Below are 133969 nucleotides of genomic sequence, written 5' to 3'. Positions count from 1 at the left end.
AGGTGGACGTCCGACCCAAAGTACCCGAGTGGGCGAGCAATGCCACAGCCTGCAGAGGGCCTCTGTACATCTCAGCGGTGTATGGACACCTGGACTGCTTTAAGCTCCTCCTCCTCCACGGAGCCAACCCCAACTACAACTGCACGGATGAGAAGATGCTGGCTCGGATCAAGCAGCCAAAGACGGTCCTGGAGGTGTGTATGCGTTACGGCTGCGGGGTGGAGTACATACAGCTTCTCATAGACTTTGGAGCAGATGTGTATCTACCCACGCTTATCATTGACAAGACCACCAAGCAGAATGAAGCATTGGTCCTGCTGCTCAAAGAAAGAGGTGAGACCTTCATGATGAAGTTGGTCACACACAATTTGTCTAACTGCCTTTTTCTCTGCTTCAGTTTGCCCCAAAACTCTGATGTCGCAGACTCGCCTCGCGATTCGAGGACAGCTTTTCTTCAAAGAGCCTGCCATTGACAGTTTGGACATTCCTCTCATCCTGAGGAACTACCTGAAGCACATCCCCTATGAGCTCACCTGCTGCTCCAGCTAGCAGCAGAACCAAACCAATATGACGATTCGTTAGGGGAGTCCACAGTGCGGCATGCAGCTACATTTTTAGTTGCCCGTCGCACAATCTAAAAATATTATTATGAAAAAACACATCAAAAGTTCAGTGGAACCTCGATTTATAAACCTAATTGATTCTTGAGCAGGGTTCGTAAATAAAAACGAAATGTCTTCATAAGAAACAATATAAACATGAAGAATGGGTTCCGGCTTCGACAAAAGACAAACAATTGTTATAATATCAAACAGACATAACAAGAGGGTGATGGATCAACTTTCTATTTAATAACAACGCCAAAACAACAACAACTAGCTGAAATGTCCTCATTTTCAGCCGCCTTGCCAACACGCACACACACTGTCACTACTTATTCTGTCCCTTGCCTACGTGGCTGCACGGACTGACAGATAGCTAAACACCGGTCCTTGGCGTTGAAAAGTGAATGATGACTTAGACCAGGGGTCCCCAAACTACGGCCCGCGGGCTGGATACGGACAGTCCCAAGTTAAACATTTTATTAAAAATTATTATTATTATTTTTCAAAATCTGTCCTTTGTAATCAATTTTCTACCGCTTGTTACTCTCGGTGTCTCCTAGCCGCTAAGACAGTGGTTCTTAACCTGGGTTCGATAGAACCCTAGGGGTTCGGTGAGTCGGCCTCAGGGGTTCGCAAAGCCTCCGCCGCGGAGGTCAAGACACACCCGACTCATCGTGTACATAAAAACTTCTCCCTATCGGCATATTACGGATACGGCAACAGCAGAAGTCAAACTGATTTGCAGGTGTGTAATTTGTTGTGAGTACATGCAGTGTTGGTTTTGTTCTTTGAACAAGGTGATGTTCATGCACGGTTCATTTTGTGCACCAGTAAACAATCATATAACTTTTTTTTGAATTTGAAAAAAAAAAACATTTTATTTTTCACTAAAGAAGGGTTCAGTGAATGCGCATATGGAACTAGTGGGGTTCGGTACCTCCAACAAGGTTAAAAAACCACTGCGCTAAGGCAAATCAGATTGTCTAAAAATGCATTTTCCCATCGATAATGTGACATCATCGCACTAATATATATACCGTATTTTCCGCATTATAAGGCGCACCTAAAAACCTCCAATTTTCTCAAAAGCTGACAGTGCGCCTTGTAATCCGGTGCGCCTTATATATGGACCAATATTGAGCCACAACAGGTCTCGCAACTATGGGATGCAAAACGTAACCCCAGCCTCTACTGTAACGTCTATTCTATGCGCCTTATAATGCGGTGCGCCTTATATATGAACAAAGTTTTAAAATAGGCCATTCATTGAAGGTGCGCCTTATAGTGCGGAAAATGCGGTATATATATATATATATCTCTATATATATATCCATCCATCCATCCATTTCTACCGCTTATCCCTTTCGGGGTCGCGGGGGGTGCTGGAGCCTATCTCAGCTACAATCGGGCGGAAAGTGGGGTACACCCTGGACAAGTCGCCACCTCATCGCAGGGCCAACACAGATAGATAGACAACATTCACACTCACATTCACACACTAGGGCCAATTTAGTGTTGCCAATCAACCTATCCCCAGGTGCATGTCTTTGGAGGTGGGAGGCTGTTTATTTTGGTCTTTGTCACAGAGTGTACGCCACGCCATAACACTCTTTGTATAGTGACATACTAAAAAAAAATGCTCTTACGGTTAAAAAACGAGTGATCAATGTTTACATTAGGTCAAAATACATAGCAATATAAGCATTTATGTTGCATACAGACTGGAATGCTAGCTTTTTGCATTAGCTTATATATTCTAAGAAATATACACACTCAATGAACTGGACAAATGTAATAAATTAGATATACTTACAAACAAAGCTTCTTGAAGGCTCAACAATGGATGCGATGCTGCAAGGGGGAAATGTTTGTAGAGCACATTGTAGCACACATTTTAAACCAAGATTATTAGGAGTGTCACAAAAAATAGATTTTCAAATTAATCGCGATGCTTCTTCTTCTTATTTTTTTTTTTAATCTGTCTTTTCCAGCCAGACAAATCCTATTGTTCAAGTAGACACCCATATTTGCTGTACAGATAAGTAAGTGATACAACAATTTATCAAAGCTGTTTTTCTATTCTAGGGAGGAATGTAGTTCATCATAGAACTGGCACACAATGTTATTGAAAAAGTACTGATTATGTATCGAAAATCGTATTAAATCTCGAATTGATTGCGTGGGTTCCCTCCGGGTACTCCGGCTTCCTCCCACCTCCAAAGACATGCACCTGGGGATAGGTTGATTGGCAACACTAAATTGGCCCTAGTGTGTGGATGTGAGTGTGAATGTTGTCTGTCTATCTGTGTTGGCCCTGCGATGAAGTGGCGACTTGTCCAGGGTGTACCCCGCCTTCCGCCCGATTGTAGCTGAGATAGGCTCCAGCGCCACCCGCGACCCCGAAGGGAATAAGCGGTAGAAAATGGATGGATGGATGGATGGATAATGAAGAAACAAAATGGCTTCTTCTTCTTTGTTGTTTCACGGTGGTTGCAAACCGAGCTTGGCATTACCGCCAAAATAAATGTATTATCATTATTTTACATATATACATACATACATACATATATATATATATATATATATATATATATATATATATATATATATATATATATATATATATATATATATATATATATATATATATATATATACACATATAAATGGTTTCCAGAAATTCGACAAAAACACATATCTGGCTATATATAAAATGTTTGCAACAGATAAATTACACTCTATATTAATGCTATTAATTTTGTCAAATTTAGCATTGTTCTTTTAAATTACTCGCTTTTCACCTCTTGACCACTACCTCTCATACTTTTCGCTCCAAATCGTCTGTTCTTAGGTGTGGGATTTAACACCTAACTCCTTCTACACCCCCTCTCGCTTTTTGTATACTTGCTCACGAGTATACAAAAGTATATTATAGCCAAATGTCGAGCTGCACTTTTTACCACCATTTTTTTTTCGTTTTCTCAGACTTGTGTAAACAAGATGACTGCTCTGACCTTCGACCTTCAGCAGGTGACAATGACAACCAATAGAAAATGGGGGCGTTTCTAACTCAAATCACTTCCTTAAACCACCACCAAGGGGCACTGTGTAACATAACAGTAGCCCTGCACTGCAAAAAGTCAGTGTTCAAAAACAAGAAAAAAGAAAAAGAAAAAAAAAGAGGGGTATTTTATTTGAACTAAACAAAATTATCTGCCAATAGAACACGAAAATTCGGCTTGTCAAGACTTTCCAAAACAAGTAAAATTAGCTAACCTCAATGAACCTCAAAATACCTTAAAATAAGTATATTCTCACTAATAACAAGTGCAATTTTCTTGGTAGAAAAACAAATGAGACCTTTTTGCTCAATATGTTGAAAAATATTCTTAAAAGAAGTATATGCTAGTGCCATTATCTTGACATAATGATATGATTTTTTTTTCATGCTTGAAATAAGAAATTATTACTTTAAAAAAGTAGTTTTATACTTGTGAGTGTTGATGACACAGCTTTGCAACAGTTGATATTCTAGTTTCAAGCATGTTTTACTCAATATAGGTCATAAAATCTCAGCAACAAGCTGTAATATCTTACTGAGATCATTTAGGACCAAAACCCTTAAAACAAGTAAAACACTCTAACATCAAATCTGCTTAGTGAGAATAATGATCTTATCAGACAGAAAATAAGCAAATATCACCCTTATTTGAGGTATTTCATCTTACTTAGATTTCACTTTTTGCAGTGTGTGGTGCACTCACAACTCACAAAACTCCTTCACTTTAACAGCCAGGTCGCTACAACGATTATAAATCAAAAATAAAACCCACTTTACCTTGTTGGGTTCATCTTCTTGGTGTGCAGCGGTAGGGCCGGGTTGACAACACGGTGTATACTTCCTGAATGTTTCAAACCACACATCGCTTGTTCATTGCTTGTTTTGGACTCATGTCGAGCTAGCAGAACTAGAAAAATGCCGTAAATAGTTAAAAGAAGGCTTAAAAGACATACAACTAACACACTAGCACAGTAGCTAACAACAACATTGACGTGCTGACTGAATGACCACCGGAGACGCCCACAATGGATGTGCTGCCGGGCACAAAATGAGGGGATAAAACATTGGCTTGTAAATCGAGGTTCACTCTAGCTGTAAAGCAGGCCTGGGCAATCATTTTGACTCGGGGGCCACATTTAGTGAAAAAAAATTTGTCTGGGGGCCGGTATATCTATTTTTAGGAACACTAATACAAAACCTCACAATAATGTCTGATTGAATGCTAAAAACGTCATGACTGACCGCCTTAAAAAACGTAATGGAATTTTAATTGGGGACGGCGTGGCGAAGTTGGTAGAGTAGCCGTGCCAGCAATCGGAGGGTTGCTGGTCACTGGGGTTCAATCCCCACCTTCTACCATCCTAGTCACGTCCGTTGTGTCCTTGAGCAAGACACTTCACCCCTTGCTCCTGATGGCTGCTGGTTAGCGCCTTGCATGGCAGCTCCCTCCATCAGTGTGTGAATGTGTGTGTGAATGGGTCAATGTGGAAATAGTGTCAAAGCGCTTTGAGTACCTTGAAGGTAGAAAAGCGCTATACAAGTATAACCCATTCATCATTTATTTTTTTATTTTTTTCTATGAACGATAAAACACTGAATATTGACAAAATATGAACGTCACACCCCCTTTCGATCGACATATTTTACAATCAAGCGAAACGCAACAAAATTGCAACAAAAAGTGAAATATGAACGCGAAGGGTACAAAAATAAACCAACCTACAATCTGATTTATCTGATATATCACTAAGCTTTAGAACTTTGTTGTGAAAATCTCCTTCCGCGTCTGTGGAAAAGCTTCCCACCCACACTGCTTGGTGCCTCGTCTGAGTTGCTGTGACGTAGATTACCATAGTAACTAATTAGATGACCATAGTAACTACCGCATTTTTCGGACTATAAGTCGCAGTTTTTTTCATAGTTTGGCCGGGCTCCAGTGCGATTTATATATGTTTTTTTCCTTATTTATTATGCATTTTCGGCAGGTGCGACTTATACTCCGGTGCGACTTATACTCCGAAAAATACAGTAATCACATTACCATAGTAACTAATTAGATTACCATAGTAACTAGTATATCATGCAAAAGCGCAGATTCCAACCATTGAAAGACTTAGTATAGTTGAAGACTTACGGTCATTAGAAAACATCACTGCACATCATAATGGCAGCTACACTTTCCATCTTTAACATCTAAAAAAAATATTTGGGAATGCCCGGCGGGCCAGATTGAAAAGCTTAACGGGCCGCATGTGGCCCCCGGTGCTTAATTTGCCCAGGTCTGCTGTAAAGTTTTGAGAAAAAGTAAAAAAAATTGACAATGAAAACTAGGGATGCACGGTATATGTATTTTTAGGCTGATACTGGATAACCGATTAACTTATTTACACCTATTGTTTTTTAAATATAGACTGTACACTTTCAAAAGAATGTCGTACGCAGCGATACTGGCGTTTCAGACGGCTGATAAGGTTTGATGTGTTGAAGCACCGTGGCTTTTTCCCCCTCTTTGCGGGTTGTTTGCGGACAAAATGTCTTCCTCCGAAACAATGTAGATGTCCCACAAGATCGACACGATGTTTGTTTACAACGAGCTCAGGGAAAGTTTACCACACGAGAAAAGGAGCGCTTGATTTGCTCACTCCAGCTTACATATCGGCACAATTATTTCCTGTCCGATATCAATCGTGCACCCCCAATAAAAACACAAAGCTGACTTGCAAGCTGTTTTGTTAGTATTTGAAAAAAATATCTATTCGCATTGGCTTTGAAAATGAAGCCGCATTTTTTTGGTTTGATGTGTTGAAGCGCGATGGGTTTTTTTGCCCCTCTTTGCGGATTGTTTGCAGAACGTTTGGTGCAAATATCAGGCAAAATATCTTCCTCTCAAACAGTGGAGAAGTCCCACAAGACGCCATGCTTGTTTACAGTGAGCTCAGGGGAAGTTTAGCATGAGAAAAGGAGCGCTTGATTTGCTCACTTTAAATCAAATCAAATCAACTTTATTTATAAAGCACATTTAAAATTTTACCACAGGGGTAGCCAAAGTGCTGTACAATTAGCACACCTACAGCTCAGTATGGCTAATCTCTCCTTATTCGAGCGTTTTGTTTTTAATTTATTGGTTATCTGGGCTTTTTTTGATCAGTATTATCGCTGTGATGTCATGATTCCTCATGTAAGCACAATTATTGTCTGTCCAATATGTATCATGCACCATGCAAGCTGTTTTTTTTATTTTGTATTGTATTGTAATGAAATACATCAAAATGGTCCACGCTTCCTTTGATTTTTTCGGTGTGCCGCCCTCAGTGGAAAAAGCCCCTGCAATACACCTTCTGGACAGGACAACCGAGTGGTTTCTCTTCAATCTTAACGTCTCATTAAGACTTTTCCCACAGTCCGCATACGAGCACGGATGGACGCGTTCGGTGTAGAAAAACATGAGAGCTGTGACCTTGAGCCCATGAAGCATCTTTTCTATGAACGAGTGCAGGGATTCTCAAACTGTGGTATGCCAATAGAGTCACTTAATGAAATATTCAAACACAGTGTAACTGTTCAAACTGTGAGTAATGTTACAGTGGCCGAAAACATTAAATATACTTAAATAAAACCTCTGCTTTGTTTTTATTAGATAGCTAGGTCAACTATGCTACTGTATTTTAATATTGGTCATTGTGGTGGTACTTGGAAAGCCAAGTTTTTTCTTGATTTGAACTAGAGCAGTGGTCTCCAACCCCTCGGTCCGGGGACCGATACCGGTCCGTGACGCATTTGCTACCGGTCCGCACAGAAATTAATTTATAAACTACCGCATTTTCTCCGACTTATCTTTCACCTGTCCCACTAAATACACCAATAAGCTTGTTAATAGATGTAAATTACAACTCCTTTGGGACAGGTGAAAGATAAGTCGGAGAAAATGCGGTAGTTTATAAATGGTTAAATTAATGGACATCTAAAATGTTAATGTGCCGGATAGTAGCCAAAGGCTAATTTTTTATGCTCAATTTTTTGTGGTTTTTATCTGCCAAACGTAGAAAGGCGGTCTGTGAAAATAATGCATACATTAAACCGGTCCCTGGTAGAAACAAGATTGGGGAACCCTTCTTTCTATTCCTACACATTCTCTATTCTTTTCTCTTTGATTGGAAAATGCTAACACTTTAAAAACAGAAAGTGAAAAAAACTTTAAATGACAAATTGTATATATATATATATATATATATATATATATATATATATATATATATATATATATATATATACGTATGTGGGAAAAAAATCACAAGACTATTTCATCTCTACAGGCCTGTTTCATGAGGGGGGGTTCCCTCAATCATCAGGAGATTTTAATGGGAGCATTCACATACCATGGATTATATAGGGCACAGAGTGGGTGGGTACAGGCTGGTGTAGGGGCGTGGTGATTGGCTCATGTGTTACCTAGGAGGTGTTTCCGTCTGTGGCGGCATGCTGTTACAATTTCGCTGCGCTTGTTGAGGGATGACAGGTCTGGACGGTAAATAATAAACAGTTTTTCTTTCAAGCATAGGTTGCATCTTTTATTACCACTATTGTAAGGTGTGCTGGATGCAAGAATTTGCCATGTTATTGAATATTCAACATTATTGTCTTTGAGGTCCCAAATGTGTTTGCTGGTATTCCGCAGGTTTTGGTTCCTGAAAGAAGCCTTGTGCGGAATACCACAGAACTCAGCAAACACATTTGGGACCTCAAAGACAATAATGTTGAATATTCAATAACATGGCAAATTCTTGCATCCAGCACACCTTACAATAGTGGTAATAAAAGATGCAACCTATGCTTGAAAGAAAAACTGTTTATTATTTACCGTCCAGACCTGTCATCCCTCAACAAGCGCAGCGAAATTGTAACAGCATGCCGCCACAGACGGAAACACCTCCTAGGTAACACATGAGCCAATCACCACGCCCCTAAACCAGCCTGTACCCACCCACTCTGTGCCCTATATAATCCATGGTATGTGAATGCTCCCATTAAAATCTCCTGATGATTGAGGGAACCCCCCCCTCATGAAACAGGCCTGTAGAGATGAAATAGTCTTGTGATTTTTTTTCCCACACATACATATATTGCGCTCTACTACGGTATCGAGCACTATTTTTTGGATAACCTTATTAAGACATATATATATATATATATATATATATATATATATATATATATATATATATATATATATTTAAATTTAGTGGATGCGACCTATATGTGTATATATATACATATATATATATATATATATATATACATAAATAAAAAAAAAAAAAAAAAAAAAATATATATATATATATAATGCGACCTATATGTGTGTATATATATATATATATATATATATATATATATATTTATTAAAAAAAAAAAAAAAAAAAAAATATATATATATAATTTTTTTTAAATTTATATATATATACATACACGTATAGGTCGCATCCACTAAATTTAAATATATATATATATTTTTATTTTATTTTTTTATTTTGTGGATACGACTTATATACCAGTGCGGTTTATATACAAAAAAAAACACATATGTGTATATATATATATATATATATATATATATATATATATATATATATATATATATATGTATATATATATATATATATATATATATATCTATATCTATATATATATATATATATATATATATATATATATGTATATATATATATATCTATATATATATCTATATATATCTATATATATATCTATATAGATATATATATATATATAAACATATATATTAGGGATGTCTGATAATGGCTTTTTGCTGATATCCGATATTCCGATATTGTCCAACGCTTTAATTACCGATACCGATATCAACCGATTCCGATATCAACCGATATATACAGTCGTGGAATTAACACATTATTATGCCTATTTTGGACAACCAGGTATGGTGAAGATAAGGTACTTTTAAAAAAAATTATAAAATAAAATAAGATAAATAAATTAAAAACATTTTCTTGAATAAAAAAGAAAGTAAAACAATATAAAAACAGTTACATAGAAACTAGTAATTAATGAAAATGAGTCAAATTAACTGTTAAAGGTTAGTACTATTAGTGGACCAGCAGCACGCACAATCATGTGTGCTTACGGACTGTATCCCTTGCAGACTGTATTGATATATATTGATATATAATGTAGGAACCAGAATATTAATAACAGAAAGAAACAACCCTTTTGTGTGAATGAGTGTGAATGAGTGTAAATGGGGGAGGGCGGTATCTTGTGTTTTTTATGTTGATTTAATAAAAAAACAACAAAAAAGCAAAAAACGATACCGATAATAAAAAAAACGAAACCGATAATTTCCGATATTACATTTTAACGCATTTATCGGCTGATAATATCGGCAGGCCGATATTATCGGACATGTCTAATATATATATATATATATGTACATTTAGTGGGTGCGACTTATATATGGGTGCGCTTTATAGTCCAGAAAATATGGTATAAAGAATCAAGTCATTTCCTATCAAATATTAACCACACTTAAGATGTAATATTTGCAGGTGCATTACTCGAGGAAAGATGGCAAAACAGCAGCACAGACAAAAAGGTACTTAGGTGTAACACCATGGCTGGCCACAAGGGGCCAGAGTGGAGCTGCATATTCATACTCACACATGGGCCCTGCCAATGGCAATTTAGCTGAGCTATTTTTGTCTTTCTCCATCACCCTTAGCCATGCCCTTTGATTTTTCCCCGCCGAGTATGTCCTCACACATAAAGAGCGAGATTCCGTCATGCAAAGAGTCACAACTGGAGAAGAACCTCTCAAAAAATGCCGCCCACGCTGCATCACGCCAGGGAGTCTCGCATCTCGCCTGCAACTCTGGGCTCGAAAGATGAGGAAGAGGAGAGATCTTCCTTCACTTGAGCAGTCAGCTGAGAGATGTATTTGCATAAGTCTCATTTCTTATTGATGGCGGCGTCGTTACAATCTGCAGACGATCATTTTTGGCCGGCGATGTTTCTGGTTTCTTTGTGAGCGTCAGCAGCATTCTGCTATCAAGTGGTGTTGCTTACTGATGTCTGGTTTTTCAACCCCTCTCCCTAAATAAGATCTAAAGTAGAGATAATGGAGTCATGAGGGTGTTGTTCAAAACTATCGGGACTCACGGTTACTCTTTTCTGTAAACTCGGTTCACTTACTCACCCATGCTACCGTGAGCTAAATTAAGAAAGCAGTGGTTGTCAAACTTTTTTTCACCAAGTACCACCTCAGAAAACACTTGACTCTCCAAATACCACCATAATGACCAACATTAGAATACAATGGCTTAGTAAGCCCAAATATTCATTAAAACAAGGCATAGGTTTTATTAAACAAGAATATATTCCCAAAAATTGACCACTGTAATATTACAAACAGTTTGAACGGTAACACTGTGTTTGGATATTTGATTAAGTAATTATTTGGCATATCACTAGATCAGACCTGGGCAAATATTTTGACTCGGGGTCCACAGTGAGATACAAAATAAATGTGTGGGGGCCGTTGTGTATAACATACATACATACATATATATATATATATATATATATATATATATATATATATATATATATATATATATATATATATATATATATATATATATATATATATATATATATATATATATATATCAAATCAACTTTATTTATATATACACACACACACACACAGCCGTGGTCAAAAGTTTACATACACTTGCAAAGAACATAATGTCATGGCTGTCTTGAGTTTCCAATACTTTCTACAACTCTTATTTTTTTGTGATAGAGTGATTGGAGCACATACTTGTTGGTCACAAAAAACATTCATGAAGTTTGGTTCTTTTATGAATTTATTATGGGTCTACTGAAAATGTGACCAAATCTGCTGGGTCAAAAGTATACATACAGCAATGTTAATATTTGGTTACATGTCCCTTGGCAAGTTTCACTGCAATAAGGCACTTTTGGTAGCCATCCACAAGCTTCTGGTTGCATTTTTGACCACTCCTCTTGACAAAATTGGTGCAGTTCAGCTAAATTTGTTGGTTTTCTGAAATGGACTTGTTTCTTCAGCATTGTCCACACGTTTAAGTCAGGACTTTGGGAAGACCTTTCTAAAACCTTAATTCTAGCCTGATTTAGCCATTCCTTTACCACTTTTGACGTGTGTTTGGGGTCATTGTCCTGTTGGGACACCCAACTGCCCCCAATACCCAACTTCTGTGCTGATAATTTTAGGTTGTCCTGAAAAAATTGGAGGTAATCCTCCTTTTTCATTGTCCCATTTACTCTCTGTAAAGCACCAGTTTCATTGGCAGCAAAACTGGCCCAGAGCATAATACTACCTTCACCATGCTTAACGGTAGGTATGGTGTTCCTGGGATTAAAGGCCTCACATTTTCACCTCCAAACATATTGCTGGGTATTGTGGCCAAACAGCTCAATTTTTGTTTCATCTGACCACAGAACTTTCCTCCAGAAGGTCTTATCTTTGTCCATGTGATGTCAGATGAAACACAAATTTAGCTGTTTGGCCACAATGTCACAAGGGCTACCAGAAGTCCTGGAAGAAATGTCTGTTAATATTCTATTCTAATCAGTGACAGAACATGACGTGTCCAGGAACACATGTGGGGTATGATTTCAAATGGAGCGCTTTGTCAGGTGAAATTAACATTAATTACTGCAGTATAATTTAATGTTCACGTTATGTTGACAGCGCATTTCGGATAAGATGATATTTAAAGTAAAAGTGGACTTCGCTGTATTACATCGTTGTCTGGAGTTGTGGCGGGTTCAGCTGTGCATAACCAAAGATCGTATATTGGGAGAGGATGCTCTATAGCAAGGTGATGTACAGCGCACACGATGTCCGACATCATTTTCTTCTTGTCGCTTGAAAAAAATACAGAGGACATGACCTCGGTGTCTTTAATAGTAGTTACGGCTATCAAGTCAGTGTCAAGATGGTTTTCTCTCGGGTTGCATTTCTTGATTCAGTATCACTGTACACCACGACTGAACATGCTTCCTTACATGCAAGTACACTTCAGGTCTATTTAATGTGTCTACCTCCGTGTTCTTCAGTTTTATAGTAACTTTATTTTGGAAGCACTGAATAAACGACCTCAACTTAGGTTTTTAGTGAACTGGATACATAACATTCTGAAAAACTAGGGATGCACGATATATATTCTTTTCAAACCAATACCGATAAACGATTGACTTATTTATATTGACTGTTTTTCTAAATGTAGATATAACTGGGTTATCACATCTTTCTTTGCAGCTGTCTTCAGGGCACCTTCTTTAGCAGCACATATCTTTGTAGGCTAGCAATGGTGGCTGATAAGGTTTGATGTGTTGAAGTGCAATGTTTTTTTTACCCTTCTTGCAAAAGACTCGAGTTGTGGGAGAATCAGGGAACTTTGTTGCTCACGTGGGAGTTTCTGCATTTGCACTTTGTGAATAACGAATAGAAAACCCGAAACACTTTAGTGATTCACTCATAAGAACTCAAGTCCGTAAAAGGAATTGAGTTTCCCATCACGTATCCAAAGTACCAAATTTTCTAGGAAATGTCGTCACATGGCAGGAGATCTAACGCAATGGACTCACTCACACATCGAAGCCCGGCACCGATCTGTAGAGGTTTTATTTTCAACAAAAGTACAGCTATATCAGATATGGATTTATTTTATTTTTTTACAGCGAAGTACAACATATTCCCAGTGCTTCTGATTACATCAAAACATATAATGTACATACAGTTGACATCTCCACTCTCCCATTCACAGTTTCTGGATTGAATAGGCATTATTTTTCATTTCTACAACAAATATTCAAACTCAAAATGACAGCAAAAAAAAAAAAAACCCTACAAAAAATAAAGAAAAGTGAAATGTTTGCATATGGCGACGAAAGGATTTGGGTAGTGTGAGTTCATTTTCTGTGGTAGGCAAAAAGCCAGAGCAAGTACTAGATGGTATCATACAATGAATAGTGTGTTTGTAAAAGAGGGTCACCACTCTCTGTTCACTTTGTTGTCATTTAAACCACATCATATATGGCTCATTGGACTCCATGTGGTACCCTGGATCTGTATTGACAATGTCGCCATGTTCCAAGTGAGTGGCTGGTGTACACAAAAAGGGTGCAAGCAACCTCATATGCGTTCAGTTTGCTAACTTGGCTGTCTTGGTACATGACTGGAAAACAAAATCGGCAAAAAAAACCACACATTTTCATTAGCACTGAAGGCCGTCCTCTGTGCCTCGAGTAAAAGGTCAGGGTTAACTATATCAGATCAAGAAAACCAATATATACATTGTTTGAGCCAAAACGATGTCATCTAATACTGGCGACTAATTCAATAAATACAAGTTCGGAAAATAATCTTGACTGTTAAGTCATTGTACTTCAGAGCATCTCATTTTGAAACAAGAGCATGATATGAATTGTAATGAAGTATTCTGCAGGATTAGGGTTATTTTTAGCACATCCCCACAGAGTTCGCATGTACTCAGCTCTTCTGCTTGACTAAAAATCGATACACACACACCTATGATCAGTGCTATCTCCTATTTGGTTGTCATAGAAAAACGATACCCGTTTTACTCCAGTGACTGGCATTCCATAAATAACCAGCTGTTAAGAGCTGTGCCAGTGACTTAAAAAGGAAATCAAATTGAGAAAATTCTCAAATATTTGGGTAAAGAGAATGCCAGTGCCTTTGACCTATCAAGAGCTGACAATGCCCTCTCCTCTTCTGGACTTGAACGAAGAACAAAAGCAACGAGCGTGAACGTGACACGAGCAGGAGACAGGTGGACCGCGACTCCTTTCAGTGAGACGGCGATGGCTTCACAACGGAAATGAAAAGAAACTAAACAAACTGTGAAGAGTTGTTTTAAGTCTCATGCAACGTATTGGATGCCACAAGCATGCATTTACCGGGTACTGAGCTCTACCGTACGCTAGAACTGGAACAACATTCGTCTCCAACGCAAAATACCAATATCCAAATATATGATCTGTTCTTTATACAGTATTTACATTTGTGTCACTGATAAAGTTAAAATAGATGACTTTTTCTTATTGAATTCCTAACTCACTGCTAGTAATAGTCTTTGAACAGTATATTCTACCTCCACTAAGAAAAACTAATGATTTCTACGATATAATCCAAAGTAATCATCTTTCAACAATAAAGCAACCTTATGCCTAAACATTTTTAACATAAGAATAACTTATATTTGTGCAAGAGGATTACGGCTATGCAAGTGTGTATAGTAACATAAGTGTTTGTGCACAGTATGTGGAAAAGATCTTTGTCCGGGTGGATCTCGTGCACTGGCAAAGCAAGAATTCCCAGTATGAGAGAGAAAGGGTGAGACTGTTGCAAGTCCCACGCTGAAGGGAAAATATGTGACGAATTCAAATCTGCCTGTGAAACTGAATAGATAATCACTAGTGGAATGCTGGAAGGCACTGTTAGATAGCATCTCTCTTCTCCGCAGCACAACGGGCCAGTAAGTGCGCATGATTGTGTAGCTGTGTCTGTGTATGTGCGTTTGCATCTGCGTGTGGAACAGGAAGGAGGCGAGGGAGGTGAGGTGGGCGCAGCACTGGACCTGAGGTTATCATGGTCGGGGAACCGTATGTTGTTGGCCAAGGGAATTGTCTTCCAGAACAATCTGACTAGGAGCCTTCTCCACAGACACCAACTTTCTTCACTGAAATAAAACAGATTGGACAGCATACAAATAACATCCGTCCCAGGAAGTTGAAAGGTTTCAAGGCAAACAAAGAACATACAGAACTCTTTCTTATTAAATAGTGTAGTACGATAAAGCCACGACACAGGTCCTTTCAATCCAACGTGAAACGTGTCTGCTCAAAATTTGGCGTACATTCCAGCTGTAGCTAAGAACACGACCAAAGCTTCCACAAGAAGATCTCTCTTTCATGTCTCTCCCTCATTCGTTGTTGGGTAAACAAATCCATCTGATCAGGCTGTCATCTTCGGTAATTCACTTAACAGTGTGGAGCTCCGTGCCAAAACATGGATCAGATCTGAATACACAACATGACGGAGGGGGGAAGTGCCAAGGTTTGAAGCTGCAATCTGTAAGCATCTCTGCATGCTACACATGATTTTTATCGTTGTGCCTTCCTATGCTGTCATATTGCACTTCCATACACTGCAGTCCACCAATACTTCCCGACCTCAGGAAGTTTGATACTTCTTCGCATCTACCTTTCGTCTCATTACTTCCTGCGTTCATCACTCTTCCGAACTAAATCTGTTCCCTTTCTCAGTGTGAGCAATACAAAAAAAAGAAGAAGTATTTTTTCAAAAATCAACCTCACTACTAGTATTTCTGGAGGTGGGCCATGCTCTTTCCAAACAGTCTCTGAGCTGCCAGCACAGTGCTACAGGGGTGGTCTCTGGGGAGAGAGGGGAGGGGCTCTGGCACTAGGCGGCTGGAGCGTAGCCTGCCTATCTCCTGCTCCCAGCAGGTTCATCTGAGCGGCAAGCTCTCCACAACCCACGGCCTTCGACCCTCCATGTGATGGGATATGAATACCCTGTCAAAACTGCTTGGTGGAATAATGTAAATAAAATACTCTATTGACGTTCCCGCTATCGATTTGCTCCCGCAGTCGCCCTATCATGGCTGGTGGCAGCTTTCTGAAGGAACGAGGTGCTTCCTCTGACTCATAGAGGTGGAGCAGGTGGGCAGAGAGATAAAGAAGATGCCAGGATGAAGACATTGGTACTAGAGGGCTACTCGTTGACCAAGAAGCAGGTGTGAGTTGTCGTGGATGGTCAGTGATTAGCGACGGCCAACAGTCGAGCTTTGCGTTTCCGTCAGATGCCTCCGCCAATGGCCAAGGCCTATTGTTATTTGGACTCACATTCACAAGAATGCATCAAGCAATCTCACATAGCAGCACAGCAAATATCTCACAATCATACAACAACCTTTTCTCCTCTACAAGATGGATTTTTAGAGGATAAAATACAACACTCTCAATAAACTCCAGGACATTCAGATGGGTGTGATGAGGAGTGTTGAGGGATAACCTTTGTGATGGTTAATAACTAAACATGTTTTAAACATACAATTCATCTTTCCCCATAATTCTATTAAAATATTCAGTCCCCTTGCTGCTTTCAACCACTCCCTATAATATTGGTCCTTAACTTTGAAAGTCTCTTGAGTAAGTGTGTTTTTGTATTTTCTTCATAGTGGGACGTGATCATCCAGTGTTTAGTGCGACTAGGAAAAAAAAAATAGCTGGTCCTTCAGAAGAGTTTCTATTTCTTAAATGGAGCTAATCTACTAAAATTTTGCCAGAAAGGAGCCTGGCCTCTTTTGGATTGACTGAATTCAAAAACGTCTCCTTGTGCCATGTCCTCCGTTACCTCATACTGCCCCGCACTGAGGGGGTCCTGCGGGGGCGGGTATGAGGGCGGTGTGCACCTGTTTACACCTAGGAAATCAGCAGGTGCAGAAAAGCAAGAGAGGGATACCAGGGGGAACACGGGGGCGCCAAGCAAAAAGAAAAAAAGAAAAGAACAAACAATTGTCAGTATTGTCACTGAATTGGTCGGCAACAAAACATCCATTCATGCTGCACACATTCAGAACGCTAACATTCCTGCATATTAAACCTGAAATATGATCGTATGATTACGGCTGAAGAGGATGGCAAGTGCAATTCAGCAGAAGTGATGACACAAGGGAGACTAAAGATAAAGATGCTATTCAATCAAAGTCTGTCTGAAGCAAACAAGAGAAGCAACACATCACATCTGATACACTGTGCAACCAGGCTTTTGGACAAGAGACTTGTTTGTTGATAGCACACTTGTTTGAATAGCACCCCCAACACTTGAGAAACACAAGCTTTAGGAAAATAAAGCCAACAGAAAGCTGGTAATATGCATCGAACTACAGCCTATGTCATTTAACTACAGTCTACAAGCGTCACAAGAATGCTGGGGTAACGAACTAGTCCATTTGCAGATGAAAGATTCCAAAGTTGCCATGGCATCTAAAAAAAGCCCACACGCAAAAACGATGGGATGTGTTTTGTTCCAGGTGTTTTGCCAAACACTGTTTTAACAGTGAGCGGGGTGGGATCTATTTGTGCTAGACTACTAGTGTTGATCTGAGATAGTGCTGATAATGCTTATCAGCACATTGAACAATGACTGCATGCTCCAATGACAACACCTCACAATGCTGTTTTAGCAGTTGCCATGGCATCTCATTGTGCTAGCTCTCAGGAGAACTCTTGTGCATATACCTTTATCATTTTCAAACCATGTCCATACAACATGGCCCTCTTTCTCAAGATGAAATCTATAAATGAATCTGAAATTCAAGAGAGTACTTCACCTTGTGCCAGCCATGTACACATACAGCACATACACTTTTACTTGTGACAGACATCTACAGGGGTCCTAACATCAGAGAGAACATTCAGAAGTGGTCAATGATTAATACACACTTTAATGGATGTTCATGCTTAGCATGGCAATACCGAAAACATCGGTCATGCTAAATCTAACATGACATCTAGCCTAACATCAAAATGGCTAAAACGGAAAGGATGACACCAGCATTTGTGACATGTGGGCCTCGTGTTTGTGCTGACTGCTTGGCGCTCGACTGCTAGCATCTTGATAAATGTCTTTGACATGTTTGTTTTTTTCTTCACTGAGTTAGTTGTGACGCAACTGTAGAAAATCAGAGGATTATACTTTTCGTTCCATTATATTGAAATGACAAAGTCACAGAGGAGTGTGTACTGGTAGGCAGCTGACAAATGTCTGGCTTTTGACCCTAAATATGGGGCACTTGCTCTGACAGAGAAAAATAACTGACAATTTTTTGTCTGCTGGCGTTTTTTTTTCCAATTTGTGTTTTTTTTGCATATAGGAGATACTGTATATTATAATGATATATCTCTACATGAAAAAACTTCTTGCAATATGCATTCTCCTGCGACTGGATCACTCCAGGGCCTCTTACAGCACACATTCAGCGTGCTAAAAGTAGATTCTATTGTCTAAATCACAATTAAATACAGAAAAGGTGATGCAGATTATATTTGTGTGCTGCATGTCAACAACATGACGGAACGCTGTAGGTTGGAAAACATGACACCACATATGCTGAGGGAAATGAGTGTCTCCATGGTGACAGTTGGTATACAAATACAAACCACATTTAAATAGGGCAGTCTGCAACACTTTTGCACTTGTTATCACAAACAACACACGCACTTATAGTACACACAATTTGTACTTTTTTGGGGGATTTTAGTAGATCAAGCCCGTTGTGTATTAAATGTGTCAAAACCAATCCACTGTCAGTCAATTTAACTTCAAGAGAACCAGTGTCCTCTGCAGTGGACATTTGTTTATGGTCTTTTGTCAAAGTCAGTTTGTGTTATAAGTAGGGATGATACTCGAAACCGGTTTTCCCGGTTGTTCGATAAGAAAAGAACGAGTCCTCGGACACGAATCCCTTTTCTCTTCATAGAATTTTCTTTCAATAAAGAAATAAAGTGCAAACATGTCAAAGCATCATAACAAACAGTTATGTCAAATAGCAGCAGAAGTGCACTTTTTGGAGAGCTGTATTATTTTCAGTTTTGTGCCCAAGGGACTGATTTTATTTAACACTATATTATTATTTATACAACTATAGTGATCACAGAGACAGGTTGTTTTTGTGTTACTGTATATATTTGTTTTTCTGAAAAATCCCACTTAATATACTTCAATATAATAGTCAATATTTATTTATTTATTTTCTTTTTTTTTAGGGGGGTAACAGTCAATATTTATTTACTTATTAGATTTTATTTACTTCTTATATAATAAAAGTGAGCTTTTGTTAAACCAAATATTGTGTGTTTTTTTCCATATACAACAACCTATCTGGACTCGATAAGAGAATCGATAAGGAATCGGTTCGATAAGAGGATTCGATAATAGGCTCGAACTCGATAATTTCTTATCAAACATCATCCCTAGTTATAAGTGACAAAACAAATTACTGAAATATCTAATGATTTATCTCATTAGAATGAATTTATTTTATTTCCGGTATATGCCTAGGGCCGATAAAAACCTGCAGCATGCCAAAAATTACTCTGACTCCCCTGACTTTCAGGTAGGCAGCGTGCTTTGGATCCATACTCAGTGATGGTGTCATAATGCGACTATAAATTAGTTTTTGTCTACATGTGCCCCGTGACTGACTGGCGATCAGTCTACATTTTGCCCAAAATCACCTGGATTAAATTCCAGCACCCCATGTCCCTGAACAGGATACAAGTGTTAGAATGTTGGATTTACTGACTTTGTCCTCTTAATCTAGGCCTTATCAGCTTGCTCTCTAGTCTACAAATACCTCCTAAAATAAAATAAAAAGCTGATGTACACTAAATGTTAATTAACTATATCTAGAAATCAAGTGAAAAAAAAATCTCAGTTAAATAAAAGATGTAAAAAGGTGATGGACACAGACAAGTGTGACAGAATCCAAATGCCATGAAGACTGGTGTCATCTTATTAAACTCAATACTCCATGCAAACAGCCCTCTGTCTTTTCATTGATGCTTAACAAGTACAAGTGGCGAGTAAGCTTAATGCGAGCAGACAAACACTTAACGCAAATGAAAGACTACAGAAAATCTTCATCTACTTGACTTTTGCAGCTTGCTCGGTGCAACCATTCCTAAAAGATATGTTTGTGTGTTTGAGCAAAGGTGATGAAAGTAAACAAGCAGACAGGTTGAAAGAAGAGTAAACAGCGATGAGAAGACAGGGCACAGCAGCGTGGAAAAGAAAGTTGAAATCACCTGGTATCTTCTTGTTGCCTCACCTTTCTGTTTGGTCACCTTTCTCACTGTCATGGCTGCCTGCCGCTTCTGGTACTCTGAGATCTCAAAACCTAAACAGTGAACAACACAGTCTGTTTGGTAAAATAAGACTAGCATAAGAAAGAAGAGGTTGCAATTCTTCCCTGTGATTACTGAGAGACACAGTCACTGGCTTGAAATGCCAAATTAATAAATGAAATGTAGAATACAACACGGGCTGATGAATTGCACTCTATACTGTATACAGTACAATGGTACATCGGTTTTTGTCCGCCACCTTTTTTTGGATGGTTCTGTTTTCGACTACAATTCTCGTCAAAAGCTTGCTCTGGTTTTTGTATGCCGTCTCGGTTATCGTACAGCCAAATATTGTGCCTAACAACCTAGTCTGTTTGCCTACGTATCATTCCGCAAAATCGAATGCTCAGTCACTGTGCTTTTGATTTATTGAGTATGTCTACAGAATAAGACACCAAGAAGCCAAATAAAGTTGCGGGTGATAGCACAATTATAAAGAAGGTGAGAAACACTATTGGATTTAAGAAAGTACTCTTCCATCCCCACCTCCTTCTCTGCTCATCGCTGTCTTTGCCAACAATAGTTTGTAATATTTTGGGGTTTTAGTTACGGAATAATTGGATTAAATTTTTTTTTAATGGGACAACGGTTCTCGCAATGTCTGACCTTTTGGAATGTATTTGACAAAAACTGACCATTGTACATGTATCATCGCAAAGTAAAATTGTCACAAAACTACATCTTTTTGTCAGCGGTTGTTCCTCTGTAATAGGTTTGGGCTTAAAAGGTTTGAGCCCAATCGTCCTAAACGATAATCTCTAATGGCAGTTAAGAAGCATAACAAAAATAGTCAGAATAACTTGATCAATAGTGTAGAATGTAAACACGTGTCTCTTAGTATTCACACAAATTATTGAACAGCAATCAATTTTGAATTAACGTTTATAATGATAATTACACATTGAAGTTGTAAAAATACACAATACACTCCACACTGATGCCAAGAATAACATTTAAAATAATAAGCAACTCGGTCTATAAACATTTTATAGTTGTGTTTTGCTGCAAGTTCCCTTGTAGCATACAGTAACCGACTGGATCTATACTTCCCATTGTGGATAACTCAAATGATTTCCAAAAGTAAAACTAACCGATTTTCTCGTCCTCCTGCACCATCTTCCGCTCCTCATGGAAAGCCCTGAGCCAGCGGATCTTCTCCTCAGGCTTCTTGGCCAGAAAGATGTGGATCTCGTCGCTGTCTTTGTTGCACAATTTGAAGGCGTTCTTCACACTTACGTTGAAATCATCGTCTCTGCCATCGATAGCGTCCCGCACCTCGTAGCGATCCATGTCGATGCGACCCTTATAGTAAAGTATGTCCCTTCGTATCAGATCCTGGAAGAATGCACAGAAAGATGTTAATGTTTAGTGTCGGTATCTAGTGTGTGTAATTTGAATCCCTGAGGTGTCACTAAGCCACATTCTGTTCATATCCAACAGTCTGTCTTATGTAACCCTTTCCATCTGCAACACAGCTATACCAACACCCCATTTGCACATAGTGGGATGCCAATTTCTTTGACTTGTTTGCTTCTACCTTTGTGAATTAATAATAATAACAATGAACGTGATTTACTATAGAGTCATTTATTTGTAGCGTGCCGACACAATTCATTTTGGACCACCACAGAAACACTTGATGTTTTTTAAATTAATTTTTAGATTTGGTGTGTTTCCCCTTGCTCACCAAAACATGGGACTGTTTAGCACGTTATTCCAACTCCCTACAGTAATTGGCATTGTCATTCTGCGAGCAAACAAACTAATGATGTGTACATTATCTTTCAAATCAATGCACACTTACATGGAGACCAGAAAACATGGGGAATTTTTAAAAATCAGCAGTGAGCATTATAAGATGCACACGCGAGCCAACAGGAACCAACCAGCAAGTCAATAAGTTCATGTTCAAGGGTTGTCCCGATACCAATATTTTGGTACCGGTACCATAATTTATTTCGGTACCGGTACCAAAATGTATTTTGGTACCGGTACCAAAATGTATTTCGATACATTTCGATATTTTTACATACTTTTCAAAATAAAGGGAAACACAAAAAATATCATTATTGGCTTTTTTTTTAACATAACATTTTATGATACATTGAACATACAATTCTTACTGCAATCAAAGAACAATTGTGTAATTAAATAACATAGTGAACATACTAGACAACTTCTCTTTTAGTAGTAAGTAAGCAAACAGGTTAAAAAGGCTCCTAATTTGGCTGCACAAGCATGCGGTAACATATTGCATTATTTTGTCATAATGATGAGGGACAAGCGGTAGAAAATGGATGGAATATTTATCTAATTGTTCATATACTATTAATACCTACTTACTTTCTGTTTTATTTAACATGTTTTATCTACACATCTGTTAAAATGTAGAAATCGCTTACTCTTCTGTTGTGTGGATACTTTACATAAGTTTTGGGTGATACTACAAATTTGTATATCAATCCAATACCAAGTAGTTACAGTGTCATACATTGGTCAGAATTACAGCTTTTCTGTGTCCAGGGACATATTTTCTGAGTCTGTAAACAATAGAAAATGAAAAAATATTTTGTGATAATAAAAAAATATCGATTTAATCATTCTAGTATTGACTTTATACGGGTCTTGTACTTAGTATCGTTACAGTCGATGTCTGTGTAGAATAGATCCACACTCGGCATTTGTTTACACTCAGGAGTGCTAGCTTGCTGTTAGTGGTTAGCTAATGTGTCCTCCTATGGTGTGTAGTGAAGCATGTTTAGCTATTCTTCGTCCTGCAGGGATGATACTTGTAAGAAACGCAGTTTATTTGTCGCCATAGAGGCAAAGAATAGTGATTTAGAAGTAGCTAAAACACTGCTAACTGCGGGTGGTTGTTAGCTGCTAGCTAGCTAGCCATGTATAAAGCACCTCTCACTGAGCGGCGCTTCAGCTTTGCAGCTTCACCTTTATCATTACGTTTTTAAGCCAAAATGCATCCATTCTCCCTTTCCTGTCTTTACACTGTTTCTGCTTGTAAGTACTCTGTGTGTGTGCGTTGTCTAAAATGCTCTTCTGCTAGTAAAACTAGCAATATCACGACGGCGTACCATCATGTTCAGTACTTTTCAGAGGCAGTATAGTACTGTGTTTAATTCATTAGTACCGCGGTACTTTATTAGTACCGGTATAACGTACAACTGTAGTTTTGTTGTTTAAAAATAGGGATGTGAATCTTACAACAACTCACAATTTGACTTGACTCCGATTCTTGGGGTGAGGATTTGATTTAAAATCGATTCTCCATTCACACCAATTCTTGCAATATATTAATTGGTAGAAAAATTATAATAAAACCTTTTCAAAACAGGTTACAAAAGCACCTCTTAGCTGTAGCAAGTAAATGTAGAGAAGGACTAAAAAACTTAATTAAAACAAATATTCTTAAGAAGAAACAATAAATACATTTAATAAATTCTGGAAAATTGTGAATCGTTTTTAGAATCTGAATAATTTAGAATCATGATTTGGATATCTATAAATGGTGTCATTCATTCAGGTCATTGTAACCTTAGGGCATTCAATCGATCTGGGCTTGGCTGTTTGGTTTGTCTTAGAAGACCTTTCGCCTCTCATCCGAGTAGGCTTTATCAGTTAATGCTCACACATTTAGAATGGTCAGATGTAGTCTAGCGGCTGTTGGCAAAACCCCAAATGTTTATACTGTTGTCAGATTTATACGCGATCGTTCTGCCACCTAATACCTCAATGATAACGAGGGGAAATTACACTTCGAATATCGTTGGCTTTAACAGTTGTTTTTCTCACTACAATAGGGCGAAGCCATCCTTACCCAGGCACACCCTCCTGGTTTTGGAGTATAAATATTTGGGGTTTTGGCACCAGCCGCTCGACTAGATCTGACCAACCTAAGTCCAAGACTAGATCTGACCAATCTAAGGCTATGAGCATGAACTAATGAAGCTTACTCAGATGAGAGGCAAAACGTTTTCTAAGACAAACCAAAGAGTCCAGTTGCGATCGATTGAATGCCGGGATTTGGATGTGAATCTCTTTATTTTTTTAAAAGCAAAATAATTTTTCATATTATGATACAAGCCCAAAAGCTCTGTTTTACCCATCCACACACAAACACTGAGTTTTGCGTCATGGTCAATTAAGCAAATTAGACCATGAAGTCATTCAGCATCCATCACAAATAACCTTAGCTCACATAACTTTATTTACTTCCATGTACTGTCTGCATAAAATCATCTCCTCACACTATTGCCTTAGGACTAAACAATATCCAGTCACACAGTGAGGTCAGCGAGGGTAAAAAGAGAATCATAACTTTTAATGAGCATACAGACAGAAATCTGCATCTTTGTACTGATAAGAACAATACAAGAGGAAAAGATTAAGGTCTAATGTGGCCCCGGGGATGCCATTACATGTTGGATTCAGGAAGGTGAGGAAGTGTAGAAAAAAATTCTTAATTGGAAAAAAAGGACAAAATATGTAACATAGCATATCCTTGGGGCTTTTTTTCAGTGGTGATACAAAAAACTGTGATCCGCTCACATACTGAACTTGATCATTGGAACCAGAGATGACTTGTGGTGATAGAAAGAGGGCGAATGAGATCAAGGAAGGATCACACATGTAAAAAATAGGGTGGTTTTTGTGTAAATGGTGGGATAATTGTTTTAGGTTCTCATTTGATTGCATGTGAGGATGTGTTTCTTCTTCCTTTGTGAGGCAGTTTGTGCAAGTGTCTCTCTGCATTTGTGCCTGCGCCTGTGTGTACCTATACTTGAGTGTATCCGACCGTGAACATCAGTCTGACAGCGGCGCACAGCCTTAGTGCATCCAAGCCCTAACTAACTATTGCAGCTCCATTTTGGGAAATGTGCTGAGTATTTTAACAGATCCTCACCGATGGCTCGTGCATTTGGCATTTCGTAATCTATAGTATTTCTAGCCTGAGTAACACGTTGCATTGCCTTCAAGCATCTCTGTCGTCACCATGGGATACACAAGTATCAATGAGCCGGTTAGGTTTGTGTTCTCCCTTATCAGCTTGTTCTCAAGCAAACAGGAATCCAAATGAAAGGAAAAAAGTGAACAAAGTAAGAGACATTCTACCTTCTTACAGAGAACCAGCTGGTGATCAAAGAGGAAGAAGACTCGCTGCTGGCTGCGCCCATATGGCTGATAGATCCATGACAGCTCCCCAGTGTAGATGAGCTCCGAGCTTCTGTCCAAGATATCATCCCCCTAGACACATGAAAACACATACAAAATAAAAAAATCAAAGGGTTACTCCTTGAAAGAACCACTAAATAATATATTTTCACTTTATAATCTAGGAAAACAACATGCTTTCCAAAGACTTAATATTATAAACAATGAAATTACAGTGCAGAGTAAGAGCATATTGCAGATATGCAGATAAACTGTAACCAACCAGAAGGTAAAACAAGTAAACACATTCAAATAAATCGGAGTGTCTTTATGTAGCAACTCAAAGAGGTTTTTGTGGCAGTCAAAAGGCTAAAAAGTGTTATTTTAATGTTATTAATTGACATTCCACATGAAACTAATATTCAGTGCAAATGGCCTAATAAGACTTGTGACTCGAACAAAAACATAGTTTTGGTTATGCTGTCGGTTGAAAAAAAAAAAAGCCGCTCAAATCTCATGCTTTGTCATCATCCGGATACAAAAAGTGAACATAACTTCAGCTAATTTTATTTATGACTATATCCACAGATACTTTAGTTGAAATCCCTCCATACAATAAAAAAAAAAACAGATCCAATTAGTCATTGAAATGTTTCCAAAAGCTTTTTCTACTTATGACTGATGTCTACTCTTTTGGGTGCTCTTTTGTTCTTGGTTTTGTTTCTAAAAGGTGCCCAGAATTTGCAGCTATTAATAATCCCTCTGTGTAAACCTAATTCATTTGCCAACTGTTAAAATACTAATTGTTGCTGGCGCTGATGAGGTCAGTCATTTTGCATTTGGATGTGTATATTTTAGTTATTTAAAAATGTAACTGTACTATGTCTGTACGTTTAACATGATCTGTATATCAATCAATCAATCAATCAATCTTTATTTATATAGCCCTAAATCACAAGTGTCTCAAAGGGCTGCACAAGCCACAACGACATCCTCGGTACAAAGCCCACATACAAATGAACACATATATATGTTTGGTATATTGTATTATTATTGTGTCCTGTAACTTACGTAACCCAGCAAAGCTGAGTAGAGACCGGAAGTGTAGAGAGAAGAAAAAGCACGATCTGAGAAATCTTTTTTGTTTTGTACATTCCATCATTAACTATGTGCATATGGACACATTTAATTGGATTAAAAGCCTAACCGGAATAAAAATACTACATCTAAACATGCCATTTGGAATATTCTGACCCGATCACACACATTCTGATCAAAATTTAATTCCAATCGAGACAGGTGGTTTATTCCAATCGAGACGGGTGGTTTATGCCAATAGTCATTCGGATTGTAGCGCATGAAAACACATCTTCCGAAATTCGGGTTGAAATGATCCTTACTGCGCATGTCTTTGATGTCAGCTATACTTTGGTGGTGGAGGGGGACTAAATTTAATAGTCTCGGAATGAAGCAATTGTTTTGCTTCTGTCTCCCCCCATTTAACATGTACACAAGTAGTGTTATATACTGTTGAGTTGACTTTAAAACAAGACTATCAAAAACAAAAGCATGGTATGCAGTGTCATGTGTCGATGTAACAATAAAAGAAGGGATCCAGTTGTCGTCTTAAAGAGCTGTTTTATTCACAACATTACAGCGACTCTAAGTGCTAACTGCTAGCCTCAGACACATACACAGAATGTTGTAACATAAAGACGTGGGCCAACTTATACACAGTTATGGGCAGTAACAAGCTATATCAATCAATCAATCAGTCAAAGTTTACTTATATAGCCCTTAATCGCAAAGGTCTCAAAGGGCTGCACAAGCCACAACGACATCCTCGGCTCAGATCCCACATCAGGGCAAGAAAAAACTAAACCCAATGGTAACAACGAGAAACCTTGGAAAGGACCGCAGATGTGACCTGGGTGACCGGTGCAATGGATGCCGAGTGGATACGGTTAATAATGTGAGAGTCCAGTCCATAGTGGGGCCAGCAGGGGATCCTCTTGCATGTAAACACGTCGGGGCACAGAGACATCACCGACTGATGCATAAGGAGTAGTCCACCCCGGGTCCCGACTTCATGTAAACGTCCAGTCCATTGGGAGGCCAGCAGGGGATCATCCTGAATGGAGACAAGTCAGCAGCGCAGAGACGTCACCAACTGATGTAAAGAGGAGTGGTCCATCCTTGGTCCCGACCTTGAACAGCTAGCGCCTAATTCGTGGAGGCTGATCCATGGTCACCTGATAACCTCTCCACGCAGGAGAGGGGGGCAGAGCAGAAAAGAGAGAGAGCAGATCAATTGATCTAAAAAGGGGTCTATTTAAAGGCTAGAGTATACAAATGAATTTTAAGATGGGACTTAAATGCTTCTACTGCGGTAGCATCTCTAACTGTTACCGGTAGGGCATTCCAGAGTGCTGGAGCCCGAATAGAAAAAGCTCTAAAGCCCGCAGACTTTTGTTGGGCTCTGGGAATCACTAATAAGCCGGAGTTCTTTGAAATGTTAAGGTGGTATTAATAAATAGGTGCCGATGTCTAGCAAGACCGATAATCAGCATTTTCGTTTGCTTAGCAAAAAGTTGCTGGACATCCATTGTTTAATTTCATTTAGACACGCCTCCGGGTGACTACAAACTGGCGTGTTGGTCAGCTTTAGGGGCATGTAGAGTTGGATGTCATTAGCATAACAGTGAAAGCTAACACTGTATTTGCGTATTATGTCCCCTAGTGGCAGCATGTAGATGCTGAAGAGTGAAAGGCCAGGAACCGAACCCTGTGGAACTCCGTATGTTACCTTAACATACTACGAGGTCACATTGTTATTGGAGACACACTGCATCCTGTCAATAAGATAGGAGTTAAACCAAAAAAAGGCTAAGTCTGACATATCAATACGTGTTTCGATACGTTCTAATAGAATGTTATGATCGACGGTATCGAAAACAGCGCTAAGATCAAGTAGCAGCAATATGGATGACGCATTAGCATCCATAGTTAGCAACAAATCATTAGTCATTTTTGCGAAGGCTGTCTCCGTAGAGTGATTTACCCTGAAACCGGACTGAAAGTGTTCACAGAGATTGACTGTTAGACGCTAAATGTTCATTTAGCTGCTGTGCAACAATTTTTTCGAGATAAAAGGAAGGTGGGAAACTGGCCGGTAGTTTACCATGAGGTCAGGATCGAGGGTAGGTCATTTGAGCAGAGGATGAATAACCACTTTTTTGAATGCTAGGGGAACAGTACCAGAGGAAAGTGATAAGTTAATAATATTTAGCACTGATGGTCTTAATATTACAAACAGCTACTTGATAAGTTTTCCAGGAAGTGGGTCAAGGAAACATGTTGGTTTTGTCCCATTTACAAGTCGCAGGAGTTCCTCTAATGTTATTTCTTCAAAAGGAGAGCGTTTATTTTGGAGGGCAATATCCGGCGTACATACATTTGTATCTGTGTTAATGGAACCCAGTTGGAGCTGAGACGCTTTGTCTTTAATCTCCTTTCTAATAAGTATATTTTTGTTATGAAGAATTTCATGAAGTCATCAGCTGAGTGGGTGGAGCTAGTGGGGGGAGTCCCTTGTTGGCATAGCGATGCTACTGTACTGAACAAATATTTAGGATTGTTTTTATCGAGGAGGATGAGATTGGAGTAGTAAATTTAGCTAAAGTAAGCGCGTGTTTATAAGTTATTAAATTATCACTACATGCTTAATGGAAAACCTCAAGTTTAGTCGCATTGGCGCATTTTATAAGGTAATGATCGGACATTACTTTAGTTTACGGGAGTACCATAACTTTGGAGGTGGTGACTCCCCGGACAAGGACTAGGTCTATCGTATTACCGTTGCGATGCGTGGGTTCATTTATTATTTGTGTAAGACCACAGCTATCAGTTATAGTCTGGAGCGCCACGCACGGAGGGTCTGACAGGGTATTCATATGGATATTAAAATCCTCCATTATAAATTATATTATCTGCGTGCGTCACTTAATCAGTGACAAACTTTGAACATTCACTGATAAAGTCTGAATAGGACCCAGGGGGGCGATAGATAACAGCCAGATAGAGAGGTAGCGGTGTAACATTTGTTACTTAGATTAGGGCTAAGGTTAAGGTTTTCATTGGATATTAGAGTAACACCTTCACCCCTTTTAGAGGGACTGGCAATATGTGTACTCGTATAGCTAGGAGGAGATGCCTCGTTAAGCGGGGACAATTCATCTGGTTTTAGTCAAGTTTCGCTGAGACCAATGAAGTTAAGATTGTTGTCTCCAATGACCTCATTAACTAATAACGTTTAGGGAGACAATGATCTGATGTTTAAAAAGCCCATATTATAGATAGTAGGCTGTGTTGAGGAATTTATGTTAATAGTATTTGTAGTACTGATATTAATAACATTACGTTTATTTTGTGTAGTGTGCCTTAAATAATTTCGATCACATCTAAGAATTGATATGATGGGGATTTTCATGGTGTTGCAATAGATTTAACGTGCCATAATTTGCCACCTCATTAGAATGCATGTTCACCTCTGGCATAGTCACTACAGAAAAACATTATGTGAGTTATGTAATATTCTATGAGAAATGCTATCTGTGCAGGAATTTTCCAACCTGGTGCGGGTTAGTTCTAGCTTAACTGACTCCTCACGTGGACAAACAGACACCGGAATTGCCTGCTCTAGTGTCGTTTGTCAAGCTTGACTCGAATAGTAGTCTATATTTCTGGAAAGAGTGATGGCCCTTTCCCGGTTAGAGTGAAGGCAGTCCCTCCTCAGCAAGACCGGTTTGCCCCAGAAACAGGGCCAATTAATTACCAATAAAAGTTAGTCCCTGTTCTCTACAAAAACTAGCAAGCCACGAGACTAATCTATTATAACTCTCATCATTGCCTCTCGCATGCAAAGGGCCAAAGACAAGTACTCGATAAAGAGACATCTTTCTAGCCAGATTACAAGTTCGAGCTATGTTCGTCTTTGTAATCTCTGACTTTCTCATCTTAGTGTCATTGGAGCCAACGTGTACAACTATGTTTGCGTAGCTAGTGGTGCAATAAGCCCGTCGTACGTGTTTACTAGGCCTGTTGCGAGTCAGCTCCCTAAGACTCGCTTCAATGTCAGGTGCTGTGGCCCTAGGAATACATTTACTTATGGCTGGTTAACTAAATTGTATGTTCCGCATGATAGAGTACCCTATGATTAAGGTGTGGTGCCCGGGGTGTAGGACTCAATAAAGGGCTAAATCTATTATGCGTCTCAACCGGTTCACCGTGGCTTGTAGGCCGCTTAAGGCTGCTACAAGCTGGGCTAGTCAGCTCGCTACAGCTAACGCTTTCAAATGTGTCCGCGTCGTCTAAAGTTACGAAATTACTCTGCTTTAATTGGCGAACAAGGTCTTCTAGTAGGGCCAACCTATCAATGAGAACGGTGCACAAAGAGCAGGGCGCCATACTCACGTTGTTTCTTTCACCGCGTCGAGTTCTTGCTGTCTTCGGAGCAGTAGCAGCAGCGTGAGGGAGCAGATGCCTTCGGAGAGTAGTTGATTTCGACCGCGATGAGCTTAGCTTTGTTAACTTAGCAGCTAGCGAGGATGTTTCTTTCACCAAGTTGAGTTCTTGTTGTCTTTCAAAGCAGTAGCAGAAGCGTGAGGGAGCAGACGACTTCGGAGCGTAGTTGCTTTGAACCGCGAATAGCTTAACTTAGCAGCTAGCTAGCTGAGAGAGAGGCGGTGAGACAGAAAGTAGGTGCTTTGCAAGTTTGATAAGACTACTTAATATGTTGGAGAAGGAATAAAGAAAACTGTAAAACAATTAGAAGCACACAGATAGAAAGACAGTACTTAGCTGTTTCGCGGCAGCAGTGAGTGGCAGCAGACTTTTCAAGACGTGACGCGAACAGGTTTTATCCAGCCCGCGAGTTTGTATAAAAAAGTATAAAAATTTGCTAAATTACATAGCTTATCTAGATTTTCCAGTTGCTTGGTTACTTTTTTAATGAGTAGCTTTTCCTGTAGTTTAGCTACTTTAAGACCCATGTAGCTAAGTATCTAACATCAAAGCTACAAGCTACAAATAGAGAAAATGGACTGTGAATCCACACCAAAAAAAAAAAAATGGAAAAAAAACAATGATCTCGATGAATGAAAACATCCAGACATACGGAGAAAATCCATGATGAATGTTTGGTGTTTGTATGACATTACGGACTGGCTAATTAGAGGCAAGATAAGGCGGGTCATCAAAACTATTAAGCAAAATCATAACAATCACACACTTATGTCACATGACGACGAGGGAGTCGGAGACAGAGGGATGCTTCAAGCTGACGACTCAAAAAAAAAAACATACTTGAAAATGGCAGAGGAATTCTATCCCGCAGGTTAGATTTTTCCTTTAGTGATGAAGATGACGCGCAGGAAACACACAAGAATGTGCGTCCTTAGCCATATTTACACAAATGTACGTGTTTAGAGAAAACAATGCCCAAAACCTTAGTTTTTAGTTGTTTACTCTGTAAACCAAAATCATAACTGCTCTCTTCAACAGTCATTAAGGTTAGTTGAGTTTTACTGCACATAACCATTATCAACTGTTCCCAAACAACACACAGCTGCCTTTTTTGTCAATATATAAATAGATGTAGTCTTTTTTTAATACCGTAGGCAGAGAAAATGGATAACATTATAATAAAAGGAAAACTAAAAAAGTACATACAGTGGGGTGTGTGGACACTTAGAGGTAGTTGTAGGGTGTGCCCAGCTAATATACAGGTAGTTAATAGTAATGGACCCTCTCAGCTCTCAGCTACCCTCTCAGCTCTCAGCTACATTAACATCAATATTATACATGTGGGCCCATGTATAATGGAGCAAGCAACTTTTGACGTTTAGCTTGTCGCGTAGCTTGCCACAATTCTCCGGGGATAGCTTACCTTGTCGCCTAGCTACATTTAATCGAGAGTAACTTGTAGCTTAGCTTACTACATTTTCCAAGTAGCTTGCCCATCACTGCTAATACATATCCCAACATAAATGGCACAGAACAGCTACTGTACATTTCTAAAAGAGGGGTAAAACAAAAGTAGTGAACGGAAGGAAAAAAAAAGATAAATACATACCGTGATAACGTCAGACAAGCTGAAATGCACAAAGCCATGTTCGTTTACAGTGGAAGTTGATTGCTTCTTAAGCACCTGCAGTGAACAAACTCGTCCAAAAGATGGCGCGTAGCACAAACAATAACAGACCTTTCTGTTTATGTTGTGTTCCGCGCATGTCAAAGGAAAGTATTCCGATTTAAGGTGTGATGCATTAAAATGCACGTCATAATCAGATCAATTTTTTTTAGGGTCAATGTATCAACATTATAATCCGAATGATGATCAGATTAAATTAATTTTGTCCATGTACACATGACTACTGGTTTACCAGGCGATTACAGTGAATATATCTTTGTTTGAAACTGTAAAGCATTATTTGTTGTACATACAGATTTAAACAAGTAACTGTTTACAGTTTCAACGGTGTTCCACAGTGTTTTTAAAGTGTCTCTGTCGTGTACAATGCTGTGTTGAATTCAAACAAGAACATTAAATGCATAATGGGGATCAGTAAAAGAACGTGGACGAGGGAAGTTACATGAATTGTCAAGAAAAGTTTCAAAAAAGTGACTATCATTATTTGGTAATAACTGAAAGAACGCCCGAAAAATAAGAACCTGAAAATAGAACATTTATTTCAATGTTTTCAAAAATAAAGTGAAGGTTGTGGTTCTCAATATTTGTTCATACAATAGCAACATCAGGAGCCCTTCTGATGCAACTAAAATGGTGCAAGAAGGCAAAGGGCCAAAGACAAGTTATTATAATATATGATAAATAAGATTGACAGGAAAAAATTAATTAAACCAATAGAATAACAGTAATACAGTAGTATTACATTAGTGTCCCTTAACCCTGCAACTGATTGATTGATTGATTGATTGATTGATTGAAACTTTTATTAGTAGATTGCACAGTGAAGTACATATTCCGTACAATTGACCACTAAACGGAAACACCCAAATAAGTTTTTCAACTTGTTTAAGTCGGGGTCCACTTAAATTGATTCATGATTTGTTGTGCTGCTTAAAAGATACCTTTTACAGGGCCATAAAGCCAAATATATGTTTTAAAGATGCAAACATCATGTGAGAGGTGACAAAAGGTGTAGTTTTGAGGCTCCCAACCCAATGAGAAGACACTCTGTGTGACATAGTGTGAACATTGAACACACACCCACCTCCCAATCTAGCACAGACGCTTGCCACTGGGCAATCTTGTCGATGTTTTCCAGCCTTCTCTTCCTCTCATTGATCTGCTGGGTGACGTTTCGCATTACTGCAAGGGCTGCTGCCACGTATCGATAGTCACTATGGATACAATGTACACATAATTACTCTTTAGGGTCAAGTTAAGGAATTTGAAAGTGGTCGCTCTTCAAAAAAAGTTCAAGTAATTAAAGACAAAGTACTTTATCAAAGACTAGGGGTGTATACTGAAATAAAATGAGTAAGCATCCTCAAAAAAGTTCCAAATAACAAAAACACATATATTTATAATTAGCCAGTTTCTCTACGAACTATAAAATCAGACTGCGTCACTGCTATACGGGTTGGATTTTCTCTTTGTCTCAGATGGGCAATGAATCCAAATATACATACGACGTGTATGTGTTTTTGACAGAAGGATGGCCTAAAGCTGGCAGAATCTCTGCAGTCAAACACTGTGATTTGGCAGGCCTCGCTGGAAAAGCTGGCACCTGTCCCTCTCTGGCTGAGAGTGCCTGGTTTGTGAATGACCTGGAGCTGGCTGAATAACGCTGAATCACTTACACATGCATCTGTGTATGAATGTTTCTTAAAATACTTCAAATATTTTGTGTTATGATCCTGCACACATGTGCGGAAATAACAATTTACACTGACAAAATATATACTTTTTCTGTACAACTTCATTGTGCAAAGAAACACAAGACTGCTTCACAAAAGATTTATGAAGTAAAATAAAATGCTTTCCTATCAGAATCTGTGGTACCTGTGCTCTTGTGCTGTGTATTTGAGTAGTTCAGCCAACTGGAGGGGATATTTGCAGATCTTCTGGACAGGGGTGAGCAAGAAGCCATCTATGGCAATGTCAATCATTTGCTGGAGGAGTCGACAGGCCTCAAAGAAGTGCTGGTACCTGCCATCCCTCATGAGCTTGCTCAGCTCCATGCAGGCATCCAAGTGATTATTACAATATTCTGAATAAATCCAAAAACCATCTTGCTGCAAAACACAAAAGCAGCAATATCAAAAATTACAGAATTTCAGTTCAAAACAAAAGTGTCTTTAAATTATTCATGAATGTGCTTAGGTAGAATGGTAGGAGAGTCAAAACAAGGAGGGACATGAAGGATTGTCCATGTTAAAATATTAATAGTTTGTGCAAATAAGCTGTTTTTCTTTGTGGGGTGCAAGTTTAGTTGTGTGGGAAGTTTAAAGGCATATATTTGAATAGTACACACTGAACTCACATGTTCTAAGAAGCATGGTCCAATTTCAGAAAGGTGGGGTTCCTCTGTGTTGTACTGTTTCTCCAAGTCTCTAACAAATCCCATTTGGAAGCGGTAGATGTCCTCGATGTTCCCAAAGATGACCTTCAACTGGTCATCATTGAACATGTCCACACGCTTCCTGCACTGGCGCAGGTAGCCCTACAAGAGGGTTCAATTACAATCATGCTTTCCAAGATGTTGTTGTTGAAAGCCAATACATGTAGTAGTACCAATAAATGTACAACCTTGTCGTTCAAAGGTGACAGAAAGTCTCAAGGAATTAAAAGATATGCCTAAATGTTCTGAAGCAAATATATGTAAATATGCAGATGCAGTAATGTAACTATTGTGAGAAATTATACAGTAAAAAAGGCTACTTATTTTCTATTGTGCTTCACTAACAAGTGTTGACATTAAAAAGCAGTGTTTTACCCAAGTTCTAAACTATGATTTTAAAATATAGAATGTAAAGGTGTATGCCATGTTTACATAAAGTACATACAGTACATAGTGAAATATATTTATTTATTTATTTTATATAAAGATTGTCATAGTTTAATATAGATTATTTGCTTCAAAGCATGAAAAGCATTTTGAGCATTTTGAGACCAATGAAAAAAAGGTTGTCAATGTGGTCCTCAATGAATACAATAAGCACATGTAGTGGTTACTTGTAAAAATATGCCAACATGATGTAAGTCTAAAATATAAACTAATGACGTAATTAAATTAGACTAGGCCTATTCAACTAGCAGCCCAGGGGTCAAATACAGCCCAGGAATGACATCAGTTCGGCCCAAAACTTAGTAGGAGACTTCAACATTTTTGCAAATGAAATATAATGAAAACACTAGAGCATCCCTGTTGTATCGAGGAACTTAGAACACTGTAAACACAGTGGCAGATGCCTACATTGACATTTTAACCTTCCTCGAGGCCAGGTCCACTGCAGCAGACTCTTGCATTTTGCACGATAGAGCACTTTTTTTCTGATTTTGTAAATATATATAAAATTAATAGGCCAAAAAATCAAATATTCACTACAGAGATGGCTGCATTTCAAAATACGAATTAGAGTGAAGGGAGAAGTCCGTCCCACCAGTCCATAGCTTTTTTGAAAATGTGGTCCATTAGACAGTTTAGTTGAATAGCCCTGCATTAGACCATATACCTTGCTCATTACAGCATGTGCTTCTTAGACTTAGTGTGTATTAAAATGCATTTTTATTGATTTATAAATATAAAAACTAATTTATAAATACATTACATACACGGTAAAATTGGAAAGATAATAAAAACAAACCTAATAATAACATCTAATAAACAGTTAAGCCTCTCAGGCCTAATATTAAATTTGAACTCTGTTTGTCAGGGGAAAGATGCTGCAAGTGCATGTGCTCATGTACCTCACAAATGTCCTTGAGGTGTTTGATGTAGTGTCTCTCTGTGCTCATGATCTCGTTGATGACGTTAGCTCTCATCTGGTCACGGTTCTGTAGAGGCGAGCCCAGACACAAGCAGTCGTTGGCAGGGTCCAGATGCCCATTTTGAACCTCACTGGTCCCTTCAGCTGGTTCCGCTCCTCCATCCTCCTGATTCACCCACAACTGAGGACAGATGCATTCACACACACACACACACACACACACACACACACACACACACACACACACACACACACACACACACACACACACACACACACACACACACACACACACACACACACACACACAGACACACACACACACACGCGCACACGCACACGCACACGCACACATTATGTTTAAGTTGTGTTTTAAGTGGATTGGACAAAAAAGCATGAGCAAAATTTACAATTACAGACTCTTACCACAAAGCCTTGAACAATTTACTCCACAATACATACGTTAAATGATCACCTTAAGACACTCCCAAACAATCTATGTATTACTAAGGTTTATGACCATAGAGGGATAACCGCCTTGTGTGTGACTCTCCTCTGCACTTATGAATGCTTATACAGTGTATAGAAACTACCCTGTTGAATAGATTACACAGTATTTCTGATGTAAAGAAATTGACCACAACATTTTTTTCAAAACGTATTCCACCTTTCATGCAATAATTTGTGTAATGAATGAAAAAATCTCAGGAATTCTAAGATGTCAATAATATGATGGTGTAAATCCCCTTAAACTAATACTTTGTTAAAGCCCCTTTTGCTTGAATTCCAGAGTTGCATCATTTACAGTAGGTCATGACATGGCAATGTTTGCTCATTCTTTCTTGCACCTCTTATGCACATCTTCGGGTCACTCCACAGAGCTTTTGACATGATTTAGGTCTGGATTCTAACATGCTATTCTAAAACTAAAATGTTCCTGTGGTGAAGCTGTTGTTTTGTTGAATCAGATGTATGCTTGGGATTTCGGGAGAACATTTTCACTATGAACTTTTTAGTATTGAGACATCTAAATAGTTTGGACGAAAATTGCCCAAGAACACTAAAGCCTCAGTTTCCTCTGACTGCTTCACTGGACTGCACAACTGACCACTTGCCTGAACAGGATCTCGTTTTTGATCCTTTTGGCAGGGATCAGGGTTTTGGTCATTGTGGTTCCATATTTTCTCCATTTCTTGATGGTAGTCTTCAGTTGGGTTAAACGTAACACTGAGGAAGTGTTTGTAAATTTCCATTGCTTGGTACGTTTGAACAATAAGCTCCTTTTGAAGCCCTGTAAGCTCACTGTGAACCATGGTCTTTGCTGTAGGATGCAACGGAGTACTCCAACTCCAAATCCAACTGTGGCAGCTGAACTTATTTTGACACTTCAGATGTGCACACCAACATACGGATTGTCTGAATAAATACATTTTTAGCAAAATATCAAATCAGCCTATTGCATAATTAAAAATCTGTCTAACAATTGTTTTGTAATTAGTTTGTTGTACACTTTATAGGTCATAGCAAACATGATACATTTATACATAATTTATTCTCGGCTCAATTGTCTATACCAGTTAAGCCATAGCATATCCTAAGTTCTTAACAGTGGCATTTTCATTTTGTATATTTATCGCACACTTCCCACAAGTCCCCCACGCGCACATTTGCTCACACATGCAGAGAAAACATATTAGGATTTTGGTCATAGAAAGGGTCAAGTGAGTGTGACTTTAAATGTCCAGCAGCCAACAACTGATGACACACACTTTGCCAATAGAACATCAAAAAATCGACTGGTAGAATGCCAAACACGAGATGAGAAATGCAGCGCCACAAACAAGCAGAGTGACGGGTGGGACAACACTGACTGCAAGGACGAGGACCAGTAGCACAGCCTTAAAACTGAGAAATGATCAGAGTCAACAGTAAATACTGAAACAGTAAGTACTAAAAAATATTTTACAGAAAAACCATGACATCGTCAATGATAGACGTAATTATTTATACAGTTTTGGATAAAGTTTCATTATATTTTAAAGAAGATCTTTACTTTTGACTCGTCAGAACTACCTGTCTATCGACATTTGTTGAGGATGTTAATGTCTGGTAAAATGTTGAGGGTACTTTGCGTGGCGGGTGGGGCAGGCTGGATGGGTGGATGAAGCTGGAAAAAAACGCACCTTTGACGTGGTGTTTTGGAACCGTGGAGTTGCTATGGGGTTGATATAGAAAACCTGTTTTGTTTGGGGCTGAGGAGGGTGGGGTTCCACCTTGGAGAGAAAGAATGACAACAGAAAGATACTTTTTGGTAGACAGTCAGTCAGTCTGTCTTTTCTGTCCTCAGAAGGAGTGACAGTGGAAGGATGGACAGGTGGGAATGGCAATGAGGGGTGTTGGGGGGGCGGTCTGGAGATGCTGTTTGTTGTGAGGGCCATCGACCTACAAGTAAGCTACATTTTGCTTCAGCATACCCTCAAGTGAAAAACAGGACAATAAGACAAAGTCTATGAATGTTTTCATTCATCCAGGGCATTGTAATCTCAGGGCATTCAACTGATCGCAACTGGGCTGTCTGGTTTGTTTTAAAAGACGTTTCGCCTTTCACCCGAGTAGGCTTCATCAGTTCATGCTCATAGACTTGGATTGCTCAGATCTAGTCTTAGACGTAGATTGGTCAGATCTAGTTTAGCGGCTGGTGACAAAACCTCAAATATTTATACTCCAAAACCAGGAGGGTGTGCCTAGGCAAGGATGGTTTTGCCCTATCGTAGTGAGAAAAACAACTGTTTTGATGCAAACGAGCAATCCTACTATCAAAGCCAACGACAATCGCTGAAGTGTAATTTCCCCTTGTTAGCATTGAGGTATTGTGTGGCAGAACGATCAGTGTGGATCAACTATTACCAGTCGGAAATAGTCGGAATCCCCCACGTTAGCATTACATTCAGTTATAAACAAATGGCATTCTGGTCACAGATGGTGACCAGAATGTTTCTAACTCCTGTTATTTTTTTTGAAGGTAAATTGCAGAGTCTTTAAGGAATGGTTGAAAGAACAGTGTTGTATGTGGGAGATAAGTGGTGTCACAGACCACCTCCTCTGATCTGGGATGGCTTTTCAACCTTCATATATGGTTTCCCTCACTCCTCTTTGGTACCATTGGTCCTCCCTGTCCAAAATATGCAAAGTTTGTTCTCAAAGGAGTGCTGTTTCTCCCCGAGGTGCAGGTAGCAGCAGAGTTTTGGCATGAAGAGTTTACCAATACACGAGAATGTCAAAGACAGTAAGTTGCCTTTTTTGGACTGTGATGTCCACATTGGAGAAAACAGGGGCCTCAATGTCGGGGTTTACCAAACACCCACACGTACAGATCAACACAGAGCTGATAATGTTCCTCCCAGCCCACAGGCCAAAGAGAAAGGGCATAGGCATTTGAGGGAAGCCCTCAAAACCTGTGGTTACCCCAGCTGGTAATTTTTTAAAAGTTCATCCAGTTCCAGAAATAATAAGAACAGAGTGGATGAGGAGGAAAAAGTGACAGATGCAAACATATTGCCATTCCATATGTATCAGGTCTATCTGAGAAACTCAGAAACATTTTTTACTAACACAACATCCCAGTACACCTCAAACCAGGAAACACCTTGAGACAGAGACTAGTGCATCCTAAAGACCGGACACCGCACACCTACAAAAACAATTTGGTGTATGCTATCCAGTGTAATGATGAATGCATGGATTCATATATTGGGGAAACAAAACAACTGCTAAGCCGACGCATGGCACAGCATAAACAGGCAAACTCTTCAGGCCAAGACTCAGCTGACTACCTGCACCTCAGGGAGCAACAGCACTCCTTTCAGAACAGAAATGTACAGATTCTGGACAGAGAGGACGGATGGTACGAAAGAGGAATGAGGGAAGCCATCTATGTCAAGGTTGAAAAACCTTCCCTGAACAGAGGAGGTGGTCTGCGACACCACCTATCTCCCACATACAACACTGTCCTTTCAACTATTCCTAAAAGACTCAGCAATTTAGCCTCCAACAAATAACAGGAGTTAGAAACATTCTGGTCACACGAGGTGACCAGAAGGCTATTTGTTTATAACTGAATGGAATGCTAACGCGGGGCATTCCGACTATTTCGGACTGGTAATAGTCGATCCCCAGCGATCGTTCTGCCACACAATACCTCAAAGCTAACGAGGGGAAATTTAATTTCAACGACTGTCATTGGCTTTGACAGTAGGATTGCTCGTATGCATCAAAACAGTTGTTTTTCTACGATACCGCAAACCATCTTTGTCCAGGCACACCCTCCTGGTTTTGGAGTATGAATACTTGGGGTTTTGGCACCAGCCGCTAGATTAGATCTGACCAATCTATGTCTATGAGCATGAACTGTTGAAGCCTACTCGGATGAAAGGCGAAACGTTTTCAAAGACAAACCAAACAGTCCAGTTGCGATCGATTGAATGCCCTGAGTTGACAATAAGACAAAGTAATTTCATCAGATTGCAATGCAGAGTAGTTTTTTTTCAGATGTGGAGATTACTTGTCGTGGTTACTGTATATAATCCCAGTGTAAAATTAGGAATGGGTGAAATAATGTGCATTTAAGTGAAAAAGATGATGGCGATGCTACACTAAATGAACATCCTCAAACGGTTGTTTACCATTGCATGTCTGGAGGGAGGCACCAGGATGTCGATGATTTTGTTTAAATAATGCTATGTGCCTTAATTTCTGGGTGTGTGGGTGTATGTTTTGTGTCTGCTTGTGGGACAGTTGTGGTTGCATCAAACTCACCCGCACAAAGCTGGCAGGGAACCATCCTTCCTCCTCATCAATCTGGCCCCACCACCAGTCCTTGTTTGATGCATCCAGCACCTTTATGACGTCACCGGCCTTAAATGCCAACTCCCGGTCAGCCATGGTCACATGGTCCCATACCGCCTCAGCGTTGACGATTGACCCTCCACTTATCAACTGAAGAATATGTAAAAAAAAAAAAAAAAAAAAAAGAAGGCAGAATTTAACCTAAACAATAACACACTTGTTACATCTGTGGTGACAATAAACAGTGGGGGCATTATTTGATCATTTGTTTATTTTGTAAGTGTACCCCCTTGCAACGACATGAACAGTCCATATTTATGGTAAGGTGGATTTTATTTTAAGATAAAGAGACAAATACAAACAAATAAAATGAATGAAGGTTTTAAATAGTATTTGATTCAGTAAAATAGTATTTGAACTCATATTAGCACTCCTTATATACTCCCAATACTAGATGTTCTGATTAGGGTTTAATGCTGCCGATTACGATACCAACCTTCCATGAGTGAGCTCGGTTGATACCAATCACATGTATTAACTGTACATTTTTCAAATTATTCATATTTGGTGCTATTGACAGTTTAAAAACATCAACACAATAATTAAACTAGTTCCTTCCTTATTCTCTTTTATTATATACAATTGAGTAAAACAGAGTCAAGAGTACACAATAACTAAAAAGCAAACTCTTTTATCTACTACTCCTTTAAAGGGGACCGATTATGACTTTTTTCCTACACTTTAAACACTTCCTTGTGGTCTACATAACATACAATGGTGGTTCTTTGGTCAAAATGTGGCATAGATTATGTTTTACAGACCGTCTCTTCAGGATGCGCTGTTTTATGGGTGGTCTTATTTACGTGCCTACACTTTGACTGCGTCTTCTTCCCGTCATCCATGTTGTAGTTTTTAGCGCTTCCATATGGAGTCTATTGACATATAGGAGTGAGAAGCATAGGCTACTTTGAATTAGAAATGGCAACAGCAGACGATGCATGTGCATGTAGCCAGTCTGCCCCACAAAAATAGGACAGAGAAAAACTTATTGACTACCGGAGGGAGAATAATATTTCTACCATATATGGATATATCTGCTGACGTCACAGGTCAGAAAATTTCACGATTCAGAGCAAAATCCAAAAGTCTTGTTTGGCGGAAGTATGAAGAAAACCTGTGTAAAATTGGCCCCCCTTATCATTGCAAATATCAAAATAACACTGCCATTTATTTATGCTATGTTTGTGCTGTTAAACATTAGGTTTGTGCCATTACGGTTTTCAAGTCACAGTATTCTAAATTACATTTTCTGACTAGTGATGTCATCCAGCTGCCCACCTCGTCAAAATCTCCCCAAACTTGTCCCATCCGTTTGTGCTGGTTTGTGCACAAAAAATGATTTGTCTATTAGAGTTTTGATGTTAATAATATTTTATTAATCATAATCAGCTCCCACACCTTGTCAAAACCTCCCCAAACGTGTCCCATTCATTTGTAAATGGTAAATGGGTTATACCCTTTTCTTCCACATTCACACACACTGATGGCGGGAGCTACAATGCAAGGCCCTAACCACGACCCATCAGGAGAAGTGTCTTGCCCAAGAAAGCCGGGGATCGAACCAGGAACCCTCAGGTTGTTGGCACGGCCGCTCTCCCAACTGAGCCACGCCGTCCCCATATGTGCCTCTTTAAGACGTCACTGTAGGCTTTGTAAGGTCAATGAAAATAATGTCAACTAAACTAAGCAAAATTGATGCTATTCCACCTTTTTGTTCTTTTTTCTCAAATAAGAATCAATAAGAGAACTGAAATAAAACCAAATCGTTAAACAGAATCAAAAGTTTGTGTAACGTTCATGCTTTTTTGTGTCACTATTATAGTTTTTATGTAATTAAGGTTTTCTACTTTTTTATGTTGTTAACATGATATTATTCATAACCATCCCCCCAACTTTGTCATAAGCCCCCCAAACTTGTCTCATTCATTTGTGCTGCAACATGTATTTCAGAAAAACTTAAAACACAAACAAATGTTTTTACAGCATGAACCAGCACAAACAAATGGCACTGTTATTTTAATATTTTCAATGATGGGGGGCACATTTGATAGTTATGAAGGAAGGCAGGATTATTTTATAAATATCTTTGCAATGCCTCCCCGGTTTGATTTAAAACTTTCAGTGCCTAGGGAGATACCGAATACACAAAATCAAGTACCATCAGGTAAGAAAAGTTGGTTATGCATAGTAGGTCCCTTTAAATCCTTTGTTTTTTGCCCTAAAAGTTCTCCTGTGTACAGGGGCTTATTTCCCGAGTTTGTAAACATAAACAAAAACGAAGAATTAGTAAAAAAAATAAAAATCTAAAACTCTTAAAGCACTTTTATTGTTTTGTTTCAAGCAAACTTTATGGTTATTTGGCACAATGAAGGTGATTAATATTAACTTAGGGGAGCAACTCTAGCTGCAGGCCGCTTCTGTCAGTTGAGTGACAAATAAAAAATTAAGTATCAGACAGAAGTGATCAGCCTTGAAAGGAATTAATCGGCAGTAGCCGATCACATACTTTTTCACAAAAATCGGCGCATAATGATTGCTGTCCAATCGATCTGCACTTCCCTACTATCTACTACCCTAACAGACACGTTACAGTTATGAGTCCTGTCTCTTCACCAAGAAATTATGGAAAAAAAAAAGACAAAATAAAAGAGAAAATAAAAAACATTGTTGGAGGGATAATTTGAAAAAGGAAACAGTTTAAAGTAACAGTCAATCGCTCCATACAAAACCTCACCCGGTGGGGTTAGGATGATTTTGAGAAAGGTGAGGGAGGATCCCAAAATTACACAGGAATAGCTTCTTAGATATTTTAATGGAATTGGGACCACAGTCGCCAAAAAAAAACAAAAAAAAACATTGTTTACACACTTTGCAGTAATAGAATGAGATCCTGCAGTGCCCCAGGGTGTCCCAGCTGCTTAGGAAGGCACATGTTAAGACCTGTCTAAAGTTTGCCTATGAACACCTGAATGATTTACAGAAGACCTTGGAGGATGCGATGTGATCAGAAACTAAAATTAAGTTTGCAGGGATCTACTTGACTGTAAAACATTCTGCTAAGGGCACAAGATGATTTCGACACCAATTATGAAAGTTATGAAATACCGATCTTGATCATTTGATTAGGATTTGATTGGGGGAGTTTTTGTAAAGAAAAGTGATACTGATGACTACTTAAATGCAACGTCTAACAATGGCTTCTCATACTAAGTCCCATTTTAGCAAATACTGAATTCACTTAATCCATATACTTATTATATACCTTTTTACAACTTTATTTATAGTTGTTTTTAGGGATTTTTTGGTTTCTATTATTTCTCTCTCTCTCATTCTCGCTGTTAAAATAAACATACTATAAAATGATGGATTGTTCATGTCTTTATAAGAGGTTACCAACTTACAAAATCAACATGGGGTCAAATAATTATTTCCCCCACAGTATATAATTGTATTTCATCAGAATAATTATTTTAAACAAATGTGACAGCAATTGTAATACTTGTTATCATTCTTGTTGTACCCACTCAGATTACTAATGGATGCAAATGAACACCCTCAAAGCCCACTGACAGCGTTAAGGACTGCAAAAAGCATTACACAGTTGTTAACACAAAATACAGCACAATACAACAGAGTGAACCAAAACAAAAAGGGAAAAACTATGACAGGAGAAACAACATATAGTTCAGACATGCATCAAAACCCTAACCACGATAAAATAAATTCACCTATTATAACATTATAATGTTCCCATCTGTAATTATAATATACAGTACAATCTGACTAGCAATCAGTTGACAGCTCCTTTCTTATAATTTTTTAACGGATTTAATCTCCAATCACTGAAGCATGACTCATCAAATATTTTTCTGTAAAATTTAGTTCTGTGACACTGAAAACCCAAATTTAAATTATTCAACTGTGAGAAAAATCCTTGAAAGAAGTATATTTGTAGGACATTGTGGTTCTAAGCTAACTGGAATTCTTTAAGGGTTTTGGGCAGTTAAAGGTCATTCTCATTAAAGAGCAGGGGAGACAGCAACATTGTTTCTAAGAGGGACCCGGGTCTGACATCATCCATTTGTGTGAACAGCAATGTGATCCATCACACTGAAGACTCTGCTTTGCACCCTTGAGACCAACATCATGTCCACACTCAAGCACATTAAAGCTGTGCATGCTTGCCTCTTTGGCAAAGCTCCATCATTTGTTTGTTTCAAATTTCTAGCTCTCTTTATTAGTATTCCTCAGGCCAGACATAGCCATGCATCCAGTCTCCAGAGTTGTGGCAGTGCAGTTAGTTCTAACCCAAGAGTCAGGAGCTGTTCCTCCATTGTTAAATGCTTCTTATTTTGACTTCAAACAGTTTTTTTTAAATAAATACCTAAACAATTGAGGTCAAACTGTCATTACAAATGACAGCACAAAACTAAGGGATGCCATTAGTCTTTTTTTGTGCCACTGAGATTGCTGAAAAGCAGGAATACGATAAAGACCATAGAACTGGAAATGCATGCACAATAAGGGAAAGTGGTACCAAAGTTTCTGCCATGGTTGCTCAGTACAATACTGCAACTTAATTAGGGATCGGTACCTTTTACATTTGAACCGATACAATAACAAATCTCATTCTTTTATTTAACACTTAACAGTGAACTGATAATGATAAATGTGCTGTCTAGTCCTTTTTTTCTTGATTTCTTACACTTATGAGTCTCATTAGCAAGTGTATATATTTATTTTGTTATATATTTTGCATGCAGTTGAAATTCCATGATGTTAGATGGCAGGAGTGTATAAGCTACATACAGTGTGTTGCCTTGTCAGGAAGGAGTCCTTGCCATTAAGCTGAATGTGCCAGTCTAAGATTGTGTACCTATTACACACCAGCTGTTTGATTGTAACATGCATCTTAGTTGTAGTTTTCAATACCAAATGTGGAGGTGTTGAGATTGCCGTGTAAATTTGCTAATGCTAATCAGTAGCAAGCCAATTTAAATTGACAATATTCCCTCCAGATTCCTCAGGGACTCTGCCACCACCATTGCTCCTATCATCACACACATAATTAACCTCTCAATTAAACAAGGCCAAGTACCCAAGGATTTCAAGATAGCAAGAGTAACCCCCCATTTAAAAAAAGGTAGAACCTGGTAACTACCGACCTGTTTCTATTCTCAGTTCCATTTCGAAAGTAATGGAAAAAATAGTTTATGAACAGGTCGATAGATACCTTGCTACTAATAAACTCATGTACAAATTCCAGTCCGGCTTCAGAACTAACCACTCCACTGACACATGCCTTCTCTATCTGACCGACCACATCAAACATGAGGTGGATGCGGGCAAATACTGCGGCATGGTCATGCTGGACTTTCCGAAGGCCTTTGACACCGTAAACCACACTATACTGTTGGATAAGCTCACAGCAATCGGATTTGATAAAACCTAATCGAGCTGGATGCAATCTTACTTGGAGGGAAGGAAACAGGTGGTAGAGGTGAACGGCACCGTGCCCCCCCTCTCAGTAAGCTGTGGAGTCCCCCAAGGCAGTATATTAGGGCCTTTACTGTTCCTAATATACGTAAATGACATGTCATCAGCATGCGACTGTGAATTGTTCCTGTTTGCGGATGACTCGGCCCTGCTGGTATCCGGCAAGGACAAGTCACAGGTGGAAAAAATCCTCGGTGCTGAACTCCTTAGTTTTTGCACATGGCTCGCTGACAATAAACTATCCATACACATGGGTAAAACGGAATCCATCCTATTTGGGTCCCAAATCAATCTCAAGAAAGTCAGTGACTTCACCATAAAAGTGGGTGACATTGTTATCACCAGGAAAGATGAGGTCACCTACCTAGGTTCCATTCTAGAGGCTAATCTTTCCTGTGATAAAATGGCAACCAAGGTAATCAGAAAGGTCAACCAACGAACGAGATTTCTCTACAGAATCTCCTCTCTGGTCAACAAAAGCATCTTGAAGATTCTAGCGGGAACTCCCGTTCAACCCTTTTTCGATTACGCTTGCACCTCCTGGTACCCTAGCACCTCCAAAACCCTTAAATCTAGACTCCAAACATCCCAGAACAAGCTAGTCAGGTTACTTTTAGACCTCCACCCCAGATCACACCTCACTTCAACCCACTTCTCCAAAGTGGGCTGGCTCAGGGTGGAGGACAGAGTAAAGCAACTTGCACTGAGCCTAGTCTATAAAATCCACTACACCTCCCTGATACCGAAGTACATGTCAAACTACTTCCTTAAAGTAAATGACCGCCATAACCACAACACCAGGGGGAGTTCCACAAACCACGTTAAACCCAGATTCCGATCTAACAAAGGTCTAAACTCATTCTCCTTCTATTCCACATCAATATGGAATGCACTCCCAACAGGTGTAAAAGAAAGTGCATCTCTATCCTCCTTCAAAACCGCACTAAAACAACACCTTCAGGCAACTTCAACCCTTAACTAACACCCTCCCCCTTCCGCATCCCTCCTTCCCGGACTGTAAATAATCAAATGTATTTCTAATGTATATACTTGTTCTTATGCTATCTGAACTCACTATGTTCTCTGCTCGCTGTACAAATCCTACCAAGTCAGACCTACACTGTTTCAATGCCCATTTCTCTGATGATGCAATTGTTGATGACTCAAGTGCTGTTTCAACCAAACCCTCCTCTACCCACCTCCCGGATTGTAAATAATGTAAATAATTCAATGTATATACTCTGATGATTAACTTGTGTGATGACTGTATTATGATGATAGTATAAATTTGTACCATGAATTGATTTACGAGGACCCCGACTTAAACAAGTTGAAAAACTTATTCGGGTGTTACCATTTAGTGGTCAATTATAAGGAATATGTACTGTACTGTGCAATCTACTAATAAAAGTTTCAATTAATTAATCAATCAATCAGCATTGAGCTAGCACTTTTTGAAAATTGCAGCCTTATTACGGATGAAACACTAGCTGTTCAAAGTTGGGACCCAGGATGGACCACTCCTCTTTGCATCGGTTGGTGACGTCTCTGCGCTGCTGACTTGTCCCCATTCAAGATGATTCCCTGCTGGTCTCCAAATGGACTAGACTTGCACATGAAGTCGGGACCTGGAGTGACCACTCCTTATGCATCAGTCGGTGACGTCTCTGTGCCCCGACGTGTCTACATGTAAGAGGATCCCCTGCTGGCCCCACTATGGACTGGACTCTTACATTATCGACTGTATCCACTTGGCATCCAGGTGTCTCGTTGTTCCCTTTGGGTTGAGTTTTTTTCTTGCCCTGATGTGGGATCTGAGCTGAGGATGTTGAGACGTGATTAAGGGCTGTATAAGTAAACTTTGATTGATTGATTCATTATATGATTGAATGTTTCCTATCAGGCATTTTTGCTTCGTTGGCATTGTAAATTGTAACATTAGCTAGAGGCAGTCCAGTGGAGTTCGCTATGAGTGCTGCTTCAGTGCTTGTTTCCCCGACAAGTGTTGGATCTGGCCAAGTCTGAAACCAGATGTGATGTCACGTGCAACAAAGGGAGCAAAATATGGTACCGTTTGATTTCACTTGAATCAATACCCAGTAGTACAGACTGAATTTGGTCAGTACCTATAAAATCATCAAATTTTGTAACTATCTCTAATTGTAATAAGTCAACAATAATGATTGAAGAAGATTGAAATGTATATCTCAAGTCAACTTTTTTAGGATGTCCATGTCCACTATGCAAAGGTAGTGAACAGGACATATTTTATTTTATTTTTTTGAGTTTTACTGTATATTTACCATACAATTACAGTTTTATGATGTTAAATGCACAAAGTACACTATTTTCCAGCTGTACCTTCAAACTTATGTGTTGTTCTATGGTGCCCCATCGACATAACAAATTAAAGGGAGATAATTTTTGTTCAGCTTTCTTTTATTTAATCCTATTGTACATCGGTTGCCTCATTTTTTGTATTGTATGACAGTACTGTTAATATGTTACTTATAACATTGCTGTCCAGTTAATGAAAAAGGTGGCAACTTTGGCTGTTATATTTATTCATTCATTTTCTACCGCTCAACCTTTTTAAGGTCCATCTCAGCTGGCTTTGGGATAGTGGTCGAATCCACCCTGGACAGGTCGCCAAACAATCACAGGACATGTACTGACAAACACTGAGTCACACTTTTGGGTTCTTTATAGTTTCCATTTAATGTAATATGAATGTTTTTTACTGTGAGAAGAAATTAAAGGACAATACCTACGGTAAACAATTGGGAGAATATGCAAACTTAACACAGAATTATGACTGATCCATATGTAAAAAACTGACACAACAACTTAAAAGTCGACCAGTCACAGACGAAATTGCCAAATTTAGGGTATATTATACATTATAGTGCTGCTAATTTAGCATTAAGACAACAGATACAATTATGTTGTTTGTTTGACTCTAGCATAGTGAGGTGAGTTGAGATTAATGTTGTCTTATGTTGAATGGAGGCAATTCACTCATGTGAAAGGTTGACCAGAACATTTTAATATCAGTGATTCTAATCATTTTATTTTTACTTTTAACATGATTAAAAAATAATAACTAATATTAATTTTCCTTATTTAGATACATGAGTACTATATCCTCAGTATATTGCATTGCATAGCTATGCAAGTTGTAGATACAACTTTTTCACTTCCAATACAATACGGATATTGGAGCATTGCGTATTGGCCGATACCAATGTCGATCCAATACAATAGCAGTACAAATCAGAAACACTTTAACTACTTAGTAGTGTAAAATGTTAGAAAAGGCTTAATCAGGTGAAATTATTCAAACAAAGAAAAATGGTAGTTATGAAAAACACTAATCTTTTTATCAATAACTGTTTTAGATGGACTTATGCTGTCTTAAAATTTAAGTTGAGTGGAAATTGGTAATAATCAATTAAGTTAAGCTCATGACATAGTAAATTGAATGATGCAGACACATTTGTTACTGGATGTTTTCTAAAATACATTATTCAATTAGTTGATACTTGTTTATATTGACAAATGTTGTGTTTTAGACTACAATATTGTTCAATTAAGGACAATTAGCTTGTGTGCTATTGTGTACTTAGCGGTTAGCTATCCTTTGTAAATGACTTCACTAAAATACAAGATAAGATAAATATTGTGTGCTCATGGAAGGACATTTGCTATAAACACGCTGCAGGACTACTTGTATCGGAGCTATTATATGAGCAATTTTAGATGCAAGCCAATCAAAACCAATACTTGACTTTTTGCTGAAATCGGAACCACATCCAAAATCAGTATCGGATCAGGACACCCCTGTACTGTATATTACTACATATCAAAGGAGTAGATTTTTAAGAAAGTGTCTTTTGAATGTTCTACTATAACTACTTTGTTGAATATTGCTGAATGACATGTCATCTAACCACATTTTACAGGCTTCCTTCCATGTCAAGTAAACGTACACACTTTTAAATGCAGAGTTTTTTGTTCAAACATGTCACAGAGCAGTTTGATTAGATAGGAAATCACACGGGGCTGTGAGCAGCTAAACAATAGCTCCAGCCTATATCTCAAAGCTCTTCACTTCAGGAAAAGAAGCGGATTACTGCAAAAACATGTGTCACGCTGCCATGGAAACAGCACGGATGATGGCTGCTCAAAAAGATTAAAAATCTTTGTTCATTAGGAAGAGGAATTAGATTAATATAATTTATTGCACAGACCGAATGATTAAAATGCAGGACAACATCGTGGAAAGGTCAGGAAGACTCACTGGAACAGCACCTACACAGGTTAAGCTTGATTCCCCTCTTTTAACCTTATGCTTGCATGGCCTGTCTCACCCCACTTTCCCCAGTACCATTCTATTTTCAGCCCAAATCACGACTATAGCACAACATGTTCAGTTCCTATCAATCTTCTATAAGAGTGGTTCTTAACCTTGTTGGAGGTACCAAACCCCACCAGTTTCATATGCGCATTCACCGAACCCTTCTTTAGTGAAAAATAAAATGTGTTTTTTTTTCAAATTCAAGAAAAAGTTATGTTTTTTTTACTAGTGCACAAAATGAACCGTGCATGAACATCACCTTGTTCAAAGAACAAAACCAACACAGTGCATGAACTCAAAACAAATTACACACCTTACACACATTACCATGAATTGATTAACGTGGACCCCGACTTAAACAAGTTAAAAAAACTTATTCGGGTGCTACCATTTAGTGGTCAATGGTACGGAATATGTACTGTACTGTGTAAACTGTACTGTTTCATATAATGTATTCTCTTCCTTTGCAATCTGCTAGTAAAAATTTCAATCGATCAATCAAACAACCTGCAAATCAGATGGAAAATTAGAGGGAACATTGTTTGGGGGTATCCATAATACGCTGATAGGGAGAAGTTTTCATTTACACGATAAGTCGGATGTGTCTTTACCTCCGTGGCGGAGGCTGCGCCGAACCCCTGAGGCCGACTCAACGAACCCCTTGGGTTCGATCGAACCCAGGTTAAGAACCACTGTTCTATAATATAGGCACCAGACAACAAGAACAAGGGGAAAATAGTGACCACTCTCTACCAATGCTCCTCCCAGTTCTGTTCTATCCATCCCCTCTTCCTTCCATCTCTTTAATGAGATCACTACTCTCCAATACATTGCATTATTTTCCCTGTACAGCTATGAATAAATTAAAAGCATTACATAATCAATCTTTCCAATCGTCCCTGTGCCCCGTCAGACTTGATCAAATAACATACATCAACCGCTACACACACAAACACTCACTACTCATGTATTAAACAGTGCTAATGACCTATGCCAAGTTACACCACCAAATATCAGAGGCTAAACTTGTTTGTAAGACCTATTGTTCATTTAAAGAAAAATAACAATAATAATGCCTCTCTTAGCATGGACATTTATGGCAAGAACTTCTGTTAAAAAAAAAAAAAAACAGAATAAAAAGAACCATTAAGAAATGACCCAAAAATACAATGGAGCTTGAATTATTATTTCTTTGCACCACAAAGCATCAGCATTCACTGCACTGGCAACTATACTGCATTCCTCCTCTATTTGTAGTTGTAGCATAAGCTGCGCCAAAGCACCGACAGCATTCCTAAGCAAATACAAATGCTTTTAATGAGCCTTACCATGTTTGCGGCATGCAAATGTACAGAGAGCGTATGCATGGAGAAGTCCGGCTCATATGATCATAATAGTTAAATCCCTTTAGGAAGTCCTTCCCGAGAGCCAAAACCAAGATGTCGATTAACACGGTGGTATATTCCAAAAAGAGGTTTCTCTTTCTGACGCACAGAGTGAGTCTCGCGGTCCGTCCTCCCTGTGTCTGCCAACCTTGTTATGTAATACACATATACCCTGAGTCTGGGAGCCAATCAGACATGCTCTTCCTAAAACTAGTGAGAAATAGCAGCACAACCCTCACACGCACCATCTGCACATTGATGCTTCTATCTGCACAGCATTTACCAGCACTCTATTAGAAGACACCTGCCCTAGAGGGATTACAAATGTGTGAAAGACATGTGCAAGACTTCCGTTTTAATGAGAGACTACTGATTCCATACAAAAAGAACAATGGATGCACAGCAACACAACAATGCACACAGAACCTGCTAACACGACAACATGTGCTATGCTGCTTTACAGTGATAGCCAGCTTAGCCCTAACCACTGCAGTGGACATCATTATGATGCCCTGCTTACTATCCTATGTGGGCCGTCCATGGAAGCAAACTCAAGCTTTTGTTTCACAGTGAAGAGAATCAGCCCACATGCCATGACATGTGAAACAAGTACCTGCATGGCTGCCAAGTATTTCTGACTACCCATGCAGCGAAACCTTTCCCACTTCACTAAACAAACACGTATTACTTTGCCAACAGGGTGAGAGAGCACTTATATCTACAACAACTAGCCAGCCCACCATCACTAATAATAGGAATGTCATGGACAGCTCTGAGATGGGCTTTTAGCATATCTATTTCTGAAATCCATTCAACATTCATGGCACCTGCCTTCCATCCTTTATTGGCTCCTATTGCTGCATGCGAAAGAAGTGAAATGTAAACACGTCACCCTTGAAAAGCTTTTTCACTTGGTGGATGAAAAAAAAAATCTGATATATTTTGCAATGGTCACTCAGCCATGAGCCTCTGAAACATGTTTTGTTGAAGTGTGAATATTGCAGGCTGTGAAATGGGAGCTGAGTTTAGCTGCATCTAAAATGGGGGAAACCTGGAGTGCAGGCCTGTCTGTATTAGCCTAGCTTTGTCTACTACTGGTTGTTATCATGATTCCGCAGAATCTGGAGCACCCATCTCTTACTCTTGAGCCTATTTGCCCAGAATATCACATTGTCTTTAGTGGCTGCCAGTTTGTGTATAAGGAAAAAAATCATGCAGCAGCAGGATGGGGTTTGAGTGCAGGTTTCATCCCAATGATGATGGCCACAATTACATGAATCCATGCTCATAAGCCATGATTTACAACATGGAGGAAGGCAAGGAGAGGAGATCGACGAAGGGGACATGTTTATATGCGGGAATAATTGCAGTGAACTGGAAAAGGTTAGAGCTTCACAAATCGGTGTCCGCACCACTACGACCATCACCAGACAACACCAAACGACAAGCGAGCGGGCACAATACATTACGGAGAATCAGGGAGGGGGTAACACAAATACATTATGTTGTACCAACGTCATTCATTTCAACGCGTAGCCGTGATGGAGCGCCGGGTGTCCCCGCTCTCGACCACCGCGCACAGCCTGTCTCTCCTCTCCTGTGTGACAGTGAGGTGCGCTGTGAACCGGGCCCCGATCGCAGATCCATTAACGAGTACCGAGGATGAACATCAACAGCACGTTCACAAGCACCAGCAACGCGATCACCGTAAACACCGCGCAAGTCTGGACGTCCAAGGCCATGGCGCAGCGCTGCGGGCCGTGAGATGCGCTCTTAGTCGGGCTGAATTCTGCTCTGTAGACCCCAAGCGAGCATGTAATCCACCTTTGCGGCTGGGCGAAACGTGGAAAAAAGATGCCGATACGCCTCTTCACATTGCGTCTTGCAATTCATAATGGCACAGGAAGGGATGCATCATCCTCACCATCATCATCGTCATCAGTCTGCACCGCGATTTCACCCTGCTGGTCAACACCTAACGGTGTCTCGCCTCTTCCCCTATACAACAGAGCGGCTATCCGGGCTGCAGATACTCAAGGCAAGCGGGGGACAAACTGTGTGCAAGGCTTTTTGCAGCTGCAGAGCTGCCTTCCAGTGAGTGGGGACCAGGGAGGAGGGTGGTGGGGGTTGGGGGTGTGTGTTCGAGAGGCGGTCCTGAATTAATACTCATCAGCCTCCACTGCTAGACTCCTGGCATCAGACATCACACCAGGCGGGGAGGGGCACAGCCAGCCCCTCGCTGACTTCATTGACCACCGAGGATGAAATCATAACCTCTTTCTTCCCCCACCCTTTCTAAAAATATCACCTCAACCTGCCGATGTATCATTTACCACAACACTCATGTGATAATTCACCATAATAGGATCACATTCAAAGTGATCACCATCTAATAATCTCACTGGCATGATGTCAGCATTTTCTGCCATTCTGCCTGAGGAGAAGTGCCAATCGATCCAGAGTAATTACTCACATTTGTAATCTCACTTTCAGCATGAGGGATAAATAAACACAAACTCCATGTATTTCTCCGTAAAATTATTGTTGTAAAATCTGATATCCACAACAAAACAATCCAGTTTGTGTTTATATCATTTGTAGGGCTATACACAAATCCAAATAATAAGGGTGTATAGTGCAATAATTTACAAAAGAGGCAAGCACTGATTTGTAATTACAATACCACATAAAAATGTTTTTTTTTTGTTAGGCACTACTGCATAAAACATAATAAACAAATAATGATGACATAGTGACTTGACATGATTTAAAACTATAGGCACTAAAACAAGGGCAGGACGGTGGAAGAGAGGTTGGTGCGTCTGCCTCACAAAAAAACGAAGGTCCTGAGTAGTAGGATCTTTCTGTGTGGAGTTTGCATGTCCTCCCCGTGACTGTGTGGGTTCCCTCCGGGTACTCCGGCTTCCTCCCACCTCCAAAGACATGCACCTGGGGATAGGTTGATTGGCAACACTAAATTGGCCCTAGTGTGTGAATGTGAGTGTGAATGTTGTCCGTCTATCTGTGTTGGCCCTGCGATGAGGTGGCGACTTGTCCAGGGTGTACCCCGCCTTCCGCCCGATTGTAGCTGAGATAGGCTCCAGCGCCCCCTACGACCCCGAAGGGAATAAGCGGTAGAAAATGGATGGATGGATGGCACTAAAACAAGTAATTTTTGCAATGAAAAAGTGAGATGTGCACTAAACATCAAAGATTCGACTTGTTGTCGAGTGCAACATGGATACATTCCAATCATTGATATGTATAAATATGTTTGGAATATATGAAGCTACAGAAACCCAATCTTTAAATATACAGTATTTGTATTAGCATGGTTAATGTGCCAATGCTAAGTGGAACGGTATGCTCTAAACAAGGGTGATATAATAAGTTTAACTTTGGGGGCAGAGGGGGTGTAACATACTGTATTGGAAACCGTAAAATTCTGTAAATATTTTGAGCAGAAATTTACAACTGTTTGTACAAATCTATACTTTATGACATAAATAAAACACAAATAAAGTCAATATAAAACATATAGAAGCCAATGAAGATGAAGTCTCATAAACAAGCTTTGTTGTTCTCCAGCTACGCCATGTGGTTAGGTGCATCGGTTTGGCCAACAAAAATAAATACGACAAGATATGGGTACCGAATTTGGTGCTTTTATAGGCACCGATTGTCAGTACTACCAGGTATCGATTAATGGAAAATCAACATTTCAATACTTTTGTTGCTTGTGACCTCACGTCCGCTTGCAGACTATGAACCGGTTCAAAGACTTGGTGAGGAAAGAATAACTCAAGCAGCACTCAGAGGCGACTCAGCCAAACTGCCTCGAGGTAATGTTGCAATTTCCCATGCCAAAAGCAAGTATGCCTAAGTAAAAATGCTCACATATAAAGTAAGGCTTCACTTTTCTTAAATATGCTAGATTGATGCTAATTTAAATTGGCTTTGCCATATACTGTAGATACTTTTGATTAGCATTAGCAAATTTACATGGTGATTTCACCACCTCCAAATTTATTAATGAAAACTACCACTGAGATGCACATTACAATCAAACATCAATTGTGTAATAAGTACAATACATACAGTACAAACAATTTGTGTTTGTGTGACACTAGGATGAAACAGTCAGAGATTACAAAGAGGAACATAGCTAGGACTTGTAATCTCGCTAGAAAGATGTCTCTGCATCGAGTACTTGTCTCAAGTCTCCTGCCTGTGAGAGGCAACGATGAGAGGTGGCTGGCTAGATTTTGTAGAGAACAGGGACTAACATTTTTTGATAATTGGCCCTCTTTCTGGGGCAAACCAGGCTTGCTGAGGAGGGACGGCCTTCACCTTAACTGTGCAGGCGCAATCACTCTTTCTAATGGCTGTGATGATAACGTAGGGGGGGATTGAAATCGTTTATACTTCTTCCCATTACCCTTTTGAGATATATTTAATTTAATTTTCTTTTCTTAATTTAATTTAATTTTCTTTTTTGTTGAATAATAATATTGCCATTGAGCACAAGTCTGTTCTCTGGAGATATGTATGTATATTATGGGACGGCGTGACGAAGTTGGTAGAGTGGCCGTGCCAGCAATCGGAGGGTTGCTGGTTACTGGGGTTCAATCCCCACCTTCTACCATCCTAGTCACGTCCGTTGTGTCCTTGGGCAAGACACTTCACCCCTTGCTCCTGATGGCTGCTGGTTAGCGCCTTGCATGGCAGCTCCTGCCATCACTGTGTGAATGTGTGTGTGAATGGGTGAATGTGGAAATACTGCCAAAGCGCTTTGAGTACCTTGAAGGTAGAAAAGCGCTATACAACCCATATAACCCATTTATCATTTATTTATTTATATGTACTACATGTATGATATGGAACTGACTATGTCATACTCAATAAACAACACTAAAATGTAAATGAGGGATTTTTAATCAGTTATTAATATTGATACTGTTGTTGATATTATTCATTTTTGTTTGACAACTTTGGATTGGGGCAGCACGGTGGAAGAGGGGTTAGTGCATCTGCCTCAAAATACGAAGGTCCTGAGTAGTCTGGGGTTCAATCTGTGTGGAGTTTGCATGTTCTCCCTGTGACTGCGTGGGTTCCCTCCGGGTACTCCGGCTTCTTCCCACCTCCAAAAACATGCACCTGGGGATAGGTTGATTGGCAACACTAAATTGGCCCTAGAGTGTGAATGTGATTGTGAATGTTGTCTGTCTATCTGTGTTGGCCCTGCGATGAGGTGGCGACTTGTCCAGGTTGTACCCCGCCTTCCGCCCGATTGTAGCTGAGATAGGCTCTAGCGCCCCCCACGACCCCAAAGGGAATAAGCGGTAGAAAATGGATGGATGGATGGAACTTTGGATTGTTTTGTGTCATGTTTGTGTGTCCTCTCAATTACTCTGTTGATTGCTATTCTGAATGTCGCTGGGCCGGTTTGAAATTGGATTATTATTGTGTTAGTGTATCATTTTGTTGGACTAATTAATAATAAATAAATAAAAATATATATAGATTACTGTTTGAGTCACACTTGCCTAACTACACTAGAGATAGCTCAGACACAGGCATTGACAGTGCTTGTAAGCCAGGGTGAGGAGTCAGTTAAAAGAACTAACCAGCGCCAGGCTGGATAATTCCTGCACACATAGCATTTCTCGTAGAATAATACATAATACATTATGTTTTTTTCTGTAGCGACTGTGCCAGAGGTAGACATGCATTCTACTGAGGTGGCAAATTATGAAGTGTTAAATCTATCACAGCAACAAACAAATAATCTATAGATCCCCACCAAATCAATTCCAAGGTGTGATCGAAATTATTTAAGGCGCGCTCCGCGAAATTTACGTAACTTTATTAATATCAGTACTATGGATACCATCCATCCATCCATCCATCCATCCATCTGCTTTCGCTTATCCAACGTTGGGTCGCTGGGGCAGCAGCCTAAGCAGGGAAGCCCAGACTTTTCTCTCCCCAGCCACTTCGTCCAGCTTTTCCCGGGGGATCCCGAGGCGTTCCAAGGCCAGCCGGGAGACATAGTCTTCCCAACGTGTCCTGGGTCTTCCCCATGGCCTCCTACCGGTCGGACGTGCCCTAAACACCTCCTTAGGGAGGCGTTCGGGTGGCATTTTGACCAGATGTCCGAACCACCTCATCTGGCTCCTCTCGATGTGGAGGAGCAGCGGTTTTACTTTGAGCTCTTCCCGGATGGCAGAGCTTCTCACCCTATCTCTAAGGGAGAGCCCTGCCACCCGGCGGAGGAAACTAATTTCGGCCGCTTTTACCCGTGATCTTGTCCTTTCGGTCATAACCCAAAGCTCATGACCATAGGTAAGGATGGGATTGTAGATCGACCGGTAAATTGAGAGCTTTGCCTTGCGGCTCAGCTCCTTCTTCACCACAATGGATCGATACAGCATCTGCATTCTGTCCATAAAAGTTATGAACCGAATCGGTGACAAAGAGCAGCCTTGGTGGAGTCCAACCCTCACTGGAAACGTGTCTGACTTACTGCCGGCAATGCGGACCAAGCTCTGACACTGATCGTACAGGGAGCAGACTGCCACGATCAGACAGTCCGATACCCCATACTCTCTAAGCACTCCCCACAGGACTTCTCGAGGGACACGGTCAAATGCCTTCTCCAAGCCCACAAAGCACATGTAGACTGGTTGGGCAAACGCTCATGCACCTTCAAGGACCCTGATGAGAGTATAGAGCTGGTCCACAGTTCCACGACCAGGACGAAAACCACACTGTTCCTCCTGAATCCGAGGTTTGACTATCCGGCGTAGCCTCCTCTCCGGTACACCTGAACAGACCTTACCGGGAAGGCTGAGGAGTGTGATCCCACGATAGTGGAAAAGCTCTGCCCCTCTCTTCACCCGAGTGTCCAAAACATGAGGCCACAAATCCGATGACACAACTACAAAGTCGATCATGGAACTGCGGCCTAGGGTGTCCTGGTGCCAAGTGCACATATGGACACCCTTATGTTTGAACATGTGTTTGTTATGGACAATCTGTGACGAGCACAAAACACCACTCGGGTTCAGATCCGGACGGCCATTTTTCCCAATCATGCCTCTCCAGGTTTTACTGTCGTTGCCAACATGAGCGTTGAAGTCCCCCAGTAGGACAAGGGAATCACCCGGGGGAGTACTTTCCAGTACTCCCTCGAGTGTATCCAAAAAGGGTGGGTACTCTGAACTGCTGTTTGGTGCGTAAGCACAAACAACAGTCAGGACCTGTACCCCCACCGGAGGCGGAGGGAAGCTACCCTCTTGTCTCCTGGGGTTTACTCCAACATGCAGGCTTTGAGCCGGGGGAAAACAAGAATTGCTACCCCAGCCCGTCGCCCCTCACTGCGTGCAACGCCAGTGTGGAAGAGAGTCCAACCCCTCTCGAGAGAACTGGTTCCGGAGCCCTTGCTGTGCATCGAAGTGAGTCCAACTATATACAGCCGGAACTTCTCCACGTCCCAAGAGCTAGCTTATGTAGCCGAGGATCGGACCGCCAAGTGCCCTGCCTTGGGCTTTCGCCCAGCTCACATCGTACCCGACTTCTATTGCCCCTCCCATGAGTGGTGAGCCCATTAGAGGGGGGACCCACGGTGCCTTTTCGGGCTCTGCCCGGCCGGGCCCCATGGGGACAAGCCCGGCCACCAGGCGCTTGCCATCGTGCCCCAACTCCGGGCCTGGCTCCAGAAGGGGGCCCCGGTGACCCGCGTCCGGGCGAGGGGAATCTGAGTCTCGGTTCTTGTATTTCCATAGAAGTCTTTGAGCTGCTCTTTGTCTAATCCCTCACCTACGACCTGTTTGTCTTGGGAGACCCTACCAGGGGGCATAGAAGCACCCGGACAACATAGCTCCTTGGATCATTGGGACACGCAAACTCCTCTACCACGATAAGGTGACAGCTCAATTCCAAGATGTGATCTAAATTATTTAAGGCGCGCTTCGCGAAACGTTATTAATATCAGTACTACGGATACCATAAACAAAAATGCCTCAAAACAGCCCACTACCTAAAATATGGGCTTTTTAAACATCAGATCATTGTCTCCCAAAGCGTTATTAGTGAATGAGGTAATTAGAGACAACAATCTTAATGGCATTGGTCTCAGTGAAACTTGGCAAAAAACAGATGATTTGTTTTTCGCTTAACGAGGCATCTCCTCCTAACTATACGTGTGCACATATTGCCCGTCCGCTTAAAAAGAGTGGAAGGGTCTCACTAATATCTAATGAAAACCTTAACCTTAGCCCTAACCTAAGTAATACATATAAATCATTTCAAGTGCTTACTATGAGGTCTGTCACACCGCTACCTCTCCATCTGGCTGTTATTTATCTCCCCCTGGGCCTTATTCAGACTTTATCAGCAAATTGTCAAGAGTTTGTTGCTGATCTAGTGACGCAGACAGATAATATAATTATTATGTGAGATTTTAATATCCATACGAATACCCTGTCAGACCCTCCGTGTGTGGCGCGCCAGACTATAATTGATAGCTGTGGTGTTACACAAATAATTAATGAGCCCACGCATCGCCACGGTAATATGATAGCTATAGTCCTTGTTCGGGGTGTCACCACCTGTAAAGTTATGGTATTCCCGCACACTAATGCAATGTTCGATCACTACCTTATAAAATTCGAAGTTCTGACTCATTGTCAACAAGCTAGTAACCAATGCTTTAGCAGCCGCAATACTAATGCTGCTACAACTGCGACTCTTGCTGGCCCTTGGTAATAGAACCATTTCCAAATTATGTGGGCTCTATCGATAACCTCACTAACAACTTTAATGATGCCCTGCGCAACGTCATTGATAGTATAGCACCGCTAAAGCTAAAAAAGGCCCCTAAAAGGTATACCCCCTGGTTCACAGAAGAAACCAGAGCTCTTAAACTATAATGTAGAAAGCTAGAACGCAAATGGCGTGCGACTAAACTTGAGGTTTTCCATCAAGCATAGAGTGGCAGTTTAATAACTTATAAAAACACTTTTACAATAGCTAAAACTAATTACTACCCCGATCTCATCAGCCTCAATAAAAACGATCCTAAATATTTGTTTAATACAGTAGCATCACCGACATCTGCGGTCTCTTCCAGGGTTTCTTGTTGTTCCCGTTGTGTTGAGGTTTTTTTTTGCCCTGATGTGGTTGTGGTTTGTGCAGCTCTTTGAGACATTTGTGATTAAGAGTTATATAAGTAAACCTCTATTGATCGATTGATTGATTGATTAGTGGGGCTCAACATTTGACTACTTCCTAGCTAGGCAACACACCATAGCCTATTCACTACTGTCTTCCAACGCCTTGGCATTGCAATTACATGCAGACTGTAATACAGTTGGAAAAAAAGTGTCAGAAATTTAATAAGAAAACAAGATATAACAATTGGACAGCGCAGTTATCACAATCCGCTCATTTTAATACATTACATTGAACATTTGATTTTATTCTAAATAATTAAGATTTATTAATACACAAAAGTACCAAAAATTGGTGTCATTGAGTCAGGGCTGAGCGATATGGCAAAACAAATGATTACGATTATTTTTTTCATATCATCCAATCTCGATTATTATCCAGATTTTTTTTGATAATAGCGGATTGTCCCGTGCAGGATTATACCGAACACCGCATCCCTACTGTTTACGACTGCAGTATCTTGTAACAAACATTTCCACCATGTTTGACTGAGGTAATATATGCGAACAACTGACAACTGTCATTTTGTTCATTACTATAATTGTGTTTACTAGAGGTGCAACGGTATAGGTAAGCTACGCTACGGTTTGTACCTGGTTTTACAGCCATGGTTTTGCTTCTTTTTTGGAACGTTTTGTGGAAGTAAACCTTTTTTTCTCTCAAAGTGAGCTTTTTTTTTTTGCTTGCCATCACAAACATTCTGCAGTAAACACAATATAATGGTGTAGTGAATACTATAAGACTTTTATTTCAAGTTAACATTTACTAAACAACACTTTCAAATGGTAATTTATTATTTGTATTATTTTATTACATGTGAACATCAGTGTGTTGATTCTCCCAGTCGGGACCAATACACTCAAATAGATGTTCTATGAGTGCCTGCAAGTCCGCTTCAGGGCAGAATTACTGGTGAGTGCATCAGTCAGTCTGTCACTAAAGTCGCTGCTCTTTATAAATGTTGCGTTTCAACTTCTATGCTAGTGTTAGTCACATGTCTTTACTTTAATCTTCTGTGCTGCAATTCCAGCCTCTGTTAGGGGGAAGAGACACAACGCTGATTGAACATTCATTACGTCGTGGCAAGCTTGACTTTCGCAATGGTGGAACGGGAAGTCACGCACGCGCACACACACGGACACAAAAACACACGCAAACATACACAAACACACAAAAATTCACAGACACTCACACGATCACAGTCAATAAAGGCGGGTTGCTCCGTACAGGATATTACCAGGCGTTGTTGCTTCGTTGCTGTTCAATATGGAGTATTGTGTGTTATTTATCTTTATGTTGATATGATACATTGACTAATTCAGACATAGTTGAAATAGTGATTAATCATGATTAAAAGAAACAAGAAAATGTGATTAATCCAATTAAAAATTTAAAATGTTTTTCTTTTTGTCATGTGTAATTTGCCCCCAAAAAATCACTAAGTGACATGTATTATAATTCCTGAAAACAATGTGCCCTGTAATTAACTGGCAATCAGACCAGGTTATATGAAGATCGGTATAGAATGCATTGATGGCTGGAGATGCAGTTTTATACACACAAAACGTTAACTTGGTACAAATAAAACTTTGAATCCGTGGTGGACCACTGTAAACCATAGGTAAATCCTTGGTTCATGTATACAATAATGGAAACAATAACTGATATCTACCAGATGGGTGCACAGAAATCACCAGGCTACCACTGGGCATTAAATTTACAAGAGCAGATCCCATGTCCTGGTATTTACGCCTCTAATTGTGGGAATGATTTCATAGAATGGATTTAGATTAGTTCAGTAGTCCCAACACTCCAAAACCAGTTGCCCAATCAACAACTTAATACAACTTCACATAGAGCTTTGTTTTCCCCCCCCCTGAAAGATCTAAGAGTATGTTTGAAAGAATAACACCAAAAGAAGTGCATCACTATATTTAAACCCATAAATAATTTCTACGGCACTTTCTGCATATACATTCAGATAAAAGCGAGGGCTCATGAAAGTGAGGCTTTCAGTGAATTGCAAAGAGCTGTATGTGGCATCACAGCTGAGATATGACAGCCGTTCTCAAACAAGCTTTTTTCCCTGCTCTGTGTTTATGTGTGCATGTGTGTGAGAGGCAGAGGGAGCATATTACATAAGTGTGCCCTTCCACTGTGGGCTCACTTTCCAATCTCCCTGACATTTAGACAACAAAGGTCACATCTGAAAGTCTAAATCTGCAAAGACACCAATGCTAATTTACTCATACATATACAGAAATGAGCTAGTTTGTGATAACAGCACAAATCCTCACAATACTGCATATGACAAAACATTTCAACTAAACTACATGCACAAAACCCCAACCCTGACCTTGTTCAGACACATTTCCATTCTGGATGAACTATGGCCATTTATTTTATACAGGTTGTTTTAATATATGAGAACTTGCAAGGGACAATCAATAAGTTATTTAATAAACAATGGCTGCTGATGTGGGGTTGTATATTCAATTGCTATCATACACATACACAATATCCATTGTCATGTGTGTCTTTGCACCCACAAAAGCTAAAATGTACAGTGATTCAGAGAGAGTCAGGCTTTGAACCAAATCAGACATGTCAATACATGATAAGGGTAGCATGTCACATTCATTGTCTGTCCTATTTCATCAACAATCTTTATGTGTCTGACTGATTGTTCAACAATGAGGTCCATCCCTTACCAAGTTAACATGGTCATCAATAAAGAATTAGCCTAATTTGAAGAAATCCTATTGGTTAAAAATCCCATGCACCAGTAAGTTTAAAAGAGACAGATAGCCAATTGATTGGTAGTCCAAATGATTAAGGAACACAAATGTAAATGTATGTCGTTTACTGTCTCTTCAAATGGTATGACTCTGAACTGTTTCACAATTAGCAGTTGCTCATACACCACATGGGTAGGCCACCTTCTCTAATTAAGGCACAACTGTGGTGCACATAGGCTCCTCAAAAAATACTGTACATGATGGTGACTGTGGTTCATGTCATCTCAAAAGAACAGAGGCATTATGCTGGTCTTTCGGGATCTTGACTGCACTCAACATCTTTACAATGAATTACACAGACACAAGCATGGAGCAAACATCAGTGTTTGCCACCAAAGATTAATTGTAGTAATTATATTGCTACTGGGAATTGCTAGTTCAAATTATATATCTCAGAGAAATATGTGCCTATAAATGATATTGGTATTATCCATCACTACCAACATTTCCAAGACTGAAAGCAATATAAGGACTTAACGGCTTTCATTTCATGGTGTGCGATCTGTAGCCCTCTATTAAGAAAGAAACAATATTTGGCCTGATGTAAAAACTGAACCCTGCATGTCCCCTGCTCTAGGGTGGTTACAGGTCATACAGTTAAAAAAAAATACAAATTACACTATTGACAAATTCCTTATTAACAAAAAGTTTAGACCACTGTGGATGCAATGGCAGGTACTGGCATATTCACTGCTCCATCTTCAATTTTAACAGCCATTAGCTGCAGTGCATGATATCTGGTTGACAGCAATGCATGTTAAAAATTGGTTCACAAAGGCCAAAAACTACAAAATGTTTTTTTTTTGACCAGGCTTGACATTTTGAACTATTTCAATAAGTGGCCTAAAATGGGTTAGATTATCCATAATTCTAGCCTTGGATTTTCTCTTGAGTCAGTCCGTACTGACACCACAAACATTTTTAGAATGTTATACTGTGAGTAAGAAATTCAGCGCCATCAAAACTGTTCGTGGTCCGAGGGCAATTGGCCTATGGTGTCAATGTGCACCACACCCATTTTCACTTCAGTCTGCTCCAGTTGTTTTGTTCCCTTCCCATTCCCACAGCAACCACACTGATTTTCTCCTTCCTCCCAGCCCTTTATGCCACAGAATGCCTGAAAAATAAATATATACTGTGTGTCTATATATATATATATATATATATATTTATATATATATACTGTATATATATATATAAATATATATGTATATATATATAAATCTATACTGTATATATGTATACATATATACTGTATTTAATAAATGTATAATATATATAGTGTATATATTATATATATATATATATATATATATATATATATACATACTGTGTAAATATATATATATATATATATATATATAGTTCTCGCCCGGAAAAGGGTGGAGTGCCATCTCCGGGTTGGGGAGGAGATCTTGCCCCAAGTGGAGGAGTTCAAGTACCTCGGAGTCTTGTTCACGAGTGAGGGAAGAGTGGATCGTGAGATCGACAGGCGGATCGGTGCGGCATCTTCAGTAATGCGGACGCTGTATCGATCCGTTGTGGTAAAGAAGGAGCTGAGCCAGAAGGCAAAGCTCTCGATTTACCGGTCGATCTACGTTCCCATCCTCACCTATGGTCATGAGCTTTGGGTCATGACCGAAAGGACAAGATCACGGGTACAAGCGGCCGAAATGAGTTTCCTCCGCCGGGTGGCGGGGCTCTCCCTTAGAGATAGGGTGAGAAGCTCTGCCATCCGGGGGGAGCTCAAAGTAAAGCCGCTGCTCCTCCATATCGAGAGGAGCCAGATGAGGTGGTTCGGGCATCTGGTCAGGATGCCACCCGAACGCCTCCCTCGGGAGGTGTTTCGGGCATGTCCGACCAGTAGGAGGCCACGGGGAAGACCCAGGACACGTTGGGAAGACTATGTCTCCCGGCTGGCCTGGGAACGCCTCGGGATCCACCGGGAGGAGCTGGACGAAGTGGCTGGGGAGAGGGAAGTCTGGGCTTCCCTGCTTAGGCTGCTGCCCCCGCGACCCGACCTCGGATAAGCGGAAGAAGATGGATGGATGGATGGATATATATAGTTTATAAAATATATATACAATAATAATTCCACATTTGTTCATTCATAGTTTTGATGCCTTCAGTGTTATATATATATACATACATACATACATACATACACACACACATACAGTTCGGTGAAAAGTTTGGACACACCTCAATGCGTTTTCTTTATTTTCATGGCTATTTACATTGTAGATTGTCACTGAAGGCATCACAACTGTGCTATGTATGTATGTATGTATGTATGTATATATATATATATATATATATATATATATATATATATATATATATATATATATATACACACACACACACACACATACCGGCCCCCGGTCAAATATTTTTAACCCCTGCACTAGTGTATGATTTTAAATGAATGTTTAGTGGTGGTCCGAGTTGCTGTAGGCAAATTGGTAGCCACATTTCCATCAGTCTACTCTAGGGCAGCTGTGGCTACAGATGTAGCTTGCCACCATCAAAGTTTGACCGTGATGTCAATGAATGACAAGTTCTCAGTGTCACACGCTTTGAGTAACTAGAAAATAGCGCTATAAATCAAATTCATCATCATCATCTACTTTGACTCCTTATTTTACAAAGGTAACATTCAGAATATATTATGTTCCCAGTATGTTAGAATCATTTTGTTTCATATACAATGTGTGTTTGTGTGTTCAAAAACCCAGGCAGTAGGCATTTGAGGCAAAAAAAAAAGCATGACCTATTTCAGGCTCTGATTTGTGCAGGCGTACGCTGCACTATTGCACTAGCACTACGCCAGTTATGAGTATGTTTACTAGTGTCACAACTAATTAGAGCATGTCAGCCACCTGAGGCCATGAACATTGGAAACCTGGCTGAGTTTTTGCATGCAACGTGTGCTAGAATTTTGCAGAAAGTACTTCCCAGCAGTAAAGATCACCCCTTTGTTTAAACATCTATGAGGCCCTCTTTTATCTGACATTATGTTGTGGTGGGCAATGAACAGTTTTCTCACAATAGGTGTTTGCATCTGTTCTCATTGTTAAATTAATTTCACAGCTTTACTGTTGTCAAAAATACTGGCGTGCAATGATATTGCAGTATTATCTTAATTCTTTACAGGGCAATTCACTATCGTTATTTTTATTTTTCACATAAGAAATGACGCAGTTTCATGAGGCATATGCGACATCTATTTTGGGCTCCCTACCCTAATAAAGGGTTAATTCATTAGTATTGGGTAAAATAACATATCAAAAACTTAGCAGACTATGTGTTGTACGACAAAATAATAATAACGCTAAATAAATTAAGATGGTATATCATCTTCACACTCCCACACATCACAGAAGCCGTTGCTCTCAAATACCTGGAGGGAGGACCCCATGGGGAGAAAGCAAGTGAGGTGAGCTAGTGAAAAATAAACATTAAGGAGTTTAGAATAAGTTAACATGAGAAAAGGGAACTAGAAGATATGCAAGTGATTGTGGGCAGGATGTGGCGCTCTGAACTCAGGACAAGAAGGGGGAGGCAGAGTGAAGTGGTTGCATAATACGTGTATGTGATGGAGAGCTTTCTATGACGTTGCATGTGGTGTAGCAGGGAGCCTGGGAGGTCAGAGACAGAAAGTACAACAAAATAATGTACACAGGAAGTGTCAACTGCCAGGAAAATTCACCCCACCTTTTACTGAGGCCTACAGGACACACTCTAATTACCAGAACACCTTGCAGGCAATTATATTTTATCATTCATTTTAGGAGAGGGACGCTACTTAAAATAATCTGCATAATTCATTGAAACGTAAGTAAAGCTAAAATGTACCCAAATCTGAATATACTGTAGTCATTTTAAATGTGTTCTCTCAACCATCCTGTCTTTACACATGTACTGTGTATTTTTAAAGTAATGTTAGCTTAAAGTCCACATGAATGTTTGCATTTTGTGTTTATCTAATAAAATCTGCATAAGTCAGTTTGAGCAGTTTTTAGGAAGCCAATGAAATACTTTCTATAGCAAACCTCCCTAGAGCAGTTGACTACCAACAGTTACCCTACCACTTATGATAAGCCCAAGCAGCTTGTCTGTTACATGAGATGTTGTCACAATTATAGCCCCTATTTAATTGAGTGGAAGATTTGAATAATATATAAGATACTGTCATGGCGGAAAACGTCATTCCTTAATGGGATCACTGCAGGAATTACATGCATTTGCGTTGTATATTTGTATATGCTTATATTAAACAAACATACAGTACATTGCTTTAGACAGCGGGTATGCCAGCAGTCATCAGACCAACAAAAGGAGCAATGAAAAATAGCTAAAACTCTTTGGTGATGATGAAAACTTTTAAATACATTTATTTTCTGTGTAGTGCAAGTGCTCCACATGTGCACAGATCAGCATTTTTGTCACACTGTATGGCACCCTGAGCTAGCTGAGCAATAGCAAATATTTCAAAGCAAAATGAGACAAAATTATTTTAATTATAGAAGGATTTAGTTATGTTAAAAAATGTATCAGTCATAATTATGTTGTATTTACTGCTAATTGTGTTCCTCAATTAGCTTACTTCATGGTTTAAGTTCATATGGCAGGCTGTCAGTAAGGTTATTGAAGTTCCAGTGTGTAGGGGTTTGGCCTGCGGGTGACCAGAGAGAAAGCTGAGGCAGCATCCAAAATGTCAAGTATCAAATACTTTGTGCACAGTCAATAAAATGACAAGTTTCCAGCTGAAAACATTATTAATGTATTTTGCATATCCACTTAACATGACATGTGTCACAAACTCCTCTCTATCATTAGCATCACTTTTCTGTAGTAACAATTACGTGAGGGAATGTAGCACGAGAACCACACTTGTCACCATTACACCCCTCTTCTTGGAAGTCTTTTAACCATACATAGGAATAAGTCATTTGAATTGTCATTCATTAATGCAGGATAACATGTGTAAGGTCAGTAGTTACTGAGCCTGGCTCACAATGCCTGCTCTCATTCATCCCAAAGGTGTTTTAATTGTGTTGAAGTTAAAGCATGTTCTTATGGACCTTGCTTTGTACACTGGATCAGAGTCATGCTGGAACAGAAAAGGCCCTTCCACAAACTGTTCTTACAGTGTTGAAACCAGGGGTAGATAAGTATTGTGGCCTCCTGATTGAAAAAGATGAGTCCAGTCCTTAATTATTTTGTCACATTCTGGGTAATTCCTCCGAAGTCAAACTGGGCTGCCATGTGCTGAAACACAGGTGCAAGTTGTTCTGCAAAAACTTGGGTCAACTTGACAGTCACAGCTACCATTGTTAACGGCAATGTTAGTATTCTATGCGTTATCGCTTAAGACAAAGCTGTGTTATTGATGTCGAAGATGAAGTGCAATAAAACAGTTAATCTCTACTTTGGCCGGATATGTGCTGATAGTTTATAGCAAGCGGTCTTGTTAGCCTGAAGTGCTGCACTGACTCCAATGCTACATCCTGCTGTAGTATTTTGACATTACTCTGGTCAAAGTCTCACCAATGTACAGATGTGTTATTGATGAGTGTTAAAAATGAAGTATATAAAAATGTGTTCTGCCAAAATTTGGTCAACTTGAGATTGACGTGCTGAAGATAGCGCCATGTTTAGCCCCCTATTGTTAGCCCCTTGGTGTTAGCAGTATTCGCCCTTTACATGGAAACGGGTGTCCCGCTTAGTAAATATCTTTATTGATCGCCACAGCATAATAATAACAAAAAGGACAAATACTGCACTAAAATATACATAATACAAAAACAAAACTTAATGTAACACTTAATTTAGGCTAAAAACATGTAGAATGTGCTGTAAAAAAATCTGCAATGTAATAACGTCACGATATTTGAAGTGCAATGTAGCGAGGGACCACTGTATATGCCAGTATCTATGAAGTATCGGTACAGCAATGGGGTTATCTGTAGAATCATTAAAATTACTGCAATACAGTTGACATTGGACAAGAATGCCTAGCTTAAAGCTGTCTCAAAAGAAAAATATTACATAACGCATTCATCAGACCGTCCACACTAACATGTCCTAATATGACATCAACATAGCCCTGTGGAAATACAAAATACAGTACGTGCTACAACAAAGCATAAACACAAAACTAGGGACATAGACAGAGACATAGACAATCTGAAAAAGGTATAGAAAATAATTACAACAAGAGTTACAGTAAAGCTGACTATTTCAGTGAGTCAGATCAGAGAGTTACCACGCAGTCCCTGGGAACATGCAGCCATATTAAATAAAAGCGGGAATAGCTTTTATAGGGAGCAAAGGAAACTCTCTCAACAGTTACATAAGAAAAAGGCCCAGAGCTTCTGTGCGTCCCAAACACACTTGCACACACACACATACACGCACACACACACACGCACACACTTACACACCATTACCACTTATGCATGCACCAACAATAACCCACATGAACACACCTGACAAGCACAAACCCATTTGGTAGGAGAAACAGCCCCGGGAAGCTGTGACACAACCACCTGCTTAGATTCCATCAGCAGCACTTTATCAGAACTGTTACAGCTGGTGGCTGGAGGAAGTCACAGTGCATATATAGGTGAAACAAAAAAAATAGAATAATCAGGCAAAAGTTCATTCATGCCAGCAATAAATGTGAAACTGATATGTGATATAAACTCATTACATGCAAAGTGAGATATGTCAAGCTTTTATTTGTTATACTCTTAATTACCCAGCCTTACTGTATTAAAAAAACTAATATTTTGATTTCAATTTAAGGTTTTCATAGAATGTAAGCCACAATTATCAAAATTATATATAAGAAGACTTGAAATATCCTGATTTGCTTGTTTTTAGCCTATACCATATATTAGTTTTACATCCATCCATCCATCCATTTTCTACCGCTTATTCCCTTCGGGGTTGCAGGGGGCGCTGGAGCCTATCTCAGCTACAATCGGGCGGAAGGCAGGGTACACCCTGGACAAGTCGCCACCTCAACATTGTAAATCTAATTGCAGGAATAAACGAACCTTTGCCTAATATTCAAAGTTTTTTTTAGTTTCCACAGTAAATTTGCACCTTGCCAGCGTAGTGGTGCTGAATGAACACCAATGATGGATTTTAGGTCACCTGTGGCTCAAAGTGTTGATGCTTGCAGTGGAACAGAGGATATCCTATTCTTCAAGAATATACATTTACCGGTATTGAATATTTGCCAAAGACAACACAACAATTTAGTCATCTGAACGTTGTCAATAAAATGACTTATATAATCAATGTATATAACACATACATTATTACGATAGAGTATACTTAAGGCTGTAACACCATAATTTAAGTACAGGAATTAGTAAATTACCATATTATTTCGGTTTTTATTTCGGTTTATTTGAAATAGGGACAGATACAGAAACATAGATATCTGAAACAGTCATCCAATGTATACATCATAGTGTTTGTAGCCAAAGCTAATTTACAACACTTGTCCCCAACAACAACAACAACACAGATCTAACATAATTAAAATAGGAAAATACAAAGAATGAGGCACATGCGTCGAAAATTGCATGCACAAGTAACACTTTCCATGACAGGTCTACTCTTCACCCCAACTAACCCATGCCTACTGAGTAATGGATTCATAATTAATAGAAATGGTTGCATAATATGATTATGACCACACATACCCAGGTTGGTCTTACACTGAATCGTGTGAGATTTCCGATTTAAGTTTTAATCTGCATTAAGACCTTAATAAGTCTCTCTTTCTGACAAGTTGGCAATGGAGATTCTATCAGAGCATCAGTACCAAACCACAGCAAACTGTCCCCTCAACTGAAGAAACATGAGCAAAAGAGAGGAGAGAAAAAGAAAGGAGAGGGGGCAGTGACTGGAGGAGAAATCCATTTAAATAAAATGAAGAAGAGAGGCGTCAGCATTAGCAGTTAATCCACTGCAGTGAGAATGCTTTCTTTTTGCCTGAGGCCTCCAGGCTGAAGTAGTCATCCAAATAGAAACTGTAACACACACTGCAGTGTACCTTAAAATCCTTTGTTGAAGCTACTATCCACATATTCTGCATTACGTCTAGTAAAATGTGTACAATTTTTTAACAAAATCATATTAGTGTCTCACCGTTTAAAGACATTTGCAGAACTGCATGTCCCTACTCTAGGGGAAGCTACAACACAAACGTGCACACTAAAATGGAAGCATGTCTCGTTGCCTCTCTTTTTCTCTTCCACCCCCTATTCTCTCTCTCACCCACACAGAGACTCCTTTTAGCTCTCGCTTAAAAAGGCTACCTAAAGATAGAAGCAAGAAAATGAACAGGAGACAGCCAGTGTCATGGCAACAATGTGCAATGGTTTGCAAACACTATTATACTCACTAAAGACCAAATTAATGTATCACAGTTTTGGAGAAACTCATGTTCAAATGTCAGAGCGAAAACCCAAGAGAGAACATAATTTCAGTGTAGCTAACATCAAATGATCAATGTACAAACCCCGTTTCCATATGAGTTGGGAAATTGTGTTAGATGTAAATATAAACGGAATACAAGGATTTGCAAATCCTTTTCAACCCATATTCAATTGAATGCACTACAAAGACAAGATATTTGATGTTCAAACTCATAAACTTTATTTATTTTTTGCAAATAATAATTTACTTAGAATTTCATGGCTGCAACACGTGCCAAAGTAGTTGGGAAAGGGCATGTTCACCACTGTGTTACATGGCCTTTCCTTTTAACAACACTCAGTAAATGATTGGGAACTGAGGAGACACATTTTTTAAGCTTCTCAGGTGGAATTCTTTCCCATTCTTGCTTGATGTACAGCTTAAGTTGTTCAACAGTCCGGGGTCTCCGTTATGGTATTTTAGGCTTCATAATGCGCCACACATTTTCAATGGTAGACAGGTCTGGACTACAGGCAGGCCAGTCTAGTACCCACACTCCTTTACTATGAAACCACGTTGATGTACCACGTGGCTTGGCATTGTCTTGCTGAAATAAGCAGGGTTGTCCGTGGTAACGTTGCTTGCATGGCAACATATGTTGCTCCAAAACATGTATGTACCTTTCAGCCTTAATGGCGCCTTCACAGATGTGTAAGTTACCCATGTCTTGGGCACTAATACACCCCCATACCATCACAGATGCTGGCTTTTCAACTTTGCGCCTATAACAATCTGGATGGTTCTTTTCGTCTTTGGTCCGGAGGACACGACGTCCACAGTTTCCAAAAACAATTTGAAATGTGGACTCGTCAGACCACAGAACACTTTTCCACTTTGTATAAGCCCATCTTAGATGAGCTCTGGCCCAGCGAAGCCGATGGCGTTTCTGGGTGTTGTTGATAAACGGTTTTTGCCTTGCATAGGAGAGTTTTAAATTGCACTTACAGATGTAGCAACCAACTGTAGTTACTGACAGTGGGTTTCTGAAGTGTTCCTAAGCCCATGTGGCGATATCCTTTACACACTGCTGTTGCTTGTTGATGAAGTACAGCCTGAGGGATCAAAGGTCACAGGCTTAGCTGCTTACGTGCAGTGATTTCTCCAGATTCTCTGAACCCTTTGATGATATTACGGACCGTAGATGGTGAAATCCCTAAATTCCTTGCAATAGCTGGTTGAAGAAGGTTTTTCTTAAACTGTTCAACAATTTGCTCACACATTTGTTGACAAAGTGGTGACCCTCACCCCATCCTTGTTTGTGAATGACTGAGCATTTCATGGAATCTACTTTTATACCCAATCATGGCACCCACCTGTTCCCAATTTGCCTGTGGGATGTTCCAAATAAGTGTTTGATGAGCATTCCTCAACTTTATCAGTATTTATTGCCACCTATCCCAACTTATTTGTCACATGTTGCTGGCATCAAATTCTAAAGTTAATGATTATTTGCAAAAAAAAAAATGTTTATCAGTTTGAACGTCAAATATGTTGTCTTTGTAGCATATTCAACTGAATATGGGTTGAAAACGATTTGCAAATCATTGTATTCCGTTTATATTTACATCTAACACAATTTCCCAACTCATATGGAAACGGGGTTTGTAATCCCTCAAGAAAAATGTCCCCATTGAGTGCAAAATACTGTATCGTACAATATACAAAAGATTTTAAACACAACAATTTCCAGAACATGCACTCTTCAGTCAGGATCGGTACCAAATTAGGCACTTTTATAGTTACCAACCAAATTCCGTCGGTACTACCGGATATAGATTAAATACAAAAAATAAATAAGTACCATATTACGATACTTTTGTTGCACCTTTACAATTTTTCCAAAATTCAGCGGCATGTGTCCTGACGAAGACCAGAAGGCGGGCTCACTTTACACCAGTTTTAAAATCTCTGTATTGGCTCCCTGTGTGTTTCAGGATCGATTTTAAAGTTCCTCTTATGGTTTATAAATGTTTTTATGGTATTGGGCCTTTTTCTCTTTCAGATTTGCTTTTACCCTATGAACCTTTGCGGGCCCTGAGAACCTCCGGCACTCATCTCCTAATTATTCCAAAAGTCAGGACAAAAAATCACGGGATGGCCTCTTTCCACTATTATGGCCCCTGTTTATGGAACAGCTTGCCGAAGGACCTCAGGGCTGCGTAGAACGTTTTTGTTTTTCAGAGCGGCCTTAAGACCCACCTTTTTGATTTACATACAGTAAGGCCCCACTTTTCCAAATGCACTAACTTGATGCTAATTTACATTGGCTGTACCATATGCATGCTACTGATTAGTATTAGCGATTTAACGTGTCCATTTAAACACCTCCAAATTTGGTAATCAAAACTACAACTAAGATGCATGTTACAATCAAACAGCTGGTATGTAAAAATTATAACACTTACAGTATACACACTTTGTGGGGTGCAACAAAAGACTAGCCTGGTGCATTCAACCTAATTGCAAAGACTACTTCCTGGATAGAAAACACACCGTAGCCTAAACATTGCCATCGTACATCTTGGAATTGACACTGCATGCACAATCTACGGTAAAATACTTGCAAATAAACAATTCAAGATATAACAACTGGACAGCACAATTTGGATTATGTAATTCCCGTTAGTAGTTAAATAAAACATGAGATTTAATTATTAAAGAAAATAACATTTATTAACACATGAAAACACAAAAAAGTACCAAAGTACCTTTGAGTACCGATATCAATTTCCACGCACTGGGAATTGGTAGTGTATTGGTTCAAATGTGAAAGATACCTATCCTGATTCTTCAGCGATACTGAACAAATAAACCATCTGTGTAAGTCATGAGTGAAACATCCCACTAAACATCCATGATGCTCTTTTACAAATCATGATGATCATACAGTGCATTAACCTGCATTCATCAGTCAGTAGATTCAAGATGAAATGTTTAATGTTAGTAATACATACTAGAACCATACTTGCCAACTCTCCCGATTTTTCCGGGAGACTCACGAATTTCAGTGCTCCTCCCGAAAATCTCCCGGGGCAACCATTCTCCCGAATTTCTCCCGATTTTCACCCGGACAAAAATATTAAGGGCATGCCGTGATGCCACTGCCTTTAGCGTCCTCTACAACCTGTCGTCACGTCCGCTTTTTCACCATACAAACAGCGTGCCGGCCCAGTCACATGTTGTATGCGGCTTCTGCAGACACACGTAAGTGACTGCAAGACATACTTGATCAACAGCCATACAGGTCACACTGAGGGTGGCCGTATATAAACAACTTTAACACTGTTACAAATATGCGCCACACTGTGAACCCACACCAAACAACAATGACAAACACATTTCGGGAGAACATTTGCACCGTAACACAACATAAACACAACAGAATAAATACCCAGAATCCCTTGCAGCCCTAACTCTTCTGGGCTACAATATACACCTCCGCTACCACCAAACCCCCCCCCCCGAACTCCCGAACCCCCGAACCCCCCAATCTCTCGAATTCGGAGGTCTCAAGGTTGGCAAGTATGACTAGAACCCCCTCACCTCTAACACATTCTATAGTGCTGTTTTTCTTTAACACTCAGTTAAAGAGACAGTAAAGCAGTGTGCTTAATGGTGTGTTTCACTTACAATGTTGACTTGCAGTGGTTCTGACCCAGGTCGTAGCAGTCTCTTCCTTCTGCAGCTGCCCCCTCCAGATCGCAGGCGCACTGATGATGACTGACCTACATGTAATGGAAAGGCGCAAACAGGTAAGTTGGCAACAAATAATGTAATTCAATTTAACACAGTTGTCTGATGTGATACCTGAATGAGGCAGGAGTAGAGCCAAGGTAGTGAGGGTGCTGGGGGCCAAAGGTAGGGAGTGGCACCGCTGCAGAGAAACTCTCAGTGGGGGCTCTGATGGAGACACCCCCGGAGGGCGAGACAAGGCCTAGAATATACTCAGTCAGTTAGAGTTACAGTAGGTCATATCCTACATTTCATATATAAAATATATGATGCAGCGCATATATATGTTGACACATGCACAATAGCCTGTTGACCTAAAACTCTGCCTTACTGCTGTTTCTGTGAAGTCAAGTCAAATCTATTTCTCATCTGCTAAATGTTGTGTATTGGTTAGTGTTGTAGTCCCTGCTGAAAAACTGTGAGAGGCAACCAGCCTTTAAGGTTCAAACAAACTTACTTTGAGTGAGACCAATGAAAAGTAGAGCTTATGGTAGTGACACGGCAGAGAATTGGACATACTAAAAAACAGAGAGGAAAGGAGAGGCCACAAAGAGACAGGAAAAAGACGGGGAATGTGAGCCGGTGAAAAAGCGGAATCCAGAAATATAGCCCTGTATTTATAAATGGGGCAGAGCATGCTTGCATTGTTGCAGCTAACAGTGAGCAGTGTATAAATACTGGGTTAGTAACGGGCTGCCCTTCAGCGTCTGTAGTGTTTGATTCATTATGGCCTTGTGCTATATTTATCAGTAAGGTGGTGGCAACGATAAGTGGGACTCAGACCACCGTTTGAAATTTTCAGAAGCATCTCCAGTATACAGGACGTTTGCTATATTTACCGTATTATAATGTGTAGAGAGCTGTATGTACAGGCCCACTAATAGCAGATTTTTCAATATTCTTATCTAATGTAGTTAATATATGCACAAATTATGAATTTGACGTCTTACTCTGTGGTGCAGCTCCGTGGACTGCATCTCTCTACAAACACTGGTTTCAATGACAGAGCAAGGCCTGGGACGAGCGGTCATCCATCTAAGCCCCGGTGAGTGTTGCATGGTGGGATTAGGTCTGTGCTTCCGTCGGTATAGTGAGCCAAACTCACTATAATGGTTGTGGAGATCTTGGTCTGGGTTTGGTCTCTGCAGATCCAATACAGCTGATGCCGGCCGGGGACGAGGGCGCAGTAGCTTCTGGGGCACAGAGGTCTTCTCTGTGCTAGAGAGGGGCAATGCTGGGCCTGGCAGTCTTACACTGCTGCCTGTCTGGTTTGCAATCTGCTCACACAGCTGGGATTGGCAAACATTCTCAAAGGCTTGGCCCGGACACAAGGCACAATAATAAACACTCAATGGACACAATAATAGGTACAAATGTACCTGAAATCGTATGAGAACTACAGCATTCTAAGAGTATACTTGGCTTTGATTGATACTGAGAGGTATTGTTTTAACAATGTGTTTTAGAAATAAGCGTTTCACTCAATTGTTCATTCAAAGTATGGGGGAGATTAGTATTGATTATCAATCAGTATCAATTATCATTTAATCAAACTTTATTTTACATGGTAGAAAATATTGAAGAAAATGTGTTTTTCATTATTTCAAGAATTATATATTTACAATAAATATAAGTATACAATTGTAATAAAACACAATGGCAGACAAAGACACTCAAGCCCAACTCTTTACATTACATATAAATACCACATAATGTACATCATGTGGGTGTTTTTTGTTCTAGTTTAACAATAACATTATTTTTCACAACAGCTCTCTGACAGTGTCAATCAAAAAAGCATTGTTTATTATCCTTGACGGGATTATTTAACAGCATGCAGAAGGGCTGCAATGACAAATTGATTCATACAATTAAAAAAGCATTGATTTATACTATGCTATTTGATTAATCTTTTAATGAGTGTAACTAATAAAAATTGACCAAATCTGGACCACATGGAGCGGCTGAAATCTAAAGTACACAAACATAGTTTCCGCAGTAGTGGAGGTGCCATCATGTGTGGCGTCAGAACAGCGGAGTTTTTGTTGTTATATTTGTTAAAAGTGTGTTTTATCCAATGACTCGATTAATTAAACAAACAAATTGACAGATGACTCGATAAGTTAAATAATTGATAGCTGAAACCCTAGTATACAGTGCCTTGCAGAAGTATTAGGCCATTATTAGCTGTGTTTTCCCAATAGTCACTGAAATATACAGTAGTTAGCGGCTTTAAACAAAAAATATGAATTCCGATTTTCACAAGACTTCGCCATTGTCAGGTGTTGAATAAACCATTAATTACAACATTACAGTTAGTGAGTATCAGGATGAGGGCATAGGTACTGTATTCATTGACACTATTCCATCAATTTAGCCCTCAGAACCATATTGTAATGTACTTCCGGTCTGTTTGGCATCCTCTATGAGCCACACGGAATTATGGAATATTTATTGTATTATTATTTGATCGCAGGTGTATCTAACATTATAGCAAATGAGTACATTACCTGTTTGAGGATGTGAAAGCATCCAATTTGATTTGATCGCTTCAATTTGACACAAGCTCATATTTACTAATGTAATGTGAGAACAGGAGCAAACACAATAGGTGGAAATGCCTTTTAAAACATGTCATACAAGAGAAAAATACACTTGCAAATTCTCCCAAGGAAAACAAATATATATTTTAATGGCAGCATATGTCAACTTAACTATCATTGGTGTGCACTTTCCAAAACAGTTTTTAACACCACGCTCGCATTAACAGCCCTTATGAAAGTGTGCTGAGTATTGAGATGTCATATCTCATTTTGTCAACAAGAGTTGGGCTAACGTGTCCTGACTCAGTGTGACTGGCAGGGACATGACTAATACCTTCACTGGAGTAAAAAAAAGAAAGGGTTTCTGCCATGAAGCAAAGGCATCACCATGCTCTGGGCGCAGTCACAAGCTTCATGGGAAAAAGTCTGTCCTTGCATTCTACATGAGGCTGGCAAACATCTCTGGCTTAAAGTTGTACACCATTGTAGCTACTACCGCCTCGCTCCAACAGATGGGGCTAAGTGACAACTAAATAACTCAAGTTGTGGCTGTTTAAGTTGTTAAATGCTTTTTTCCCACAGTAAATGAACCACACCTACTTGTACTGAAATCATGGAGAAATGACTAAAAGCTTTGATGCTATGTCTATTATGTTGTTGCTGGTGGAAAAAAGAATGTCTCTGATTTAAAGTGTTACATGAACCACACAGACATAGTATTTGCATGATGCATGCCACTGGCGGTGTTAATGATGAGGAAAAAAAAGCCTGCGATAGAATGAGGTTATGGCATCACAATGAAACGTTCTGTTACTGACCTCCTCAAAAGTTTAGTAAATGTGGCAATGAACATAGTACATTGATATTACATACCTTAAATATCTCTTCTGTGGAATCAGAGGATGGAACACCATCAGGTGTGCTCTCTTTACAATCTTTTGGTGCGTGGATATTCCCTTCCTGTATTTGGTGGGAATCAAGAGCAGCCTCCTTGGAATCCTCTTCATTTCCTTTGTCTTCCTTTACCTTTTGTCCCTGGTGCAAGCAGTTTAATGGATTCCTTTCATTCCCAGCACCTTTTTCCGTTTCAATACTCATAACTGCATGAAGGATATGCTTATCTATTGTAGTTGTGGAGCTGTGGTTTGTTATGTCTATATGTTTGCCTTTACACTTTGAAGTTTGAAAGCCATTGACGCTTCCGGACACAGAACATGCCCTGAAAGCTTTTAAGACAACTTTCGGAGATCTGTTACCTGTCACAGATGCTGGGGCTTCGCAGTCGAAGCAACTGGAGTGTGAGGATTTAGTGGTCAATGGTGAAGATGGGGCATTCTGACATTTTGAATGGGATTCGCTGTGGAGTGTTAGGGACACACTGTGAACTTTGTGTACTGTGCGCTGAGGATCCTGTGGGGCGTTATCTGGAGTTTTCTCTTCCTCTGGGGGTGAGAACGAGCGGGATGGTGTCCGCCACTTTCGGGCAGTTTCTGCTACATTGTTAAAAAATTTTAACAGTCCACCAAAATGGCCCTTAATGTCCGAATGTTTTGGGGGCAGTGCTTGATAGTCTTTGACATTCTCAAAGTCTACAGAACCATAGTCTGAGTCAATAGTTTTATCTAGAGAGTGGAGCTCCGAATCAAAGCTCCTCTCCGAATAGACAGGATTGGCCTTCCCCAAAAGAGAGATCCTCCTCAGGTAACTCCACACATCTTTTTGTCGCCTTCCTGCACCGTGGTGGGTACTTTTGCTAGTCTTAATACTCGGCTCCTCACAAATGACTGCATTTGTTTTGTTATAGCTAGTTGAATTGTTGTGGCTTCTTTTTGAGTATGAAACTCTTTCTGATGGTTTACACCCATTCTGAGCTGTAGTCTCTGGTACCACAGTGGGCTGATGGTCATCCATCGGAGCTGTGAGGTCAATGTCTTCGAAAGAACAGTCAAACTCTCCTGTGTAACCAGCATATGAATGCCTCTTGCCACGGTGCCTAAGTGTGCCCCTGGTGGATTGCTGTGGCGTACCAAAATCTCGGCAGAAAGAGTCCTCATCCACCAAAGAGCTGCTGAGTTTGGCACTAGACAATTTCCCAGCCTTCCCCCTGAACACAGAAGGGGATTTAAGTTTTTTAAAGGAGCGAACTTTATCAGCAAAAGTCAGTTTGGGGATGGAAGCCTCCCCGAGGAGGATCATGGAGTGGGGTCTTCGTTCCAGCTCTGACACAGCTCTTTTCCGGTTCAAGATCTTCCAGATGCCCCCAGTGGCGCGAGGTCTTCGGTTGACCTCCTGTCTGTCCTTGACAGGGGTCTGAAAAGACGCAGGCCGGGTCTCACCCTGCATCTCTTCAGGCCCTGACCCAGTCTCCTGAATATAAACACTGCCAGTCTCATTCTCCACATCCAGAGAAACATTAAATACTCGGTTGAAAAACCCATTTGGGTTGTTACTCTCAGGGACAGGATTGTCTATATTCTCCATCCTCTCTCATTCCACGGTGTCAGCTATCCGCTCCAATGGCCATCATGACTTGGTCCTCCCACTCTCATCAACACCTACACAATTAAGATAAATACAGTTTTTCTACAATGAGTCAACAAACACTCGTCACATCCCTTCCCTCTTAGTTGACCCATATTATCCAGTAATTACTTGCAACACAGACCCCCTTTAAACCGCCATTTAATCCAGGAGGCAGTGTTGTCATGGAAACACTCTTCAGAGATGTCTTGTTATATCAAGCAGGCTGTGACGTCATCATATAAGCGCCTTCAAAACCAGATGCCAGGCAAATGCTGTGGCATATTTAATCATCCCTATAACATAATCCTTTCAATTATGTATGTAATATAGGCAGAGGCATCTTGTGTGTGGCAGTCCGAGGATGTGTTTCAATTAAGATGGCATTTTAAGTGAGTGTCTTAATTAACTTGATTTAATCATCAGCATAGAAGCATTTAGCGTGAGTCAAAATGTGTTTTTATATGAATGTACTCCTACAAATTAATGACAATTTATACACTCACAAATAACAAACATGCCATTTACGCTACAGTACATGAGCTACTGGTCAGACACTTTGAAAGACTCCACAGATAAGTGCAGACAATGGGCGTCTACTTGTAAACGCAGGTTCTTAATGTTTAGCAATAAACTTAACAATGCCGCCTGAAAAAGAACATACACAATGTAGAAGTGAAAAATAACGTGTCGTTTACTTACTGCCCAGGCGTTGGTAAAGATGACATCGTCGCCAGTGTCCTCAGTCAACAAGAACTCGGCTTAAACTTTATCCGGCAGACTTTCAGTGGTTTAGCGTACATCCATGGGCGACGCAGCACTTTAGTGGCGGGCGGCGACTCCCCACAAGATCCTGTCCGGCTCGGTTTACACCCCCAAAGCTCAGCCGCTGCAGTGACCGAAGTACAGTCCGTCAGTTAGCCACACACCGGTGAACTCTTGGCCTGCGAGCACGCGCGCGCGCGCCCACGCGCTGATTGGAGGTCTGTGCATGCGCGCACGTGAGCGCGAGCGTACACGCCGCTACGTTACACAGTGTCAACAGAACTACATTCACTGGCCAAAACATTAGGTACACTGACACAGTCTAATGAGATCCAAACGAGAGTGTCAAATCTAAAAGTTTTGATTTAGGATACATTTGACCTGGCCAGGTGCCATTTTTGGCCAGCACCGAAAGGGACAAGCGGTAGAATAACGAATGGATGGATAAATAAATTCATAAAAATAAAGGCATCCATCTAACATAATGTGCATTATTGCTTTTGTATTTTTTTTAGTACTGTTTCTTTCAATGAGGTAATGAAAATATATTTTTTAAAAACACCTCTTGCATGCATACAATATGATACCTCACAATTTCCAGTTTCTCTATTCAACATGTTCGAAAAGGAGTAGGAAGAAGCAGAGCTTATTTATTCCTACCCCTTTTCCTTTACATAGCAGTTGCTAAAACTTTTGTTCACTTCCTGTTCTCAATTTATTTACAATATACTCCATCGGTAATAACAATAACAATAAATGAATAAATAATAATTGGTGAAGTAAATTATAGTTCATATGGTGAGATGAGTAAGATTATCTTGAAAATGAATGGATGGATGAGATCAATTCTGAATGTTCATCATGGTTCTTCTTCTTCTTTGTACTTTGTAAACACTTTAAGTTTGAAGAGTTGAAGTGGATTATATTAGTACATTGTTGGATTTCTTTGCTTAATCCGTTCCATAATACAATTCCACATACTGATATACTGAAGGTTGTAAGTGTCTAAAATGTTTTAAATTAAAATTTTCTTTAAGATTATTTTTCTCCTCTTTTGTTGAGAATAATTGTTGTATATTCTTGGGTAGCAGAATATAGTTTGCTTTGCAATTTTCTCAGAAGATCCAATGACACCAATGACATCAATATTAACTGCAAAAATACATTTATAAAGCATATTTCAGGTTTTACATGCAGAGAACGAAGTGTAATGAATATAAAGAATGAGTGAAATTTATAAATGAACATTTAACTTCACTTTGACCTTTATTGAAGACCTTTTTGGTAAAAGCGGCAATGAACTGATTAACATTTTTGGTTGATTCAACTTTTCTGAACACAAACCCCAAAACCAGTGAAGTTGGTACGTTGTGTAAATCGTAAATAAAAACAGAATACAATGATATGCATATCCTTTTCAACCTATATTCAATTGAATAGACTGCAAAGACAAAATACTCAACGTTCGAACTGGAAATGTTGTTATTTTTTGCAAATATTAGCTTATTTGGAATTTGATGCCTGCAACATGTTTGAAAAAAGCTGGCACAAGTGGCAAAAAAGACTGAGAAGGTTGAGGAATTCTCATCAAACACGCATTTGAAACATCCCACAGGTGAACAGGGTAATTGGGAACAGGTGGGTGACATAATTGGGTATAAAAGCAGCTTCCATGAAATGCTCAGTCATTCACAAAGAAGGATGGGGCAAGGGTCACCACTTTGTAAAAAAAATGAGTGAGCAAATTGTCGAACAGTGTAAGATAACATTTCTCAATGAGCATTTGCAAGGAATTTTGGGATTTCACCATCTACGGTCCGTAATATCATCAAAACGTTCAGACAATCTGGAGAAATCACTGCACGTAAGCAATGCTATTACGGAGCTTCGATCCCACAGGTGCATCAAAAAGTGACATCAGTGTGTAAAGGACATCACCACACGGGCTCAGGAATACTTCAGAAAACCACTGTCACTAACTACAGTTAAAACAAGTTAAAACTCTACTATGCAAAGCAAAAGCCATTTATCAACAACACCCAGAAACGCCGCCGGCTTTGCTGGGCCCGAGCTCATCTAAGATGGACTGATACAAAGTGGAAAAGTGCTCTGTGGTCTGACGAGTCCACATTTCAAAAAGTTTTTAGAAACTCTGGACGTCGTGTCCTCCGGACTAAAAAGGAAAAGAACCATCCGGATTGTTATAGGCGCAAAGTTCAAAAGCCAGCATCTGTGATGGTATGGGGGTGTATTAGTGCCCAAGGCATGGGTGACTTACACATCTGCGAAAGCACCATTAATGCTGAAAGGTACATACAGGTTTTGGAGCAACATATGTCGCCATCCAAGCAACGTTATCATGGACGCCCCTGCTTATTTCAGCAAGACAATGCCAAGCCACGTGTTACAAATAAAAATGTGTGGCGCAATATAAAGCCTAAAATTGTTGAACAACTTAAGCTGTACATCAAGCAAGAATGGGAAATAATTCTACCTGAAAAGCTTAAAAAATTGGTCTCCTCACTTCCCAAACGTTTACTGAGTGTTGTTAAAAGGAAAGGCCATGTAACACAGTGGTAAAAATGCCCCTGTGCCAACTTTTTTGCAATTCTAAGTTAATGAGTATTTGCAAAAAAAAAAATAGGTTTCACAGTTCAAACATGAAATATCTTGTCTTTGCAGTCCATTCAATTGAATATAAGTTGAAAAGGGTTTGCAAATCATTGTATTCTGTTTTTAACTACGAATTTCACAACGTGCCAACTTCACTGGTTTTGGGGTTTGTACATTTTTGTATACTCTCCTACAATTTTTCGTAATATTTAAATGTCTCTATAAGTGCCTAGCAATTAGCACTCTAGTTGCCAGCTAGCAATTAGCAGTGCTAGTTGTCAGTTAGTCTGCGATTAACACTTGGGTTTCCAGCTAGCAATAAGCGCACGAGTTGTCAGCAAGAAGTTAGTACGCTAGTTGCGAGCTGTACTGTATTATTTGATTATAGTATCATAATAATAACAAAGTACATTTGGGACACATTTATAATTGTATACAGGATATATAAGAAGGGGGTCCTCTGCTCCATCTGTTCAACGGTTAAGGGTTTTTTGGTCTGGAAAAGTTTGAAGACGTAGAGACTGAGACACCAGCACGTGGGATTTTTCGTGTGGGTATTCAATGATGTAGTTTGTTATGTGCAATGATTGGCAGACAAAATCAGGGCAAACTTTTCGGTTGAATTTTATTTGAAAAGCAAATCATATGAGAAATGGGTCGTACGAAAAATGAGATACAGTCACTGATGAGCAGTAACAAGCTACATGTAGCTAAATTACCTAGCTTAACTACATTTTCCAGTAGCTTGGCGGTAGCTTAGCTACTTTTTCAACAAGTAGCTTTTCCTGTAACTTAGCTATTTTTAGACCCATGTAGCTATGTAGCTTACATCAAAGCTACAGGCCACAAAGAAAGAAAATGGACTGCGAATCCAGGCCAAGAACATTTTTTAGATAAAAACAATGACCTGGATGAATGAGAACATCCATATATATGGAGAAAATCCACAAGGATTGGTTGGTGTTTGAATGATAATGATAAGAAAATCAGAACAGTAACGCACGTATGTCACATGACGACGAGGGAGTCGGAGATAGTGGGACGCTTCAAGCTGACGACTCAAAAAAAAAGAAACATATTTGAAAATGGCAGAGGAATTCCCTGACGCAGATTAGATTTTTCCTTTAGTGATGAATACGACATCGAGGAAACCCACAATAATGCGTGTTCTTGGCCATATTTGGACAAATGTATGCGTTTAGAGAAAACAATAGCCAAAAACGTTAGTTTTTAGTTGTTTACTCTGTAAACCAAAATCATAACTGCTCTCCTCACCCAAGACGTCCGACACAAATTTAGGAACACACATTAAGGTGAGTTGAGTTCATGAAAAGTTTTACTTCACATAACCATTGCCAACAGTTCCCAAACAACAAGTCATTGTTTTTGTTTTTTTTGTCAAGATATAGATAGATGCTCTTCTTTTACTATAGGTAGAACAAATGAATAATATTATAACCACAACTATATAATTTGTGGATTTTTTTGATGACGTTTATTATTTCATATAGAAAATATGATATTAACGTATCTCCTATGTGAAAATGCTTTTTTTAAATTATAAATTCTTCTTTACATTCGCAGTTCATGCCACAGCCTCTCCCATGAGAGCATCTTCGATGCACACAAAAAAGAGGTTTCCATTGTAGATGCACCATAGGACTGCTTCTAAAATGCCCATAAAAAGTGGTACATTTCTGCTGCATATTTGAAAACTGAAAATAGTTCCAGGTAGGAACACGATGAAATTAATGTACAGTAAATGAGTGTCTCCATGGTAAAAGCCCCGTAGAGTACACGCAAAAATCTTTAAGTTTAAATAAGGCGGTCAACTAATAGTACACACAATTTTATAGTGTGCATACAATGTTTAGTGTGTGTTATTCAGTATTGGCAATAACGGCGTTAGAGTATAACTGCGTTATTTTTTTCAGTAGCGAGTAATCTAATTAATTACAAGTTCCCATCGTTGCCACGCCGTTACCGTTACTGAGGAAGTGAAGTGGTTTGTTTCGACAGTTTGGTTGAATGAAGCGCAAGGTGTCTGGTTTCGACCACACATCAGCTGCCTGGAGAGAGAGCAAGCGTGGAGACGTATAAAATAACAAAATGAAAAATAACGTCACAGTTACTTTGCTGAGTAACTAATTACTCTTACAATAAGGTGATTACTTTTTGGGAGAAGTCATTTGTAACTGTAACTAATTACTTATTTAGGGTAATATGACCAACACTGGTGTTATTTAGATCCTAGTCCATCAGGCCTTCAGTGTATACCAGTCAAATGAAGACAAATGCAACTTGTGAACAAGTCGTCTGCATCGCGCTTCAAATATAGTGGCTTCGCAAATTTATAAATATATATTTTTTGAAGCATATACTGTAAGTAACAGGGTTTATATGCCTTGTTAATATATTATATTACATAATGTTTTATTATTGTGAGAATTACACAAAAATGAGTGTGTTACATGAAAATACCCTATATTGTGTACCCTCTACTGCATTACTTGTTGTGACACCTGCCTCTTTATAAGTGTTAGACATGTCTTTCTACTTCCTTTTTTGTACATGATATCTACGTGAGAGGTAGGTGGGTTTGGTGAAGAATCTCATTTCTTTATCCTTTCTTGTTCTGTATGATTAGGTCAGGGGTAGGGAACCTATGGCTCTCGAGCCAGATGTGGCTCTTTTGATGACTGCATCTGGCTCTCAGATAAATCTTAGCTGACATTGCTTAACACGATAAGTAATGAATAATTCCGCTGGTAATCACAGTGTTAAAAATAACGTTCAAAATATAAAACATGGTCATGCATTTTAATCCATGCATCTGTTTTCTACCGCACCTGTTCAAGAAGTTGCATTAATGGTAAGAAGTATTTTATTTACTATTGGTTAGTTTCATAATAACAATGTTATTAAAAATACTTATTATACTCTAAAAATGTTGGTCTTACTTAAAAATGCACACATTTAGTTGTATTCAGTGTTAAAAAATATTATATGGCTATCACGGAAATACATTTTAAAATATTTGGCTTTCATGGCTCTCTCAGCCAAAAAGGTTCCCGACCCCTGGATTAGGTGATTGATAAAGGTGTTCATCAAGCGGTACTTCCATTCACGGGTTAAGAGGGAACCATTCTAACAACAACAGGCAGCTAACCTTGGTGCTATCTTCATCACGACAATTAAAGTTGACCAACTTTTTAAAGGACTTTATCTTCAACCCCTGCCTCATCAATAACACATCTCCACATTGGTGACCCTTTGACGCGAGCAATGTCGAAAGATAACGGCGGGACAGCTGTCCTACCGAAGTTGAGGGGAACTCTTTAAATGCACTTCATCTTCGACATCAATAACACAGCTTTGGCTTGAGCGTTGTGGAATGTCAAGGCAGGCACACAGAATGCTTACATCACAGCTGGTAACTGCGACTGTCACGTTGACCAAGTTTTTGCAGAAAAACTTACACCCGTGGTTTTGTCAGATGGAAGCCTAGTTCTACTTTAGAGGAATTGTAGAGGATGTGATGAAGTAGTCCCACGTCGTGGTCGTGTTTTAGTGGCTGGGTGACGGCCTCGGCAGTAGCATCTGGGCTACTGGTGAGTCCAGTAATCTACAGAAGACTACACTCAAGACTCCATCCATCCATCATCGCAGGGCCAACACAGATAGACAGACAACATTCACACTCACATTCACACACTAGGGCCAATTTAGTGTTGCCAATCAACCTATCCCCAGGTGAATGTCTTTGGAGGTGGGAGGAAGCCGGAGTACCCGGAGGGAACCCACGCAGTCACGGGGAGAACATTCAAACTCCACAGAGAAAGAACCCCAGCCCAGGATCGAACCCAGAACCTTCCTATTGTGAATTGTGAGGCATACGCACTAACCCCTGTTCCACGGTACTGCCCCACTCATGACCGCGCAACCCAACTTTACACTCATTTCATCCAATATAGTAGTCACTCAAGACTCAAGACTACTACCGTATTTTTCGCAGTATAAGTCGCTCCGGAGTATAAGTCGCACCGGCCGAAAATGCATAATAAAGAAGGAAAAAAACATATATAAGTCGCACTGGACTATAAGTCGCATTTTTGGGGGAAATTTATTTGATAAAACCCAACACCAAGAATAGACATTTGAAAGGCAATTTAAAATAAATAAAGAATAGTGAACAACAGGCTGAATAAGTGTACTTTATATGAGGCATAAATAACCAACTGAGAACGTGCCTGGTATGTTAACGTAACATATTATGGTAAGAGTCATTCAAATAACTATAACATATAGAACATGCTATACGTTTACCAAACAATCTGTCACTCCTAATCGCTAAATCCCATGAAATCTTATACGTCTAGTCCAGGGGTCGGCAACCCAAAATGTTGAAAGAGCCATATTGGACCAAAAATACAAAAACAAATCTGTCTGGGGCCGCAAAATATTAAAAGCCATATTACAAACAGATAGTGTGTCATGACATATAAATTGAATTAAGATGACTTAAAGGAAACTAAATGACCTCAAATATAACTACAAACGAGGCATAATAATGATGCAATATGTACATATAGCTAGCCCAAATAGCATGTTAGCATCGATTAGCTTGCAGTCATGCAGTGACCAAATATGTCTGATTAGCACTCCACATAAGTCAACAACATCAACAAAACTCACCTTTGTGCATTCATGCACAACGTTAAAAGTTTGGTGGACAAAATGAGACAGAAAAAGAAGTGGCATAAAACACGTCCTAGAAAGTCGGAGAAAGTTATATATGTAAACAAACTACGGTGAGTTCAAGGACCGCCAAAATTAGTAGGACAAAACGGCGCTGGCCAAATACTCGAATCAGTGAGGCATGTTTAATATAAACAGTGTGCTTTATAACAATTAGGGAGGTTTGCGTCATGTTTGCCCTTTTACGGAAACCATATTAAAACAATTTTTCATACATTTTTGAAAAAGCTCCAGAGAGCCACTAGGGCGGTGCTAAAGAGCCGCATGCGGCTCTGGAGCCGCGGGTTGCCGACCCCTGGTCTAGTCTCTTACGTGAATGAGCTAAATAATACTATTTGCTATTTTGCGGTAATGTGTTAATAATTTCACACATAAGTCGCTCCTGATTATAAGTCGCACCCCCGGCCAAACTATGAAAAAAACTGCGATTTATAGTCCGAAAAATACGGTATATTGGATGAAATGAGTGTAAAGTAGGGTTGCGCAATATTGAGGATGTACGTTATAAACGGCGCAAATTTAGCTGACGATAGAGCTTTTAGTACTATTGTCATATTGTAATAATGCATGTTGATGACACATTCTATCTGTATCCCGCAAAATTGACAGCGACAAGCGAACAAAGGCGGCCTCAACCCAATGTGGCATCTTCGCTAGCCAGTAGCGGCTAATGCCCCTCCACATTGAGAAGTCTTTTCTGAAGTCACTAATCCTTGCCTTCATGGAGGCAAATAAAGTATTTCTTACAAGTATCATTATTTCTAGAGGACCAGGAAAAGTTAAACATGCCATAATACACACTGTAGGAGGACACAGGAAGCCAGGATAACGCTACGCTAGAGATCTTGAATGTAAATAGAGGTGGACGGATCGATACCAAATATAGTATCAATATATGGTCGGTACGACATTGATTAGATCAATATTTTTTATACTCACAAAATAGTGTTTTGTTGTTTTTGTTATTGTTAGCAAACTAAAACAAATTATGACATTGGGGGCAAAAACCAAAAGATTTAAGTCAGAGTGAATAGGAGTTTTGCTTTTATTTAGTTATTTTGCACTACTGACTTTATTTTGCTCAAAATATTGTATTTAATAAAAGAGAATAAGGATATTACTTGAATATTTAACTGATATTAATACACCACCATCCTGTGTTTTTGTTAGATTACAGTTGTGATCAAAAATTAGATCATTTATTGACCCGGAACATTTTAAGTATGAACATTGGTGTGCCCATCCATACTCAAATGTGTAGTATCGTCCAACACTAATGTAAAGTAGCCAAACAACAGAAAAAAAGAGTGTTTATTACATTTTAACAGAAATGTAGGACACCATGTTACAACAAAAAGTAACCAGATATCAGTGGTGTGACGTCAGGGCCAGCAAGGCCTTCTCTGCTGGTCTAACACAACCAGAAATCATGATCATAAATAAATATAAAATTATCTTTTAATTTACTTTCCTAAATATCAAAAATTATTCATATTTTCTTCATGTCATATTATGCTCGTTCCAGTGCTGTTGTTTTTAGTTTTAGTTTGTATCCAATCAGAACTCAGCTAGCTTATGTTGCCATGCTGTACGAAATCTGCCAGGGGCCTTCAGAATCAATGCAGACGTCCGTGCACTGTAAGTGAACGGGGACACACAGTGATAGACAGTTGCGATAGCCAATCAGATCACCAGTTGTTGTCAGTAAGGCCTTTTAGCTGGCCTAAGGTTGAACGTGACATTTACACGTCCTGTGGTTGGATACTCATCGGGACCGTTAGCGGATGAATTTGAAAACACATAGAGTTGAGAGACAGTTGCGATAGCCAATCCGATCACAAGTTGTTGACAGTAGCCTATGTAAGTAGCCTGATGTTAACAAGACTGTGATTGGATACTCACTTGTCATTCCAAAGTGAGTATCCATTCACAAGGTTCAATTTAGCAGGAAGGGATAGCAGAGAAGGAGAACAAAACATTGATTAGGTGGCAGATATATATTTGCAAGGCCATTTTCAAGAAGGATATTTAAAGAGAAACTACATTTTGTGACACGATGTCGGACAACTTCGGAAGCTAGCTTATTACACTCGAATAAACCGACGACGAGGGGTACCGCTGGTTTAAATGTTCTATAAATTGTGAGTTCAAATATTTAATTTGTTCACTTTTCATTCATTTTATTGTCATTTACATGCCAAATAATATAGATCATATATATCGTTGTCGCAAGAGACTGCAATATACAAATAAATCTAAAAAAATTTGAATATCGTGCAAAGGTTCGTTTATTCCAGCAATTAGATTTACAAGGTGATATGGTTGGGATATAAACAACAAATATTTTGACAGATATATGGTGTATGTGAATATGATGTAATGGATAGGAATGTGGGCAGCACGGTGGCAGAGGGGTTAGTGCATCTGCCTCACAATACGAAGGTCCTGAGTAGTCTTGGATTCAATCCTGGGCTCGGGATCTTTCTGTGTGGAGTTTGCATGTCCTCCCCGTGACTGCGTGGGTTCCCTCCGGGTACTCCGGCTTCCTCCCACCTCCAAAGACATGCACCTGGGGATAAGTTGATTGGCAACACTAAATTTGCCCTAGTGTGTGGATGTGAGTGTGAATGTTGTCTGTCTATCCGTGTTGGCCCTGCGATGAGGTGGCGACTTGTCCAGGGTGTACCCCGCCTTCCGCCCGATTGTAGCTGAGATAAGCTCCAGCGCCCCCCGCGACCCCAAAGGGAATAAGCGGTAGAAAATGGATGGATGGATGGATGGATAGGAATGTCTGATGCTGGATGTCGATAAAAAAAAAAGAAAAGAAAAAAAATAGATTTACAAGTTGAAACTAATATATGACATGACATGCAACGCAAGCTATTTTTCACCTTCTTCTGATATAATTTTAATGAAAATCTCAGAAAATTTAGGGTTTTCAAAAACCGTAAACCATGATCATCAAAATTGGCATATCTCACTTTGCCTGTAATGAGATTATATAACATAAAAGTTTCACACTTGAAGTTGAATTGCTAACCTGAATTAACTTTTGCATGATATTCCAATTTTTGTTTTTTCACCTGTATATTGTAATATAGATTTTGGGCTGCCTCCCATTCCTAGTGTAAAGGTAAAAATAATAATACAAATAAGAAAAAAAAATACATTAATAATAATAATTATTATTTTAAAACATCTATTTAATAGGTCATAAAGCATTTTTATGCGCTATCTAAATTAGATACCGGTATTTGATTTAATACCAATATTCCTGTTGACCGTGGTAAATGAGGGATGACTGTACTGTATGTGAAGAAACATTAATATCGGTTAATACATGCAAATTAGTATCACAAAAATAACCATGTTGTTAAATAAATGCCTCCCTGACTGTTTTGAAACAGAGTATTATTAGCTTTACAAAGGTGTCTGTGTAATACAGAATGGACGATGACTGAATGTTACGTCATAATTAGAGCAACTATTCCAAATATATATAAGTTTACAATACTGTTTGTTTAATTTTTCTTCAAACGTAAAGTCAACTGTTGTGCTCAGATTGCCTGCACACAGATTTACACTAAAGCACATTTGTCAGTGAAAACAAGTAATTGACTGAACTCTGGTCTCACTAGCTGATCCTCCTTTGGGATTTGCCTTCAATGTGAAAATCCTTCCATTGAAAGGACACAATGGAGAGAGGGCGCTCAGGGGGTCGGGGAACTGAAGGAATTCACAAAACCTAAACAGCTCCACAGCTCCATGGCCGATAGAAAAAGGAGATGGTGGAAGAAGGGACCTAAATTTAAACATTTCCTCTCTGTCCTGTTTTGGGCCCATTGTCATCGCGTGGTGTTCTCCCTTCTGCACAGGAAGAAGTGGATCTGACATCAATGCTCTCAGGCTGACAATGCCAGGAAGTCTGTCTGACTGTATGTAAATATCTCTGTGTCCATGCTTCCCTTGCTGCCCATGGAGCCACTCTTTGCTCCCCGGGCCTGGAGCTGCTGTGAGCACTTAACTGCACAGTGATTTACAAGTAACACCCCCTTTAACTCATCCAACAAGGAATTACGGCGACCTTATCTCCAACTGGCTTCTCCTCTGAAAACCTTCATTTTGTCAAACTTTATTGACTCATGTTTTGGCTTCTTCTTCTTTATGCTGTCAGTTTTGCCTCATGACTTTCTTCCATTCCCTCCCTTCCCTGCCTCCGCATACTTGGTCACTTCCTTTTGGACCCCAAGCCGTCTTCCTGTTGTCCCCTCCCAGCACAAGATATCCTGGAGTGAATCGTAGAGCTGTGCTCTGCATGTAGCAGCTGTCTGGAGTGCAGTGGTAAAGCAACTTAAGAGTGTTTTGAGATAAGAGCTGTCTCTCGTCCAATTGTTATGCTTTAAGTTGCAAGCGAAAATGTCAGTTTCAAGCATTAGTTGGTGTTGCAAATGTCACCAAACTACTCGCGAGCATTAGCTATAGCTATTGATTAACATAATATGGTTTTTACAATCATGGCAAGAAAGTAAGTGATAGTGAAGGACGGTGCTGGGAAAACAAGTGAATGATAATACAGTAGTATCTAAATGTATGACCTTAATTGTTTATGTGATGGAGATCTACATTTAAATAGAAAACACCCAACTTCTCCCATTGATATCAATTGAAAACAGCATCATATTAACACGTAACATGCCTTAAAAAAAAGAAAAACAAACGTTTAAACAGAAAATACTGTATAAAAACTAGGGATGTCCGATAATGGCTTTTTGCCGATATCCGATATTCCGATATTGTCCGACTCTTTAATTACCGATACCGATATCAACCGATATATACAGTCGTGGAATTAACACATTATTATGCCTATTTTGGACAACCAGGTATGGTGAAGATAAGGTACTTTTTTTTTTTTAAATTTACTAAAATAAAATAAGATATATAAATTAAAAAAATTTCTTGAATAAAAAAGAAAGTAAAACAATATAAAAACTGTTACATAGAAACTAGTAATTAATGAAAATTAGTCAAATTAACTGTTAAAGGTTAGTACTATTAGTGGACCAGCAGCACGCACAATCGTGTGTGCTTACGGACTGTATCCCTTGCAGACTGTATTGATATATATTGATATATAATGTAGGAACCAGAGTATTGATAACAGAAAGAAACAACCCTTTTGTGTGAATGAGTTTGAATGAGTGTAAATGTGGGAGGGAGGTTTTTTTGGGTTGGTGCACTAATTGTAAGTGTATCTTGTGTTTTTTATGTTGATTTAATTAAAAAAAACAAAAAAAAACGATACCGATAATAAAAAAAACGATACCGATAATTTACGATATTACATTTGAACGCATTTATCGTTAAAATGTAATAAAAACCATACAATAGAATGTACAACAATCGCAGTAGTTTTATGAAGTAATGTGATAATAATGTACAGCATTCTACTTGGAGAGTAGACTTCACCATCAGCAGCCTTTCCATATTTTCATGGATAAATGTCTGCCGTTTAGATATTATTTTATCATTCTGGACTGGTGTTAGACTCTTTCTGCTTCAGTAGGGTACAGACTAGCAGTGATACACTCGAATTGCTTTGCCAAGTTGACGACACTGTCATGTTTTTCTTTTATTATCCACTTCTTCTTCTCAGCACTGTTCTTCACATTCACTTTCTTCCTTCCCATGGTTGGAAAGCAAAGTCGATCTCTAGCTATAAGCCAATACTATCAAGAAAAAACAGGTTCTTACGTAGATAACTGTGACATTTGTTATGCCAAATAAAGGTGGGGATGCTTGTAACTCACATTTTTGCTTGTAACCTAAAGTATAACAATTAGCCGAGAGAGCACTCTCTTCTAAAAATACTCATAAGTGGAAAAACAAGTTGACTTTATATGCTAAATTGTGTTTCATTCTAGCTATTAAACCATATTAAATTGTACTTACAAATTTACAAAACATTGTCTCTCCATCACAAATTGCCACAAATTCAGCCATTACTTTACATTCGGCTATTTTTGGAGATTGACGTGACTGGAAGAACACTTCTACACTCTGACCATGTTATTAGATCAGTCATACTGGAAATATGCAACAATTAGAAAGACATGTAGGAAAAGATGTGCTGTCTATCATTCACAATCCCCAAATAAGACATGTACACACATGTACACACATGTTTTTCTTTTTTTATGTATTCTAAGTTGTAAATGAATCCAGGTGTTGTTTATCTGTGACATTCAATGTATACCCGGGAATGGAGACAAACACACTACAACAGAAGACCGTATCAGCAGCAACTTTTTTAACCCTTTGTATGGATTAAAATTAATTCTTCGTCTTTAACGGGAAGATATGGACATCCTATCAGTCGTAATCACAGTTAGAGCAGACATCGTACAGTAAGCGATCGTTTTATTATGTTTGTAGTTTGTCTTTCTTGTTTAGAACTTAGCAATACTGCAACATGATGCTTAGTGTTTCACTAACTCTGGATCTGTTTAGCAGCGCTTCTTAAACTTGTAGATCATCAGGTTCAAAATGATAAGGTTCTGGATCATCATTTGTCCAAAAGTAGTCGTTACTGGCTCTCGCAAAAGTGCAGGATTTGTATTGTTATTGGTGGGCAAGGGATCTGCAGTTCCTACCTCTACGTCATGCGATCACGTGACTGGCTATTTTGATCATATCTAATTTAAACTTGTTTTTACACTCTACTGGTACTTTAAATAACAGCCTATTCACAACTTTTGTACGACAAGAACATATATGTTTTTCTTTTTTTTAAATGTATTTTAACATGTAAAATGTGGCAAGTACGAAGTGTCTAACAATGCAGCCAAATACTAACCTTGTGTTAGCGATATTGTTATTATAAGCGCTACTTATAACAGCACCGTGATCACAGAGAGGTAACTAGCTTCTGTGGCTATTGTCCTACTGAACTGCTGCTGCATTGCCTCTGAATTGGCGCAAGTAAGTTCTAGATTTTAAATCATGCATCTCATTTGTAAGGTTGTTGCCATAAACCGAGAAATTGGTCAACTTTGACATAACTTAATGTAACTTAAACCCGGCGATGGCGAGATTGACACGAAAAGGCACTTGTTTGGGCCCATTTTTCTATTTTTACTTGCAGGAGGATTGTGAGTAATACTTCATCTAAATGAGATTATATGAACATCCCATCAATCGGCATCCCAGTGAGAGCAGACATTATGCAGTAAGTGGTTGTTTTAATATGTTCCTTCTGTAGTTTGTATTTCTTGTTTAGCACTTAGCAATAGTGCTATTTGCAGGATCTGCTTATCACTCAGCTTCTAAAACTTGTGGCTCATCCTCTGTATTTTCAGGCTAAAAAAAACCAAAGTTTTGGATCATCATTTGTCCTAAAGTCGTTGTTGTTGGCTCATTTGAAGTCTTCCATGATTAGTAGTATTTGTTGTTGTAGGAAATAAAGAACGATGCATCTGTTCAATTGATGTGCCGCCGTATGCTTGAAATGAGCAAAAGATGTAAATATTACATGCTATTATTAATATGCCTTTTACTACATTACATATATACTTACAGTTTGTATATGTTTTTGGATGTTTTTAGAGCACTTTGTAGGTTGAATAGAGCAAAGCTCATTTGCCGCTCAGTGAACTTGTGGTTAGAGTGTCCGCCTTGAGACTGGAAGGTCGTGAGTTCAAACTCCGGCCGGGTCCAGACTATAAAAATGGGACCCATTGCCTCCCTGCTTGGCACTCAGCATAAAGGGTTGGAATTGGGGGTTGAATTACCAAATGATTCCCGAGCGCAGCCACCGCTGCTGCTCACTGCTTCCCTCACCTCCCAGGGGATGAACATGGGGATGGGTCAAATGCAGAGGATAATTTCACCACACCTCGTGTGTGTGCGACTATCGTTGGGACTTTAACTTTAACTTTACCTCGATTGTTAGCTGAATTTTGCTAGTGTTTATTTATGACGTATAATGTATAAAAAACAAAAAACAAAAAAAACATATTTGTTCTTGTCTCACATAAGGACTGTGAATAATAGACAACATTCCAAAAGCAATGCAGTTTCAGTGTAGGTAGAGGTAGCACTGTAATTGAATCAAAGAAAGAAATTATCAAAAATATGTCTGAGTTTGTAGACATATTTTGTGAAGCAATTTGAGCATAACACTGCTAGTCTGCACCATACTGACGTGGGATGAGTTGAAAGGCTGCCAAGGATGGTAAAATAATCTCTTATATCTATTTATCCATGATAATATGGAAGCTCTGTTGTTTGTCGGTGAAGCAGTTAAAACGAGATACAACAGAAGTCCACTTTTCAAAGTTCTTATACAACATTTTTAATCTAAAAATAAGTACCGTATTTTTCGGACTATAAGTCGCAGTTTTTTTCATAGTTTGGCCGGGCTCCAGTGCGACATATATGTTTTTTTCCTTCTTTATTATGCATTTTAGGCAGGTGCGACTTATACTCCGGTGCGACTTATACTCCGAAAAATACGGTAAGTAATTTTTAAAGGCATGTTTCATGTTAGAATTGTGTTGGGGGTGAAGGGGCGGCAAGAACCATTTACATGGATTTCAATTCATTTTGTTGATTTGAGTCAAGAACTCCCTCACAGAACCAATTAAGATTTTGAGTTGAGGTACTACTGTACTTACAGTTTTTTTCCAATTACTTACACACTAAATTTTACATTTTCACACAGTTAACAAAAGTAAAGTAAACAAAACCACTGTGTATATTTGCCTAATATTAGGAATAGACTCTGCTTCACATTTTTTGCAAAATCTTACACACAATGCTTTACACACACCTTCCCATCTTACACACATATAAGGATTCTGATTTTTCAAATTTTCACACTTTACACACACACTAGGATTGTCTTAGACAGAAATAAGGATTGTGAAGTTACGTCCTGGTCAATCCAAAGGGCTGGCTTGCCAACGACCACACAATTGAACACATTGGATAATCACATCCACCAGGTGTAAAGACACACAGGTGATACATTGAAAAAACAGCTTTCAAGCGGGTGCTACAGCTATACAGTTTTTTCTATTTGTAATTTTTATCTCCAGAATTTTTTTTCTAACCTTTTTATTTGTTTTAGATTTTAATTTGTACTGCATATCATTGTTGACTACTGTGATATGTTACTTTACCTGGCTGTGGTAAAAATACATATTTTCAGTTTGTAGCATCATTGTTGAGCAGTTCATGAAAAGATTACAGGATATTGTTACTTTCTCTTTAGGTCCTTACGTATAGGCCCACTTCAAAATAAACAATGACGATTGCCATGGATTTGCCAATATATTTTGTCAAGTTACAGTAATAATTCATCACATATGCTAAAAAGGTTTGGCAAAATGCCCCAAACATGTGATTTATTATTGTAAAATAGGTTTTTTTACAAATGTGTTTTGTATTTATCACTGTTCTGGGTAACTCCCTCCAATAGTGTCTTATCATTTGAAGTCTGTGTGAGTGAGATGACAATAAAACTGCATTTTTACAAATGCTTGCTTTATTTTCATGAATGGTCATATGTTTTGACCGAAGTGTGTCATTTTGCAAATAATCTAGCAATTAAGAAAATTGAATGTGGTGTTTGGAAAAGTGTGTAAATCTTTTTGAAAAAAGACACACAGTTAGTAAAATTGTGTGTAAGTGTGATGGGACACAAGTAGGGGATTTTATTTTTTTCATGTTTCATTGCCATGCATGTCTTTGAGTGTTTTTATTGTTGTGCATTTTAATTGCATGTTTTATTGCTGTGGAATTTGATTGTATTTTTAATTGCATGTTTTTACACGTTGCGGACTTTGATTGTATTTTTAATTGCATGTTTTTACACTTTGCGGACTTTGACTGTATTTCAACATTAAATTGGCCCTAGTGTGTGAATGTTGTCTGTCTATCTGTGTTGGCCCTGCGATGAGGTGGCGACTTGTCCAGGGTGTACCCCGCCTTCCGCCCGATTGTAACTGAGATAGGCTCCAGCGCCCCCCGCGACCCCAAAGGGAATAAGCGGTAGAAAATGGATGGATGGAATTGTAAATGAGCATCATTATCTTTCCTTATTTTGGAACGGTTGCTCTCATTACATTGGGTTCTTAATATTTATATTAGTTTTTAGCAAAATGTTATTAGATTTAAATAAAATCCCCTACTTGTGTCCCATCACATCAGCAAATGGAAAAAACTGTAAAAAAATAAAGATTCAATCAAGAGTGCGATGTGTGAGAGGGCCAGGGAAAATCAGTGATGGATGGAGAGCAAGATTAAACCCATATGGGTCTGTTGCTGAAATTGATAAATATTGTTGATGTTTGGCAAGCTGTGTACATTACCTCCAGACGACTTTGTTGCCTATTCATCGCAAGTGTTGAACAGATTGAGAGAACTCTTTGAAATGATGTCATTGGCTTGTCGTTTTCAGAACAATCGACCTCTTCCTCCTCTTCCTATGACACAGTCCTCACTAGTTGAGATTACGGGAGACAAACACTCGCTGAGTTTTAGCCCGACTGTAATTATTTCACCAGTCTTTGTCAAAGCTGCAGAGTGAAAACAGGCTGCCATAAAAAAAATCTGGCCAGACTTGACTGGTGGGGGCGGGCGGATGCTGGTAGATATGCTGTGATATCAAATGGGAGGCTTACTGAAGCATGGGAACTGGATCCAGGAGGTGTGTATGTTGTGTGAGTACAGCTGGGAGTTCCGGTTTGTTTTCAGTGCAGGTGTTTGGGAACACTGAGGCGAAGGCTGTCTAAATGTGTAGGACTGCCGAGTCAAGGAGGTCGCCATGTGCATGAATGTGCTTAATGCTATGCCTTATGCAGTGGCGCTACATTATGATCATTTTCTTCAGACGAGGTCTGACCAATCTATGTCTATGGGCCTGAACTAATGAAGCCTCCTTTGATGGGACACGTAAGACAAACAGAACTGTGTCCAGTTGCGATGAATTCAATTTTTTGAAAATGAATACAATGACCTTAGACTTAGACAAACTTTATTGATCCACAAGGGAAATTGTTCAAAATAAATGAATGAACCTGAATGAATGATAACCTTCATAGACATTTTCTTTACACTATCTGTATTAAACAGACACAAGAATAATCCTGACATTCCAGACATTCCATCTGTGCTGACCTGCATACTTTCCTGGTCTGGTTGCACATGGCACTATCACAAACACACACATTTTCACTTATCCCACCAATTTAAACACTTTGAAGTTAACTGCATGTCCATGTGGGATAATCAATCAATTTGTCGTTTTTGTTTGTTTATTCACACACACACACACACACACACACACACACACACACACACACACACACACACACACACACACACACACACACACACACACACACACACACTCTTTAACATGACTTGCACATGGGAAATGGTTGTTTTTAACAAATGCCTAGCAAAAAAGACATCTTGGGGGGGACTTTAAAGGCCTACTGAAACCCACTACTACCGACCACGCAGTCTGATAGTTTATATATCAATGATGAAATCTTAACATTGCAACACATGCCAATACGGCCGGGTTAGCTTACTAAAGTGCAATTTTAAATTTTGCGCGAAATATCCTGCTGAAAACGTCTCGGTATGATGACGCCGGCACGTGACGTCACGGATTGTAGAGGACATTTTGAGACAGCATGGTGGCCAGCTATTAAGTCGTTTGTTTTCATCGCAAAATTCCACAGTATTCTGGACATCTGTGTTGGTGAATCTTTTGCAATTTGTTCAATGAACAATGGAGACAGCAAAGAAGAAAGCTGTAGGTGGGAAGCGGTGTATTGAAGGCAGCTGCAGCAACACAAACACAGCCGGTGTTTCATTGTTTACATTCCGGGAAGATGACAGTCAAGCTTTACCATTGGCCTGTGGAGAACTGGGACAACAGAGACTCTTACCAGGAGGACTTTGAGTTGGATGTGCAGACGCGGTACCGTGAGTACGCATGCAGCTGCGGCTTCCAGACATTTGATCGCTTGCCCGTACGTGCGTGCCGCTATGTGCATGTCACCTACGTAACTTTGGGGACTTTGGGGAAATATATGTGCTGTATGAACTTTGGGGAGGTGAACGGTACTTTGGGCTGTGGGATTGAGTGTGTTGTGCAGGTGTTTGAGTTGTATTGGCGGGTTATATGGACGGGAGGGGGGAGGTGTTAGTTATGCGGTATTAATTTGTGGCATATTAAATATAAGCCTGGTTGTGTTGTGGCTAATAGAGTATATATATGTCTTGTGTTTATTTACTGTTTTAGTCATTCCCAGCTGAATATCAGGTCCCACCCGCCTCTCACAGCATCTTCCCTATCTGAATCGCTCCCACTGCCCTCTAGTCCTTCACTCTCACTTTCCTCATCCACGAATCCTTCATCCTCGCTCAAATTAATGGGGAAATCGTCGCTTTCTCTGTCCGAATCGCTCTCACTGCTGGTGGCCATGATTGTAAACAATGTGCAGATGTGAGGAGCTCCACAACCTGTGACGTCACGCTACTCGTCTGCTACTTCCGGTACAGGCAAGGCTTTTTTATCAGCGACCAAAAGTTGCGAACTTTATCGTCGATGTTCTCTACTAAGTCCTTTCAGCAAAAATATGGCAATATCGCGAAATGATCAAGTATGACACATAGAATGGACCTGCTATCCCTGTTTAAATAAGAAAATCACATTTCAGTAGGCCTTTAACTGCATGTCCATGTGGGATAATCAATCAATTTGTCGTTTTTGTTTGTTTATTTACACACACACACACACACACACACACACACACACACACACACACACACACACACACACACACACACACACACACACACACACACACACACACACACACACACACACACACACACACACTCTTTAACATGAATTGCATGTGGGAAATGGTTGTTTTTAACAAATGCCTAGCTAAAAAGACATCTTGGGGGGGACTTTAAGGATGTGTGTGCTCATGGGGGGGCTTTCAGCTGGCCTTTATCAGGAAGAATCTGAAAACAGGAAGGCGGGTTCCAATAAACAACACCAACGGAAGACAACCGCGGCTCTACTTCCTGTTTCAGAGCAGGAAAGGAAACAGCAGATTTTTTAGGAATTCAAATCCCAACTCTGTGGTCCTTTCTTCAAATGTTCTGTTGTCAGTAATTAGCGTTCATGAGTCATATTTTTGGTTTCTTTTCTGGTCATTTTGTCTAACTATTTATTATGGCTGGTTTTGGTCTTGCATATGTGGAGCTTTTTCATCCCAACCTGTTTGTTTATCTGGTGTCTGCTATCTTGCTGCACAAGCCTCGGGGCTAAGCTGTCGACTTTGTTTGTGGGTCAGCGGCAAAAAGAAAAAGGCAGTCTGGCACACACAACAGCCTTTCCGGTCTTTTGAGTGCCTCCACTTCTTTGGAGAGCAATGCTTCTGATGGAATCCCAGAGGAGAAGGACTGGAATCATGCAGCAGAGGAAGGGATATCTTGCTAAATGCTGCAGATTTCCTCGTGTCTCCAACACCATGTGTGCTTAGTGGTGAGAAGGTTGATCTGAGGCGACTTAGTGCGTAATTAGTGTGTGATTGATAGAACACTGGCATTCCTCCTAGTGATTGGTCATTAGGAATGTTCCTCTTTTATCTTAGTGATGAATGCTAACCTCTGACCTCATGATTGTTTCTGGGCTCTGTCCTTTGAGTTGGCTCAGCTGGCAATGCTGTAGTGTTGCATAGCCTATAATGTCATTTTTCTACTTTTCCGAGGGTTCTTTTACCAGTCTGCTGCAGGAACATGGCAAGGGTGCAAACCCACTCCTTTTCTTGTACACTCTAAGTTTTATCGCACAGAGGGAGGAGACAAAAGGGAAGAAGCAGTGAGTATGTGACCCACAAAATAATTTCAAAAAAAATGTGCAAAATAAAGAATGTATGAATTTTGCACCCTGCACAGGTCGGGTCAAATATGACAATGATGATGTCGACTTTTTGGTGAAATATGTTTAAGTTATTAAATGTGCACACATGCAGCCTCTAGTCTAGACAATGGCAAGGCATTGGATATGATGTGTTTGTCCCTCCCCCATTCCCTTGGAGCACTGGCAATTAGTATGGCCAGTTTTTTCCGTGCTTTGGTGACGTAACTTCATGGAAGAGCTTGCAGGGAAGGGCTCAGATTCACACATGGGTGAAGGGAGACCTCTAGAGGAAGCAAGTCAAACTGTCATTTTGTGATTTGTTTGGGAGTGCACTGTTTATCTGTGTTGGCCCTGCGGGATAGGCTCCAGCACCCCCCCCCCCCCCCCGTGACCCCGTGAGGGACAAGCGGTAGAAGATGGATGGCTGGATGGGCCCTGCGATAGAATAGAATAGAATAGGGGGAGCTCTACTAACCACGTTAAACCCAGATTCCGATCTAACAAAGGTCTTAACTCATTCTCTTTCTATGCCACATCAGTGTGGAATGCACTCTCAACAGGTATAAAAGAAAGGGCATCTCTATCCTCCTTCAAAACCGCAATAAAAGTACACCTCCAGGCAACTTCAACCCTAAATTAACACCCTCCCCGGATTGTTGCTAATAATCAAATGTAAACAATCAAATGCAGATATTTTTCTTATGCCTTCTGATCTCTCTCTCTCTCTCTCTCTCTCTCTCTCTCTCTATGTCCTCTACTTGCTGTACATATCCTACCAAGTCAGACCTACACTGTTTAAATATCCATTTCTCTGTTCTCAATTGTTGATGACTGATGATAACAACCAAACCTAACCCCCCCCTCCACACCCCGAATTGTAAATAATGTAAATAATTAAATGTATACACCCTGATGATTATCTTGTGTGATGACTGTATTATGATGATAGTATATATGATAGTATATATCTGTATCATGAATAAATTTAAGTGCACCCCGACTTGAACAAGTTGAAAAACGTATTCGGGTGTTGCCATTTAGTGGTCAATTGTACGTAATATGAACTTCACTGTGCAATCTACTAATAAAAGTCTCAATCAATAGAATAGAAAGTACTTTATTGATCCCTGGGGGAAATTCAGCACCATAGTTCACATTTAAGTGCAGTCGGTATGAAGGACCTCCTGTGTCGTTCCGTGTTGCATTTTGGGAGTCTGAGACTTCCACTGAACGTGCTCATTCTCCCCGCAAGGTCCGAGTGTAGTGGGTGGGAGGTGTTGTCCATAATGGCTAGGAGTTTTGCTGGACTTCTCCTCTCTGACACCACCGCCAGAGAGTCTAGCTCCACTCCCACCACGTTACTGGCCCTCTCTACCAACTTGTCCAGTCTGTTTGCGATGAGGTGTACCCCGCCCTCCGCCCGAGTGCAGCTGGGATAGGCTCCAGCACCCCCTGCCACCCCGAGAGGGACAAGCGGTAGAAAATGGATAGATGCACTAGCAGTGGCCCATGTTTCCAATGTAGCCTTGGGGCCATAGCATATTGTCAAAATAAGATACACTAAAAAAGCAGTAGAAATGTTGATAATAATACAGGTGGTAACCTACAAAACGAACCTGACACAACGTTTTCTTTTTTTTTACAAAATGAAAAAAAAATATCTAAATGGCTCTTGTATGCTTTGACTTTTCAGTATACAGCCCTTGGTGGAAAAAGTTTGGACACCCCTGCCCTGAAGTGTTATAGGAAATAAAGTTAACGTTAAAGTTGAAGTCCCAACGATTGTCACACACACACTAGGTGTGGTGAAATTACCCTCTGCATTTGACCCGTCCCCATGGTCATCCCCTGGGAGGTGAGGGGAGCAGTGAGCAGCAGCGTGGGCCGCGCTCGGGAATCATTTGGTGATTTAACCCATAATTCAACCCTTGATACTGAGTGCCAAGCAGGGAGGCAATGGGTCCCATTTTTTGTAGACTTTGGTATGACTCAGCCGGGGTTTGAACTCACGACCTCCCAGTCTCAGGGCGGACACTCTAACCATAAGGCCACTGGGTTGGTGATTGGAAATAGGAGGATGCATTAATACTGGAACCTTTACTCAAAGACAATCAATCAAAGTTTACTTATATAGCCCTTAATCACAAAAGTCTCAGGGCAAGTAAAGACTCAACCCAATGGGAACAATGAGAAACCTTGGAGGGGACCGCAGATGTGCCCCCCCCCCCTCCACCCCACCCCCCACCCCTGGGAGACCGGTACAATGGATGTATTACTGTATGCTTCATATTGGCATCAATTGACATATACTGAAATTCCACAGTACTTGTGCGTCAGAATGCTGCAGAACCTCCTCTTTAGATTAACCCTAAATGTATTTTCTCAAGTGTCATTGTTTATTGATTGAAAAACCTCCTTTCATTTTCTAACACACGCCTAGGAGCCTATGAAGCTTCCACGGCTTTGAAAATAAAGTAGGGTAAGTAGTTGCTATTCACACAGAAGCATGAGGCATTAAAATCAACTCTATGCTTTACTTGCAGTTTGAATTTCTATGGAACTTGTGGAAGCCATTGTGGTCGTGGAATAGTCACAGAATCAATTGTAGATAGAGGCGGAGCCATCAACATATTTATATTCTCACAGGTTGGTGAAAAATGTTGGGTCGAAACTAGCGTCATAAGGTCAGTTTTTTTTTTTGCTCTCTTCTATGCCTATGTTCAAATACATTGTTGGTATATTGTTTATGTAAACATTTGGGAGCCGTTGGGGGCTTGTGATCACTGTCGAGCAGTTTGGGGAAGAATTCTCACAAGAACTCAAATATATGCCCTGTCAGATATCTAAACATATTTGGGGGAATTAATTACAGACCGTATTTTTATTTATTTATAAATCTATTAATTAATTCAGCAGAAAGGACACATTTCTCACGCAGGCAAAAAGGTCTGGCTCTTGAGCACTACTATGGTTCTTATCTGTGCACGTAGCTGATTGTATACAAATTAGTAGAATTGTCCACTCATATGTTTATTGATAAAAATGTATCTTTTATTTGCTTAATTCTAAATATTTTTTATTTGTGATTATGATTACAGCAGTGGTTCTTAACCTTGTTAGAGGTTCCGAACCCCACCAGTTTCATATGCACATTCACTGAACCTTCTTTAGTGAAAATTTTTGTTTTTTTCTCAAATTCAAGACAAAGTTATATGTTTTTGATAACACTTTAGTATGGGGAACATATTCTAAGAAACAAAGACTTAATTTAGAGTTTATTTGGACACTAGGGGAATGTATTCTAAGTAACAAAGACTTAATTTAGAGTTATTTGGTTAGGGCTAGGGTTAGAGGGTTAGGGCCAGGGTTAGAGGGTTAGGGTTATAATAAGGCCATGCCGAATAAGGCATTAATAAGTACTTAATAATGACTAGTTAAGAGCCAATATGTTACTAATTTGCATGTTAATAAGCAACTAATTGATGGTGAATATGTTCCCCATACTAAAGTGTTACCATGTTTTTTTTACTGTTGCACAAAATGAGCCGTGCATGAACATCACCTTGTTCAAACAACAAAACCAACACAGTGCATAAACCCACAACAAATTACACACCTGCAAATCAGTGTGAATTCTGCTGTTGCCGCATCCGTAATACGCCAATAGGGAGAAGTTTTTATTTACACGATGAGTCGGGTGTGTCTTGGCCTCCGCCGAACCCCTGAGCCCGACTCACCGAACCCCTAGGGTTCGATCGAACCCAGGTTAAGAACCACTGGATTACAGTCATGATCAACAAATCAAATGCTAAATCATTCAGTGATCTAGAAAAATGATAAGTAAAAACTATCAGTATTGGTATAGGAAACAATGGTCCTGTATTTACTTGGTATCGGTCACAAAAAACACACTTACACTACACAGAGGCCTTCAATGCGATATCTCGGATTTTGGTGTGTAATCCTTCAAAATCAATCAAAAACCAAAGCATTTCTTTCCATTGGAGATACTGTAAATCCAATTCTTCTGTTCCAGGCACAACAATATCAACACAAAACATATTTTATAAATATTAATTTTACATGCTGGAAAACATAAAAATAAATGCAGTGAACATTTACGATTAAATTTAGCTTTAATGTAAACTCCTGTTGGCAAAGACGACAATGAGCAGAGATGGAAGGCACACAGACGCTTGTCTGTTAGAAACTGAACTTAATAAGTGGACGGTTAGAGTGGTTTTGGTCATTATTAAGCTTTATTGTAAACTTCAGCAGCAGCTACAATCGTTACACACGCTGGCCTTGCTCATTCTCTCCGTGTCTCCTGTAAACCACATCCCTGCAACCCGTGTTAGCTGGGAATCTTTACATTACAATCTCATTGTAACATATGCCACCTTCGTACTTTGCTAGAAGTTCTTTCTTGAATTCAATAGTGTTTCTCAACTTCTTTATCCAAGTGCTGCAACTTTCTTTGACCCATTATGGCTTATTTTGTGGTCGACTGTACGATAACCAATTGGGCATATTTTTGTTGTTGGCATAAATACAAATGCAACAAAAAGTGGAGTGTGCAAAACAGGAGGTACCACTGTATTCTTTTGTCAAAGTTTTGCACCCTCCGCAGCAAAACATTCATCCATCCATTTTGTACCGCTTGGCCACTTGAGGGTCGTGGGGAGTGAAGAAGCCCATCTGAGCTGCACTCGGGCGGAAGGCGGTGTACACCCTGGACAAGTCGCCACCTCATCGCAGGGCCAACACAGACAGACAACATTCACACTCACACACTAGGGCCAATTTTTTGTTGCCAATCAACCTATCCCCAGGTGCATGTCAGGCAGCTAAAATGACAGTTCAAGTTGAAAGTGAAAAAAATAAAATTAAGATTGAATACCAGAAGGTGGAACTTGAAAAACACGAAACATAAACGCCGACATTAGAAAAACCCATCATAAAATAAACATTTGTTTTAACTACTAAATGAACCTAAAATATGACTTATTTTATCTTAGTGGAAAATATTGGACACAATGTGTTGTCAAACTTATGAGATGTGATGCAAGTGCATACTTGCCAACCCTCCCGGATTTTCCGGGAGACTCCCGAAATTCAGCACCTCTCCCGAAAACCTCCCGGGACAAATTTTCTCCCGAAAATCTCCCGAAATTCAAGCGGAGCTGGAGGCCACGCCCCCTCAGCTCCATGCGGACCTGAGTGAGGACAGCCTGTTTTCACGTCCGCTTTCCCACAATATAAACAGCGTGCCTGCCCAATGAGGTAATAACTGTAGAATGATCGAGGGCGAGTTCTTGGTTTCTTATGTGGGTTTATTGTTAGGCAGTTTCATTAACGTCCTCCCAGCGCGGTAACAACACACAACAACAGCAGTCACGTTTTTGTCTACCGTAAAGCAGTTCGTCTGCCGTAAACAGCAATGTTGTGACACTCTTAAACAGGACAATACTGCCATCTACTGTACATGCATATGTGACAATAACATCTAGGGCTTTTAGAGAGTGCAGTGCACAACTGCGCACACAACAAGGAGACGAAGCAGAATGCATCATCAGAGAGGGTGTTCAGCATGGTTAGAAAAATAGTGACAGAATAGAACAAGGATGGACATTTCAACCCTTAACTCAACAATGAGTAAATAAGTGTTATGTGTGTGAACACTGAAATTCAAGTATTTCTCTTATTTATATATATATATATATATATATATATATATATATATATATATATATATATATATATATATATATATATATATATATATATATATAGCTATAATTCACTGAAAGTCAAGTATTTCTTAATATATATATATATATGAAATACTTGACTTGGTGAATTCTAGCTGTAAATATACTCCTCCCCTCTTAACCACGCCGTCAACCACGCCCCCGCCCCACCACGCCCTCAACCCCCCCTCTCCCCACACCTCCCGAAATCGGAGGTCTCAAGGTTGGCAAGTATGTGCAAGTGTAAGCCACTGTGACACTATTGTTCAATTTTTAAATTTTTATTTTTTATTTTTTTTATAAATGGCTGTAATGATAATGTCAATGAGGTATTTCTAATCACTGCTATGTTGGAATTGTTATTAATATTGATACTGCTGTTGATTACATACATTTTTGTTTGACTGCTTTTGGATTCTTTTGTGTCATGTTTGTGTGTCCTCTCAATTGCTCTGCTATTCTAAATGTTGCTGGGTCAGGTTTGGTTTTGGAATTGGAATTGCATTATTGTGGTATTATTGTGTATTATTTTGTTGGATTGATTAATAAAAATAAATAAAAAAATAAAATAAAAATAGCCCAATTAAATATAGTATTTTTGACTATTTAAAAAATATATTAATTAAAATATGCAAGGGAGCACTTTGCTCTAATTACTCATGATTATTCACAATTCAAAAAGTATGAAAAAAATTATCATTTGACAACACTAAATAAAATATAAAAAATTTCATGCCATGTAAATGAAACCATGTGATGATCCAATTGGAACTTATTAAGCCTATCTGAAACAAAGAAACTACATTATACAGAACATATAATACACACATACAGTATGTGTCATGAAATCTCCTGCCCACATGATGGCGCTCTGGATCTTTCGGACCAATGAACAGTTGAATAATGGTTTACAAGACAAGCCTTTATTATTACAAATCAGATACAGTGCACATTTGAGAATATTATCTATTTCAGAAGCCATACCACACAGGCGCATTCAGGTTTCTGTGGGATTTGCGCTGATGTACTGAAACAGAAGGAACTCATCTAAAATGATGAAATGATAGAGGCCAAATTTGCTTTCAGGATTTTAATTAACTACTCGACTACTGAGGTTCAGTTCACTCCAGTATTGAATTATTGGTTAGTATTAGATGGCTCCAATGCTGCTCGCAAATTTGATAAAAGGCCGTGATTGTGCCATGCTCTTGTCTACTTGTGAATTGCGCTATATAATAATGACACCCTTAAGGCTTCAGGCTCATCTCCCTGTAATGAAGGTGCACATGCACATGTGCAATAATTCCAAGCAGCCACCAGTGCTGTCCACTAAAACCCGGCCTTTGTCGTTCACTAGATCACGGCTGCTATACTTAATCTGTGACAATATATATATATATATATATATATTATTTATTTTTTATTTGGAGCCACGTCTTAGGGCTAGAGGTAATTTTGTGTGAAAGTAAAAAATAGACCTGGGAGATGTGGCCAGCATTAAAGTTTCATGTGATTAGAGCCACAGGCATCGATTAGATCTGTTGTAAGGTCCCAAGCCTTGGGATGGTCTGCAGAGTAATGAAATACTCATAATGCCATTCTCCAATTGTACAACATGATTCTATTTGCCTTGCACTTTTTCTGTGGATCAATTTCATAAAACCGGAGTATACCCAAGGCTCGCCCTAAGCTTTTTGTGGCCCTAAATAAGATGTTGTTTGTGGCCCCATTTATGTTTTTTTAATATTATGCTCGTATAACACACAAGGGCAGTAGTTCTCAAACCTTTTATCACCAAGTACCACTTTAGAAAACACTTGTCATTCCTAGTAACACCAGACTGACCACCATTAAAATAGAGTAGTGCCGGAGGCCTAAATATTCATTAAAAACAAGGCAGAGATTTTTTTTAACACGACAGTAACACTGTATTTGAATATACGACAATAAAACACTGTACTTTAATCAAGTGATTCTTTGGTGTACCACTAGATGGAGCCCGCCTACCACTTGTGGTACACGTACCACAGTTTGAAAATAACTGGTGTACAGGTTTTTTTTTAATGTTAAAAAACTAATTTAGAAAGTTGTAGACAGGTATTTAAGCTGTAGCTATCTATTCATAACTAATTATTCCTACTTCGTGGAATTCACTTAACATGACCAGGCCTGGAACCACTTAACGGCGATGAACAAGGGTTTTACTGTACTTCTCTTGGTGACCAGAAGTATATTTACTGTGGAAGCATGAGTGTGTGCTGAAAATACACAACCAACTTACTTAAGTCTATAACTAGATATTTAGAAATAATGTGTTAATATTTCACAAGTTATGTAAATATTTGCCTACTACTTTAAATAATCACATATGAACAACATGATTACAACTACAAATCAGTTCAATCCAATACATTCAATTTAGTTTTAATTTCAGATGATGCCCAATGTTCATATCAAAAGGTAAAACAATAGGTTGATCAATTCAAAACTGCTATGGCGCATTGGCATCAATTAAAAAAGTAAAACAAATACAAAAAATGGGCCAAAACTATGAAAAAACAATTGTTCTTTAGACATTATATCCTTCAGCTACAATATACTTGTGCATAAATATGGGGAAATAACTACAAAAGTACACTTCATTCATTAACTGTGTTACAAAAAAGATCAGTTAGAATAATACATAATGTTGGATATAAAGAACACTCAAACCCTTTATTCATTGAATCGAAATTAGTGAAATTCCACAACATAATGAATTTGCAAACAGCTAAAATTATGCACAAAGCAAACTACAATCTGCTACCCAAGAATATGCAACAATTCTTCTCAACAAAAGAGGAGAAATATAATCTTAGAGAAAAATGTCATTTAAAACATTTGTACGCACGTACAACACTTAAGACCTTCAGTATATCAGTATGTGGAATTAAATTATGGAATGGATTAACCAAAGAAACCAAACAATGTACTAATATGATCCACTTCAAGGAACTCTTCAAACTTAGTGATTACTAAGTACAAAGAAGAAGAACCATGATGAACATTCTGAATTTATTTCATCCATCCATCCATTTTCTAGATAATCTTACTCATCTCACCGTATGAAATATGACTTACTTCACCAATTATTATTTATTTATTATTTGTATTTATTTATTTCTAAGTTATTAGTTATGGAGTATATTGTGAACAAATTGAGAACAGGAAGTAAACAAAAGTACTGCTATGTAAAGTAAAAGTGGTAGGATTACTGTATTTTTCGGACTATAAATCGCAGTTTTTTTCATAGTTTGGCCGGGGGTGTGATTTATACTCAGGAGCGACTTATGTGTGACATTATTAAAGGGGAACATTATCACCAGACCTATGTAAGCGTCAATATATACCTTGATGTTGCAGAAAAAGACCATATATTTTTTAACCGATTTCCGAACTCTAAATGGGTGAATTTTGGCGAATTAAACGCCTTTCTAATATTCGCTCTCGGAGCGATGACGTCACAACGTGGCGTCACATCGGGAAGCAATCCGCCATTTTTTCAAACACCGAGTCAAATCAGCTCTGTAATTTTCCGTTTTTTCGACTGTTTTCCGTACCTTGGAGACATCATGCCTCGTCGGTGTGTTGTCGGAGGGTGTAACAACACAAACAGGGACGGATTCAAGTTGCACCAGTGGCCCAAAAATGCGAAAGTGGCAAGAAATTGGACATTTGTTCCGCACACTTTACCGACGAAAGCTATGCTACGACAGAGATGGCAAGAATGTGTGGATATCCTGCGACACTCAAAGCAGATGCATTTCCAACGATAAAGTCAAAGAAATCTGCCGCCAGACCCCCAGGAAAAGAGAGCGGATGAGGGTATGTCTACAGAATATATTAATTGATAAAAACTGGGCTGTCTGCACTCTCAAAGTGCATGTTGTTGCCAAATGTATTTCATATGCTGTAAACCTAGTTCATAGTTGTTAGTTTCCTTTAATGCCAAACAAACACATACCAATCGTTGGTTAGAAGGCGATCGCCAAATTCGTCCTCGCTTTCTCCCGTGTCGCTGGCTGTCGTGTCGTTTTCGTCGGTTTCGCTTGCATACGGTTCAAACCGATATGGCTCAATAGCTTCAGTTTCTTCTTCAATTTCGTTTTCGCTACCTGCCTCCACACTACAACCATCCGTTTCAATACATGCGTAATCTGTTGAATCGTTTAAACCGCTGAAATCCGAATCTGAATCGAGCTAATGTCGCTATACATTGCTGTTCTAGCCGCCATGTTTGTTTGTATCGGCATCACTATGTGACGTCACAGGAAAATGGACGGGTATATAAAACGATGGTTAAAATCAGGCACGTTGAAGCTTTTTTTAGGGATATTGCGTGATGGGTAAAATTTTGAAAAAAACTTAAAAAAATAAAATAAGCCACTGGGAACTGATTTTTAATGGTTTTAACCCTTCTGAAATTGTGATCATGTTCCCCTTTAACACATTACCGTAAAATATCAAATAATATTATTTAGCTCATTCACGTAAGAGACTAGACGTATAAGATTTCATGGGATTTAGCGGTTAGGAGTGACAGATTGTTTGGTAAACGTATAGCATGTTCTATATGTTATAGTTATTTGAATGACTCTTACCATAATATGTTACGTTAACATACCAGGCACGTTATCAGTTGGTTATTTATGCGTCATATAACGTACACTTATTCAGCCTGTTGTTCACTATCCTTTATTTATTTGAAATTGCCTTTTAAATGTCTTTCCCCAAAAAATGTGACTTATACTCCAGTGCGACTTATATATGTTTTTTTTCCTTCTTTATTATGCATTTTCAGCCGGTGCGACTTATACTCCGGTGCGACTTATAGTCCGAAAAATACGGTAAATAAGCTATGTTTCTTCCTACTCCTTTTCGAACATGTTGAAGAGAGACACTGAAAATTGTGATGTATCATGGTATATGCATGCATGTTCAAAATAAACACAAACTCAATACAAACCAATAATGTATGGTGGTTTAAAAATATGGCTGTGAATTTGTCACAAAGACACTGTTCAAAGCAATGCTGAATTAGCAATTGTTTCTGTCAAATTTGGACATGACTCACCGCTGAATAAAAGTTTAGCAGAAATCATATATTATAGTATCCTTGAGGTAATTCAGCCCATTAGAGTAGAACAATCAAACACCTCAGGAGCACAACAACCACGTTGATGATCATCTGCTGAAGTGATTGGTCGCCAGAACAAATAGACCCCCTTTAGAGCCTGACCACATACAGTGTTTTTGCCATGGGCATGGCCGTGAGTATACAGCACCTGATTAACGCAGGTTAGGTAATGGCTTGGTCTAAATTAAAAGCTACAAGTCAAGTGGAACTTTCTCATTTTTAATTCAGTGAAGCATATCATCCCTGCTTAAAGGCTTTAAGAGGAGGAAAGGGAGCCTCTTTAATCTGTACATATGTTGCATCCATCTATCTATCTTTCTATCACGATAAGGTCTAATCATAGACTTCATGTTTGATGTTTCCCAAATTGTATCTATTTTTCCAGAGTGCATATTCACAAATGCATGGAGGCTGCATCACGACAAAAAGCAAAACTCTGGTTATTAGGGTAAATATCATTGAATATGTTTCAGCACTCCAAGGCAAAGCCTGTCGCCTTCATGTTAGCAGCTGTCAGAGTCCAAAATGTCCAATTACCATCATTTCCCTGCTGGTGTCGGTAATGTTAGCGAGACCGTCAGACGGAGAGAAGAGACCCGACCGTAGATGAAGTAAAGGCGGTAAAGATAAGCCACAAAATAAAACCGTGGAAATCGGACAACATACACCATGACAGGAGGTGAATCTATCATCTACAAGGGAAATTGATTCAATTAGACGGGTCCCTCTTGTGCGTGAATATACACAGGGATTGTTTTTATGACAATAATCATTATAATTGCAGTATCTCTTGGTTTGCTGACATTGGTTATGCAGTGTGAATAAGCCAGGTCCAAAGAATGACAGAAAAAATAAATATGTTGAATCAGCATAAGGGTATTATTATTGAGAGTGAATTGAATTGTGACACTCTTGGACTGATCTAATACATATTATAATGTTTTTATTTATTTATATATATTTCTGGAAAAAGCCTATTCTGAAAAAGTAAATGTCATCATCTTATTTACTCCATTTTCAGTTTTGATGATCCTTGGGCAACATATCGCATTGAAACCTGTGCAACTCTCATAGAGTTGATGAACAGAAGCTTTAACAGCATGAGGGTTGAGGTGAAAGGGAGGATATTTTCTGCAATGAAAGATTGCCGCCTGGCTTTTCATCAGGAATAATATTGCAACACGGAGTGTCACATTGAGGTGGCTTTGGTCTCTTTTGAAAAGGTACACAGAAAATGTTTTCTTTTCATTCGCTGGGTGAGCCGTTTGCAATGGACTGACATTAATAGGAGTCTGAGAGAAATACACAGTGTGTGTGTGTGTGTGTTAGTGTGTGTGTATGTGTGCGCACGTGTTGCAGGCAAATTTTAATCAGAGAGTGAACGTGGCCGGTTGGCACAGGGTTAAAAAACACCTGCATGGTAGAGTAATGATGCCCAGATGAGATGGAACATGGACTTTAATGATTTTGCAATTGGTTTGTTTTCAGAAACACAACTGATTGTGTTCACAGCATTTAACTAAAAGCGGAACTGCACTTTTTTGGGGGGAATTTTGCCTATCGTTGACAATCATTATGAAAGACATGACAATGGATGCATTTTTTTAAATGCATTCTAACTCGTAAATAAATGCGATCAAAAGTCAGCTTACAATGGAGTCTATGGGAGCCGCTCTATTCGGCCAATAAAGCCCTTAAAAAAACATCCAAACACCTCTCTTAAGGTTTTATATACATAATGTAATTATATATATAATGTAGTAACGGGCACATTTATATTAACATTTAATATTTATGTATTTTGATTAGAGATGTCCGATATTATCGGCCGATAAATGCGTTAAAATGTAATATGGGAAATTATCGGTATCGTTTTTTTTTTATTATCGGTATCGTTTTAAAAAAAAAATTTTTAATTTTTTTTTTATTTTTTTTTTATCAAATCAACATAAAAAACACAAGATACACTTACAATTAGTGCACCAACCCAAAAAACCTTCCTCACCCATTTACACTCATTCACACAAAAGGGTTGTTTCTTTCTGTTATTAATATTCTGGTTCCTACATTATATATCAATACAGTCTGCAAGGGATACAGTCCGTAAGCACACATGATTGTGCGTGCTGCTGGTCCACTAATAGTACTAACCTTTAACAGTTAATTTGACTAATTTTCATTAATTACTAGTTTCTATGTAACTGTTTTTATATTGTTTACTTTCTTTTTTATTCAAGAAAATGTTTTTAATTTATTTATCTTATTTTATTGTATTCATTTTTTTAAAAAGTACCTTATCTTCACCATACCTGGTTGTCCAAATTAGGCATAATAATGTGTTAATTCCACGACTGTATATATCGGTTGATATCGGTATCGGTTGATATCGGTATCGGTTGATATCGGTATCGGTAATTAAAGAGTTGGACAATATCGGAATATCGAATAACGGCAAAAAGCCATTATCGGACATCCCTAATTTTGATCATTTTTAAGCATACACGGCACATTAATTTTAAAAACGCATCACAACGTTCACTTTTGTTCCCAACCACATCCCTGATTATTACTCACTGGAGACTTCAGGAGAGCCAACAAACATAATAAAACACCACTTACTGTCATTAGCATGCCGACTGCTAGAATGTTCATATATTCCCATTTAGATAAAGAATGACTCATTATCCTCCAAAGAAAAGGGAGGAGGAACCAAGCGTCTTTTCGTGTCGTTCTCGCCATTTCTCAGGTCTAAATTGGCTGTCGAAGTGTACAAACTTGTAGGAGCACGTCCTCGTCCTTCTACTATCCAGGTGAGGGTCATGATTTAAGGACCAGAAAAAAGTTGGACGAGCAAGGAAGCAGCTGATCAGTGGATCATGTCAACATTGCTACACAAGGTCATGATCACAACGCTGCTATAGTTTGTCTGTGTTAGCTCTTATAATAACAATATCACTAATACTTATTATATAATAATATTCAAGTCACAAAATGTAAATGGAGTATTGTTGGCACTTTTTGGATGTTTTTTTTATGGGTCTTTATGGACGGAATAGAGGACCTTCTATTGGCTACACTATACGCGGACTTTTATTTACGTTTATTTACAAGTTAAATGCATAAAAAAAATATACATCCGTTGTCATGTCTTTCATAATGATTGTTAACGATAGGCAAAATTAAAAAAAGGGCAGTTCCCCTTTAATTCCCTTTGCTATAAAAAAACCCCCCAATGTCAAAAACAATATTAATAATTGATTAATATTGACGTTTACATGCCTGTTTCATATTATAAGAGAGTTCACTGGTTTATTTCAGTCAAATACACACATCAGTAAGCAACATTATGTACAATATATCTTCAGAAACAAACAAAAAGAAAAAAAACCCTAATATTTGACCGGAAAGGTGTGGACTTTTGTATATATTGTTTTTCAAATCACCTGACATGTATACTGTGTAGAGATGCGCGGATAGGCAATTATTTCATCCGCAACCGCATCAGAAAGTCGTCAACCATCCGCCATCCACCCGTTCTAACATTTAATCAGAACCGCATCCGCCCGCACCCGCCCGTTGTTATATATCTAATATAGACGATGCAAGGCATTAGTGAGGTTATAAAGCGTTTGCCTGTTAAAGAAAGGAGACTGATCCAATGCAGCAGAGACATGATCAATGCGTGCCACGCTGTCACGGCCCAGACGCACACCAGTGCGCAATTATATGGGAGCCGCGCTGAGCGCACCTCCAAACGCGTGGAGGTGCGATGCCCGAGGCGGCTCTACCCGGGCTCGCGCCCGAGGCTTCAGCGCGCACCGCGGCGGCCATCCTACTCGTCGCGGCCTAGCCCTCGCGGCTCTCGCTGCCGGCGACGGCCGGGTATGGGCCCGACGCTCCAGCGCAATCCATTTTCAGGGCTAGTTGATTCGGCAGGTGGGTTGTTACACACTCCTTAGCGGGTTCCGACTTCCATGGCCACCGTCCTGCTGTCTATATCAACCAGGGTGAGCCCCACCCCTTTCGTGAGCGCACTGCGCGCGGAGTGACCCCTGTTACGCGCCCCTGGCAACAGGGGTGGCGGGCAGGTAAGCTGCGCGGGCAGGTAAGCTGCGCGGGCGGAGCGCGCAGAGTGACCCCTGTTACGAGCCCCCGGCCACGGGGGTGGCGGGCAGGTAAGCTGCTTACCTGCTGCGCGTGACGCCGGCCGCGGCGAAGGCGGACGAGGCGTGGTGTCGGTGCGGTGGGCGCGGTGGTGACCCTGGACGTGCGTCGGGCTATTCTCGCGGATCACCTCAGCTACGGCTCCCGGTGGGGCCCTCTCGGGGGAAGGGGCCTCGGTCCCGGACCCCGGCGAGGCGTCCTTTCTCCGCTCCGTAAAAGTGTCCATCTCTTTTTTTTTTTTCTTCTGTTGTGGCATATGCTGCAGGTGCCTGCTCGTTTTTCGTATGTGGGTAACAACATTTAACTATGTATATATATTTCCGAATTGGTTTAACTGCCACCCGCCTGAATCTATTTAAAATCTAATTTTTTTTTATTTCAACCGCCCGACCCAACCCGCGGATAAAATCTAATTTTTTTTAATTTCAACCGCCCGATTCGCGGATAATCTGCGAACTCCGCGGTTGTGTCCCCAAACCGCGCATCTCTAATACTGTGTATATTTACATAATTTATCCATTTTTTAACGTAATTTTTTATATACATGTTACAGGTTATATATATCTTTTATTATTGAATGTATCAAACGTGATGAATATTTAATGGACCACAATGGAAACAAGCCTTTTGGCTTTTTGTGCCATCCATTTGCCTTTTTAAAGCTTTAGATGGATTAAATTCTTTAAGATGTCAATAAACTTCTCAATCAATCAATCAATCAATCAAACTCAAGCATCGACTTAATGAACCTATCCTTCCGATAAGAATATTTTTCACTTTCCATCCATACATTTAAAAAACATAGACAGTACAAAACAAGTGTATTTGACATACATTAGGCAGATTAAGTGCACACATGTTCATATTTCACATGTATATGATATATTATGGGCAGCACGGTGGAAGAGGGGTTAGTGCGTCTGCCTCACAATACAAAGGTCCTGAGTAGTCTTGGGTTCAATCCCGGGCTCGGGATCTTTCTGTGTGGAGTTTGCATGTTCTCCCCGTGACTGCGTGGGTTCCCTCCGGGTACTCCGGCTTCCTCCCACCTCCAAAGACATGCACCTGGGGATAGGTTGATTGGCAACACTAAAAAATTGGCCCTAGTGTGTGGATGTGAGTGTGAATGTTGTCTGTTTATCTGTGTTGGCCCTGCGATGAGGTGGCGACTTGTCCAGGGTGTACCCTGCCTTCCGCCCGATTGTAGCTGAGATAGGCTCCAGCGCCCCCCGCGACCCCAAAGGGAATAAGCGGTAGAAAATGGATGGATGGATGGATGAGATATTATCTCTTGTATTAGATTTTTTAAAATAAATTTGTATTTGGACTGTTAAAGTTAACACGTTAATTTATGCGACTAATCAAAAAGCATCATCGCATTGATCATGTACAGACACAGATTAATTCCACAATTTATTTTGATTGCTCATGCTTTTTTACTTAAACTGTGGATGGTTACCTGAAAGGCGGCATGGGTTGTTATATGGTCAGTGATCAGGTCATAAACATGAGGAAAATTTCACCTCAAAATACACTTCAGCGGTACTTTAGATACAATTGTAAGCAAGTTTTGAACAAAAAAAAATGACAAACATTCAAGTAAAACATTTGAAAAATGTTTGTTTATAACATCCATCCAATCATGTTCTACCGCTTGTCCCTCTTGGTGTTCTGGCAATAAAATAGTATTTGTCAAAGTATTGTAGTATTTTTTCAAAGTTAAAATTGTGATAAATCTAAATAAAAATGTTTAGTTTGGTAGCACTAATTTACATTATATACTCAAAATATTGTTTTACATTAGCATTCTTTTAATATTTATTAAGTCTTTTAGATTCTAGATTATTCTATACATTGACTTTTATAAGCTATATTCATCTTTGTTTTGAATTCATATGTATATGGTTGGTTCATATGTATATGTGAGGAGGATGATTTATTTTCCTCATGTTTGTTGGTCATAAACATAATCTAGGGACACATTTGCCTGTTAAAACATCAATAAAAGTTACATTTTGCATCATAGAGGACTTTTAATTTGGAGCCATTTATCAGATATCAGGTTTAATCCTTCTAACGTGATCAATCTAGATAAACTTCATCACATTGTTTGTAATTCCATATTATTCCATTAAGGCATTAGATCAACACAATACCACTTTTGCTCGCTAAAGCCAAGGAGGTAGCATAAAGTCGATGAAATGGATGAATATATTTTTGGAAAGCCGGTCAGTGTAAAAACGCATAGTCTGCAACTCTGTATCCGTTTGGTCTGTGATGATAATGTTTTATCAAGTTTTAAAAGGAAGCATGTTATGTTATATTATGTTATTTTTATTTATTATGCGCCCCCCCAACCATGTCAAGAACCTACGTTTCTGCGGGATTGCGTTAGGATCCATTTGCCAATCTCTCTGAGGTACAAAAGGCCTACTTTGAATTGTAAAACATTTTTTCGGTAGTCCATTGCTTACCAGCCATGCTTCTTCTACTTGTGCAACAGATTCCCCTTTGTGTGCTGAGAGACCCAATGGACAAACTATGCAGTAATTATCAAGGGTGTTTGTTTGTTTGTTTCTTTCGAGAACAATTGGCCTCGAAAGTAATTATTTTCTTTCAGTGTCAAATACACGAACTGTAATGATGTTGCATTAACAACTTCAAGTACAAAAACAAGCTTTTTTTTTTTAGCAAGTTTATCCAAAGAAACAACAGTAAGGTTAAGTCAGTGGGATTGTTGACCGAACTCCAAAATGCAGACATTTCAGTGTGGAGAAAAGACAATAATTTATTCAGAGTCAGAGTTTGTGTACTGAGGTCCTGTATGGACAGTGAAGGGAAGCAAGGGAGGCAGGACTCGGCATTAAAAAAAGGTAAATCACATCCATACTTGCCAACCCTCCCGGATTTTCCGGGAGACTCCCGAAATTCAGTGCCTCTCCCGAAAACCTACCGGGACAAATTTTCTCCCGAAAATCTCCCGAAATTCAGCCGGAGCTGGAGGCCACGCCCCCTCCAGCTCCATGCGGACCTGAGTGAGACAGCCTGTTTTCACGTCTGCTTTCCCACAATATAAACAGCGTGCCTGCCCAATCACGTTATAACTGTAGAATGATCGAGGGCGAGTTCTTGGTTTCTTATGTGGGTTTAGTGTTAGGCAGTTTCATTAACGTCCTCCCAGCGCGGTAACAACACACAACAACAGCAGTCACGTTTTCGTCTACCGTAAAGCAGTTTGTCTGCCGTAAACAGCAATGTTGTGACACTCTTAAACAGGGCAATACTGCCATCTACTGTACATGCATATGTGACAATAACATCTAGGGCTTTTAGAGAGTGCAGTGCACAACTGCGCACACAACAAGGAGACGAAGCAGAAGAACGAGGAAGATACAGCCGTGGCGACGCCGACGACGACTAAGATGAAGAAATACGCTTGTAAGTTCCAAGTCGCAGCTGCGATTGGACCTGGATAGCCTCCGGGAAGAAGTAGTGGACTACCAAGTGCTTGGCAGTGAAGATCTTCCTCAGGAAGCAAAGATTGACCGGTTTTGGGCCATGCTAGGGAGAGATGGAAGATACCAGACTCTAGTGCATTTGATGAAAGCACTTTTGTGCGTGCCACACAGCAATGCATCATCAGAGAGGGTGTTCAATGTGGTTAGAAAGATAGTGACAGAGAACAGAACAAGGTTGGAAAATTCAACCCTTAACTCAACAATGAGTAGATGAGTGTTATATGTAAATAAATGAACACTGAAATTCAAGTATTTCTTTTATATATATATATATATATATATATATATATATATATATATATGTATGTATATATGTATATATATATATATATATATATATATATATATATATATATATATATATATATATATATATATATATATATATATATATATATATATATATATATACATATATAACTAGAATTCACTGAAAGTCAAGTATTTCCTCCCGAAATCGGAGGTCTCAAGGTTGGCAAGTATGATCACATCACAATCGCAAGGAAATGCCCAAAATTATGAGGTCAAAAACTGTAAGAACAAATGATATCAACAAATTTTCCTTGAATATCGACGACTTTCAAGAGAGTTGGACTATCTGGTGATTGAGTGCGTCCCTGTTCTTTTTGCAGAGCTGTCTGTCATGATTCCACGCCCCTCTCAGTTGATGATGGCATGTGCCACGAGCAAAATTCGGGACAAAAAAGATGTGCTGTAATTAACTTGTTTTGTGCTGTTCTTGTGTTAAAATAATTGAGTCTTATTAAACTGTCATTTCATTGGCTGGTTCCCAGTCATTTTTGTTGTATGTATACCCTGGTCGGCGTCAGTGACATTTTTGTATTTTACCAATCCATCTTTTTATTGCTTATTATAAAATGTATTTGAGTTTTTACAAAAAGTGCTTCTAAGTAAAATGTATTATTATTAATATTATTTGATCGGCCCCTGTCATCAGAGAAGGTGCCTGTCCCTTATCTAGTTCATAATAAAGGCATTTAAGGCATTCCTAAGATCTTCTACATTAAATAAACACGGGTGTGTCCCAAGACTTTTGTCCATGTGGCGTAAAGCTCCTCACTCCTATTTTGTGTGATTAATTCTGATGTGGCTGTGCCCACTTTGCGATAACAATGAGCTTTATATGTCTCATTGCCTCCATCTGTCCCAAAAGAACATGTCTGGGAACAGAACATCACCAGAACACCAGAACAGTTAATCTGCCTTATTTGCTTTCCCCAATATGGCAGCTTTGCTGCACACATCGTTTGTTCTCTAGGATAAATATTTCCACCGCGTTGGTGCACACTAAATGTTGATTTATCCGCGGCCTGTTTAACGGCCAAATATGCATATGGCATGTTTGTGTTTTGCCAGGTTGCCTCCTTTGTGACAATAATACAATTGTAAGTATGCGTGACACCAACGCTGGAGTCCATCCGTTGGTTTACAGGGACATGAGATTGTATTATTTCTCAGCATATTAACAATGTCTTGATAGAAAAAGATTTGCTGATAGAAATGTTTGTTCACCGTCTCATGGATGCAGCTGGAGTTGAAGTGAAAGCCTCGCAGACGAGTTCATGGCTGGCTTAATGTAAATTAATATTGATGACGACTAGAGATGTCCGATAAATGCGTTAAAATGTAATATCGAAAATGATCGGTATCGTTTTTATTTTTGAATTTTTTATTTTTTTTATTAAATCAACATAAAAAACACAAGATACACTTACAATTAGTACACCAACCCCCCAAAAAACTCCCTACCCCATTTACACTCATTCACACAAAAGGGTTGTTTCTTTCTGTTATTAATATTCTGGTTCCTACATTATATATCAATATATATCAATACAGTCTGCAGGGATTGTGCGTGCTGCTGGTCCACTAATAGTACTAACCTTTAACAGTTAATTTTACTCATTTTCATTAATTACTAGTCTCTATGTAAGTGTTTTTATATTGTTTTACTTTCTTTTTTATTCAATAATTTTTTTTTAATTTATTTATTTTATTTTGTTATTTAAAAAAAAAAGTACCTTATCTTCACCAAACCTGGTTGTCCAAATTAGGCATAATAATGTGTTAATTCCACGACTCCATATATCGGTATCGGTTGATATCGGTATCGGTAATTAAAGAGTTGGACAATATCGGAGTATCGGAAATAGGCAAAAAGCCATTATCGGACATCCCTAATGACGACATTTAACTTAATGCACCTTTCTTCATGAATGGTCTGATGATAATTACTATTACTAATAACGTATGTGTGACACAATCAAAACACTTGAGTATCCTCTCCTCTGGCGTGTCATCATTCCCAAGTATCTTTGTAAAATGTCTCTTTTTTATTAAGGGCAGGGCACTCATTTGATCCTTTTATGTGCACCGTAATAAACAGTACAATATTTCCAGTCAGCACTGTTTAGTGATGCAGCTTTGAAGTCCTTGGTTCCTTTTTTCTTGTTGATTTTTCAACAACTCTTTTTAAAACCTCACCATTGAAATGCCTTGAGTACCACTTTACACCTGTGGTTCTCAATTATTTTCAATCATGCCCACGCTATGGGAGAGAATTGAAATAATGCTGAGAACCAAATAATATGTATTTGTTTATCTTTAAGTGTCAAGCTTGATGTTGACCAGCACTTTCTTCAAATAATGAGCTTTTTTTACCTTTTCAGACATGGGCCTGGTCTGCTATGGTTTGGGTGTATTAAAACACTGACCCACTAAGCTCATGCGCAAAGGATTGCATCTTTTAAATGAGAAAAATAGAGAGCACAATCATACTTGCCAACCCTCCCGATTTTTCCGGGAGACTCCCGAATTTCAGCGCCCATCCCGAAAAATCTCCCGGAGCAACCAATCTCCCGAATTTCTCCCAATTTCCACCCGGACAACAATATTGTGGTGTGCCTTGAAGGCACTGCCTTAAGCTTCCTCTCTCACCTGAAACATTCTTGATCGACAGCCATACATGTCACACTGACAGTGGCTGTATAAACAACTTTAACACTGTAACAAATATGCGCCACACTGTGAACCCACACCAAACAAGAATGACAAACACATTTCGGGAGAACATCCGCACTGTAACACAACATAAACACAACAGAACAAATACCCAGAATCCCTTGCAGCACGAACTCTTCCGGGAAGCTACAATAACAGCTATGGCTTTTGGAGCTCAGTGCACAACTGCACACATAACAAGAAGGAGACGAAGCAGAAGAACGAAGAAGAGACATGACGACGACGAGTAAGTAGAAGAAATACACTTGCAATTTCTAAAATGATTGGAAAAAATAATTTCATTTCATCCAGGACACAGCTCGAAGGGGAAGGGGTATTCTGCCTGCCCCTCAAATCCGCACCCCCAAACCCCCCCTCCCCCAACTCCTGAATTCGGAGGTCTCAAGGTTGGCAAGTATGAGCACAATACATTTAGCATGTCTGTCTTCATGTTGAGTTGAATTGAGTTTGTGTTTATTTGGAACATGCATGCATACAACATGATACATCACAATTTCCAGTTTCTCTATTCAACATGTTCGAAAAGGAGTAGGAAAAAGCAGAGCTTATTTAACCCTACCCCTTTTCATTTACATAGAAGTTGTTAAAACTTTTGTTCACTTCCTGTTCTTAATGTATTCACAATATATTCCATAAGTAATAACAATAAAAATAAATAAATAATAATTAGTGAAGTAAGTTATATTTCATATGATGAGATAAGTAAGATCATCCAGAAAATGAATGGATGGATGAAATAAATTCAGAATGTTTATCATGGTTCTTCTTCTTTGTACTTTAGGAAACACTTTAATTTTGAAGAGTTCCTTGAAGTGGATTAAATTAGTACATTATTTGATTTCTTTGCTTAATCCATTCCATAATTTAATTCCACATACTGATATACTGAAGGTCTTAAGTGATGTACGTGCGTACAAATGTACACGCATAATATATATCCTGATTTTAGGAACGCAATATATCCACAATACTGGAGGAAGGAGACGCAAATATGATCACTAAGGGCTCGCAATGTGGTTTAACAAGACTGAAACTGTTGTGCGTCTATATTTAGCAAATCTGGAGGGTACGTGCAAACTGGCACAGTTATGCACAAATGGCTGTGAGGAAGGACGCGATTGCGCTCCAAAGACAGCTGAGCGAGATAATATTTCAAGAAAGGTTTAAAGTCATCCAACATCTTCAATCACTGTCCCTGAAAACCTCAAATAAAGCCAGAAATCTTGGGGTTATTTTAGATTCTGATTTACATTTCGACAGTCACATCAAATCAGTAACAAAATCGGCCTACTATCACCTCAAAAATGTAACAAGACTTAGAGGGCTCATGTCAGCTCAAGACTTAGAAAAACTTGTACATGTCTTTATTACCAGTAGGCTAGACTATGGTAATGGTCTCCTTGCAGGTCTTCCCAAAAAAACTGTCAGGCAGCTACAGCTTGTTCAGAACGCTGCTGCTAGAGTTCTGACAAAGACCAAAAAATGTGAGCACATTACACCAATTCTTAAATCCTTACATTGGCTCCCTTTACATCAGAGAATTGATTTCAAAATCCTCCTGCTCACATATAAATCACTACATGGTCTAGGGCCGAAGTATATCACCGATATGCTCCCACTATATAAGCCCTCTAGATCACTAAGATCTTCTGAGACCAATCGGTTAGCGGTTCCCAGAGTAAACTCAAATCAAGGGAGAGCATCACGTAGTCACTATGCAACAAATAACTGGAATAAACTTCCTGAAGATGTCAGACTTTCCCCAACTCTGACTACTTTTAAAACTAGACTGAAAACTTTTATGTTCACCTTAGCTTTCAGCTAAATCTTTTAATCTTTTAACATTTAACGTCCGCACTGTTTTTATTTTTATTGTCTGCATTTTATTGCTTTTATTTTCTTTCATTTCACTTTGAGCACTTTGAGTCTGCCTTGTGTATGAAAAGTGCTATACAAATAAAGTTGCCTTGCCTTGCCTTGCCTTTTGTGCCTGTCAATATATTTGAATTTATCAGAAATAAAAATATTAGATGCATCTTCGATTCAGCGTTAACCCGCGGAGTCATACCAAAGACTATAAAATGTGACCCATTACCTCCCACCCTGGCACTCAGCATCAAGGGTTGGAATTGGGGGTTAAATCACCAAAATGATTCCCGAGCGCAGCCACCGGTGCTGCTCACTGCTCCCCTCACCTCCCAGGGGGTGGAACAAGGGGATGGGTCAAATGCAGAGGGTAGTTTCACCACACCCAGAGTGTGTGTGACTATCAGTGGTACTTTAACTTTATCTTTAATTTTATAATTGATTTAAAGGGATAAAATTGTGATTCCCCCCCCCCCCCCCCCCCCGACATTTAAAACACTTTTTTGTGGTCTACATTACATGTAATGGTGATTCTTTAATCAAAATGTCACTTAGGTTAGGTTTTACAGAAAATGTTCACGCCGCTTTCTAACTATCTCTTCAGGATGCGCCGTTTTGTCTTATTTATATGCCTCCACCTCAACTGCGTCTTTTCCCCATCAGCCATGTTGTAGTTCTTAGCGCTTCCATATTGAGTCTACTGACAGATATGTTTAAACTATACGCTACCTTGTATTAGAAATGAAAACAGCAGAGGACCCATGTGCATGTACGAGCCAGTCTGCCCCACAACAAGAGGATAGAGAAAAAAAAGGACCTTATTGACTACACATCGGACTTCAATGGCAGATTCGCACAATGATCTTCGGCTTAATCTCTACTATATATGAATCTAACTTCACATGTGGGAAACATGGGCAAATTCCAAACGGCTCATTTGGGCAAAGTATGAAGGAAGGCAAGATTGTTGGTTGGATTTCAAATGGTCAGGACTTATGCAGATCCCAAACACACAAAAACAGGCACTAATAGGTAATAAAAAGCTAGTTTTACATAATAGGTCCCCTTTAAGGAGCTAATGAAAACAAATGTAATCCATTCATTTTTGTGTCTGCTGGCATTGTTTGTTAATGTTGTTTGTTTTTCCATATAATTTTCATATACAGTATCTCCTATTTGAAAGAAAAAAAACTTGCAATATGCATTTTCCGACCGGTAGGAGGCCACGGGGAAGACCCAGGACACGTTGGGAAGACTATGTCTCCCGGCTGGCCTGGGAACGCCTCGGGATCCCCCGGGAGGAGCTGGACGATGTGGCTGGGGAGAGGGAAGTCTGGGCTTCCCTGCTTAGGCTGCTGCCCCTGCGACCCGACCTCTGATAAGCGGAAGAAGATGGATGGATGGATGGATGGATGGATGCATTTTCTTTTCACCAATACATCCCGGTAGGAATGAAGAGCTCTGCAGAACTGGCCGGATTCATTGGGAACTACGAGGATTGGAAAATCTCAGATGGCAAACCCAATGATGAATACATTACTAGGAGCATTCAACATAATGATTTCAAAATTAAGCTTTGGGGTTAAAAAAAGAAAAATAAAGGTGGAAAATGTGGAAAACTTGATTTCCTGTGCATGTCCTAATGTCATATTGTATTTACAGTGTAGTGTCCTGATAAGAGAGAGGTGAGACATAATTAGAAAGGCAGGGACAGGAAATTGCATTGTAAACATGTCAGCATAAATGGTAATTTGCAGCATAAAGAGATTTTTGGTTTAGAGGGCCAACCTGATACCTTATAAAATCAAAAACTCAACTCAAGTAGAACTGTGGTTTATTAATGCCTTGAATTACGTTATGCTTGTAGCGACATCATCAGAAGAATACACACATATTTATAAATATGGTGTGAAATTAATATCTCTGACAATCTGAAAACTATCCTGATTAAATGCCCAGTAAAAGCCCAGTCTTTGACACAACTAATCTTTTAGATCTAATTGTGATTGAGCAAGTGTACTTAATTAACAATAGTAAGCTGACACCGGGACATGATTGCCAGTCAATTAAGTCCATGTACATAAGGCTTAACACGTGTCTTGGACTAAATATGTGCACAAAAGTTTATGGAAGCATTACAGATTCACAAAGAGCAACAATAATGGCTTTAAATGTTCCAGGTTCTGGACTAATGGGGTCAGCATGTTTTGTGTTAAAGGCTGCCATAATGTCTTCATCAGATTATACAAGGGTTATAATATATTAGGGACATCTCAATAACCATTTTTAGCCTCTGATTCCGATTACATTTTTTTGCGTCTTAGATTCGATGTAATTTCAAGTCCCGATTTGACAATATCAAAATTATAGAAATTAAAATGTTTTAAAGTAAGTAACTAAAGTAAACACAATAACACGTTTTACTAAAACATGTCTTATTAAATTTAGAATTTGCTAGCATTGTTGTAAGACAGTGCAGTAATACATTTGTAGTGTTCAATACTGCATAAGTATTTTTTTTTTTAAAGAACATAAAGTAATTTGCACAATAACTAAACCAAAACAAAAGCCACCATTGGTTCCTATTTAAATCATTTGGGTCTTGCTCTCAAATCTTTTCTTGTATCAAGAGACTTACTCCCTGAGTTTGTAAGACCACAAATAAATTATTTCGCGATAATAAGAACCAGAAAAAGGTAAATATCGATCTCATCACTTTAGTATTTTTTTCTATATCAGCTTTCAATAGTATCGACATCTGAATTGATCTCGCCTACTTTACATTGAAGCTTTAGCGGTTAGCTTTTGATGTCGTCCTGCTCCGTATGTGTGTGTAGCATGCATAGCCATTCATTTTCCTTTAGTCCTCCAGTGATAATGTACATGGAAGAAACATGTGTATTAGAATCGACTTTGCACTGTGGCTGGACTATGCGATCGTTGCAGCTTACTCGCAAATTTGAGCCGGTGTTCTGGCAAGACCATACTTGCCAACCCTCCCGAATTTTCCGGGAAAATCACGAATTTCAGTGCCTCTCCCGAAAATCTCCACGGGACAACCATTCTCCCGAATTTGTCCCGATTTCCAGCCGGAAAACAATATTGGGGGCGTGCCTTAAATGCACTGCCTTTAGCGTCCTCTCTCCCCTGAAAAGGAGACTATTATATATGTCTCCGTTATCCATAGGTTTATCTATAACCCATAAAGTGGGCAAGCACGGAGCTATTTCTCAGCGTGTGTTTATTCCAGCCGGCACGTTAATACACTGACACACAACATCCGGATTTCCATCATGCATTGCTTCAAAACTACGGCAAGTAGTAATGTCCAAAACATAACAGAGACGAAGCAGAAGAACGAAGAAGAGACAGTCATGGCGACGACGAGTAAGAAGAAGAAGTACGCTTGCAAGTTCCAAAATGATTGGAAACAAGAATTTCAGTTCATCCAGGACAGCTCGAAGGGGAAGGGTTATGCTGCCTGCAAATTTTGTAGATCAGACTTCTCCATTGAACTCGGTGGCCGAACGGATATAGTCACTCATGAACGGTCAGAGAAGCACAAGGCGGCGGCAACGCAGCACCGGTCACAGCCCAGTATTATGGGCCACCTTGCTAAATGGAGACCCGAGGGTGTAACATATGCCGAGACAAAGATGGCTATGCTGATAGCTGCAAGCAACATCCCGTTCTCATTTGTGGATGTTTTCAACAAATCCGTGAAGGATATGTTCCCGGATTCAGAGATTGCTCACCAGTACTCAAATGGCAGAACAAAGGCTCCTCAAATAGTGAAAGGTAAGTGTTATTTTTTATTTTTCAAGTAATCAGCAAGTACAGTACAGTTAGTTAGTGTTTTCATTACTGTGTACTGTACTATATATATATATATATATATATATATATATATATATATAAGAAATACTTGAATTTCAGTGAATTCTAGCTATAAATATACTCCTCCCCCTTAACCCCCCCCCCCCCAATCTCCCGAATTCGGAGGTCTCAAGGTTGGCAAGTATGGGCAAGGCACGCACCCTCCTGGAATTCATGCAACTCCTGCATGTGTGTAACAAAGAATATAGAAAACTAATGGTGTCTCCCTAAGCGTGCATCCCTTTTGAAGGAATCTTTTACGTGAGTACAATCTTTAGCATGTAAACACTGGGACACCGCTGCGGTAAAGATCAGTTAAAAAAAAGGCAAATACCGGCCCCTGCACTGATCAAGATCATTTTTCATATGTCTTTTACTTGGAAACACATTTTTTTTGGTACCGTAAATTCCGGGTCATAAGCTGCTACTTTTTCCCCACACTTTGACCCCCTGCAATTTATAAGATGGTCTGGGAGAGATCAACCCATGCCAAGAAACTCGACCCAGCACTGAACAACACCTGCCGCTTGATCACTGGTTGCTTGAAGCCTACCAACCTGAACAACCTACATCTGGCATTGCCCCTGCAGACGTGAGACGGGAAGTTGCCAGCCGAGTAGAGTTCACAAAAGCTACCAGTGATGAACGCCACCTCCTCTATGGACGTGAACCCTCAGTCCAACGTCTGAAGTCAAGGAAAAGCTTCCTCAGCAATGTCCAGGCCCTAACAACATCTCAGGAAGAAACCAAACTCCAGCTATGGACACAAAGACTAGAGAAAGACCCCCCTCCTATTGACATGGGAATCCCCCCTTCTGAAGACCTGCCCCCCAGGTCAGCAACACCATGGGTCCGGTGGAAGACACTAAACCGCCTGAGAACAGGAACAGGACAATCAAAAGCTGCTATGGCCAGATAAAGCTACAAAGCCGGCCCAACCACCTGCAAATGCGGAGAAGAGGACCATACGATGCAGCACTGCCTTGTCTGTCCTCTGCTACCCAACCAGTGCAGCTTAAAAGATCTCGCCGCGTTCAACGACAATGCAAAAGACTGTGTAAAGAAATGGGAAACTGTCATATAACCACATGCTTCAAAGACATGAAAAGAAGAAGATAAGACGGTGCGGCTCTAATGATGTATTTTTCTCCGATGAGGCCATAAAAAAAGTTTTCCAAAAAAAACAAACAAGCAAGATGATGCAATTACTGCGGTCTCCTTCCACTAGTGTTTTTGTTTTTTCAACCGGAGTACTGTTCAGCCTTCTAGCCGTCAATAGCGTTTCTAGTTGTATGGATTCTTCATTCATTACGCCAAGAAACGTTTTTAAGATTTACAGTTTAACTAACCCATCCCATGTGTGATGTCCGTAGGAGTGTTTTTGTTTAAATTTGTACGTGCCATGATAATGTAATGACGCTAGCAACACGGTTACGAGTGTCTATTTTGGTATTATTAAAGGCCTACTGAAACCCACTACTACCGACCATGCAATCTGATAGTTTATATATCAATGATGAAATCTTAACATTGCAACACATGCCAATACGGCCGGGTTAACTTATAAAGTGCAATTTTAAATTTCCCGGGAAACTTCCGGTTGAAATGTCTAGGTATGATGACGTTTGCGTGTGACGTCAAGGGTTGAAACGGAAGTATTCGGAGACCATTGTATCCCAATACAAACAGCTGTGTTTTCATCGCAAAATTCCACAGTATTCTGGACATCTGTGTTGGTGAATCTTTTGCAATTTGTTCAATTAACAATGGAGACGGCAAAGAAGAAACCTGTAGGCGGAATCGTGTATTAGCGGCGGCTGCAGCAACACAACCAGGAGGACTTTGACTTGGATAGCAGACGCGCTACCGTGACTACAGCTTTGTCTTTCAAACATTTGATCGCTTGCCCGTACGTGCGTGTTGCTATGTGCATGTCACGTACGTAACTTTGGGGAAATATGTTTCTTGCCAACTCTGATGGCGGCCGGGGTGTCGTCGAAAGCTACAACGCCCGCCGCCACACCGCTGTCCTCACCTGTCTGGGTTGACTTCCTCCTTCTCCGGGCCGCCGACCGCATCGATGATCGGGTGAAGTCCTTCGTCGCGCCGTCGATCGCTGGGACGCAGGTGAGCTCC

The 133969-nt window shown here is 39.5% G+C and overlaps 2 protein-coding genes across 8 annotated transcripts in view; one reads left to right on the top strand and one right to left on the bottom strand.

Annotated features, from left to right (window-relative positions):
- asb12b (ankyrin repeat and SOCS box-containing 12b) overlaps window positions 1–1136 on the top strand; it is a 5864-nt gene extending 4728 nt beyond the window's left edge. Inside the window, exons 2-3 of the mRNA XM_061927831.2 lie at window positions 1–333; window positions 398–1136. The exon at window positions 1–333 is cut by the window's left edge and continues 196 nt beyond it. Coding sequence (XP_061783815.1) covers window positions 1–333; window positions 398–549 — 485 coding nt within the window. The 3' untranslated portion in view covers window positions 550–1136. The remainder of the gene's footprint in view (window positions 334–397) is intronic.
- A 12253-nt stretch (window positions 1137–13389) lies between these two features.
- On the bottom strand, window positions 13390–83275 carry arhgef9a (Cdc42 guanine nucleotide exchange factor (GEF) 9a). 7 transcript variants are annotated; one of them, XM_061927824.2, is made up of 15 exons: window positions 83054–83275; window positions 80705–82386; window positions 78239–78577; window positions 77364–77490; window positions 77187–77281; window positions 41695–41874; window positions 39063–39152; window positions 36860–37060; window positions 35433–35612; window positions 34952–35184; window positions 34158–34287; window positions 25825–25956; window positions 21789–22032; window positions 20622–20690; window positions 13390–17211 (listed from the first exon to the last, which is right to left on the bottom strand). In XM_061927824.2, exons 2-15 carry the CDS (start codon window positions 82310–82312, stop codon window positions 17036–17038), a joined length of 3804 nt encoding a protein of 1267 aa, XP_061783808.2. In that variant the 5' UTR covers window positions 82313–82386; window positions 83054–83275; the 3' UTR covers window positions 13390–17035. The 7 variants fall into 7 exon arrangements, with proteins under 7 accessions (XP_061783808.2, XP_061783810.1, XP_061783809.2 ...); XM_061927826.2 differs by lacking the exon at window positions 78239–78577; XM_061927825.2 differs by lacking the exon at window positions 39063–39152 and having other exon boundaries at window positions 83054–83272.
- Between the last annotated feature and the right edge of the window lie 50694 nt (window positions 83276–133969).

Source organism: Nerophis lumbriciformis, linkage group LG35, assembly GCF_033978685.3.
Source record: "Nerophis lumbriciformis linkage group LG35, RoL_Nlum_v2.1, whole genome shotgun sequence".
In the NCBI taxonomy this organism is placed as follows: domain Eukaryota; kingdom Metazoa; phylum Chordata; class Actinopteri; order Syngnathiformes; family Syngnathidae; genus Nerophis; species Nerophis lumbriciformis.
The sequence above is the reverse complement of the archived record's forward strand: the minus strand, read 5'-3'. Positions and strand labels throughout refer to the sequence as shown.

Excerpts from the sequence above, each read along its gene's own strand:
- arhgef9a (XM_061927824.2), bottom strand. The coding sequence starts at position 82,312 with ATGGAGAATATAGACAATCCTGTCCCTGAGAGTAACAACCCAAATGGG. Across the intron at positions 41,875-77,186 it reads AACCACTGCAAGTCAACATT|TTGATAAGTGGAGGGTCAAT; the intron begins GTAAGTGAAACA and ends CATATTCTTCAG. Across the intron at positions 35,613-36,859 it reads ACCTCAAGGACATTTGTGAG|GGCTACCTGCGCCAGTGCAG; the intron begins GTACATGAGCAC and ends ACCCTCTTGTAG.